The 124,589-nt window shown below is 42.4% G+C and overlaps 3 protein-coding genes across 7 annotated transcripts; 1 reads left to right on the forward strand and 2 right to left on the reverse strand.

Moving 5' to 3' along the window:
* Positions 1-43,127: 43,127 nt before the first annotated feature.
* On the reverse strand, positions 43,128-101,355 carry banp (BTG3 associated nuclear protein). 4 transcript variants are annotated; one of them, XM_084555866.1, is made up of 15 exons: positions 100,168-101,355; positions 78,700-78,776; positions 78,106-78,260; positions 75,798-75,876; positions 75,352-75,464; positions 75,030-75,229; positions 74,843-74,932; positions 74,495-74,667; positions 72,974-73,213; positions 70,224-70,379; positions 67,703-67,824; positions 66,266-66,337; positions 64,120-64,164; positions 51,147-51,287; positions 43,128-45,919 (listed from the first exon to the last, which is right to left on the reverse strand). In XM_084555866.1, exons 4-15 carry the CDS (start codon positions 75,865-75,867, stop codon positions 45,803-45,805), a joined length of 1,539 nt encoding a protein of 512 aa, XP_084411992.1. In that variant the 5' UTR covers positions 75,868-75,876; positions 78,106-78,260; positions 78,700-78,776; positions 100,168-101,355; the 3' UTR covers positions 43,128-45,802. The 4 variants fall into 4 exon arrangements, with proteins under 4 accessions (XP_084411992.1, XP_084411993.1, XP_084411994.1 ...); XM_084555867.1 differs by lacking the exon at positions 78,700-78,776; XM_084555868.1 differs by lacking the exon at positions 100,168-101,355 and having other exon boundaries at positions 70,230-70,379; positions 78,106-78,763.
* Positions 101,356-101,399: 44 nt separating this feature from the next.
* On the forward strand, positions 101,400-108,065 carry fbxo31 (F-box protein 31). 2 transcript variants are annotated; one of them, XM_084555863.1, is made up of 10 exons: positions 101,400-101,997; positions 103,418-103,489; positions 103,882-103,968; positions 104,307-104,383; positions 104,524-104,691; positions 104,838-104,912; positions 105,019-105,128; positions 105,258-105,411; positions 105,621-106,024; positions 106,213-108,065. In XM_084555863.1, exons 1-10 carry the CDS (start codon positions 101,553-101,555, stop codon positions 106,433-106,435), a joined length of 1,815 nt encoding a protein of 604 aa, XP_084411989.1. In that variant the 5' UTR covers positions 101,400-101,552; the 3' UTR covers positions 106,436-108,065. The 2 variants fall into 2 exon arrangements, with proteins under 2 accessions (XP_084411989.1, XP_084411990.1); XM_084555864.1 differs by lacking the exon at positions 103,882-103,968 and having other exon boundaries at positions 106,213-108,063.
* A 1,194-nt stretch (positions 108,066-109,259) lies between these two features.
* On the reverse strand, positions 109,260-121,612 carry ces2b (carboxylesterase 2b; the record flags this gene model as incomplete). The annotated part of the gene is given in 27 exon segments (XM_084555987.1): positions 109,260-109,457; positions 109,553-109,625; positions 109,714-109,863; positions 109,973-110,120; positions 110,210-110,287; positions 110,368-110,511; positions 110,604-110,702; positions 110,795-110,899; positions 110,988-111,141; positions 111,255-111,388; positions 111,647-111,788; positions 111,867-112,059; positions 117,491-117,675; positions 117,771-117,843; positions 117,932-118,081; positions 118,176-118,323; positions 118,413-118,490; positions 118,571-118,714; positions 118,807-118,905; positions 118,998-119,102; positions 119,189-119,342; positions 119,456-119,620; positions 119,622-119,627; positions 119,690-119,869; positions 119,974-120,166; positions 121,039-121,052; positions 121,581-121,612. Coding segments are annotated over 27 exon segments (3,333 nt in total). The 3' UTR covers positions 109,260-109,270.
* Between the last annotated feature and the right edge of the window lie 2,977 nt (positions 121,613-124,589).

Here is a 124,589-nt window from a genome sequence, read left to right on the forward strand (position 1 = left end):
TTTGTGTTCATTCACTCTCTTTGTTGACGATAATCTTTACCAGAAGGTAGAGATAGAAATCTTTGGGGTTCAAGAAAACACCACAAGGTTGCCATTTTCCATAGCAATGAAGACAGTGAACATCAAGGCATATTTGTTTTGGCTATTGGTGTACACACAGTTTTGGCACCAAAATCTCTCTTGGAGTGCTGACATGAGACGGAAACTCACGAGCGTTGAGAAGGTGTTAGCGGTACTCGCTTTCTTTTTGGCTGCAGCGCCTCGAAATCTGATTGATTTCACAACCTTTTTCCAAACTACCACTCAATCACGGCCATGCTCCTGTCGTTCGTCTGCAACGGTTGCCAGGCTTTTTATAGCTGAATCACAGCCGTCGACGGTCAGTCGTGTTGTTTTCACACATGTTGTGGAGCCATGTGTTGTTTGCACGGATGCTCTCAACTCGCAACTTCTCTGGCATTTCTGCACCTCTATTTTCAGACGCTCCGCAGATGGTCTTCTGCACCGATGCAGAGCACAAACGCAAGACAATGCGGAGTGAATTTCTAAAAATATGTACTTACTTCAGTCGCAAAACTATAAAACTGGCTTATCCCGTGGAGGGTCACAGGGGGCTGGAACCAAGACGCAGTATACACACCGGAAAGGTCACCAGTCCATCACATCTATCACATCACATCACAGGGCTAATGCTGAGAGGCAAACAACCATTCACACTTAAACAGACAGCCAGAGAAAATATGCACACAGCAAGGTCCCAGGCTGGTTCTAACCTACTACCTTCTTGCTGTGCGGTGCAGCACGGTGTTGCCAAGCAGGAACCAGCTACAGGAAACCTCTGGCGTGTAGTTCTGGCGTCTCAACAAAGGACCACCTACCCCTCTTTTCAGCCCTTAATTCAACCACCTCACATGACATTTAATGACATAATATGATAATCGTAAACTTTAAAAACGCATTGCCGTGGCATGTGAAAACGTGTGTCAGAAACGGCGTGCTATTTATACACAATTCCCTCACAGGAATCGAGTGACATACTTTGTTGTGATCCACCAAATTTTTTTGGCTCGCGATACTTTGTCGACATCCACTTTAATCCACCTGACAGTAAACATCAGACTATTAAAGTGTTACCGAAAGTGCATCCAATAAACTAATCGAGTTATGTAGTTCAGTCGCAAAAGAAGTAAGCGTGATTTTATGGATGTCGCCTCGATTGTCATGGTGCCGCAGGTGTTCCCACATGCCAACAATAAACCTCAATACGAGAAGCCAAGCCTGGTTTTAAAAACTCTTTTCCTACTATGACATTGCTGCACACGTGACAGGTTATCGATGTGTTATCCAACTTTAGACCACACACAAAGAGAATTATTATTAACTGGGATGGGGTGATTTAATAGCTCAACAGGAAAGGAGTAAATGGTTTTGGCTTTGCATATTAAGTTAAATCCAAAGTGACTGTTGTGTGCCATGAACCCAGACACTATTGTGATGGCTGGTTTTAGTCACAGGTTTATATAAAGACAGTCAGGTGATAAGAGAGAGGGCACTCAGAGGGGCAATGAAAAGCAGACTGCAGCTAACCGATCAAGTGCTACGATTAATTCCACATTTTTATTTTGGCGCATCCAAACACTCTTTTCCCCTGTTGCTATCCCTCTGTCTCTTTCACTTACACACAAACATTCAATCCTTACACTCAGACAGAGCCCAGAGAGAGTGTCATCCCAGCAACAGGATTAGGAACTAATGTTAGAAATGTAACAACAAAAACACTGGTGGTGTCATCAGGGTAAACTTTATGAGCCAAGGTTTTACATAAGGGATTACAATGTGCACTCAGCCCGAAACAAACAAGCCATTCATCGGGTGGGTTTCAGTTTTGTCTCTTATAAATCACTGTCACAAGTACATGTGAGGAGTGTCGACCTGAACCGGAGCCATGATAGAAAATTAAAATACGCTTCAAATGATTGGACAAAGATGTAACTGGATAATTCCAGTTCTTTGACTTGCTGAAGCCGTGACTAAATAAGCATGACTTATTGTGATCCCTGTTTCTAATTAGGTCAGCATCCAGCTTTTTTTTTTTTTTTTTCTTTTCTTTTATTATACATCTGAGCATCAGACCCTGCAGTCCCACCTGCATCATGAACGACCGTGCCAAGATCAAGAAGAGACGCCGAACGGTTGTGACATGCTGCTTCGCCGCACAGCCTAAAATCAAGTATTTCTCTAAAGCTTACAAATAATTATTTGATTGTATAACTGGAAACACGTTGGAAACGAAGCTCTAAATGAAAAGACTTCTGATCAACAGGCTCGAAAACCACATTTAAATCAATGCTTTTGGAAGGCAAACAATATTCATAATCGTCCTGCCAAATAATCCGTGTTATTTATGATCAGGAGACTTACAGTCATCCTAAGGGTAAAAGTAGCTTTCACAAATTTGATTCAGTCTGTGCTGCATGGTTATCAAACTTGGTGATTTATCCCGCGAGACAGGTGAGGTATTCCCATTATTTGACACAGCCCATTAAACAATCCCTCTGCAGGCTACAATGCCAACTGAAAACTGTGTGAATATCATCATCTTCCTCGAGGTGATGGTCACGACTATTAATCTCAGACATAGATGGAAAAAAAAAAAAAAAAAACGAGTCCACATGAGGATAAAAGTTACGCATGAGTTTTGTTTTTAAGTGTACACTATTCTTCCCCGGCACAGCTTCTTTGAGCTTCCTTCATTCAGCTTCCGTGCAGATGATAAGTCAAAGATGTAAGAAATATTGAAAGTAATCACGGGCGCTCCAGTTACACAGCACACTTTAATGTTGTTTCAACAAACAAACCCAGCAATGTGATGTGCTGTTTATGTGCACGGTGAATCCGCAGGAAGCATCGACGTCTTAAATCAAGATCGCGCTGTAATCCAAACCGACGTCCCACTTGAAACCAGTAGCCTTGACAGCCTGAGGCCAGATCACACTTAGTCAGGAACAAAAACACGGCAGCAGTCCGCACAGAAACACAAACACCCACCAACAGCCACACCACAACCTATCCTATCATATATCCATCCACCGGCAGAGCTAGGGAGGCCAGGAACCTACACTTAACCACAGGTCCCAGAGGACTCGGGGGCAGATTGATTGAAAATCCAGACAACACCACTGTTTACCTGCCTAAAATCGCCTAAAAAACACATGTAAAATTAATACTACCAGTAGTGAAGCAGAGTTGTTGACATAGATGTTTCTCATCCTAAAATCCCAAGTATTAATGGTGCATACAAATAAATCATTTGGCTGTGAACCCACAAAACGAGTCCTACTGAATGAGTCCAAACCAGCTAGTCCATTGATTTATAGACAGCAGAGCAGCGGTATCATATTCTTGTTGAACCACGGCCCTCTCTGGCAGAACAGATCACTATTCCACCCTAAAGCAGCAAACACCCGCTCACTCTAACCCCCTTCCGGCCCCCTTCTGGCTACTGGACATAATGACTTACCCCCTCCAAGTCAGAACTGTTTGTCAGGCACTGAAACATAAAAAAACAACCATAAAAGTGGAGGTTCCTTTTTAGTTACAACCGTTTCTGCCAAGAAATTAAATTTATGAGAAGGTTTGTCTACAATAACACATTAAAGTCCTGTGAGATGGGAATGCCTGTTTTCATTCCGCCTACAGGAGCGGTATTCAATGGAAAGTGGAGGAGAGGAGCCGTTCTGGTCGGAGTCAAAGTACACTGCAAATGTACTCAAGTGGTTATTTGCTGTAGGATGAGTGTGTGTGTGTTGGAATTGGACAGGAGGCATGTGCTGTATCTCTGAGGGAGCTGAAGGCATTCGGTATCGTGGTCAGGTTGGACCTAGCGCCAGTGTTAAGAGTGTGCCTTGTGTCTGAAACAATGCTTCTGAGTCACAGCACATTGTTTGAGGTTAGGGCCTGTGGTCGAGTAGAAGCCTAGTGCACACTGTGAACTACTGCAGTCTCAATTTGAAAGCTCCAGAAATACGGTGGCTCTGAAGCCTATTAAGGTGAATCCTTTGTTTTCTGATGCTTTGGATGTATTTGATCCCACCTTTACTTTAAAATCCAACAGAAAAATTCTGCAAATGCATCTCCTCCAGTAGGTACATTCACTGAGGATCCTGCAAGGCTGTTAAGCGAGTATCCATCTGTGTTACCATGTACATGTATACACATTTTTCCCCCAAACATGAGCAGTGACAGATCTCCAGACACATAACTCTGGTGTTTGGAAGATGCCAAAGTTTATGCTATGCATCTCTCCGTTGTTTACTTTGGGAGTATTCAACCTGCATCGTCCGCCCTGATGAATGATGCAGTGGTTAGCAAGGTCGACCCGCAGAAGTGTCTGGGATGTAGACATAGCGGTCACTGATAGTCGGCATGTGAATGAGCCCTGTGATAGACGGGCTGCATGTCTTATATATACCTCATCACTCACCCATTCAAAGTTTTAGACATGCTTGACCTAGGCCCTTGTGCAAAGGATAAGCAGGTACATATTAAAATCACATCCTAAGAGCTGTTGTCTCTTTGTTTATTGAGAATGTTAAATCTATTTGGGCCAATAAGATCCAACTTCTTAAATTATACTGAATACTGAATGTTCCCGAAATTCTACAGCCAGGATCAAAACTTAAATCTGACTTAATACAAACCAGTGGTGACATTATCAAGACCCTTAATCCAACAACTTTACTTTGTAGATTAGGTTATAAATATTAGCTTCTTACACTTTCTGTCATCTATGGGTCCCCATTTACCAGGCGAATGACCCGTTCTAGGTGCTACCAGGTCATGAAGGGATGATATGGCAAACCCCTCTCAATAATAAAAAAAATAACATTTTAGGCTATTTGTGCAATAATTGCACTTAATTTGTCCCAGCCTGTCTGTGCTACACCTTCCCAAACCACAAGGGAGAGCTCATTAGCAAGGGTTTTTGAGCTGCTACACAGATTTCTTTCAGAGAAGAAGTACCTAACCAGGCACGTTAAACTTAATCATTGGACAGAGTTTGTCACTTCTGGGGAGAAAGACACTAAGACTCTAACCGCTCTTTGCCCTAGATATTGTATTTGTGTCTGACCTACACTGTCAATGGACACTCTGAAAACCAAGTATTAGAATTTGTGTTTACTCAAAAGTTTAAACTCCAAATAAATGAAAAGCAAATACATAAAACTGTGGCTGCTCGCATACACACAGAGACGCCACAGAACAATCGCCAAACTGCTGGGCTTAAGACTGGAAACGTGTTCAGCGTAGCTGGCCAGGTCCATTAACTAACAAAGCATATCACCAGTCGGCTGACATCACTGCATTGTGAGCACGAGCACCACTAAGCCAGGGAACACTAGGGAAAGCTTTTTCAGAGACGAGGAGTGGAATTGTTGTCGAGGCTGGTTATATTTGACTCTGACAGGACTGGTTACTTGCCACCTATTGCAGAATTTATATTCCTCCCATATTGTCTAATAAATCCAGGAGTAACTGCAACACAAATGATCAGTTTTCAGTGGCAATTTCAGTGACAGGTAGGAGCCAAAAATGGGTCTTACCCTGCCATTGAGAAGGGGGCTTAGTGAAAGAGGCTAGCAAAACAACATTCTCCAGCTATGCTAATTGGCATACTTTCACATGGGCTGGAATGCTATGATAACATCCACCTCTTTTCCCTGAGGGAGCCTTGATCCTGAAGGCGTTCACTAGGTCAAGGGACCTTGATGCGGATAAAAGCAAGGTAGAGGTGATCCATTATGTAGTACGCAGAGCGGGGGATGGTCTCTCACTCTTGGACACACATGTGGTATTTTGGTATGCTGGGGGACGCCGGTGCTTCTAGCAATAATGTTTTGTTGCACTGGGTATAGAGAGGGAGGCTTTGGCTACCATTTCTGTCATTTAGGGGCCTCTGCTGTCAGATAGCTTTCACGCCACATGCACAGCGGGGGGCTGTGAGGTTGGGGGACTAGCGGGGAAGCAGGGTTGGTTTTGGGACACAGCGGAGCCCTGTCTCTGCAGGGATGGTCACAGAGGCATGGGATTGATGGGGTGGTGATGAGAGACGAAGATGTCAAGGAACAGACACCCATTGAGAGTGGGACCAGTAAGAGGGACCTACTGGGGAACGTAGGGCCCCATCATCACCTCCGCCCTTTGGTCTGGGCTAGAGAGGAGAAACTGGGGGAAGGGGAGAATAAAGAAAAAGGGGCGACTGTCCAGTAGGGTTCACACACATCAAAACACTATGGGTTTATTATTCTAGAGTGTGACCCGAGCCAGCTGCCCCAGCGTCTACAGAACCTACAGTATGGGTGCATGCACGATGCTGTGAATCAATTACCTCTCTATGCTACCTAAGTAAAAAAACAACTTCACAGACTGCATATATGTGTCAGGGCAGTGGACTGTGGAAAAGAAATAACAAACCTAGCCAGGTCCCCCATCTGAAGGGCACGACATTATGGGTCGCAGCTCCATCGCTTGGCCTCACAGATATTTCAGAGGCACAGAAATATGAGACTGATAAGAATCAGCCCACTAAGGTCATCCCAGGTAGTCAGAGAGTCAGGAATGTGTTCTCTCTCAATTATAATACCTTAACTCACAACTAATTAGAAATCCAGCACAAGTGTTTTGTTTATCCGTTTATTTTTCTGCCTTCATTGACCGTAGAGACATTGAGTGTAGAGAGATGTCAGATGATAGGACAGACGACAAATTTAAAGTGACTCAAAGCAAGGACACACTTTACAGTTGGCCTCTGAGTCACCCAAGTTCTGTTCATTTTTGATTATACCTTTGTCCAGCCAGTATTCAATCCATCAACAGGGTTTGTATTGGCCCCATGACCAATCTGGTGGAACAGATTTTGTATCTTGCAGTTAGGTAAACCACTACCGCATGTTCCTTTGAAAATATTCTAACTTAGGGGAGAGGTGAAGTGTTTTTTTGCTTTTTTTATTCCTTTCAGCATCCGTTGGCTTTTTCCACAGACAGACAGAGAGAGAGAGAGATGGATGAATTGACTATTGTTTGGGGTGCATGTGGCAAACACGTCAAGGGACAGGGTAACCAGAGACAGACCCTCCAAACATCCCCACCAGGGAGCTGAGTCAGAGAAATTCTAGTCACGTTCAAATAAATTCTTTCCTGTCCAAATTGACACCCTTTCCGTTGCCATGGCGTGGCTTTGGTTTCGTTTACAGTAATTTGGAGTCTGGGTGGCACAGGAATGTGGTGAGGGACAGAGGCGTGTGGTGAATTTAAGATTACTAACATACTCAAATTATGGGGTGGGATTCCAACACTTATCACATATACAGAATGGGTTTACCTGCATCTAGAGGGAATTCTTTAAAAATGGTTAAATATAAATCATCACCAAAGCTGCTGAAATGTAAATCTATCATGGCTCTTGCTCTGTAATAAAGGCTCAATTATCCATCACAGTCACAAGATAATTACTGACTTATGCTCCGTATTTCTCTGTAGATGTCAACACAGTCTGTGTTGGTTAAGCGGCATAACCATGGATGGTTTCACCCTGCCTTTTTATATGGTACAATTGGACTAAAAGGGCATAAAATGACCCATTTTAAGGTAGGGTTAAGCGAAGGTGCAAACCTCATGTGCAACGTACTACTTTGTGTCCAAAATCAAGCAGATTCCATCTGAAGCTGCCTTGAAGTTCAGCCAAACCCAATCCCAGCCAATGCATCTGCTCTTAATAAAGAACAATAATCAACTCACCAAACCAAAAACATCCAGCGGTGTATCCATAGCTTGCGTCAGGCATGGCACAGGCTGGCCCGCAGCAGGAGTGAAATTTCACATGCTTGAGAACAGTGACACCGGCAGACTCAGTTTTAGTCAGTTTCGTACAGTGATAGACCTCCACGCCGTGCCGTCTTCACTTTCAACAAGGAAGATCTAATAAACTTTTCCCATGTACACAGGGAAGAGACACACATGGTGTTCATAAGCGACATAATGCTCTCCCTGATAAAGGGTAATGGAATCCCCACAGCACCAAAAAAATTAAAAACACACATAAGAATATGTGCACACATGCACAGGCGCACAAAACTGCTCTTGCACTTTCCCTCTCTGTTTTCTTGACTCCTCCACACTCTTCTCCTTTCATATACTCATAATCTAAATTGTCAGCACTCTTTGTGAATTCCTGTCCTAATGTAAAAACCTGCATAGGAATGGGAGAAAGAGGCAGGTCTGGAATAGAGGTTTTGACTCGGCATATGTCTTTTTATTTTGTGCGTAAAAACAGGACAAGCAAGCGCCGCCAGTCTTGCAAGAGCACGCACCTATAAGCAGAAGGCAGTGACCGTGTGTAGCAAGGCAGGAAGTAAGTGTGCAAGGGTGTGAGTAAGCACAAACATCCAACATCACCTTTAACAGCTACCCAGCCTTCCACTAACAACCCCATAAACATCATTAATTCCCTTACCTTAACCCTGCACAACAGAAACTTTGCAGGAGACGTCAAAGAGAAACTCATTGTCTGAGCCCAGTCAGTAGTAGTTTAAACACGCAAAGCCCAGAAGAAACAGACCAGTCTTTTCATTCCAATATAGTGATATACCGTTATAGAATTCAAAGACATAAATAAATCCTGTTATACAGTATTATGCAGCGGTTATGCTTTCCATTTACATATTACTGTGAAGATTAAAGCAGTCTGACTTGCGGTTCTTAAACTCAGAGTAGCAGGGGAACATGCCGAGGCCAGCTAAGGCTCTAGCCTGCCACTGAGCCCAAACTGTTTCCAATGTCTGCAAGAAGGCTCCCAATGGAACAGCGTCAACTCCAAACTCTACAATCCACAACATCTTCCATCTCCAACTGTGGAGCACTGACGATGTCTGCAACACGGACCGCTGGGGTTCCCGCTCATTTTAATGAGTCACTAGGCCGAATGTCAGCGTTTGTAAAGGAGGCCTATTATCATTATTACCATTGCGTATATCCATATGTAGCTGCCCTAGCCATGACCGCTTCCAACCTGATTATTACAATAAATCTCCCCAGAAATGGGACGCAGAGCAGTTCGCTACTTTATGGCCAGCGGTGCGCTTTCCAATGCCGATCACCGCACAGAACAAAAGATCAAATGTGCAGCGGGTGAAAGGCTGGGACAGTTAATCTCTGCATTTGAAAGCAAGAAAAACATATCAAGTCAATAAAAATCTAAAGTAATGAACTGCAGAGTTCACGCTGAGCCGGTGGAACAATATGGCTTTGCGGCATGTGACAGCAATGCAAGGTTAGGTCCACAAGCGTTGGGTAATGCTGGGTAACTCTAATGTATCCTAGCTACACCATATACACATTGCTGACTGGCAGCTGGGAGACAGAACAAGGTTGTTGCATACGTGACAACAGCTTTGGACAGAACGAAGGATGAGATCCAAACACTTGTGGAAGCTTGTTGTTTTACTTAATTCTTCTTTCGCGTCCTTTTTACATAACCTCAGAGCATCATGTAAGCTTCACTGAAGTCCAGGTGGAGACACCCAATAGAGAAATCAAAGCAGCATTAAATCAGCTGTCAAGCTATAAAAGTGCACAGGATGTAAAAACTGGATGGTATGTCATACAGCCTTGAAAAAAACCAAAACAGACTGCATCTCGCATCTCATATTGTCTTGGATAAATACGTTTAGGGCAACATGTGTACTAAAAGCAATTCCTTTGACGGAAGGCAGATTGCAGATTGGGGAAAAGCACCTGCTAGTGTATGGTAACTATAGAGGGGTGGAGGGCAGCTGATATTTGCCAAAAATACTGTCCAGAAAAGCAGCAAACATTATTAAAACAATATGATGGAACACACACAAAAAAAAAACTTGACCTAGGGTTGGAGAAGATTTATAAATCCTCTGTTCTCGAATACTCCACTGGAGAACTTCACCAAAATGTGACAAGACACAGAGTGTGCGCGATGAGTTTTGAACACATTTGCATTTTTGCACACGGTTTGAGTTAATGGCAATGTGCGTATCATTTTGTATCTTGAGCCACTGCCTGAGCCTTTTGTGCCGGTGGGTGGGAGCCAAGGCCTGGCTCTGCTGCTCCATGTAGGATCTGGCCCTGTTTACCTAGTCCTGATGGAGTCCAGATGGGCTTCCTATGACTCTCCCCTACTTTACAGGCTCGCTGAGTCTGGACCAGTCATTCCAGCAGCCGGGCAGAGCTGAGCGGATCATCTGTGGATGGGCAGGGAAGAGCACAGGCGGTTTTTAATTGGGAGGCAGGGAGATGGTTGATGTTCTGTCAGGGCAGCCGCATATCAATTTAACTGTCTTTCTAAGGATGGAAACATGATGTGCACAGGGTCACGAAGAAAGCACCGGACTTCCCTCCTCTGTGGGTTGAGGTCACCCTGGCGGTATTAATGCAACGGACCGAGTTTTGAATCAGATATTTAAACATAATCCTACTCTACATCTTTTAACAGACCCTAAAGTGGCCTTTTCTTTAAGGACTCCACATAATATTTTGTGGGCCAGATTTCACACTCTACATGGTTAGCCTCAAAAGGAAACCAGCTTTCCCCTCCACCATGAAGAAGGCAGGGGGCTTCAGGGAAAAATAAGCCCTGGGCATAGATGTCTCCGCCCCCCCCTTTTTCTCAATGGAAAAGCACTCCTAAGCCCTCGGGGTAATAGCTTCCATGTGCAGAGCCCCGATATTCCAAACAAAACTGTAATAACAACGGGGCAAAGGACCGGTGTTATTGCATTGCATGTCATGATCTTCAAAGAATGACACTTCAGCGCATATGAGAGATGCACCTCCGATGGCCCTAGAGTTGGGTCTGTTTAGATGTGCCGCCCCACCGAAAGCCCATCATCCATCTCGCTTGAGGACACATACAATCGCGTAGGCACGCTCGCCGCGGACACACGAGCATTTCAGCACAGAAAATTTAAGGTACATTCGTAAAGCAAAAACATCCATCTCCACAAGTATTTACACTGAAAGACATTCTAAATCAGTTCTGTTGTACTACGGGTGCCACGGGTGTTTGAGACAGTGAACAATAATAGGAGTATGTGGAATGCAAACAGCAAGCACAGGTGAAGCACACTTAGACAGGCACATGGGTGTGTATGCAGCGTGCAGAATAAGCAAGTCTTAGTTCTGTTAACCTTTACCAAAATATTTATATTGCATCATAATGCTGGCATCCTGACACACAGTCTGCTGTTCTGGCGCGGAAATACATCGATTTTTTTAGTGATATCGAATTTCCTGCCATTAAAAAAAAAAACAAAAAACAAAAAGCGTGGAATTTAAATTGTACGTCAATTTTAAGTCTGTCCCTATTTACATTACACTAAACTACCTGTGATGAGACGCTGGAACGGTTTCAGCGGCTCAGTAACAGATACAAGTGTTCCATCAGTGACAGCTATGATGGAATCTGGATAAACATGCAAATCAAACGGAAACATGCCCTGACTTTGATACTACAAGTCCTCGTTTTCCACCCAGCCTATTTTTTTCGCCATAGGCTGTTACTGTGGCTGATGTCAACGTTACCAACTATTTGCACCTCAGACAAAACTCACATTCATGACTATTTTCTTACAGCAGTTGTGTACATAGAGCAGCAGCTGTGCACGTAGGCCTACCCACACGCACACACACACACACACACACACATCAAGTGAGTTCACCACAGGGACACGCTCATAAATTTTGAAATCAAATTATCTCCGCTTTTTAAAGCGGAGATCGCTTATCATGTTCAATACGTAGTCAGCAGGGAGACAAATGCAAGGAAATGCACATGCACGTGTGTTCTTTTAACAATCATTGATCGCTTTTACTGCTTCCTCAGCGAATGCGCCCTGAGGACACCTCTCACTTCATTATGATTCATCCGCACTTGAAATAGGAGCCTTGAATTTCACCAAACCACGACAGCCAGGACGATGCTGACAGTAATCCAGATTACGCTGGATTGAGCCGGCCCAGTGAACCGAGCTGCCTCCAGATATATACCGAGGCTTGTCAGAAAGGTTCTTGACTGTAGAGCAGCTTGGTCCCTGTTTTGTTTTTGGTTTTTTTTGTGACACAGCCATTGCACACAAATGATTTCTGAAGGCGAACGTTAAACCTCCAGGTTTATTGTGGGCCTCTGATCTTTTCCAGCAGAGCCGAGAATGAAAGCAGCCTCAGTCTGGATGTGTGTCACCCTAGAGGACGTACAAAAGCGTCGTCAAGCATTGCGAGCGACTGCTCGAACCTATTTAATGAGAATGTCGTTCATGCGCGACGGAAATTATTGAGTGACATTTTCACACAACGTTGTTTGACTTTTTGACCCCGGTGAAGATCCTACATGTGGCAGCGCTGTCTGCATATCCACACTCGAATCTAAGTGTTGACAAAGAGTAACAAAGAGCTGGGTTGACTTGATAGATTATGGGCATGATGGTTTATTAATCTGATTGTTCCCATTATAATGAAAGACACTTGGTTGTTGTTGCTTTATTTTCCTGAACAGATGATGTCAGAGTGTAAGATCGGAGTCCGGTGTACTGCCAAACCCACATCTGTGACAGAATGGCGGCTCAATGTAGTTGTCTCCCCTCACTCCCTTTCCCCAAAAACTCCCGCACCAGCTGCCTCCCTCAAAGTCAGCGCGACTGACAGCCTCAGCACAAGTCATGCCCCAGACGAAAGGAAAGAACAAAATGAATAACTGAAAGTGAAACGCCAGTTCATTTTAACTGCATACGCGGACATTTATGTGCATCAGCATTTCAGCCAGCTGGATATTGGATGTAAGCGGCGCTTGGTTAAACGGTAATTTTTCCATTCCTTCATTATTTAACACCAATGTGTGGAGACTTTTTACCCCAAGCTCGCTAGAACGGGCTGCAGCGGAGACCCGCGTTGCTGCCCGAGTGTTTATATGACTGATGAGGAAATGGATATCCACTTTTAATACTAAATGGTTACACAAGAAAACACATTAATGTCCCCGTTGAATGCTCTTTCATCTGTGTTGGTCTCTTTCTCTTCTCTTTCTATTTTCCTAGCTCGCGCAAAAAAAATCATCTGGCCTGAACGCGCTCCAAATATTTGCTTCGGTGAAGTCTATCGTGAGTCCAAATTCTGACATATGACAAACATACTTCACTCACTCACACACACACCCAGCCTCTGCATTGCGGCGTGAATATTTTCACACTGGAAGATATTCGTCCCTTGAGGCTACTTCCGCGTCTTTTTATTTTATTTTACGTAACGTCATTTTGCTCCAGGAATATTCGCTAAAAATGCAGCGGGCCGCTGGGCCGACTGTAGCTGTGGAATGAGCCGACTCTTGCCCAGGTGCACTCAGTGGTCCCTCCTCCGTCTTCAAGGACAACTACATCACCATCGTTGTCCTAGATAACAATGGAATGATTGGATCTTCCTGAGCCACCAACCTGACTCCAAATTCCACCGGTAGGAGAATAGAGAAGGTATTGTTCCTTTACCACTCCAAAACAAACACAGTAGGCGATCCACTCTCTGCAGTCAAGTATGTCCAGTATTTCGTCTGCGGATGGAATAATCACCTGTGGTTCTCTCATTAATTTTGACAGGAACCAAGAATTCTTAAGTTAGATTTCCTCCTCCAAGCACAGTTCGTGTCTTTCTGTCGTCCTTTAAACTCTAGCCCTCTTCCTCATATCTCCCGTTTTTGCTTCTCAAATAACTTTGAGTGGTTTAACACACCCCCGGTCAAGGTCAACCAACACCCAGCCTCACAGCTGCTGCAAATGAGCTCGAACAAACGCACTCAGGGTCAGAGCTACGCTGACGGTTTGACCCCGGCTATCACGTAAAAAAAAAGAAAAAAGAAAATATATACATGCCCTTGTATGCAAATAGACACAGCAAGTTATCTGTGTTGATCCAGCACTGACAGGCAAACACGGAGGCACGGCTGAGTGCAGCGGAGCGTCCATCTCTGAAAATAAACACTCCACTGGTCGTCATTCCTGACAGGTAGTAAGAGGTCCGTGAAAGCGCAGAATGTAAAAAATGGTTGTTTTTGTACCTAACTGAGATCATGTTATAAAAGCAGCTCATAATGGGGACCATGAATGGAAAAGCTGAGTGAATTAGGAATGGCACTCGTCCAGGCTTTCTGATGTGTGAATCAGTGGAGCTTGAGTCTGAAAATGGAGTCCAGCGAGTTCAAACATAAATGAAGACGGATTAGGCTTATTGCAAACATACCAGCGTGTCTTCGCGGCAATAATGCAAACTCAGACATGTGTGATGCACTGCTGTGCGTCTCTCGTCAACTGTAATGACATTTCGTTCATGGATATGAAATCACAAAGTGTAGTGGACTGGTAGCAGAAATTCCACAGTCTGTTTTTAAAAGCGAACACATGCCTCGAGTGATTCATATGAGGTGATGTCATGGGAGAAAGGTCAAAGCAGGTCAGCGCTTTATAGAGTGTCGCTGGATAGCGGAGAGGAAAATACATAGGAAATATCAATGTTTGATTGTATCAATACAGAGCTCCGGCGGAGAATAAAAATACTTTATTCATCTTGAGCTCAGAGCCGCAAGAATAGACTTTGTCTGCCTCCTTAGTCACTGATTTTAAGAGACGGAGCAGCCCGCCTCAATGCGCCGCAAGAATCATCCCTGGTTTGAACTCACAGTCCATTGTACTGCCAGGACAATCCTGCCAACGCAAGCTTTAATCCTGCCAATACAAGCCAACAAATTCCCCCTGAGACGAGAAGTTGGACAAGTGTGACAAGAGGGGGGGGGGGACAATGGAAGGACTGTGGCTCCGGGAAAAACAATGGGACAGAAATGTTTTGGGATCATACACAATGCGGAGACACGGCCGCGGTGGTTTGGTGGGATCTTGGTGGAGGAATAACCACCGGGAGAAAGAAGGGAGAGAGCAGCGGCGCTTCTGAATATGAGTGAGGGAGGATGAAGTGCAGGGCCTCTCGTAAATCTACAGATACATCCAGAAAACATAAGGAAGCCCAGTTGCCTCCTCTGTCAATGCAGTTGACACAAACACTCACTTGACCTACAGCAGATGGTGCAAAACTCTTCATGTGAAGCACACACCGACTTGCCAGTTCATAAGGTACACTACTGAAAGGCACTAAATCCTCCTTCATTACTCTTATAATGTTGAGTTTATGATGAAGTAGCGTACAAAGAGGCGGTAATTCAACTGTACGATCGTTATGGAGGATGCAGTTTGTGGTGCTGTTACACTGCGTTGAATTAAACAAAAAGGTGTTTCCGTTATTTATTTAGCCCAGCCGTCTGACTAAAATGGGGTTGTCAAAATAATAGAAACATGTGTCGGTACGACACAGTCAAACCCAGCGGCGCTACAAACACACAGACTGAGAAATGAAAACACAGTTGAATCAACAGCTCTCCCATTTATTTTAAACAGATGCTGAATACCATAACCTTCACGAAGATAAGGTTTAGCGTGGGATTGTTGTATCAGAACACATTCACTTCCACTAGTGTACCCCGTGAACTGGCAAGTGAGTGGATACGACACACGGAGGCGCGTGAGCAATTTCTTGGAAACCGCGGGACAATGCGTGTGTGCATGTGTGTAAGATAATCCCTAGTTATTTATTTTTTTCTCGTCATCCATTATGAGGCTTTGAGACGGTGTATACATAGGATGCATTAAATCTGTTGTGCTGTATGCATGTGCATGCCTGTGCGTTGCCATGGCTCCCACTAAGAGAGGCGTTAAACACTAACTGGATGAGAAGCCTCGTGACGCTGGCGACTTTCAGGCTTAAACACCACTTCAGAATTACACAAAACATCCCCCACAGTTGAGACCCATTCATCTACCAGGGTTGTTTACCATTATTTCAGAATTATATCACAGCTTGTGTATTTAACAGCGTGACCAGTGGACGCAGAGCAGAGTTTATGGGTGTTATTGATGTATTTCCTAATCTATCCTAAGACATTTATCACTCTCATCTTTTTTTTTTTATGAATATATAATCAGAAGCACGCCCTACGTGTCTGCGACTTGAGGAAATGGAGGTGGAACGGCTGGGGAAATAACAAAAGACAACTTGTCGCTGATGGGATAATAACCAGGCCCTTGCAGGTAATGATCGGGTCCTCTTGAGTTTTAAGGCCTCCCTGTCACAATGACTTGAGCTGAAGAGCAGCTCGGGGGAGCGAGGGGTGCGATTCAAGGAGTTTTCTGTCAGTGCTTATGCAGGAGTGAAACCGAAACGCCGCATGAAGACACACAGCCAGATAGGATTCAGCGTGTCCCCCCGGTCACTTGCTGAAATTGATCCAAGGCTATGACAGTGAGGAAAGCACCATATGTGCCGAATGTCTACCCCCTTGTGGGCAAAAGAGGTATTGCACAGTCTTCTGCAAGAGAAGAAGGTATTGTTTATTTTTTTATTTTTTTATATATTTATTTTGTGCAGGACGTTCTTAAAAAATAAAAAAAGAAAGGGATTAAAGCTAAATTTTAAATAAACTCCTGCCATAGATTAGTTTAACTAAGGTGTATGACTCCTCTAATCCCTTCTTCTGCCCTCTTATGACTACTACTGCTGTCATGCTAATCTTCATTAACATGAGACAAATATCTGGTTCTATTCCCTATCCCAAGTAACAGTGAAAAGGCTGTAGAAGCTCTACATGGCCTGAAGAAGGCAAAACAACAATTGCCCTGCCAGCACTCTGCTAAGGGAAAAAGAAAAAAAAAAAAAAAAAAAAATCACACTAATATTAACTAAACGTGCTAACTTAAGACTCCAAATACAGTAGAGCCGCCGCCCCCACGCTCTCTGTCATGCACACTGTTTTCCTCATTCAGCTCTCACTTCCTCTTCCCATCAGTCTAACCGGGAGTGAGGTTGGCACACAAAGCACCAGGGAAAAGGATACAGGAAAGGAGATTTTTCTGAAACTGATCCTGAACTCCGATAGGTATTTCCACACTGGGCTGGGAGAAATTTGGTTTCTTAGAAGCATGACTGGAGAGAGAGAGAGGCACACAGAGAGTTTACATCCTAAGGCTGTATACAGCCTGCATACTGTATATAGGTGCAAAACAGTCTGCGGTGCCTTTGGTTAAGCTCTGAGACTGATCTCAAAGCTGTTGCATATACAGCCACTCACTATGGCAGAGTCTTCGCCATTAACCAAATAATTCTCCTGGTGAATTCGCCATCTGCTAAAATGTTTTTGATTTACTTTTAAATTCTTTAAAAGACAGTTTTTTCTTTTCCGTCCATATGAAAAAAATGTAGTAATGCAAATCTTCTATCTTAACATGCCCACATATTTAAATATATACGTTGCTGGGGGTTTTTTTCCCAACAGATGACATTTGAGTAGCAGTTTGAGTATTTAACAGATGTCGTGGTGAACACAGATCATACAAAATAGATACCATATTGCAAAGAAGAACCATCTTGTGTTTCAGCATCTTGCTTTAATCAGACACAGACAGATTCCATTCAGTGGCAATTAAAAGCCCCTCTCTCTTAGGACGGATATGTAAGTGGTGCCATTCATCACACAGGCTTGGGCAAATCGTGCTGTAGTCCCCTCTCTCTCTCTCTCTTCTTTGTAAAAATCATTTGGTGACTCATTCATTTAAAGGATTCTCTGTAATCAATAATAGGGAGAGGGGGGAAAAAAAGCATCGCAGTCTGAATATGTTGCATGGCAGGCGAACAGCACAGAGCATCCTGTGATAGTTATTAGCAATCTGAGCCAGAATGAAAGAAGAGTGTGGGTGAAGGTAAGCCAATCAGCCACAACATTAAAACCACTGTCAGGAGAAGTACATAACATTGACTATATTGTGGCAATACAATGTTCTGCTGGGAAACTTTTGGACCTGGCATGTACCACCCAACTAGACCAGACCAGACCAGGCACCCCCACCCCATAGCAATGACACTCCTTGATAGCAGCAGCCATCCCCAGCAGGATTCAGCCTGACACAGACACACAAAATGGTTTAGGAACAACTAAAAAAACATGAAGAACAGCACAAGGTGTTGACCTGGCCTCCAAAATTCACTAGATCCCAAACTAAAAAAAAGTATCTGTGGGATGATCTACAAAGGCCCCCACTAACAACATCCTGTTACCAGACACCACAGGACACCCTCAGAAGGCCCATGTCCATTCTCTGATGAGTCACAACTGTTTTGGAGGCACAAGGGAGACCTACACAATATTAGGAAGGTGGTCATAATGTTATGCCTGATCGGTGCACAATGCAAAGTAGAAACCGTTAAAATTTCTTTTTAAAAAAACACGATTGCTAAGAATCGTTAAGAGAAAGCGGATGGTGAAAACAATGTCTGTGTAATAATGACAGTATGGATACCTGTTATACAGCGCCAGCGCTGTGAAGGGGTTTTTATGACGCCCCGGGGGAACCGGGCCCCTGCCAGAGCTCACAGCAAATTCAAAAGCAAAACACACAAATAACAAGAATAATTACCGTCAACATCCTCGGTTTGCTACAAAGTCACGCAGCAACCGCACCGCCGAGCGAGCACGGCGAGGGAGACATGGGATCTGAGGATCTCTGAGTGAATTAAAACCAACACTCTCTTCCCAGGGAAGGTCCCAAGGCCTTTGTTATCTGCCTTGAAACCAGTATGATTCATCAGCTGTATTATGGATGTTATTGTTGGCTGTGGGGAAGGTACTTCTTATTACTCAGAAGTACAGCAGAGATAAATACCTCATACACTGCTTATCACTCTATCACCATTCTCTTGACATTTACGAGCAGTATTTGTGTTGATCATTTCATAACAGTGTGTGCAGGTTAAGCCTTCTTATTCTCTTTACTAGAGGTGCTTTATGTCAGCCATAAAGCGATGAAGCCACAGCTTCAGTTCGCACACCCCGATGCCCTGCCAAACACACACAAGGAATGCCACTCGCTGTCAATCATTTTAACTGACCCGGCCTCTCATATCCCACAAACCCAATCATCAGTGATTGCCAGTCGGCAGGTCTTTAATGCCTGGTGTTTACTCCGTCTAGACAGACAGGGGGGCTGGCAGCCATGGGCATCAGAGAAGTATATTGCACCCTGTTTAACCACAGATGAGTTCTCCACTGTCATTTAACGACATAAATCAACCGCTCACATATAAACAGCCTGTAAGCGTCGGGGTGTTGAGGAACCAATTTGAAGCGTAATCTGAAAACAATGTTTCATACCATAAAAAGCTCAGCGAAGGAATTCCCTTTTGATTAAACTCATTAGCACACTTGATTCTGGAGGCTAAACTGTGCGGGCCAATAAATCATCATGCCGCTGAAGCTACCATCTAGTTTGGTTCCCATACAGTGTCTGCTGCACATCTTGGGTTGTTTTTTTCCCAACTTCCTGGATGAAGAGAGATGAGGCGGAGCAAACTCTGCACTAAGGTGAATGGATCTAAATATTAATTCAATTACCAGGGCTAATGAGAGTAGTGCTGGCTGCGGGCAAAGCGTTTCAAAGCGGAAAAAACAAAACATTTCCCCCTCTTTAGCTGGCCTAGGACTGACAGAGAGACACACTGTGCTAGGCCCTGTCCTCAGTGTTTCCAGCTGAAACCTCACTCAAACCTCAATTTAGCATGGCTTCCACTGATGCCTGGAAAAAATGATACCACCACACATATTATCATGTTAATTACCACAGTGTATTTTTCGCTCACCAGGAGGAGAAAGTCTCATAAAATAAAAGAATCACAAAAATGAAAATGCCGCCTAACCAGAGGAATTTGTTTACGCAGAATTCGAGGGTCAAAAAAGCAGGAGGAACAGCCCGGAGCAGTTCGGTTGTTTTTCTTGACACCACACACACACACACACAGAAAAAAAAATAAAAAATGCTAATTGCAACATCAAACTTGTGTATCTGATGAAAGATGGATTAGCAAAATGAATTACGCTGGTGCTTTTCAAGAACACCATATTTCTTATACACTACGTACAGGATGTACTTGAGATTCTGCAGGAATGACCTACTACACAGCTGTGACAAATCACCCAAACAGTGAGACTGCTGTTGCTGTGATGTGGACTGATATCTCTTGTGCAGCCCCCTGCCACAGCACTGGAAGGAAGTGGACCTGTTATTGTTATGACCTCAAAGCCTTTTGGGTGGTCTATACACACGCAGAACCAGAGCGCGATAAGAGATGAAATGCACACATACAAACAAAACTATGGAAAAACACCTGCCATATATATATATATATATATATATATACCTCCCTGCGACAGCGCAACGCATCGCTGCATGCACCGTGCTAAAAGGGCGTGCAAATGTGTTCAGCCCATCTGGAATGCCTCATCCAGTGGTGACTCACGTTGCCACAAATGAAGCTTTACACAAACGCATGCGCATGAAGACGCAGGTCACAGGTTAATACAGTTTTCAAAGAAGTGACAGTGGATGAGAGATGATGCCGGCAGAGGTTCGTCGTGGCGAGAGTACAAGGCAGACCTGTCCAAACAACATGTTCAGCCTCGCCCAAGACAAGCAGGATGGAGCTAATCTCCGCACAAAAGGCATAATGCCAAACGCATTAGCACAACAAGTCTGGGAAAACACCAAGGTGCCTCTCCAAGCAGGTCTTCACCCGTTGGTTACTTCAGATCTAACATCACCATTAGAAGCTTAAAGTAAGGTAAAGTCTGTGTGTGGCAGCGTTTTACCGATGCACTCGAAGCTGTTTGGACTCAGAGGTCACATTGCTCCATTTAAAATACAACCCATCAGCACCCAGCAGAGTGAAACATTACTGTATCCTGTTACCAGGAGTGAAACTCTAAACCACAGCTCTCACACATGCAGACAGGAAAACAATCAGCCACCCATAGGCTGAAAGGGACATGCTCACATTAGCTTTAACAAACCTTTACAGCAGTCCCGCTCTCACATTGTCATACCCGTCCCCTCACACACACACACAAACACTCACACACGCAGACAAATAGAGGCAATCAGTGGGCGGGTGACAGCCCCCAGACAGGAACTGCTCCCAGCATTTGTAGCCCGGCTCATAAATCACTGCACACATTGGGGTAATGATCCATTGAGAAAGTGAGGCGAAGCTCACCTCTAAAGTACAGTGGCCCTTTCAGACGCCTCACCGCAGCAGTCAAAGCCTCGGCCTCCCGTCCGTCAGCGGCGTCATTAACGTGATTGTCTCTGCGCGCTGGCTTCGACAAAAACCTCAACATACGAACGGAAGAATGCGACAGGCCGATTCAAAGCTTGGCCCGCGCGCTTTCTGCTTCTGAGTGTTGCAAGAAACATCTTAAACAGTCCAGATCAAATGTTAATTGCAATGCATACCATTACTGTAGTGTGGTTTATTAAGACGCCTGCTGATTGAGTGGTCTCCTGAGGATATACCCTTGTGTTGATGATCTGAACGTATGGTTTAATTATCCAGATAATGAAAACTTACATGTTTCATTATTGTTATTATCTTAAAACGTGATTCCATTCTGACCTCCACATAGGCTGAAACGTCACATAACTTGTAGTATTTATTTTTCTGCAGTGAAATACTGACGTCGAGGGATTTTTTTAAACGGCATGCAGGGAGAAAAACTTCCTAAGGACATGGCTTTGCACATTTTTTTTATTCTGAGGACAACTAGTGAGGGTAATGTTTTCTTAAGAAGTTTGATAACCCACTGGGCACTGTAATAATATATTCTGGATACTGTGCGAGAGAGACCTGGAGGCCTGGAGGAAGTAGATGCTGAAATTGATCTGAAACCAGGTGCTTCAGTTCGTTGGATTTCCTCCAAGTTAATATCATCAATTATGTATTTACTTGCAATCTGCTTTTTCACAGGAGCAGAGGGGGCACATCGTACCTGGTAGCAATTTAGAGATTCAGATTGCTTAGGCTGATTGATTGAGTCTAATCATAAAATCTGATACGAAGTTCAACAAGGGATCAGTTACCCTCGACAAAATGCCAGCCGTTCTTTCCAAATACTCGTCAAATGGAGCAATGCAGCAACTAAATTTAATCAGTGCTTTTAAAACACGTGTAGCAGCTAAGATATTTAATATTCTTCTGGGAACTGGCAATCTTTTCTCTAAGCCTATACACTATTTCACCACTCTTAACCACCGCCTCCTAGTGGCCGGGTCTGGCATCACAGACCACCACTGCTCAGAGCACTCAGGAGAGTTGTGGGGCAACATGTGAAGCTACCTTATGATTAAATGCAACAAGAGCATTATGGGTAATATGGACTACTGTGGCAGACTGAGTTTGAACACCTGGCCCAAAATTATGAGCAGTCAAGCGCATCAAGGGCAAGAGCACAGTCAAAAAAACTCTTAACATTTCCCCATTTTCTTCTTGGCACCTACATTATTCATTCAGTCATTCATTCATTTATTCATTCATCTTCTGTAACTGCTTGTCCTGTGAAGGGTCGCAGGGGGGCTGGAGCCTATCCCAGCTGTCATCGAGCAAGAGGCGGGGTACACCCTGGACAGGTCACCAGTCTGTCGCAGGGCTGGCACCTACGTTATTTTATCATATTATATTCATTCATTATCTGTATATTGTCCTCTGGACGGTCATCATTATGCGAGAGGCAGATTATATTAGATTACATTACTATAAATAATAATAATTATAATAATTTATAAATAAACCGTGGTAACATGGTAATAATTTTAAATATAGTACAACCTGAGTAAATATATGTGTGTATTTCTAACAGTTTAAGACATTTAGGTTTTCGGTATCACTGAAGGTGATCAAATGGAGCCAGAGATGGACAAGTGGTTGGTACAGCATCAGCAGTGGTCGAGGGAGAGGTCGATCTTTTGATTTACCAAGCGATGAACTTAGTCATGAACTTTGGGCAGTGATCAAAAGTCACAGAAAGTCAGTGAGGACATGCAGAGGGAGCGCCGAGCAGCGCCACTGCTCCTTTGTGTTGAAGGGGGACATTAATGTGGTCCAGGGATGTGGTGCGGAGGCCTCCTGGTCACCTACCCTTGGATATTTGGGAGGAGACCCCAGGTAAACCCATAGTTTGCTGCAAGGATTACAAATCTCATCTGGCCTGAGAAAGACTCAGGTCATTTTTCTGGAGAGGAACGTCTGGAATACGTTGCTTAGCCTGTTGCCACCACGGCTTGACTTCATATAACGGAACAAAAATGGAGCGATGGATGGATTCATTGACACTATAACCAAACTGAAGATAACATCAATAACTCCAATCTTCAATGTTGTGTTTTTAAAACATGTGTGTCGCCACGTTAAATCATCAATAATAAGTATTGTTACACCAGGTTTGGAAGGATTGTACCTGCTTAAGACATCTCGTTATAATTTGGACTGTTCATAGGCAGCTTCTAAGTGAGTCCATAGAAGTTCAGTATATAACGTAATTTAACATCATTGACTGTCAGTAGCAGCCAGAGTTTGACAGTTTATGACACAAACTCATTCAAAGATCTACAGTTTCACTGGAATTAGGATATTTTGCAATTTATGGTGAAGCAACGATCGCTTGGAAGAGAACGGAACATCTGGATAAAAACTGAAGAAGCAGATCGTGTTGCATAAGTGGGTTAAGTTCCCGTGGATGTTTTAATATGTTTTGACATGATTATTTTTATTTTTTTTTACCTCTGGCTGTTGGTCACTACAGGAATCCATTTGAATTATTGTGAATCCAAACCGTTTACAGCAGCCAGCCTCGACTCTCACTAGGGAGAGAACGTCAAACTTGTAAGTCACCTTTTCCAGGACACGGTGGTTGGGGGGTGCGGGGGTGCAGAGAGCATTTCATACGCCAAAGACAGAACTAGGTTTTCTTTCATGTGATATGTTTGATAGCTAAAACATTTTTCCTGCTTTTATCATACAACTGAAAGTTAATGACCTTGTTTCTGGTGCCGGGCTTCTTTTACCTAATACAGTGGTTGAATCTAACTTCTCTCTAATATTTAAAATTTGCTATATTTGTATGTTTGTCATATTTTTCCATTAGATGCACACATTTTCCAGACATTGTTCATTTATATGTGCTACATAGGCTACACACTTTATAGGACTGTGGATACACACAGTAGGTATACACCGATCAGCCATAACATTACGACCTAATATTGAGTAGGTCTCCCTTGAGCCTCTAAAACACTTCTGACTCAGCAGAGTATAGACACGGGTCTTCTGAGGGTGTCCTGTGGTGTCTGGCAACAGAATGTTGTTGGTTGTTATGGTTTGAGGGGAGGGGCCTCTGTGGATCCAGTGCATCCCACAGATCCATGATCAGTTTGGGATCTAGTGAATTTGGAGGCCAGGTCAACACCTTGTGCTGTTTCTCATGCATCCTGCTGGGGATGGCTGCTGCCATCAAGGAGTGTCATTGCTATGGGGTGGGGGTGCCTGGTCTGGTCGAGGTGGGTGCAACAGTGTCCAAGTAACATCCACATGAATGCCAGGTCCAAAAGTTTCCCAGCAGAACGCTGAATTGTCACAAGGATGATCAATGTTATTCACTTTTCCTGTCATAATAGTTATAATGTTATGCCTGATCGGCGTACATGCTACATTAATTATAATTGTGCACTTACTGTTTGTGTTTCAGCTTGAGATGCAACTGCTCTCTGCCGCTAGGTCACGACCTCCTATTAGAGACAATAGCAGACAAAAAAAAAAAAAAAAGAAGCCATTTATCACTAACAACATCTGATATGAAACAAAGATATTACTGCAAGAACAACTTTCCAGATGCAACTGGGCGGGGGGCACCTTAGAAATTATCAATAAATAACAGCGTAGAAAACTGAAAGCAGCTCTTCGGTATTCTGAAATCCCTTTTTCCCACTCCATGAGAAAGCAAACCATGAAGCATAAGGATTGCCTCAGTGCATGTGCCTCTTGGACACGCTTCAATAGTTGCATGAAAAATATCCCTGGCATGATAAACAACGCGAAACAATACTAATCAATCAAGAAAGTGACGGGAGAACAGCCCAGCCCAACCACTGCAGCGGTAAGCAACAGCATGCCTAACACTTGGATCACATCTTTCTAGTTAAGACACACAAAAAAAAAAAGGTTCATGTGTGCTAGAAACACGGCGACAGCTAATGGAATAAATATGATTTCCATGTTCGACATCAATAGAAAAGCAAAAGATAGGAATGTTTTTGGAGCGGCGCTTAAAGCTATGGCAACCATACAGTGTCAATCAAACGGAGGAGCTCAACTAAAAGCCAGGGAGCCAATGAAAGCACAGTGGCTTGAACTGATGACTCTGGCTGTTTACTCTGAATCGGTGCCCGCTCTCTAAATTGGGGGGGGCGTGTGTTCTTAAAAGGACTTAAAAGGACGATCACTGTTTTCATTTATTCACAGATTTACTTGAGGACAATAACTTCTACAGCACGGCAATAAACAGCAGTATGAAAATGGACGCCAGCATTTTACAGTTTGCTAAAAGGAGCAAAATATTTGGTAAAAGTTGGCCCCGCTGAGCAAAACCCAGCAGAATTAGAGAGATTTAGAGACTTGCACGGACAGCGTAGACGGTTACTTGTGAGAGCTTGCAGGGTCCTTTGAATTAGCTTCGGGTTGGGGAAGATAAAAAAAAAAAAAAAAAAAAATCGAGCTCCTCTTTTAGCCCGCAGCATTGAGTGATATATTAGTGGAAATGCTGACAATGAGTCATTTTAGAGAACAGCTAGACACTCAGTCTTAATTCCAGCTGAACTCCTCCCAGCTGGAGAGTGACAATCTGTGATTTATATCTGGCTGAGTTCGACAGAAAGGAATATCAAATCAAACCCCGCAAACAAAGAAACTTTTACTTTTCGAGTTTATGTTCGACGGCAAATCCAAACCCTTCCTCGCCCGAAACGTCAATGCGAGCTTTAACCGAATTAGGCGCTGGTTTGTCAACAGCGAGGCTCGACATGCAACACGAGCCCGGGCCGCACTTTGTTTTGGTCAATAAAATATGACAGAAGGTTGAAAAGTCACAGAGAACCAGCTGCTTGTTTTCCAGACGATGGATCCTCTCTGCGGACGGGCTATTTTTTCGAAACATTTCTGCAAAGAAACCAGGACACCGCACGGTCGTCATGATGCTCGTTTTCTTAAGGGGAGCCCAGGACATCTCAGTTTCCCAACAGCCCCATATGGAAGACATTGCGGGCAATTACAGTACAGTAGTTGAGACACTTATACAAGCTATGCAATATGTACACAGGAAAAGCCACAGCGTGCATCTAGCGTCTTATAGAGGAGGGGTCTGTATAAATGCTGGCAAACAAGGGATGAGGCAAAACCTGCCTCTCTGTGCCAAAAAGCCAGGGCTGATTATCCAGAGAGACACGTAAGATACATAAAACAGATCACTAACAGGTGGAGAAGAGGAAACAATAAAGAAAGGCTAAATATATAAAAGGTGTTTTTAGAGTTTTACAGCAGTTTACTGAACTACAGACGTGCGTTTCTGGATGGTAATGAACTTCACCGAGTGTGGATGTAAGAGGTGAAGGGCCTATTAAGTATTTTGTACACATAGTCACGTATGATCTTTAGCTGATTGCCCACAACATGTTTATGCGCCGAAACAAACAGACGCTGTTTGCTCCTAACCGCTGCGGTCGCACCATCTAAATATTCAAAGAGGCCAAATGGGTCGCCCCCCCCTCTTCCACAAAATGAGGGCTTTCAAGCCAGACCCTCGGGCCACGCTGATTAAATCTAAATTCATAATGACAAGACAACCGAGGAGCCACAGAACAAACTTTCGTCTTCACGGACTCCTCCGAAAAAAAAGCATTATCTTGTTTCATGCACATGGTTTGAATCAAGGTGAGCCGGCCGCGCTCGGTGTGTAGTAGTGGAAAGCTGTTATTTTCAAAGGTCCACGCGCCTCCTCTTTCAGGGTCCATGTACTACACAATGTAACCCCCCCCCCCCCCCCCGGTGCAAACGTAAGGATGCGCCTCTGGAGCAGAAAAAAAAGACTGGCACAAACATAGGTTGCACATGAGGAGGCAATTTGTCCTTATCGAATCACTGCGAGCATCATTCTCAGGTCGCTGTGAACTGCAGAGGAAGAAAAATGCAGCCCTGGGATTTTGTTTCTTCACGCCCAAGAAATCAAATATCGAATATCTCGTTCACTCAGTCTTGGGTGACGCTGTTCACACGCTCGTCTTGGCCGGCCGCACGACTGCTCAGCTCTGTTATCCGAGAATAGAGCCGCTCTCTCCCGATACTTCAGGACCCCGCTCAGAAAATATAAGATTTTCCCGGGGTTAACTATGTGACCTAACAAAACAGTAACAGGCAAAACAAAAACAGCCGCGCCAACAAATGTTCTGAATTATGCAAGGAACAAATGATCATAACAAAAGCAAAGCAGTGATTGTGGCTTGGATGCACGGGGCTTCTCTGCGCCTCTATGACACGTAGCATCACCCCATGTAGAATTATGTAGAGATGATAAACTAAAACAATTGGCTCGAGGAGCAGGCTCAAAACAACCGTCATTCCAACCGCCACCAGGACAGCTAGCCAGAGAGACAAGCCGGATAAGTCGCCAAGCTGTTTGTCTGTCTTATGATTATACTGCAAGCCAGTGGAAAATGCTGGTGAGACTGTTTTTGTCTGTTCACGGACGCCCGCAGCTGTTTTCCCCATTTCTCCTGTGCTTTTCCTGACACAGATCATTTAGGCAGATGTACACTCCACCTGGGGTACAACTGACAACCAAAGCTCCCCTGTGTTTATTATGCATATGAAACATATCCTGTCTTTAAGAGTTATCATGCGAAGGGCTCTTCTGAATTAACTAAAAAACGTCACGCCGTCAAATACGCCCTCATCACCGGTTAATCCGCTTTTCCTTCACAATCGCATACGCTCGTAACTGGAAACGCGCATACCTAAAATGCCTTCAGTGAGTGTGCAGAGGAAGTTTGCATAGATATGTACTACTCCGGCTCATCTGTGCGCACATGATCCAAATTTCTTTCATCAGCACCAAAGTAGCCCGATGGATGCGACCGCCCAAAACCCCTTCTTTCCCCAATCTGCCCCTTTTATCCTCCCATTACAGTCCCCACATTCTCCCACCGACCTCTTCATCAGGAGGCTTCTGCGTCCCCTTCGCTCATATATCCGAGGGAACCCCGAGAGTCTAAGCCCATTATAGGGGCTCCCAAGCCCCCCACGCAACCGCAGATGCTGCAGCCCTGTGTGGGGCCAGAGCAGCCGGCGGCCTTGCATGTGGAAGCAATCCCAGCAAAGAGAAATGAAATGATATATAGGACTAATACACAGATGGATCAGTAATGACCGAGATCTGATGTCTAATCAAAATACGGTCACTCGGCACAAGCAGTGACTTCATAGGCTCGGGTGTTTGTCTCAGAGTAGGGGTCCTGGTCAGTAATGACCTGGATTGGATGTCTTATCATAATACAGAGGCGTGAGTATGAGAAAAAACTACTGTTCACACAGAAACTCAACGCAGCAATGATAAGCGATTAAAAAAAACAACTAAATATGTATTTCTTATTTTTCTGTAGCCAATAAACCACACATGGGCCAAAGCCAACCAACCCATCCTGGCATACTGTTCAGAATGACTCGTGGTTCCAATGCTCAAATTTCACATCGTAACACGGGGACACACGGGATTGGGTTATATGATGGCTGGCTCCATTTTTGACAATGACCAGTCTAGTATCACTGTCAGTTACTGCAATACCTCTCATTGGAAATGTACTTTTTTTTTTCTCTCTCTACCCCGCCAAGAAATAAGTCAATAAAGTGTTGAATCAAACGGTTCATGCATGCACTTCCAAACCATGTCTCAACTTAGAATAATAAACCATGAAATATCAACAATAAACCAGCAGGATTAGAAGCAGGAACAGGAAAAAACGAGCTGAAGAAATTAAATTACCTGGTTAGAAATACATAAAATGAAGAAGTCCAACGCCAGTGAGTATGCAAATGTGTCGTGTTTCCAAAATGTAAAAGCTATGTATGTGTGGTGCTGGCTTCAGGTTTCCACATCACACTGGTCATAGTCGGCCTTGTTGAGAAGTAGGAAGGGATATTTTGGGTATGCCTGGTTCCCACTCATTTTTTTCTTACATGAAAATGTGACTCACAGTTGGCATTTCCACCGCTTGGATCAGACTGAAACTCTCCCACTTAAAATCAAATGGTTTACAACTATATTACACAATATGTGGTACTTCACATCCAGACGTAGAAGCTTGTGTACATGACATCTTGCTCCCAAGGTGCAGTCTGGCAAGAACCGCGCAATCACTGTGCATTAAACCGTGCCACGTGTGCAGCTAAAAAACAAATAGCACAACGTACAGCTTCAAAGATCACATTTGAATTCTGTGTCAGCACCAGAGGTGCCACGTTTTGTTAACCGCTGCAGCGCCAAAGCATATTGAATTCCCTTCAATTGTGGTTAGCGTCTGGTGTGTAATGCAAGACAGTCCTGTTTTCCTGTGTTTAGTGACGTTAAGTATATCACTTATCAAAATCAGAACGGCAAAACAGAACTGGGAAAAACAACCCATCGTTCTATTGGACCCACAGATCAAGTTGCATTAAGGTACGCCATTTAAACTCATATTTTCTGCATAAAACATGAATATTTCAAACATTCCCTTTTGAAAATTAAGTTAAAAGGAGCTTTCTAGAGTCAAACCATCAACATACAGTGCCAACTTAGTCAAGCCAAACTTCACCATCTTGTCTGTCTGTCGAGGAGGAATCTGCACATTGCTGATACTGTACAGGAATATACAACGGTGCAAACATTTGGATCATTCCTGATTCCCGATATTTATATTCAGCTATCAACTGTTTGTACAGTTCGTTTAATGTGACTGTTTTATCAAATGGTAATGAATGTTATCCTATGTTAGACATATTCTGTGTATGTCTTTGTGTTTCACTGTGAAGGAACCACATTTTATGCACAATCTGGGTCTATAAATCACCTCGTCACTACTGGGCACAACAGCAAGAACCTGTTATACAATAAATATATATATATATAAACATAATATACAGCATATACAATATATTTTTTCTTCCCTATCTTGGGATGAAAAGTTATTTAGGCTTTGTCCCAATCTGAATTCATATGCACCACTCCCAGATGAGCACCTTGACACAATCTGCAGCTGTAAAAAGACAAGATTTTATCTTTTTTTTTCTTTTTTATTGCCTTTTGATCGTTTGTAGCTTCAGCAGAAATGTCTTGACGTGATCATTTATAGTTACCCAGTCATCCCCAGGACTAGGAAAAATAAACTGCCCCATCAGACAACAGGATGGGCCATCAGGTGCGCCGCTAGCGCCGTTTTATGTGTGTTTCTAGTCATGCCCAATTACAGCTTAGCAACAGCAGACCTGTCATGTTTTGAATATTCCCACATGAGGTGGTTTGAGGGCAAAGAGTTTAGCGGGGGAGTTCTGGCTGTAGTCCTCCTGGAACCAAAAGCAACACAAGAGCAAAATATGAGGAAGGGATTGAGGGGGTGCCGTGTTTAACTGCTGTTACGTGAGCATGTCTGACTGCTTATCTTTTAGCACAAATCAACGATTACAACCACGATCAAGGGGCCAATTGAAAAACATGTTATAGGATTAAGTATCTTTTCATACCTTTTGGAAGAAACATTAAAAGGTCAGCTGGGGACATGAATTCCAACGTAGCTTATTTAGCAACTTAGCTAATTACAGAGTACACTAATCTCAAATTTTTGTGATATTTTATCATTTCAGCCACTTAATATTTGATAAAAATAACATGTCTGGCTGTATTTTAACTATTGTTTTGTGTGATGCAGCATCTAGGAGTGTCTAGGTGGGGACACAACATGATCAGACCCCATCTTCCCCAAGTCCCAAGTAGCCACCAAGACGCAAGTTGTTCCAATATATATATATATATATATAGACAATGTATTTACAAAGTGAGTGGATGGTGTCTTTGGGGTGGACTAAGGCCAAAATAACAAACAAAACAATCCTACCTAGAAATAAATCAGATAACCTAACAAAAACAAACAAATGACAAAACACTTACCTCCCTAACTAAATAAACAGGAGAAGAGATGGTAATAAAACTTGCTGTCCACCCCTACTACTTAAAGGAAACTAACAGAACTAATAAGCAACAACCGAGCAAAAGCTGTGGCCGGTTGGGAGATGCCTGCTGCTTATATACACAGGTGACTGCAGCCAATCACGAGCCAGGACTAGGACCTTGCATGCATGGCACACACCTACTATGCATAATTAAAGCAAAGTAGCCACACAACAAGTCATAAACATAACGACAACAGTCGTAACCTTTTGTAATTCATTAAGAATTTCTAGCGGGAAATTAACCGCCTGCTCTTGAATAAACATCAGCCTACGCTGAGGCCTCAGGCACATCGGTAAATATCCTATTTTTCCTTTCCGAATAATCCAGCACTTTCCGAATAAAATATTATGTGAAATAACACAGGTAATATCTCCGGCACACAGGATACGCACACCCAGTGCCGTGCGCACGCACACATTCCCAGGAATCCAGTGTCATGTTTCTGTCAATATATCTTCAGGTAGCACCCCGTGCATTGTAAACTGGAATGCTTCTGAGCCAAGACAAAGAGAGGGCTCCAGCTCTGCAATCCTCACCTCTCATTCATCTCCAGCGAACATCCAGCTATCGTTGCTTCAACAGCAATAGATCCTTATACAACATTAATAGCAGCGCCGTTATAAAAGAGTTCGGCGCTTACAACCTGAAAGAATAATTTACTGCCTTCTGATTTCACCTCGGGCTGCATCTGTCGTAACGTTATTGGCAGGCCGGCGACCTCTGAGGTGTTTGTGCGTGTGTGTGGAGCGTTGCTGGGGAGTAGAGGCGGAAAAGACAGGATGAGTGATTGGAGATAGACAAGGGCATGAGATACCGCAGCTGGAGGTACAGGTAAACACAGTACATACGCTTGTCGGATACATGAAGTTCAATTGAGAGGACCTTAATGAATTTAATATGACTATAACTTCTCCTCAGTGGGCTGAAAGAAATATTGTTGAATAACTTCGACATGATGAATCACCATGATTCAGAGAACATCTGCACCGTGTTGTTGTGAAATGTGATTTAAATCTGCACATTTCAAACCAGTTGCAGTATCATGACATCCCACAAATAAATGAAAACAAGGACGGCAGTGAAAAAACGCAGGCAGGGGAAATTTTTTGAAATTAGCCCAATTAAGAAAGGAGGAAGTGTTTTTAACCAATATTTCTAGAAAAAAATAAAAAAAATACAGATGTAAACAAGAAAATTGGTTTGACTTGGTCAGAAAATAACACAAAACAGGGAACCATAAATCTGTTCCAACAGGCATAATGTGGGGGCCAGCCTCCCTGTTTTTTGGGAACAAAAAGCAAGTCTCCATAATGATTAAATTTTAGAATGAATGCTTGGTATACGGCTAGAATATGGTTATGGTTAGGCTAAAGTTAAGGTTACGGGTAGGCAACTAGTGGTTATGGTTATGGCAAGGGAAAGCTGCCAGGAATATAAAGTCCGTGTAATGTCCTGTGAAGACATGGAAATGCTGCGTGTGTGTGTGTACTGTAACCAAAACCCTTTACCCACTGATCACGTGCTCAAGAAGAGCTGAACCAGATGGCTGGGAACTGCGAGAATGAATGCTTTTTATTGACCCTCCCACACATTTATAACGAGAATGACGGCAAATGCTTTCAATGAGGCCGTGTACTGCACTGATCTGACACCACAGTAATGCATTATCAAACAAACTGCTGATGCTCAACACGATCATCTTCACACTTCACAAATACACCCATCAGGCACAACATTATGACCACCTTCTTAATATTATGTAGGTCTCCCTTGTCCCTCAGAAAACAGTCCTGACTCATCATGAGAATGGACATGGACGCTCTGAGGGTGTCCTGCGGTGTTTGGCAATAGAAGGTCATTAGTGGAGGCCTTTGGGTTCTATGGGGCCTCTGTGGATCACGCTTGTTCCAGCTCATCCCACGGATGATTGATCCGTTTGGGATCTAGGGAATTTGGAGGCAAGTCAACACCTTGTGCTGTTTATCATGTTTTTGCTTTTTTTTAATTGTTCCTAAACCGTTTTTGTGTGTGTGCCTGTGTGGGGACGGTTGCTGGAGTGTCATTGCTGCGAGGCGGGGGGTGCCTGGTCTGGTCTGGTCTAGGTGGGTGGTACATGTCTAAATAACATCCACACAAAAGCCAGGTCCAGACGTTTCCCAGCAGAACATTGCATTGTCACAAGATGGTCAAAGTTATTTACTTCTCCTGTCGGTGGTTTTAATGTTGTGGCTGATTGGTGTATACAACATAATCAAATGCATTCTCTTCGCAGATGTACAAAAACCTCCTGTGGCCGTCATGCACATCATTTTGGCCGGGCCTCATGTAACTATCTCATCATAGCTTTTGTCCTTACAACACGCAGGCTGACTCTGACTTTGTGTTGAGGTCTGAGTTCACTCAGTGCAGGCTTTTGTTAATCCTTCAAGTTTATATCTGATTCCTCAATGGGACTTCTGAGGGCCACTGCCAGCCGCACTCACTTCATCACGTTACTCAGCAGTGACAACACGGCCTTTGGGTGTTTCCTGATCTTGTCTCTCGCTCTCTAATTGCACTAAACTATTGCTGAGCCAGGACACAGCTGGGTACGACAACAATCACCTAATTTTCCCGGGGTGAGCACGGCGGAGCTGTGGGCAGGGCGCATCCTCGAAAATGAAAAGGTTCTTGTTCGGCAGTGATTGCAAGCATAATTGTCAGAGCTGGAAGGCTACGGGGCGCCCTGCCTTTCTCCCCCTCTCCCCTCTCCACTTGCATCACAATCATGCACAACCCTGGGCCGCTGTCTGTCTTACGGCGCTAGAACGTGATTGGACTCAAACATCGACAGTTTTACCGAAAGACAGCATGAGCCGAGAGGTTTCACATCACATCCTCGTTGTATTTCCTGTGTCTCCAGATAAAACAGTGCACATGATTTATTTGACTGCAGGAGATTTAATGAGGATCTGCATCTAGTTTACTTGTTGTTGTTGTTGTTTTTTTCGGTTTTGCCACACAGTTTCTGGAGGTCATTAAGGAACCCGGCACGTGATGAGCAACAGAAGGCGCATGAAGGTGCTGAGAAATTAGGCAAAGGAAACCAGCGCTTTAGGCTGACTGACAGTTTAAACCATGGAGTGTGCTGCATTAAAAAATGGATGAACTCTCCTTGACGCCACCCGCAGTTTCCCTGAATGGCGGTTTTAAAGCTCAGCATGGTTGTAATCTTGTCGGGGTTATTTGCCAAACTCCCATATAACAAACAACAGGCAAAGAGATGGAGGTGAGGGGAGCAGGTGATGCCAAAGCAGAAACAATTAGGGACCGCAGACTCAACTGACCCTTCGTTGGCTTTCTTTCAACCAGAGGGCTCCTAAACTTTGTCAAGTCCTGACTTCCTATGTTACTGTTGCTAGGTTAGACAAACAGAAGCCAAGCGTGGGTCCATTCCCACAGACAAACTTCAAAAACTAGCAATGTTTCCAGTGTCTGCCAACATTAGCACAGTTGCTAACGTCACGAACATCAGCTGTATTGCCTCTGCGTTGCCTCTAGACTATTATTACAGGTTTCCAACATTTTTCTATGGTAATGGACCCAGCATGGTTATTGTTTGTCTAACCTAGCAACAGTAACATAGGAGGTCTGGACCGGACAAAGGACAGAGTCAATTAACCAAACCAAGACAGACTTTTTAAATTAATTTTGTCGCCTGTTCCCGTTCAAGCAACTAAATACAAAAATTACTAAAAACAAATGCATTCCGTTTGAGTGAACTAGTTCGAAGGTCCTGATTCATGCTGACTCACGTACATGGCTTACTGGGATGCCCAATGGGGATTGTTAACTAAATTTGTTTCACCTGTGATTGCCACGAAACCGGTCTATTGAGCATGATTGAGCAGGTTTGGTATTGTGGCTGCAACAGTCCCTGCTCTATGGTAACTTAAACAAAAAGACACATAAAAAAATAAATATAGACCTACATTTCTTGAACTATCTTTCAGGCTCACTGCTTTCCGGTAGTTTATTTAAGACTCTCGTGGTGTCTCCAGTGGCATTCTTCTGCACTTACGCTTCCCCTTTGAGTGCATTCAGAGTACGGCAATGCGCGGTGCACTGTTGCTGCCTATCAAAGCGATGACCCATTCACATTTGCATAAATAGTGGAGGTGAATGGTAAGTGTAATTTCCAGGGGTGGGGCTTTAACGTTAAAATTTGAATTCCAAACACAAACACAAACAAGTCAGTGCACGATTTCCTGGTACACCAATTACACTGACGCACACGTCTGAGCTCAGCTAATGGCTACCAAAATGGAGGAATCGGATGAAAGCACGTTGCTAGGACGGATGGAAGGCAAATTTTATTTAAAAAAAAAAAAAAAAAAAAACCTGATGGAAGCCTTGATAAAAGCAGGGTTTCCGAAGGACTTCAACCCTACGGTACCATCTAAATGCAAAGCATGTTGCAGAGAGCACAGAAACCGCCGGAGCTGTTAGCGCTAGCAGTCCCGGTCTGAGTACGAACAAGACGTGTCGGCAGCCAAAGCTTTTTTTTTTACCATTTAAAGTCAATACTGTTCTGAAAAAGTACTTAAAGTACTTAAAATGGCACTTTAAAATGGACATTAAAAGAACTTGAGTTTACAATATTCATGTCTGTGTCTATTATTTGATTCAGTCGCCCACTAAAATTCATTTAAGTTTAAAAAATGTTGGTTTTTGGGGCAAATATCGTTATGCAATTAAAATGCGATTAATCAAGATTAATTAATTACAATGCCTCTAATTAATTAGATCGAGTCCCACCCCTAGTAATCTGCTCATCCTTTCATCATGCCTTGCGCCTACACTTGACAGCTAACATTAGCTCGGTAGATCAGCCGGTCAAAAGTTGCTATCCTCATTTCCTAGATGGCCTCTCGACGTCTCCACTTTGAAACAACTCAAGTCAATGCACCGCGCCCTAGTGGAAGTATCTGAAATGGTGCACGCTGCCTGTCAAACCTTTCTCTGCAGTAAGGGTGCAGCCATTGTTTAACAAGCCATTTCCTAGGCACAAGCTACCGGTGACTTCCTTGTAGACAGAAGGTCATATTTTATTGGGCCTGTCCAATACATTAAAAATAAAACCGTTTTACCCGTCGCTTCTGCTCCCACTCTCATTCCCATCTTGTTTCTCGTTTTCCACTCACTCCTGTGTCATTTCGGTTAGCTGACGTTGACTGGTCACTTTAACTTAGCAGAGAATTTTAATGGTTGATCGCTTGTTACAAAAGTATGTCTGCGCTAAACATCTGTCAACTGTTAAGTAAACATCTGCCCTCACCAGTAAACATGCAGGTTTTCTGTTAGTTGGTAAGGCTTACATTACTCTTTTGCCCAGCCGTCCTCCTCTTCCCTATCTCCTTGTGTAACTCTTTCTGTGGCCATGAACATCCATCTTAAACTCTTCTTCCATCCAAGATCCTCTCGATTCCTCAACAACAACCTCACACGCAGTGTCAAGAAGAGCTCTTTATCTCCTCCTGAATCACACCAATACTATACCCCGAAATCCGTATCTTGGTTTTCTATGAAATGGGTAAATATTTTAGTTACATCTCCGTGCTCTGCCTAAACTGAGACATGGTGATAGACTGAATAATGCTTTGCTGTCTGTGCTCATAGTACAAGGCACGAACAAAAGGGCTTCAGGTCTGTGCTAACACACCGATAGGAGGCGGGTAGTTCGGTTTATGAAGCCTCATAAACACTCAGAAAACACTGTAAAACACATGCCTCTCTTTCCTGCACACACAAACACGCTGTAAATTAATGTGAGCCATTCAGCCCCACACATACAGAGTGACACTCAGGAAATCTTGATAGGTTACTGTGTGAATATAACCAGAGATGGTGCGATGCAGTGTCAGACACTGGTGTTCAACAGCTCCAGAAACCTCCGAGTCCCTGTTTTTTTTGGGCTAACCTCCTGGTACGTTCGGGGAGGAGGAAAACATGCTCGGAGATATCAACCATTTATGGCTCCAGACAAAGCCTTGCACTGCATGCCACATCTGGCATAATCATATTTGCAACCATAACAAAGATAAGAGGAAGCAAACCATACCGCCTCTCTCAAAGAAATTGCACTTCTGCTCAATAAAAGCATATTTTCTGAAGTTTTCTGTCATCACGTGAGAGCTTTCTGGCGTTAACAAACAAGAGCTCGTTCTCCCATGGAACCAGAGCTGGCCTCGGCCCGAACTCGACAACCCCTCTTAGTCGCTAATGTCTCTGAAAACAAAGGACCGTGCTGGTATGTTAAAACTCACAAAGTGTGAACAAAAACATACAACGAGATGCAGTCCTTTTCATCTCTGAAGAATACTGTAAAAACAATACATGCTTCTGAAAAGTCAAATTATTGTTACCCTAATTCACACCCGGGTTCTGTAATGCATGTATTTCTGTGTACTGGCTGCAAATACTGTGTACTATTCATTATCAATCCACAAAAACATTGTACGGCATGAAAGTCTCCTCATGAATCTTGTTACGCGGACAAAGGCGGCGTTGGTCTTATTAAGTTTCCTGCAGCTTACAGTAAACACTGGGCCCTCAATAACTTGAAATGAAATTTTCCCACAATGGCATTCGACGCTAATAAAATGTGTTACAGTCACTTGCTCAAACAGACCACAGAGCTCATTGAATAAATGCCTCTGGTTCAGACACTTAATATCTGCAAGTAGGATTTGATGTTTATGGCACTGTGGCTCATAAAACCAGCAAAGGCCTTTGAGCCATCTGAAATTTCTTGCAAACCGCTCCCCACTCCGAACACCACAACACAAACACCAAACACTTCTAATATCTGATTCAAATAAATCACATCGTGTCTAAGTTGTGACATAAATCAATAAAAAGGGGTTGTCTCGTTACCTTCAAGGTGGTGCACAGGTAGTGATTCCCAAATTCAGTTCAAGGGGTTCATGTGAGCAGGTCAAACTGGCTGATATATTTTCCTTCTCTATGTTATATCATATAAAGTGTAATAGAATAGGCTAACACACTATTCCAAATCAAATGTTTGTTGTCTTTTGTGGTTATAAGCTCTTGGCATGATGCACCTGCTTCTTCCTGGACGCTAACACGTCAGGTGACTATCACCGTGAGCCACATTACTATGGAAAGCCACTAGTGGCTGCCTTTACGTCAGTGCCAGCGGTCAAACACAGTGTAAACACCTCGAAGGGAACAAATCAACAGAGAGGCTAATCACAAATCTTCTCGCGAGTCTGCGAAATGAACGTACCCCCACTCTTCACGTCATCACGTCTTAAGTTCACCTTCAGGGCATCGACGTAATGCGCATTGATATCAGCCACGCAGACGGTTGGAGGATGTTTAACTTACCCCAAGACGCCAAAATTAGACGCGTTCAGTCTGAAGGTCCGAGCTGTCAACTTTTACGGTTTGTTTTGAAGGAACCTCGTTGACCAGGAAGCATTTTACAGCCGCTGCCGTGGATGAGCTTGCACCCCTCCTCTCTCTCACATCTGGTCCCCACACTGACAGAGTACCTCCCATCCAGGCAGCTTCAGATGGACTCTGCGCACCCACTTCTCATAGGTTGCACCGCTTTTCCAGTAGTCAAAGGATTTCCTCCGGACTCAGACTGAATTATACTTATCTTATTATCATTGGCGCCTCATGTAGAACAAACGATACATTGATCTATCTATTGTTCTAACTCAGATGATATTTCCAGGTGACATCTCACCCACTTTTAGCGCGTCAAAGGTACTAAAGCTGACGAGGACCAATGAGGAGAGCACTGGAAGAAATGTGTGTTAGTCATTTCAGGATGCAGATTTATATCAGAACTCACATTTACATGGCTCAGCCATAACATTAAAACCACTGACAGGTGAAGTAAATAACATTGACCATGCGACAATTCAATGTTCTGCTGGGAAACCTTTGGACCATGTGGTTGTTACTTAGATATGAGCCACCCACCTAGACCAGACCAGGCACCCCCAAACCATACCAACGACACTCACTCCTTGATGGCAGCAGTCATCCCCAGCAGGATGCAACTCAAAAAAACACGAAGAACATCACAAAGTGTTGACCTGGGGGGTATTCCAGAAAGCAGGTTTACCGCTAACTCTGGGTATGTAAACCCAGAGTTAGCGGTAAACCTGGGATTTCGGTTCCAGAACGCTCAAAAATGATCAGGCTATGTAAGTAACTATAGTAACATAGGCTCTGAACTTAACTGGGTATGTAAACCCAGAGTTAGCGGTAAACCTGGGATTTCGGTTCCAGAACGCTCAAATATGATCAGGCTATGTAAGTAACCATGGTAACATAGGCTCTGAACTTAACTGGGTATGTAAACCCAGAGTTAGCGGTAAACCTGGGATTTCGGTTCCAGAACGCTCAAAAATGATCAGGCTATGTAAGTAACTATAGTAACATAGGCTCTGAACTTAACCTGGTAGGGGTAGGTTTTGTTCAGGTTATGTTCGGGTATTTAAGTGCACGTTCAGCCAGACCGCTTTTTCCACACTTGTCACACAATGACGTTTCCTTTTGAGGAAGATCCAATTGACATTGAAGCACAAATCATTCGGGCTATTCACCGTGAGAGGGTATAAGACCACGACTTAATATCCTTTCTTTTCCTGATGAGTTTTTGCCAGAGCACTACTGTTTTTCTTCGGAATCTTTAATATATTTAAACAGCATTCTCCATCCCCACATTTCGAACGTTACGCATCGTGGATTCGCTCATCGTAATTGTTGCGCGTGCGATAGCCTATTGCACAACATTGCAACGTTGCGCAATGAATTAGTTCCTGCTATTGAGGAGCAGATAGGAACACATTCAGCAACTTGACATCAGAGATGGTCAAAGAATGCGTGATGAAATCTGTCACAATCACTTCAACCAAAAAAAATAAAATAAATGCACGTAAGACTGTTTCACACATTTATTTGCCCATTGCGTGTTTCATGGCCTGAAAAGAGAAAACACTTCATTATAGAGCAAATGTTCTGATCCAGTGTTCTCATGCACTGACAGAAAACATGAAGAAACTATGCTCTAGTCTCTGCACAGCATTTCTTTACCTCGATTCCTCCTTGACTGCTGATAATGTCTATTCATCCTCCTATTATTTATATGAACGGTAATATTGGCTATAAATTGGTCATTTTCGAACATGCAAGGCTACACAAATTAGACAGAAGTGGGCCTATTAGGGTAAATACATTGCACTTGTTCATTTTGCTCCTCCTGGGAGGTTGAGGGCTCCGATGACGTGCCCCCAGGAATCCCCTCCATCATCGGACGCCCTCGATTGATACTGATCGCCAACTCCTCCACAGGGGTGAGGGGGGACACCGCTGGCCCAGAACCGGTCTTCCTCTCCTCTGCTTTCTTCCTATTGGCTTTGAAATGAATGTAACTTGTTGCAATATGGCAATTCAAGAATATAATACTGGATAAGTGATGTCTAAGATGATGCACTCAGATATATCTTACCAACTTGGACAATGTTTTTATATTTTGTTTTGACCTGCGGCCACGTTCTCTTGAGGGCGGTCGGGTTACATCTAATTAAAAATAATACAATATATGACAAGGTATTCTATAGTATAAGAAAGTCTCATACAAAGAAGTTAATATGTAGCCTAATATCTACTGAATTATTGTGCTTCTGACACATTAGTGTGCTATATCCTACTAAACTTACGCATTTACGCGGTCGGCAATTCTCTGCCAAGCAAGATCTCGTTCCTTTTATTGCTTTTTTCGTTATTATCGCTCTTTCCTCCTCGTACGCCTCGAGCAGAACTTGCTGCTCCGCTTCAGAAAAATAGGCTGCTCTGCGCTTTGCCATTTTTAATCATGGTTTCGACTCTCAATAGATGATGCCTTTATAACTTCGCCGTGATCACGCACAACTCTAGGTTAAACAATCCGGGGTTGATTGAACTGATTGCAAACCGGTGTTTTGGAACCGACAGCTCGGGTTTAGTCGCCTCAGGTTCAGACAAGCCAGAGGTTAAGTTTTATCTCAGTGTTTGTTAAACCTGCTTTCTGGAATACCCCCCTGGCCTCCAAATTCACTAGATCCCGAACTGATCCAAGTATCTGTGGGATGATCCACAGAGGCCCCTCCCAACAACATCCTGTTGCCGGACACCACAGGACACCCTCAAAAGGTCCATTTCCATTCTCTCATGAGTCACAAGTGTTTTGGAGGCACAAGGGAGACCTACACAATGTTAGGAAGGTGGTCATAATGTTATGCCTGATTGGTGTATGTAACCATTTAAAGGAAACATTGAAAGATCTAGCTCAGTGGTTCCCAAAGTGGGGGGCGCGCCCCCTAGGGGGGTCGCAGAGTCATTGCAGGGGGGGCGCAGGGCGCGGATCGTATTAGAGGGTGACAGTTTTTCGGGACGCCAGCGAGTCACGGTATTCCCGCGGGTGTCCCGCGGTACGGGAGTCATTTTCACTGTTGATGACGTGATAGGGACGGGATAGAGCAAATAATCAACGGGAGCGGGCGGGACCGGGACGGAGGACGGAGCCGGAGATTAAATTAAAAAATGACGCTGCAATGCGTGAGTGCGCCCAATTTTAGACAACAACATGACGAGATTTAGGAGTCTTTCTCTCGGGATTTTGCGGGACAGGATTTCTTTGGGGGGGCAGTTCCGTGATCGGGATGGGATGGGAGCGATCAGATGGACAGGTTTTTGTCCATCTCATGGACAGGCTGCCTCCCACGCAAACGCAACTGAACATATTACACAGTAAAGTTTACTTGTATTTGTTCAAAAAAGGCTGATGTTTGTGGGGGGGGATTAAATCTATCAGCATGTGATAAGTAGCAGTGGAAAATACACTGCTCTGAAGAATTTAAGACACAGAGTGTTGATCAGTTTCAGCTGCTTTGGTGTTTATGAAATTAACAACAGGTGCACTAGAGGGGCATCAATGACTGTTTTTTACTAGTTTCGCATTTAGCTAGGGTCAGGATCACTACCGGTAGCATGAGGCAATACCTGGACCCTGCAGAGGTTGCACAGGCCCAACCGACTGCCATTAGATATTGGACCCATTGTCAGACCCTACATTGCTGCAGTGGGTCCTGGATTCCTCCTGGTGCATGACCAAATCAAATAGAACACCTCTGAGACATTATGTTTCTGCCACCAGGTTGCACCTCACACTGTCCAAGAGCTGCCCTGGTCCAGATCTGGGAGGAGATACCTCAGGAAATCATCCGTCGTCTCATTAGGAGCACCAACGTTGTCATGCATGACTACATACAAGCACGAGGAGGCCATACAAACCAACTGAGTACCATTTTGAGTTGCTGCAATTACATTTCCTCAAAGCGGACTAGCCCATTAAGATCCGATGTGTTATCAAAGTGTTCCTTTACTTTTCTTTTAGCAGTGTGCATCAATTTTGTTTCTAGTTCACTTTATCTGTTGTCATCTTAGAGTATTTCTACATCACCATATCTATGAAATCAAGACTAAAAACTGTGGGCTCCATAATAATAATAATATATTTAAGTGTAACAAGAAAGGTTTATGGAAAGAAATAAATCTTGATCAGGATGGAAATTCCCATCTTCCTTCTTGCATTTGCAAATAAAACATATAGTATCTATTTTTACTAGAGCTGGGGGAGTGGAACTTAACAGAGTGCTGTATCAAATTTTCACGCAAAGCAAAACATAAATAGTGTATGATCAAGACAGCCATTTAGCAACTTGTCATGTTTTATTAGGCAGCCACAGGCACAGATAAATTACCGACTATAGCTACAATATTTGGACTTTCAACATCCCAGATAAATGACATTGAACAGCCAGTGTCTTTTTTATGATGCATGTAACAACAGCTACGATGCTCAGCCCTGAATCTCGTTAGACTGCTCCAGTCTGATTTTACGGCACGGTGACACATACATCGTGAATTCTCCTAACTTAATGTCAGTATCCTGCAGCTAGATACGCGGTGCAAGAGGAAACACAATGGAAGGACAAAGTCTGCATGTCCTGATCGCAACCTTTCGGAATGAAAGTGAGAGAGACGTTTCATGGCCAACCTGGTGTAATTTGATGACCTGAAAGAGATAAAACACTTGCTGCGGGGAGTTTTGTTTCCCCAAGATTAACAATAGTTGATTTATGATCCGAGAGACACATCTGTTTGCACAGTTCTGTTCCAATAAATATGTAACCCCTTCTGCCTTGTTAAAAGTTTAATCGTGGGGAAGACGAGCAAGTGAAGTCAGAGACGGGAGAGGAGCAGAGGTTTTGACTTGCACGCTGCAGCGTATGCCAGCAGATCTGCAGGGACTGCAGGAGAACACAGGGAAAAGATACACCGCCTGGTCTCTGTCCATCACTCCACTCCTCCTCTCCAAGCATGCATTCTGCTTCCAAAACATGCTCATCTCTCCATCTATCATTCATTTCTGTTTTCAGCAGGTTATCTCAGAGGCAGCCTGTGAGAGGGCCGGTTGCTATGGCGACCGTTCCGGCTCCTGGAGGGAGCCCAGGGTTGTAAAAGTGAAGAAGAGGGACTATTCGCTTCCAAGTCCGCGGTTTAATGGAGGGCCGGAAAGGGGGAGGGGGGGCAACATTTGAACTCCTCTATGGCAAATAGATCGACCCACCATACGATCGCACAAAATTTTAGCTCTGCTTAGTGAATGTTTTCAACGGGGAGTAAATGCACTTTAATGCGGCTTTCTGAGGCGATAGTGGAAAACACACAAGCCGAGTGGGAGGGATGGGAGGAATAAGCAGGAGAGGCAGCGAGGGGACTGGACAGAGCAGCGTAAAACGAGGTCAGAGACAGCAACAACAGACTGAAAAGAAACAAGAGTAAGCAGCCAAGACCATGGATGTTGTTTTATCAAGTTCATTTTGTCGCCTGGTTCTTATCCCGACTCCAAAATACACTATTACATCACACCAAGCATGGGAAAACCAACCCAAAGCAACACACAGCGTTCACAGCGTTCTGCTTATCTCCTTTCTTCTTTACTGCAAGGATATTTATCATTAATGGAGCATCCTTCTAAGTAAGAGCAATCCTCAGTTTTTAGGAAAAACAGAATAATGCAGTGAGTACAGAATGGGTTCTAAAGAAATGCAATTACAGTTCATAATGACGACAGCACATTAATTACAGTCTTTTGACAAAAAAAACAAAAACCTGTCAATGAATGAGTAAAAGCCTCTTTTGGCTCTTTTGTAAACATTGCCGACAATACAGTAGCCTAATACTACGGTTATTGAGGATGACATGATACATATTTACTTCAAAAATAGTGAATAAATTAACTTGACATGAAACAAGACCTCAAACCCAAACTATCATTTCAGACTCTCTTCCATTTGCTATTTGCGGTGGATGAAAGCAGAGTTATGTCTGTGAAGGCTTTGAAGACATTTTTTTTTTTTTTTTTTTAGTTGATGGAGACGAAGACAATATACTGAGAGGAAAATATATATGAAAGCACACTTTTATGGCAACCACAAACATGTTTTATTGACATGACTGTATCTGTCACAGAAACAAAACTGGGGAAATAAACAGCTCCAGGGTTTCCTCGACACTCTACCAGCAACACGTACTGTCTACGACTGGCACCATCTCTTCTATTTCATGGTCTTCTACCTCAAAAATTAAAGAGCCCCCCCCCCCAAAAAAATTCAGCATGTTACAATTAGACAAATCAAACAAACAAACAGAGCTGTGCGGCTGAGGCAATATGAAAACAAGCTGAACACAGTAAAGGAAGGCCGGGCTCACAGCCGGGAGACATAGTATGGAGTGAATTATGGCAAGTGACAGGAAATCAAATTAATCACAACCAAAGAGTAGCCGTCCTCAGCCAATTCTACTTTCCGCTGGAGTCCACTGTGACAAATGACGAGGAAAGGAGCACATTGCTGGTTGTTTGAGGTGGGAAGCGGGGAGTTTTACAAACCCTCACAGGGGTTTCGGGGTTAGCCAAGCAGCTTAAGTCCAAATAACTCCACCATTTTCCAAAGTTGATGTAAATACAAATTTGTGCTGATGAAGTGGCAAGATGATGGTCTGCACAAGCAGCAACCTCCCTGGATAGATAATAATCCAACTGTGTATTCTGCGGTGGGTCAAGTCATTCTGGTGATGAAAACTCCAGAAGGACCACAGTTGATTTTGGAGTATCACGGTCTTTTTCAAGTCCTCTGTGAACATTTCCACATTTTCGACATCTGGTTGGCAATGAGTTGAGCAGTTTGCGAGGGAAAACGGAAAAACAGGAAAAATGTTTCTTTCCTCTGTTTTGTCAGTGACCTTCAGTATTTGCTGAGAGACTTTCTAGCTGGTTTGCTTGTCGGACGATGCATGTGTTGACCTCTGATGTTCCACTGAGACTCGTCGGGCCGTGCTGTTGTGCAGATCGCAGGTCTGTGTCGGACCAGGCGGCCCTCAGGTGGCCACGGAGGTGACGATCTGGACAACCTCGCCGTTGTCTCCGTGGATGGCACCCTGGATGGCCTCTTTCACCTCCATCTCGGCCTGCAGGGCTGGGGCCAGCTCAGCTGCCTGCGACACGTGAAAGGGGAGAGGGACGGGGTAAGGACAGTGACATCTTACAGTGAAATGTTCAACATTTGCTTATTATGATTTTAAACTTCTAATATTGCTGCACCATCAAAACCATCACCGTCATCACTGTTCTCTGAATAGCTGCTGCACCTGAGAAATTAATGCCAAGGACGTCAGACCTTCCTAATATTGTGTAGGTCTCCCTTGTGCCTCCAAAACAGTTGTGACTCATCAGAGTGGCGTCCAGCAACAGGATATTGTTAGTGAGCGCCTTTGGGTTGAGAGGAGGGGCCTCTGTGGATCAGGCTTGTTCCAGTGCATCCCACAGATACTTGATCAGCTTGGGATCTAGTGAATTTGGAGGCCAGGTCAACACCTTGTGCTGTTTTTCATGTTTTTTTTTTTGGAGTTGTTCCTAAACCGTTTTTGTGTGTGTGTCTGTGTCAGGCTGCATCCTGCTGGGGATGGCTGCTGACATCAAGGAGTGTCATTGCTATGAGGTTTGGGTGCCTGGTCTGGTCTGGTCTGGTACATGTCTAAGTAACATCCACACGAATGCCAGATCCAAAAGTTTTCCAGCAGAACACTGTGTATTTACAAGATGGTCAATGTTATTTACGTCTCCTGTCAGTCGGTTTTAATGTTGAGGATGATCGGATTATGTCAAATGCTTGTGCTTCAAGTGTTTCCTTTGTGTCTACACTGACCATGTGTATAGATTATCAACCTAAATCCTCCTTTTCTCTGTCTCTCAATCCCACTGCACACCAATTGACAAGAAGCCATGATCAGTTGGCAATGTTTATTAAAAAGAAAAGTGTATAAAGGCCAAAATGAGCACTGGGGGTGCTTAGTATTTTTTAATCCCATTAAATTAAAGGAATCCTAGAAGTATTGTTACTGATGAGTGGTACAGACGTAGGGACAGAAGACAGATGGACCAGAGGAATGACAAGAGAGATTAGAGATGAGATATATCAGAGAACAAAGAGGAAGACAGTTGGGGAAAGAGATGAGAAAAGAAGCAGAGTGACAGGTGGAGACAGATTTGACAAGAGATGAGCCATTTGTGTTTTTTAATGCTCTCCGACTCTCTCTACGGTCGATGTCAGACAGACCAAGGTATTGTTCGGGTAAAACCCCCTTAAAAGACGAGAGCGTCATGAGTCAGTCCTGGATGATGACCACGAAGAGTGACTCACAGCTTCCTCAGACGCACGCCAAAGGTTCCCTCAAACGCACCTGCAGCATTTAATCCTCCCTTCAGCCCAGTGTGCTGTCACTAGACAACGGCGTTGACTGGAGCACAGCTGCACCATTGCAGAACACACAATGCAAAAAAATAATATGAGCCTGACACATTGTAAGCACTGGCGCTACAGAAGCCAAGTAAAACTCATATGAATCGATGTTTTTCATAAAGAAACAAAGGCGCTGTGCGTGTTAACCTCTGGTAGCGAGTTCATTTGGAAATAGTGGTTCAAACTGGATCAGACTGTTTTAAAGTCGATCAGTAACGGTTCGGTTTGTGAACCAGCTTTTTCGAACTTTTAAGAAATCTCCTTAACCCGGGCTGTTCGTTAGTCTAGACCTCGGAGCTGAGCTGGATACACAACATGTACAAAACACGCGTTTGTCAACAACGTGTAGCAAAGCTGCTCGGGATACAAAATATGATTTTTTTGTGTCGCGCTCTACTTCATCTGTGTGATGGAAACTATTAAATAAAAACAGAGGAGAGATAAATAAACACAAAAGCCTAAGTAATTTTTCAGTAAGTTGTATAAATGCTTCCATATGTCTGGAAACAGATGAGAGCCAGTCTCGATTCAACACTTTTTTTTTTTTTTTTTTTTTTTTTTTTAGAAAAAGAACAGCTCTAAACTTTCTCTGAACTTCGAACTGAAAGTCAGCATTATTTACACTCTTGGACATCAAAACCCAACTGTGATAATAACCCACCCTGTACCAGGCAGGCCAAGCCATGTGTCTAAATAGTCAACGCTTTTCTGTGCCTTTTTGTTTTCTTCCCACCCATGTGTCTTAATGGGCCCTTACACTGTAAGCCGCTAAAATAATATATATTGTGACATATTATTTTCGCGCCTAAAGAGTTTGATCAATAGACACCATATTGTTAACAAGCGGTTTCAATCTGTCTTTGAGCATGTCCATATGCATCTACCAAACCTCAGCTTTAAAGAACAGCACACTGATGGCTGCTCAGACCTGTGTCAGCTTTGTTGATTTCTGTCAAGATCTGTCTAAAGTCAAACATAAGGATCAAAAACTGGGACTTTTTTGGCCTAAAAGTCGTTTCAAACAAACCAGTTGAGTAAACAAACAGTTTGATTGTTCGCTGCGCCAAGCAACATGGAGCACAGATCTTGAAATACAATACGTGGAGTGGCAATCACTGTTTCAGCTCAAATAAAAAAAAAAAAAAAAGCATTTCAGGGTCATGTGATTGTGTATGATCCACGCCTATAATTGTTTTAATTATTGCAAGATGTTTTAACTACCTCCACACTCGCAGTGGAACCAATTACCTAGACAACTGTGGACAACAAAAAAGACAACAAAAGAGGCTCAGAGGAAGTTTGTCAGAGTCTCATCAGCACATTCGCTCTCTTTGAGTCTCACAAAGAGGTAAATATAATCTGACGCAAATATAAAGCCTTCAAGGAGATCCATATCGAGACTGGAGCGACATTTTGCACAGCTACAAGTAATTTGAAGTTCGCTCTGTTTACACTATAACAACACAAGCAAGACTGGACTCGCATCCAAGGTAATCATTACAGCGTGCGCTTCAGAGAAAGAAGCACCAGAGAGAATATGTGATATTCAACATATTTGGGGGAAAACAAAAGCAGAGAGGACAATGGAAAAGCGCTGCTTCTTTTATGTTCCTCACGGAGTTAAAGCGACCACTTCAAAGACCAGCGCACCGTTTGCATGAACACCATCCTGATTCCACATGTGCCGGTGGCTCTAAACGCTCATCAAGGGATTTGGGGCGTATTTACTAAGTACCACTCTTCTCCGAGTTACCCTCCGTTTACTCCACGACATTATGTTTAATTACTGTTTGTCCAAAGACCAACCATAATGACTAAGAGTTAAGGGTTTTGTATTGAAGCAACAGTATGACAAAAATGGAAAAGCAGCCTCATTGTACTTGTAAGTAGTTTAGCAAAACTGACGAAATTACACTCGTATTTCTATTTCAACACCACGATAAGTGATATAAACAGTGGCACACTTAGCACTCCGGGTTTGTGTATCACGCTCTACATCTGAATACTAGACTTTATAGCAGACAGTTTGGTTTCGCAAGCACTCGTCCTCCTACTCCTCCACTCTGGTGCTCAACACTGGAGCCCCCCCAGGGTTGTGTGTCTGTAATACCAGACATGGAGAGAACTTTACTGTTTAGTTTGCAGAGAGAATATGATAATATTGGAGGAAATCAACAATCTTGAGATGTGGTTCACAGAGAACAAGCTGCTGCTCGGTGTGATTTAGGTTTAGTGTCAAAACACTCAAGACACACAAGACTGCACTTATCAAGGAAACTTACAAAAGCTAAATTCTATAAATTCTGAGCAACATATATGGACTATTTCTGTCATTTAAACGTTAAATTAGATCTCAAATGAAATATTCCATGACACATACGGCCACATTATGGAGACCATCAAACCATTATATTACAGAACAAGACTGCATGTCACAGCCTTATTTCTAATAAAGGAAAAAAACAAATAAAAAATGTATGAATTCCTAAAACTAACACATACATGTATATATACATATGGAAGGGCAGAAATTATGAGGTCTCTTTTAATTCTTGGGTGGCTGAAGCTGAATTTCTCAAGATGAAGTGCATTTGCTCCTGGACATCCCTTTTAGAAGTGTTTGTATTTTCAACTTCTGAGACATCTTTCAGATGTTTCGGAGCTTGACTCAAGCGCAACGAATTCAATGACTGTATCGTGTGGAAAAATAAGCAGATAGCCAGACGGACGATGTGAGGTGACTAGCTGTCCCGGCACGTTCATATTTTTGGATTGGCATGTAATTCTCCTTTGCTGAGTCACCAGTACAGACGATTAAAAAGTGTGATGAATATAAACCCAAAGGTAGAACATTGTGTATGTCATTTCAGGCAATAACTATGAGCTCGGAGGTGCACTGCAGGACGGTTACATAAGCTCAATCAAATTGCATTTGCTTTCCCTTTTCTGTCATTTTTTATGCTCCACATAAAAACTAAATAGTGTTTTAGACATGTCACTGGTTGACAAATAGACTTCAGTGCAGTGTATATTTGGATTTTCTTATTTATATTAGGAATACATGTGGCGGTTTCTTGTTTATTTGGATAGCCAAGGTACTTTGAATTCGCTCTGGCTGTCAGAAACAGCTGATAAATACAGCGTAATTATTTCCGTTTGACATAATCCGATCAGCCACAACATTAAAACCACTGACAGGCGAGGTGAATAACACTAAACATCTTGTCACAATTCAATATTCTGCTGGGAAACTTTTGGACCTGGCATTCCTGTGGATGTTACTTAGACATGTAGCAGCCATGTAGACCAGACCAGGCACCCTCACCACATAGCAATGACGCTCCTAACTAACTTAAAAAAAAGAAAAGAATAACAGCACATGGTGTTGGCCTGGCCTCCAAATTCACTAGATCCCAAACTGGAACAAGCCAAAGACCCCCCACTATCAACATTCTGGTGCCAGACACCACAGGACACCCTCAGACGGCCCATGTCCATTCTCTGATGAGTCACAAGTGTTTTGGAGGGAGACCTACAAAATATCGGGAAGGTGGTCGTAATGTTATGCCTGATCAGTGCACCGGACTCACACATTTGAGTTGCAGTGAAGTTGCGTTCAAAATTAAACTTGCAACTCCAAATTTCCATAAGAAAAAAGATATAAATAAATACTGTACTTCACAAATTAATGGCATCACGGATGACTGATTTCACTGCTGATTTATGTAGTTTAAATTGAAGGAAAAGAAGTGGGAAACACAGCTGTTTATTGTGGACAGGCTAAAAATTAAACACATGTGAAATGGAACTGATCTACATTACTACTGGGGGTCTGTTCCAGCTTAAGCTCTTGAAATATTTCCCAGTCTGTGTATATGTGTACAGCTGCCTGGAAGCGTTTTTCATGGTGTGTATTGCTTTACCTGTACGGCAGCTGTGTGATCTGCAACAGGGGCTAGTTGGACGTACTGCACTTGGATGTCAGGGGGCAGGGGGGAGCCCTCCACCGCCGTGGCTCCCCCATCAGCTGACGCGACAGCTATCAGCTGAGCTCCACGCAGCACCTAGAGCAGACAAGGAGGGAGAGGGCAGAAGAATAGTTAACTATACGTGAGATTTTCTCAGCATTCATCAGCAGCCATGAGTTACTCTGTTCTCACTTCCACAAGTGTGATAGCTCTGACACCCCCAGATAAGCTTCATGTGGTTTAGGAATCAACAATCTGACAAACGGCTGTGATTTACTGTACACACAACTGGAAACAAGAACCAAATAAAAACAACCAGGAGAATACCTCATTTCCAGTCAGATGTGTTTACGTTCTCTTATTGATTACAGTCATCACTGAATACAAGATAACAAAAGGACGCACCACGAAACTCTGCGGCAAGGAAAGAGCCACGCAGTGGTATCAGAGTGACATAAATAAATATTTCATCCCCACTGTTCTCACTCCTCCACCACCCTTTGTTTATGCATCAAGTTGGAGAGGAATTTTATGGCGCATTCAATTCAATTAAGTTTTGTTTTCCTGTACTCCACAACACGATATGCTAGTTAGTACTCATTTTTTATTGCTTTTGTCTCAATTTAGTCATATTTAAAGGAAACCAAGGCGAGTTGGCAGAGAATGGTTATTGAGACATTGCAGGGGATCCTAATTTCCCACAGCGTTGAAAGTCAGCCAGGCGACATTAGAGCTCTGCGGTTTTGACGCACTAATTACAGAGGAGCAGAGCAGCTGGAGTGTTGGTGAGTATTCCTATAGTCTGTTAAGGCTTTTCCTATAGATAGACTGTAACCACAAACACTGGAAATGGCATCTGCATGTTTACACGTGCGCAAGGTTTCACACACACACACTTGTGTTTCTATCTTTGTGAGGACCTTCCACTGACATAATGCATTCCCTAGCCCCTTACCTTAAACCGAACCGTCTCAGCTAAGTGCCCAACCCTAACCTTCACCCTAACCATAACCCAACTGGGACCCACAACTTACCGAAAACAAAGCCCCCCCACACACACACGCATACGCAGATGCTCCGAGATTAGCAGAGCACTGCAGTTAATTTGGCTAGCATAACTCCCATGCGACAACAGGCATACAAATTAACATACAATCATCCTGTCAACACAAACACACCAAGATGTATGGAGGGAAACATTCACTCAACTTTGTACTTGTGCGGGTTCGTTTCAATCAGATAGAGGTCAGAGACCACGCTACCGCCCTCCGGTGTGGCCCAGAGCATTTCAACAATAAGTTTCTCACAGCAGGGATTACTGGTTTGAAGTAAGGTATTTATACTTGAGTTGACATCATTCTCTCATTTATGTTTTTTTTTAAATAGTTTCATGGCCTCAGACTGAACGCAGATCGTTTTTTTGCTGTCTCCCGTCTGGCAGATTTCACATGTAAGTTGTTACGTGGAGTCTCTGTCTCCAGCTGCACTTGGTGCTTGGACTGAATTGGTTGCGCTTAACAGACACTAAAACATTTAAGGGTGAACATGCAAGGCTGTAGAAAAGCCCAAACCTCAGTTGCAGATGATGTTTGGTGCCCCCTTACCCTTCCAGCCCTACCAAACACAGTCCCAGCTGCGAGTCAGACCATTGCTTTGAAGTTCTGAGTTGGTGATAGGCCCCCAGAGCTTCAGTTACCGCCCCTTCCCCTCTGGCAGTACCCACCAGGGAGACGCTTTGCCAGTTTCACCACAAAGTCTGCTGCCTCATCACCATAATGTGCCAGGCTCAGCCAGCCCGCTGGAAGTTATTAGCCTAAGAAGTCTGTCTGACTCACCCGATCAGACAACCAAGGCGCTTCAAGAACAGACACGGATTGAGGGCTGAGTGAGTTAGGGTCTTAATTTAGCAGAAGACTGTTACAGCTGGATCAAATGAATCGCACCGTTTGGTGACCCATAAAGCATTCCTGATCCTTTAGAACATTAGTCTTGAGGGTTGGTGTAAACAACAATTAGACAGTTAAAAGAATAGTTTGGCATGTTGAGAAATACCAAGGGTAGGCCTATACCAAGAGACTGTGTACTATTAATGTGAAGCCAGAGACAACGTCCTGTTAGCTCAGCATTAAGTTGGCCAGACAAAGCCAATCTTGCTAGGTCTCTGCTTCCACTCTTGATACCTGGTCTAAAGACAAGCTAACCGTCTCTTGGCTCTTGCCACAGCATATGTTTATTCAGCATATCAGAATGAATCGTACTGATCTATTAGCTCAATGATAACCCGTGAGAAAGCAAATATACAACCAGCTGCTTAATTATTTCTTCATGGCAAACATCCATAGAGATGAATCACTGTGTTCATTAGGACTGGGAATAAAACAAGACCGAACTGCCGAGAGATGAGCCCTGAGTGTCAGACCTCTGTTCGAATCCCGGCCACTGGACCGTTCGCCCCATATCATTCCCCTAATCTTCCCACATTTCCTGTCTTTCAATACGGGCAACAAGCCCAAAAGTAAATCAGACTCAAATGTGGCTTCTGCCAAGTGTTAGTCCGCCTGCAATGTCATCTATGTGTTTCAATGTCAATGTATATGATGAAGCGTCAGTACCGCCGAGCTGGTGTATTAAGTGTACAATTACGGAGGTTGAAGGGATGCTATGGTTGACATTTGAGATCGTAAACACTTGTCTCACTCAATTAGAGTCTCAACCTCCATTTGAGAGCAGTTTGCATTCTCAGCTGTGAGGAGCAGCACACAGAGGCTCACAAAAGCATTTACAGAGTTGGAACAGTGTGTGAGATCTCTGCAGCGATTACACAGGAACTTCTCGGGTCCACATCCTGTCCCACGACTTTCCTTGTCAGGACAACTTGCTTCCACTGTTTGGGCGTAAGACAGTCACGCTTGGCTTTAAAATATGAGTCAGTTCGAAGACCATCGAAAATGAAGATACTAATGATGTGTACTCAGAGGATGCGCGTCAGTCTCATGGCACTTTTCCCTATTAGCAAAAATTACTAATTTTCTTGCCTATAATTACCTCGATGTTGGAAATTCTTAAAAAACACTGTGTACTGATGATAATTACCTCTCATTCAGATAATAGGACACAATCATCATTAGGCGTGTTGGCAATGATGCAAAAACAATTGTAATACTTTATCAAGGAAATGTTTTATGAGGTAAACATGATTCTGCTTGTAGATTAGGCTGAATCAACAATGTTGGTAGTACAATAAAACAAGGTGAGAAATGTTTCAAATAAAATTCTTGGAGCGCACGAGTCTCCAGACGCCGAGGAACGGGATCAGTTTTCAACTAGGCGGTGGAATGACTCACTTAAAATGCAGTCCATTATATTAAATTTGATGTAGTGGGGTCAGTTTGTGAGAAACATGGGGCAAAACAATGGATCATAAGAGCATTTGTTAAGTTGGCCTCAAGGTTTTAGGGATTGGGGCCCTTACATAATAAAGCAGCACAATAGCGGAGAAGAGCACTGAACAAACAAGAGCATCTTAAATTCTCTGCAGGCTTTGTTAATTGCCATGGCCTTGAGGGGGAAAAAAAGAGAAAGAAAAAAATAAATCTTTTCCTGATGCAGTATTGGATCCAGGACACTAAAGATCCGCAGCAATGGGAGAGGAAAGACACACAAAAACAACAGCAGCTTAATGCAAAAAAACGACTCTAAGACTGTATGAAACTAACCACTGGATAAACGAGGCTTCATACCCAGTCTTCGTCTCTGCTTGTGTGAGAATTTTACTCCTCCATCTTCACATGAAACTAGTTAAACTTGAGTAATGAGGGCTTTAAGAAATAATGGGTCGTCCAGAACTAAAACAATGCCTCTGAACTCTCATCTCCGTCCCAGCTCACAGTAACACAAGATCAGCTTCCACGGTGCACAAACGTGGTGCAAGCTGGCATCCATTCCCAGGCTTACAGGAGGTCTCAGTTAAGCTCAGCTGTGCATCGGTTAACGCTATGAGTCACCCCGCTTAGAGTGCTTGAGTGTGTTTGTGTCTGAGTGAGTTTTAAAAGATTTTGCTTCCCTTGCTATAAGTACTCTGGAAACTCACATAACACCCGATACCCATTTATAAGAAACAAAAAAAAAAATAATAATCTATTCACACTCTTACTGCTCTGTAAGAAAAGAGACCCACACAAATCTGGATCCTATCATTCCCAAAGGAGTACCGCCTCTTCTTTCAGATCTGGAAAGAAAAAAAAAAAAAATAGAAAAGGATACCAAAAACAAAAAAAGCAAAAAAACTAACCAAAACAGGGAAACGAGAAAAGAAACATTTGGACTTTGGAGTGCCTGGAACTTCCTCTCAGTTTAACAGCCGTCAACAACATCTGCAACTGCCAACTCTGGACAGATGTCCAAACAGAAACACTAGCTCCGGGTGGGTAGGTGGGGTTAAAGTGGAGGAGTGGTGAGACTAATGCCTCGGTTCGACTTGGCCGTACAGATGCCCATAGACACAGCGGTGCTCTGAGAGCTTGTTTTGTGTCGACTGGGAAAAAGAACACACTGGCCTAAATGTGTCTCACTGCAGTCATTAACTCTTAGTTACACAGGCCTTTTATATTACCTCTGAGTCTGAAGGCTGTTCTGATTTCAGCTGGGCCACAGCTCATAATATGACTAAACAGAAAACACTGAGCCTGTGAGACAAATTATTTTAAAGTAAAATATGCGTGAGGTGTTTCATTTATCTCCAGAAACATGTTTAAACTTATTAGCACACATTAAGGATGGATCAGTTTCTCATCTCACCATTACTCTTTCAAACACATACTTGTTATGAAGGCTAGAAACGACCTTGTGACCCACGGCTTCCCATCTCCACCCACACCATGACACTGTTTCTACACCAGAGCGCAACACCTGCATCGAATCAAACCCTCCCTTGCATCCTTCGCTTTACAACTCCCACCAACAGACTCGGGAGTCAGACTCAGGCAGGGCTCAGGGAGGTTTTACGACAAAACCAGCTCGACTCGAGTTCTGATCCAGTGCAGCAAATCAAAAGGGGACTCGTGACAAAAATAACAGCTGTAATTAAGAATCGGGGCCCCTTAAAAAACAAAAAGGAAGAAAAATTCCACTGAAGGTTCTCTGTTCTCTAGCACAAACCTAAACTTGGCCTGGATGATTGACGAAGGCATTTTTACAGTGTCAGTAAATTTAATGATTTAAGATGATGACTTTATCGTGTTTTCAATTACCCTGTTTAATTCAATAGCGCCAGATGAGATGATATACACAGGTTGTAAAAGTCAACTAGCAAAATATCACAATGCACCAGATACCCATCACAACAAGTCATTTCATTTAGTATTGAGTAATAATTTGCAAACACAGAGTGATGGGGGCCAAAACATTCCTTAAATCAAATGTATTTTTCATGACACAACTCAAGTGATACATCATATTTTGTTTTCTGTTCTGACTTTTCCATTTCAATATCATAAACAATTGAAAATGCACTGGGAACAAAATCTTAAGCCTAGCCAGGTCCAAATGACCTGCGACTGACCTTTTAAGCTGCACAATGAAAGTTCCCAGCAACTGCTCTCACGTCTCAGATCTGCTGTGAAAGATATCTGTCAGCTTTAATCAGCACGTCGCGCATTGGAGTCTTTAACTCACTGAGGCAACAGATCTATGACATAAAAACTCTGTTTTACTGCTGGATGAGGTTCTTTACTAACAAAATTGTCGCAGTAAAGAGGATGAATTGGGGACATCTTTCCAACAGCTGTCAAAGATGTATTTTGTGCCTATTTTATATGTGGACAGCTTTTCTCATGTTGCACACTCCAACAATTACTTCATCAATACCATACCATCCCAACTTTTGCTTGAGAACTTTTACTCCTAATTAATATGGTTGTCACCATGTTAAACCAAATTAACATATGCTTGAAAACTGTCTGCGTGCCACAGTTTTTGAACATCGCTGTAACTAAGCCGTCATCTAAGAATCCTACCATGAGTCTTAGCCAATTAGAGACTAATATCCAAAATTGTTTTTTTATTTCTAAAATTCTACACATAAATGTTGTTGTTGCATGTCCCGTTTCTGTAACAAAAAAAAAAAAATGTTGACTTGAAAGTGGTTTTACCTGGATAACATCAACCCAGAGTCTATGGACATTCACTGCACTGGAACGGACTAGAGCTGCATTGCTTTTTAAAAATGTGCCTGCCAGGAATGGACAGATTTGCATATGGCCATAATAACACTACCCTGGAAGCAATAAAAATTCAAATGGCATCTGGCTTGACTGCAGTTTTGCACCCAATGGCACACACTGCCGCAGCAGCCTGAGGAACAAATCAAGCCATCTAACGGAAGTTTGACTTTTATTAGTTTCTTTCTTTGACATGACCAATGCAGTGATCAAATAAATAGTGGAATGGCTAATAGTTACTAGCTTCCAAAAGTACTTCAGATCAGGTGGTATGGTTACAGTACAGTGACATTCTGGGATGAGAATGAGATGCTGAAGACGCACGCATACCTGCAAGGTAGCTATAACAGGGCTCATTAGCAACGGTTCCTACTGAGATGCCACTTAAATTGTCGACTGGCAGTGTAAGGGGAAGAGGGTTGCAGTCACTGAGGTTGGTACATTTTGAGACATTCCAGAGGAGCGAAGCATGGCAGCTCTTGAGGGCCTCCTAACAGTCTGGGGACCCATCCAGTCGCCTGCCATTCCTATTTGGGGATGTTTAACTGTAATTGTGACACAACGTTCAGGTAAAATATGACGGCTGCTTGTCTGAACAACTTCAGACTTAACACTGCATGTCCTTGGATCCCCGGCGAGACGCTGGGGGACTGGCAAGGCAGGGTTGCACTAGGCCTGTGTTGATGGTGAGTCACACAGAAATGCATCTAAACCATCTGGTTTCCTTTACTCACATGAAGCAGCCCTGACTTTGCCCACGAAGACAAAAGAAAAAACTACTGGGGGTACCCTCCTCTGCACCACTCTGAAATGCCGTTAAAAACATACACCCACACCATCATCGTGAAGGATTCCCCAATAAGTGGCCTTTTATCTCCAGACCATGCCACAAGGACACAAAGCAGACCACTACTCCTTTGAAACATGATCCGCAACTAGGCCTCTAAATCCTTGAATGCTTACGTACATCCCACTTACACTAAACATTGGTCGTAAAACATCTTGTTTGTATCTTTTTGTCTCATTTGTATTCTCCCCAAACACTGAATCATAGAAATCTCAACAACCCCTTACACCGTAGAAATAACATTCTTAAGCAGTAAGAGGGAAAGATGACAACTGAGGCCACATGCCAGCGGTTTGATTCCAGCACATATCACACCCTAAGTCTGCAAGGTTAAGTCTACATGTTGTTCCAATGTCTGCTTTGTGTGCTGAAATGACAAACCGAAGATACACGTACATGCCAGACTTGTGATTGTACTAATTCGGCCTCAAGTACAAGAGCCGTTCAGAAAAGCTCTACATATTAACTTAAGTCTCTCTCTTAAGGATTTTGTTTACATGTCTGGCTCCGTGTTCTCTTATCCTCTCCATTTACCAACCCTTGAAGCTCCCCACACCAACTCTCTAAAATCATTTGTATTGTTTCTGATTCTGTTTACAGGTCCTGGCGGCAGAGATGAGGGACCGGTGCCGAGCTGGACTCAGTTCTGTGACCCAGTTCCCACACTGACCATGAAACAGTGTCACTTGGGATGATACAACAGATGCACCAAAACATGTGCTGACAGGATGGCTGAGGTTCAGCTAGGGGGAGGAAAAGAGGAAGGGAGACTCTTGACAAAGGCATCTAAAGCCCCTTTTGGGCGGCGATCAGGTCCATCATCGTCAAACAATGACAGGATCAGTAAATTTGGAAAATCTTTATAGTTGTCTCTTGAGATGTGTCACATTGTTCAGATGGTCATTGGTTTAAAGCTATTCAACAGGGAGAGTCCTCTGAAAAGCTTACTCAATCGTAGATGTGATTTTATTATTTATTTACTTATTTACCTATTACTTACCTATTGGCTTACACTCATAATAACCAGCGTCAATCTAAGGAAAGATTAGTTTTTAAGGTGGAAACCATTTGGGTATATATTCTGCGTATCATTCGTCCACTTTCTCTCACCCCCCCAATCCCTGATTCTTTTCACTGTTGTTGACTAATGAATGCCAAAAAACTCAAACAAACAAAAAAAAAAAAAAAAAAACACTGGAGGTCACCAAGACAGCACTGAAGCCTCTTAGGGTAGCTGATATCTAACAGTCCTATGTTTTACTTTCCATTTGAAATAAACCCTATTTTATAAAGTGTGCTGAAACAAATGGCTAAGAAAAAAATAGGTTATCTGAGGCCATTGTGAGCACAATGTATTTGCTTGAGCCAGGAAATGCTCCAGCAGGGGGCACAATCCCCTTCTATGTTTTTATATGGCACCTGGTATCATGCATTTGTTTTAGTGTGTTTTTGTCAGATACACAGCTCAGCTGGTGTCAGTTTTTAATCAACAGGACAAAAAAAAAAAAAAAAAAGTCTTCCAGACGGTTGCTCCTTTTTGCTTTCCTTTCTCCATATTTTTTTTTTCTTACTCCCCCCCCCTACTCATCAGTCGCTCCTTTCATCTTCCAATCCCCCATTTGGTCTGCATCAGTGCAGGGTAAGATCACAGCGAGGAGAGAGGAGCACAAGATAAGAGGCCATGACAGACAGGGAGTGCAGTAAAAAGACTAGTTATTTTATAGTTTCATGGGTCTGCCTTCTCTTCCGTCTGCATGAGAGGGTTTTTATAGGCCAGCGGGAACATTGGATCCCTTTGGACCGGTTTTGCTCATATTTTCGGCTGGCACTGCTGCGCAAAGTTCAGGGCTCAACTGGCACAAACTTGCATGGGGAGCCGACACACAAACATCTGCAGCCACATTACACAAATTTGATGTGTACATGAGAAGTTAGACAAACACACAAAGTAAACAGTCAGATGTGTGTTGCACGCCGCTCTGCTCTTTGCATGCAGACAGTCTCCAGTGGCAAAACAGAGGATGACAGATGGATTAAGGGTAGACAGTGCGCAGCCTTCTCAACCTTTTAACGCGGCCTGTTTCCTCAAGTGCCAAGGCACCTCAATTTTTTCAGTAAAGCTAGAACAAGGGTTTGACACCTTATCATCTACCAGTGCCACTTATTCACCTCTTTATGTCAAAAATCTTGTTTAAGTTTGTTTTGGAACATTATAAGAAAAGAAAGGAAAAGTGTGATCACCAATAATTTACCTGCTGTGAAGCATAATTTACTTAAACACCACACGACAAACTGAGCAAAGGAATTAAAAGTAATTGCAAAAGTATTACTTTAATGACCAAAATAATAGTTATGTAATTAATGATTTGGTCATGAATCCAGCACCACTTGTAGAACAGGGAAATTCCAGGTAGGACAATGGCATACTGCAATTAACACTTTAAAATGTGTATCACAAACCTAGTGTGGATTTGGCCCAAGCTCAGCATCATAGAGTATTGCGCTTCGGGACAAGCAGCTGCATAAACAGAGGCAAACTAAAATGACAAGCCAATAAGAATGGCATACCAGTGTTGATGATACAATGATCAAGTAAAAAGATCAAAAATTGGCCCCAACACAAGTAATTAAACGATCCATTATCTGCACTCATCCCTGGTGGATAAATAGAAATCAGCAGAGTGAAATGTTGAACCGCTTTCATGGACGATGAAGCTTCCAAAGCCAGATTTAGTCTAATCTTCTCAATGAAACATGACACGGCAGTTTGACATTTTGTGAGTAACGCTCCGGTATTCAGATTGTAGCCAGATGCAAATTCACACGACGCCCGTACACATCACCGAGATCTGAATTAAAAGTCAAATGTAACAAATACTGCAGATAGACATAAAAACAGCAAGGTGGAGACGACCGAGGAAAATGTGGACAAATTAAGAAACCCATTAGGAGCAACATAGTACAAAAACCATCTGTGTGAAGCCGCTAATTGCCGAGCGACTGGATTGGATGTGGCAGGTGGCCTTTAAAAAACAGTTGTAACCACGACTACACAACACGGAATAAAAGGAAATGAAGAGGAGGACACTGAGGACCCAGAGAAAGGAAGAGAAGAGATAGCTTGTGTGCGATGAAATGCGTAGGCTGGGTTACACTAACATAGTCTCAGCAGTATTCTGCCAGATTACAAAAACACTGACATCAAACGTAGCCCATTTGATGTACGCCTCAGTGTATACAGACAAATTAGACATTTAAGGAACAACACATCAAAATCATGCCTGTTTCAGGCTCTAAAGTAATTCTGGTCCAAGACACGCAGCAGTAATCGTGATAAAGGCAAAATATGTAATTTGTATGCAACCAGATCTGATGGAAGTCAGTTATCTTGTTGAGTAAGAGCTATAACTATTATCATACTTGCTTTGGCCCTGTTTCCTTTGAGGGCCTCAATGAACTTTATAGGTTGCGTCAGCGCTAAAGCTGACCTAAGATGTGATCATCCTGCAGTCCATGAGAATGGGAGACTATGCAAGTGAAGAGACGCTACCATTGTTTTGTGCCGCTGCATGTGTGTGAACAACTCGACCTGCAACATGAGGTTGAAAGAATAAGTCACCCTCTGTTGCTTTTGGCACTACACTCGTATCATTTTACAGACCAAATCAAAGTATGAGCTAAATAGAGAGGGAAAATAAAGAAGCTTTTTATTGGACTAGGCTCCCAGACACTGCCAGGGGAATAGAGGCCTTTGTGCAGTTTTTAGTTCCTTTATCTTGGGAGTCTTTGGAGTCTGTTTACAAAGGAACTAAGTGCTGCAAGTTTTAAAAACTGAAGTTTCAACTTTTTAATGTGTGCATTGGTGCATGTTACGGCATATGCAGAGCTGATGGAAAACTGCAAGAATGTTTTCTGTGCTCTGTGAAGCGGCATGAATAACTGCTGGAAACGTGTGTTGTGGCACAAACTCTAAACCAAATCCGAGCCAAAACTTGCTCCAAGATCCTAGAGAGAGACTGAGAGGAATATTGCTGTCAGACACAGTGGAGCAGGTCGTCTGAGGACACGAGCATGCATGTGTGTTTACGAGCGTGTGAGAGAGAAGGAGCACGAGAATGTGTGGTGACTATCTCAAGCTATTGAAAACACACACAGAGCCAAACAGCCAATAAAACAATGCAAACAATGGAAAAAAAAAATCATATAAAGCAGATGCATTCACACATCACAAATGTGTGTGAATACAGATAGCCAATAGCATCTTGAGCCTATGAGGGAACCGAATAATCGAGGTCTTAATCAGACTATAAAACGAAGAAGCAGCTGAAAGCACATGGCTCCAGTCAGTGGGTGGCTTGTAACTCATTCTTTGCCCCAGTTTGACATATTATATGGAAGAGATGATTGGCTTAGTTTTCAAGTGCAGCGTTGGAGGTCCACTAATTCCTTAAGAATAATATTATTTTAATCACGTTACTATGAACTGTATTAGAAGTAGAAATTACTTTACTGACTGCGTAAATATGTTTTAACTTGCATTACATTCTTAAGCTTCCCAAGTCTCTTGATTGGCATTGTAGTTAGGGAAAAAGCTCCTTTTCCGTATTCTGCCTTCGATTTAAGCCAACAAACTTTGAATTATGAGCTGTCTGCACATGTCTAGGCCAACAAAATGGCAAATGCAAATCAGACAGTCGGAATTTAAGGCTATAGACTCTACTTTTGACTATTTTTACTACAAACCATGGATGTAAGTAGCAATGCGGTCTTACTGGGCCTTTAAACAAAGAGGCTCTGTTGGTGTGGGCGTTTAGTATAAAGTACTGCTGAGACATTGAAATATGATCCGATAAGGCTAGTGTGAGAAATAATTTTACAATACTGGATGTTACCACTTTATGGTCTCTTTGCAACGTCCGCTGTTTTTGTCGGAAGCAACACTCAACACACTGGCCATGTGGCGCCCGATGAAGCACAGCATGACCTGGAAAAAAGGGGTCAGTGACCCACCTACTTTCCTTAAGGGGTCATGTGGAATTCACTGCCTTTGAAAATAAATAAGAACATATAATTTTCTAGTAATTATCCTAACAGAGAATACGTGCAGCCCCCATTTAGGAAGAAAAAACATTCAATGACAGTTACATAAAAACACCTGTTGGGACAAAATAAAACAAAACAGTTTAACCACCAGACGAGCAACGTGAGAAAGCACTTCCTTCCCTAAAGCCTTGCTTCTAGACAAACATGATGAAATCATGAATGTGAAATTATGGTTGTCGTCAGGCTTCCACATGTGGCCTGCAATGGTCATACATGAGACGGCTCTGCTTTGATCGAGACTCACTTGGATCTCAGAGGAAAGAACAGAGAAACAGGAAGGGCCCTCAGTCCAAAGACAGAAATGGGGAGGGGGGGGTCAGACACTGGGAGCACACTAAAAACATCTAACACATCTGCGTGTGTGTTGCATGTTTCTAATCAGTACAGTGTATACCGGTGAACAATAACACAAAAATTTCACATCCATCCGTAAGTATTCATCCATTTGACAAGATTAAAAAAGATGAACTTCACCAGTTTAGTAATTTATGTTACCTGATTTATTGATTACATGTGCATAAGGTGACCTACCAAAGTGACACACATTTTTTAAAGCATAACTCTCTACTGCTCTCTACTGCTCTATTGTCTATTTTGAAAAGAAAGAGCTTGAGTACTCACAAGCAGTGAAAGAGGTGGGATACAGTCTTTGTTTGTAACCGATGTGCACATAATTCTCAAAGCAGGGAATAATGCTAATAACTATTTTATCTAGAACGGCATGGATTCATTTGTGTCTTCCAACTAAATGTGTTCTTACCTGCCCATCCTGGCCAACGTGCACCTGGTGAATCTGGAGGTTTCCCTGAAATGTAGAAATGGCATGTCAGTCGAAAGTCTGATCCCCTATTATATGCACATTCATCTACAAAGGTAAAGGTATTAAAAAGACACATCCAGACCACTTTGTCACCTATTCACCTCAAACTTTGACCTTGCTATACGCTGATTTAATAACTTAAGAGTGCTAAAAGGCCATATATATGCAGAATGACAGTGTCAATATCTGAGAAGTGTCCCAACTGAATGATCCCAACTGTTCCTGCATTCATAAACTAGAGTTAATGAATGCAATGTCCTGGTATTTATTTCCGGTTAACAAAAATAGCACAGTCATAAGCTTATCATACGGATATCAGCAAGGCCATTTGAGAGGGGATTTTATAGAAGGCGTATTTAGCCAACCTCAAGTCTCAGCTGTTTTTTCTCATGCTAATTGTATTTCATGTATACATGCAACGCCGTCTGAGCTGCCATATGGCCAGAGACCAATGCAATCTCTCAAACAGCTCATTTCCTTTTCAAGCACGCTAAAACCAATGTCTTTCATGAAAGGGGCCCGTTCCTAATGAAAACATATTCTGTGAGTGGCAGTTGGGAGAAGTGGGATTTTGTTGCTAAGCTTTGAACTTCAAAAAACAAACAATATTGTGGAATAGGAAGGAGAGGAGAGAGAAAAAAAAAATCTGGGCTCTGCCACAAAGAGCAGGAAAGGCTTTAGAGCCTCTCTGCCTCCAATTTACTCTGTCTTTCTCACTCAAACGTGCATTTCTTCTTCCGAGTTTCCTTTTGCACTAGAACTGGATAGGAAATGAGAAAAACACTCGGTTAAGGTGTCAATTGCTTTTGCACAAATGTCAAGCTGTCCTGCATGTATGGTGCGTATCATGTACAGTACGTGATCGCATGTGCATGCATGTACACAGACTGGCGCCTTGAAATAAATCGCTCTCCCACATCCTTGAAAAATCATTAGCAATGATGCTGATGCAGAAATTCCTCTTCAGCAGTCGGTGTGGTTTGGAGTTAGATTTTGATTTGAACTGGCAGGCTTCATGTGCATACTAGGATGTCTAGAGGGAACATGAGACACCTGGGCATTAGGTGGAAACAAAAGTCATAATCTTGTGCGCAAGTCTGGCGATAAACGCTCTCTCTAGAAACTTTGTTTTGGATAGAATTCAATACCTCTCAAGTGTGTTGAGGTGTTACTTGGGTGCACTGTGCTTCAGTGGGACACTGTTTACACGGGCAAGCAGAAACATACAGGGCTCAAAGGCGCATTAATGTTAATGATTCATACCAAACTTATTTGACAGATAGGACGCAATAAATTAACTGTAACAAAACAGCGCTTGCGTCTAGTGCGGCGTGCCTCGCAGTGCCAGCTCTTCCTTTCACACAGTTGATTTAGCTCAGAGAATGTGTCCACTGCCAGCTTCAGGATGCAGACACAACGCTCCACCCATTCAGTCTTCTTACCTTTCACGCAGAACAGTTCAAGCCCAATAAAGGTGAAAAGTCTTGCCTTGTATGGGTGATCGTCCTGGATATAACTTCTGTTAGGAGTAAATTAACTACGGTCTGGTTTAGCGTTCTTGCTGAGTTGCTCCAGTATATTTTAGGTTTGTTTCTTTTTCTACATCCTGTCATTAACATAGAGGTTACAGATTTATTTGCCAATGTTTTAGAGAGTGGAACTTTGGGTTTAGGTATGCCCGGTCATGCTCAATAAGGTTTTGTTCGTTTCTGTTTTGTCAGTGGTTTAGCCATTTGCCTTATTTTGTGATGGTGTCACTTTTGGTGCAGGAGTATTTTTTCCCCAGTTAGTCTTAATAGCCAGATCCCCTTTTACTTTAATGCAACAGACAGCATGGGTAGAGGTCTAACTTCGGCCACCGTGCATGATTCAATTAACTGCAGGACGACTACGGGTGACCGAGCTAGTTAGTTTTTGCTGAAGTTAGCAGAGGTTTGGGGTGAGTCTCTTGTTTGCTAAAAAATTTAATCTACCAAGAGAAATGACTCAGTAACAGGAGCGGTTGATTTTCTTTTTTTTTCTCCCACACACACACACACACACACACACACACACACACACACAGGCACACACTTCCTCTTCCTACCTCACTGTCCTGTGTGATCTGAACCTCCTCTCCTTGTGGCACTTGGGCAATATGCAACTGCCCCTGTGGAATCTAGGACAGGTAGAAGAAGAATGAGAGACAGTGGTACAAATATGATAAAGAAAAGGAATATTGACATAATTATCAAGAAATTATCCACCTCACTTGCAGTGAATCTCATTAGGAATCTTAATGACCAGTAACAACGTGAGGAATAATACAGCAAACAAAAAAGCCTCAATATTAATTAAAGCATGAAAATACCATTTAAAGTCAGAACTGAAAATTTGGGGCCGTATACTTTATGCTTAGTTTAGCTTAGCTTTAAGGTGCAATATGCAGAATGTGATTAAAATAATTAACTAAGCTGCCCTAGAAAGGAACCTGTAATCTGGAAATAACACATTTTGTTTAGTAGTGTGAGAGTTGCAGTGTTGAATTACTTTAAGGAATACTTGATTTCTTTCAATATTAGCAGCACTCACGAAGTTTAGACTTAGCTGCACCTTCTAATACTCGTGTGTGCGCGTGTCGAGAGGCTAGTAACTGCAGTTTGAGCCCCTGACAATCATCGCCTCTCCCACTTTCTTCCAAAGTTCCCTTCCTGCATGTCCGCCCTCTATCTTTTATGCCTATTCATTCCTTTCTCAGGCAAGTCACCCATCGTCAGTACTGCCAAACCCATGCATCGTGTATCAACGTACTAACAGCAGAAATACAGCTTTGTAGCATTGTCATTACACGCACGGGGGGTGAACCAATGGGAAAGGAAATTACTTCTCTGTTGTTCAGATAGTATAATCAAACTATGTGTCATAATTATAATTACTTTTTACTCGGTAACACCGACTTTGCAATTTAGACGCAGGCAGCACCGGTAAAAGACAATATAATGGTTTGCTCATGGATAACTCCTAAAGACAAACACTGTCTCACAGCGTTGTGCATCTGTCAGTTTGAATATTAAGTGAAGAACAATAAGGAAACAATTACTCTAATCTCAACAATGAATCCTGACCTTAAATGTCACAGAAATGGCGTAATTTCAACCTTGATATCTTTATATATCATCTGGCCAGTTTTATCAATAATTAGCAATTCTTGGCAAATTAGACGTCCTGTCACTTCCTCTATCAGCCCACCCGTAACGCTGTAGTGGGCCTTTGACCCATGGCCAGCTGAGCGTGACTCACTCCTTCACCGACATATGTTGCACTATATTCATCCAGATTGCAGTATGTGGCGTAACCTGCCCCAGTAGACAACAAACCCTGCTCCATGTTTTATTTAGACATTTAGAAATATGTTTATTTTAATTGCGTAATTCTGATAAATAAGAAAGAAGAAGAAAGATTCAGTTTTGTGTCTGTCAAAAACAAATTCAATTAAATGTGTGGATTCTAGGAGAAACTGAGCGATGCACTGTCAGACACTCACCACCTGAACTTGTCCATCTTCACCAATACGATGGAACTGGACCTGCTGATTGGCCAGCGTGTAGTGCAAGGTCTGCTGGGTAGCAGTCTCAATGTGGGCCGTTTCTCCTGCGAGGCCTTCCTCTGGACGGGTGGAAAAAAGCAGTATGGTCACCGAGGCGCTCGTGTGTGTACAGTTGAGGTAGGTCACAAATACAGCAAAACTGATTTCAGCACACAAAATAAATAAGCATGAGGTCTTTATGAAAAACGGACAGACAGACACACAAACACAACCAATCATTGGGGCTTTAGCAAACTGCTACAAAACCCTGGCTAATGTCACAGCCATCTGCCGCATGATGCTGTGTTTATACTTTATCAGATGCCTAAATACACAACAAGGACTCTCCAAGATAGTCCAAACACACTCACTGTCTAGCAGCCAGGCACGAACTCCAGGCTTCAGTCTAAACACTCGCTATCACAACAGCAGTCTGAGACCTCGTGTACCTTCCATCACTCCGCACAGATCCACGCCAACCCAAAAAGTGTTCAGACACTTTATCAGCAGTCAACAACTAACCTCAGTGAAAGTGGATTTAGGCCGCAAAATAAACACAGTTACATCTTCTATTGTAAAATGTCAGAGTGTGTAGCAATAAAAAGGCCATTTCAGAGAAAAAAACGCTAACACTGCTGAGAAAAAAATCAATTTTTTTTTTAATTTATTTACATTTAGCAGAAAGCACATAATCCTCAGAAGTTATGATAAACAGGCGTTTCCCATCTAGTCTTATAACAGATATTTAGTGAATAATGTAAATGCTTCTCAGTATTTTGTTTTCCAGAAGTGAGGAAGTAAGTGCCAGGTGGCTTGTGGACGTCTTGGTTTGAGCTCTAAAAGCCGAAGCACTGCCTATTTCCTGTCCATTAACACGATTAAGGTATTGCTGTTTGGTGTGTGCCTATAGCATGAACTGAATTAGTATTTGTCCTGTACTCTCTGGGGTGTGTGGGGGGCCTGAACGGACAGGGCCTGAATATCCAGCCCTGGTGTGTGCTCACAGGATATTTGGGTTTCCCCTGCAGTTTTACTTTCCCTAGTACGAGGTGAGAGGTGACGGCTCACAGGGAGGGAAGGACAGCAGGCATTGTGTGCAGATTGCAAACATCTGCCGCAATACACCCTGTATCTGCATTTGGGTTCACGTCTTGAACTGGCTTTCACGCAGCTGATTAAAGGCGACCTGTCTGAGTTCACTGTGTATAACTGTGGTAGAGTTCTGTTCCTGCTTACAAATAACAAGCGTTAAAACAGAAAAATGGGACGAGACTCATTTGCTAGTTCAGGTACACTAGTGAAAACACTAATCTTAGCTTCATGGAGGTTGTGGTATTCGGCATTTGTTTAGAACAAGCGAGAGAGCTGTTGATTCAACTGTGTTTTCATTTTGGAGGCTGTGGTTTGTAGTACGATTGAACTGTGTCTATTATTTTGACAACCCCGTTTTATTCAGTGGGCTGAGCTAACAGCACCACAAAGTACATCTTCCAAAATGATCATACGGTGCAATTACCATCTTTCGTGTTCGGTTTCAAAATAAACGGAGCATTATAACAGTCATGAAGGAGGATTAAGCGCACGACAAGGACAAGTGGGTGTATATTTGATGGTGCAAAGCAGCCAGTGTATAAACTGTGCTTGCGCTTGTGCTTGTTTGGTCATGCCACAAATTGCATCCTTCCCCTGTCCAATACAAATGGGGAAAAAAGTCTAGATAGATTAACCAGTTAAACTTCTATAAAGCTTACACCACTTTCATATTAGTTCAGTATCAACTCAGGCTTCAGCACATTGGATTTTAGGTTTCTGACAGCACAAGATTAATGAATTTCCTAAACATGAGTTGCTAACAAACGCTTCTCCAATTTAATTCCGCTCCAAAGAAACCAACAAAAACTTAAAACAAACAGTGGTGGTGTAACTGGTCTGTCCGTAAAGGAAAGAGCAACATATGATTTAATTAGAACAACGAGGGGAATGTAGCAATGTTTATCAGCTGATTAAGACGTATGAGAGCGGAGGACGGTATTCATTTTCACAGACAATAGAGATAAAAAGCTCATGCGCTCACACACAGAGAATTTGTTGCAGTGTTTCAACATAAACTGACACTGCAGGACTATTGTATATTAGAATTTGTTTTCACTTATGTACCTAATGAAGTGGCAAGTGAGCGTATGTTGTGTTTTGCCATGCTTCTTGGCTCATGCTAGCCTAGAAGCCAGACAATATTCCTTGCCCAAAGGCCTGAGGGGCTAATATTATCATATATTAACAGTGAAGGGGCGTTTTTAACCATTGCTTGTAATAAACAGTAAATATCCTGGACAAAATGCAAAGACTTTACATCATATGGAGTGTATATATGTGGCTGCTATTAAGATGATTGTTACTGTTACTATACACACCACCTAGATATATCCAGATATATCCATATCCTACGTTCCATAATCCCTGATAATACACTGCATTCTACCTGCACCTTTGCGAGGTGTCCGTTTGGAGAAGCTCTTGACAGCCAGACTCTGGCCGCGCTGCTTGCGTCTCCAGGCTGTCCGGCACTTTGAGTCGATGCTCTGCTTGATGCGGTACCAGTCTGATTCACTGATGCCAAATTTGTGGAACAAGTGGCCTGTGAGGACACGGGGAGGACAAAAGGTCATTGCACAGGGAGATTATTCACAAATCAAACATAGTTCATTTGCTATTAGTGTGTCCCTAAACTGACCTGCCCCAAGACTTTTTTTTGTGTTTTATTGTCATTTAGTTTTCTCATTTAAATCGAGTCTCCTGTTTGAGTACTGCAGGAAATTCAGTAGTCTGCTTTCACTTTCAGCATTTTCACATGCCCCATTTTTGTATTTCTGCAACATTTTTTCACTCCATGCAACTAGATGACATCTTACGTAGCATGACTTAGCAGATTTGATAGTTTACTGGCTGAAAATGTAAAGTGGACAATATATGGATAAAGTACTTCCGTAGATTACAATAATAATATTTACAAGATGCAAAAACTAGAAGAGACTTTGTCTGCCCTGGAAAGGATATAGGCTCGACATAATTAAGATGTCTGTTGGACAAGTTGTTTGCTATAGAGCCACTTCATCTGTTTCCATTGTATACTTTTATGGAAACTGAAGGAAACAACTGTTTTGTTTACTTGTCTTCCACTCCTTTTGACAAGTTACCGCAGGTCTCCTTCGTTGGGGATATGTGCGGGTGAGACTAGATGCAGCTGTAACCCCGTCTACCCGAGAGTTATGAACTGTTTAAAGGAAGTGAGCCTCTTGACAGCTCATTTCTATATAAGTTAACAACACGGCCACAAACTGAAGACAGAAAATGAGGCAGAGGGGGAGCTGAGGGATATCTGGAGATAGTGGGATGACAGCAACCAGAACCCTTTTGCACCTGATGGTTCCTGTACAGGCAGGCAAGGCAGGTGCTCCCTCATTCCTTTTTGCTTTTTTTAGTCAGGCAGAATGAGTCACCCAGAAGTCACCTGGCCTTGCTAGAGGCCTTTACATACCTCTGTGTCAGACCAAATCTGCATGAAATTACACAACCATATTGCAGAAAGGAAATATGGAAAGGTATACAAACGCTTATATATATATATATATATATATATATATATCCATATGGCGAACTGGAATGCAGGGAAGAGATTTGAATTGCAGGGACATAAACATGAATATAAACACATAATTCTTGAATTAATAGTGTTGCACTTGGTCAGAAACATTGAAAGTGCAACAGACAACCCAAAGGCAATGCAAAAGGGACTGGTTTAACCTCTAGTAATTTGTAGTAACTGCAGAGGTTGTCTGTGATCTTAATCCCGTGCAAATCAGCCATGTCCATAATTTGTAAAGTAAAAATTATTTGAGGAGTTTTGTTTGATTTTGTGACTTTTTTCTCTGAAGAAGGCTGAGTCATAAATCAAAGTTTGGACTGCTGTTACGGTGTTGAGGTGTCCCTGACCCATTCACAGAAAAAAGCAAACTTAAAAGCATTAGATGAAAGAAATCGGGGAGGATTATGAGATCGATGACATGTGTGGAAGCATGTTTTGATGTACTGGATTTTATTAAGCCACGCATTAATGTCTTTATCACATCCGTAAAGGTAGAGCCGATTTAAACACTGCCAGGTAGTTTATAAATTCACTCCCAGGTTCAATAGTCTCATAACATTACATTTTAATTCTTAAAAATATATTTTTTATGATTAATCTGAATTTGCAAAGCTGCCAAAAAGTGCAGAGATATAAAATGTCCCCTGACATGTAGTGGAGTGAGGTGAAAAGTAGCAGAGACATCATAACCATGGATAGTAAATGAGAGTGAAACAGAGTTTGCTTGTTTCGTGCGAAAAAGGCACACAAAACACAGACGAAGGGGGGTAATTTCTAACTCATATGATGTCCCCAGGTAAAGCTAATCCTGTGCAAGTAGCGCTTTAGATAAAAAATAACTCTTGCAAGGGGCACCAACTGAGCTCATTTGCATAGTCTGCAGCTAACAGAGGACCTCTAAACAAAGCCGTAACGCGGCAATACAAACCATAAACATGCTTTGTAAACCTTGAGCAATATATCACCCTAAGCCTGACTTTGGTTAATCCAGAATCAAAGGTTTCACTGAATTGAGAGTGACTCCATTAAGATCTTTCTACCAGACATGTGCTTGTCATTTACAGTCTGGTATGCTATAAAATGTGTTGCACATTAATGCTTGTGTGCAGTGATGAATGCATGTTGTTGTAACCCGCCTTGGGAATACAGCCTGCAGTCTATTTCTGTGTTCTGTTCAGTGGTGCTTTGTAATGGAACGGGATGAAATGTGGGAAGGTCTCAGAGAGTTCATTTACTGCTATAAGGGGGCAATGCTTTAAAACCTTTCCGGGAGTCGAATTCATCAGTATAATTTTAGCGACGCGGAATTCTTGTAATAATCATGATAAGTGGCCAGCAGATAAAGCCTTAGAGGTTACTAAAAGGTCATTTGTCCAAATAAGTTGTCAAAAACTAGTGCAAACTGCTAAGAAGCGCAAGGATTTATGTGACAGGTCTTGTGCATACTTATAAAGAAATATTTCCTCTGGGCCTCTGAGGTTTGAAGTCAGCAGCTGGTTTAGTGAGAACTACCTTTTTACGCAATAATATATACCACCAGGTCTATCCCCATCATCCTAGCAAACAGTTATGATTTCAGGACTCACAGCGAATGCCATAGATCATGAGCGGGTCTAGCTGCTTCTTTCCGTGTTTGCCCTGCCCGGAGAGATTTGACATGGCCTGGACTTCCCGGTGGAACAGGTAGTCCAACAGCGTCAGTGCCATTTTCTCTGCTGTGCGGCAGTTTGTGGTGATATGAAGCATGTCAGCCGCAGACACTGGACAGCGAACTCGCATCTCTGGGTTGTTCTCATCTCCCAACCAGGTGCCATCTGGATAGTCATCTAAAGAACAGAGGGACAGTCCTTTTCAGTAAACCTGTAGGCTTAATAATACTGAGGCTGTGTATAAGTATTAGGTGTGAGGCAAAGAAAAACATATCCATACTATAATTCACAGATTGGCAGATACTACACTGGTACAGAGGCACATTGAAAATCATTCATGTAACACAATAGCACACCCATGTGGCAGCAAAAAGGAAGTGACTGAACTCTGTGCTAAACTGTCATTAAATTCGTATAAATCAGAATATGCGGTTTGGCTGTTTGCTCACCGCGTATGTCGGCTGTTAAGTGTACCACGTACAACAGTGCATGAGACACAAATGCTGACAAACACAATTTTATCACTGGTAACCCAGAGCTGCAAATAAATGAATAATAGATTGTCTTTGAAGATAACCAATCCACTTCCCATCTACTAAAAAGTACCCAACCAACAATCACAGTAACTTTAACAGCAATGTGGACTTCATTTAGGTTTGTGCTGTTAAAAATAAAAGTATTTTCTTTTGGGCGCAGCCAGAACCGCTCAATTAAGATTTTTGAAAACATAAATGAGCATTCACAGCATGTACCAAATACACGGGAACATCAACATGACATGGTGTTGCTTTCCATGCACTGTGGAGACTACAGAGTCACGATAGCCGCATTAAATAAGGGCAATCCCAAAGAAAGTACCGCCTGTTGCATTAAAGAGTTGACACAGATGGCCCTGCTGCACGCTCTATTTTATGTGCATTGCTGTTTTGCTGTTAGTTCGATGGCTGAAAGGTCCCTGAAGAATTGCATGTTGCTTTGATATAGCAAAGGAAGGCCTGTTGATGTTAAATAACATGTTTAAGTTAAATGTTGTGTTTCTTTTTTGTCACGGGACAAATTCAGCACAAAGTACTGTAAATTATTCTCTTTAGCAGAAAGAAATTACATTCTGCAACCAGTAAACCTGAAGCTTTTCTTCCAGCCACTCAATCAGCGATGGAAGAAGTGGAGAAGCAGCTTTGGGACAGTAAGGTCACTGGTTCGAATCTCCTCTATGTTCATGACGTGCCTACAGGAAACACCTTGCATGGTTACCCACTGCTCCAAATGTGCTTGGTACTCTCTGTGTGTACAAAGCAGAGAACTGGTTCTTTGTTTGTGTAAAAATATACGTGGCCAATAAAGCTGACTTTATTTGACTGATCCTTAAACAAACCCAACTAATACATCGTTCATATCTACTAAGAGACACAGTAGGATTAAGATGCATGTGTCTATATTCACGGCACGAAGTCGTACCTTCTGCATTAAGTGTGATGAGTGTGACATTTTGGCCATTTTGTGCATTGCTTGACTGGCCACCATTGGAAACCGAGTCACTGGCCTCTGAGCCACTATCCTGTTCCTCCTGACTCTCGTCAGGGCCCGGCACCTTTACCAGGATTGTGTTTTGTCGCCTCCTGGCCACCGTGCTGCAAAGAAACATAAATACCGCATGTTATATATTGTTCGGCACACTCATACTATTGCCTGGAATGTCAATTCAAGTAAGACGATAAGTGTGGTATATTTTTATCAGGTAGTTTTTCAGTGTTGTTTATGAAGAGCTGTGATATGAACAGCACATAATGAAAGTAAGCCACTCACTTGTTGAGGAGGTTCTCCAGTGGAGTGTCTTCCTGGCCTGGGGGCTTTGGGTGTTCACTGCTCACTATGACATTTGTTTGTGGTACAACACTGAGAGAGAAGGTAAAAACACACTGGTAACTGTTCCCATTTATGCATGCTTTGTTCTGTTGCGAAACGTACCAATTGTCAAACTTTTGGAGCTTACCATCGCACTTTGTTCCACGTCTGAGTGGCCCCCTGAGGTGAGCCTGCAACCATAGGAATCTGGATCGGACTCTTTGAACAGGATACCATACTGTCCAATTTGCGCCCAAGAGCTTTGCATGTAGCATCCAGTGACTGAAGCTTCAACTCAATTCCCTCCAGTCGCTGGCTGATTGAGTCAGTGAATGAAATCAGCAGGTTCTGGAAAGACAAGCGGGGAGACTTATTAATTTATGAATAATTTATTAGAACAATAAATTAATTAGAACAATGTCTGAACAATATGCATGATTTGGACACTGCCCATTATAAAGAGCGGGTACCTTAATAAAAGATATGTCTTGATTGCTGTTGCTATTCTCCTGGCTGCTGCTTAATTTCCTCTTTTTCTTCTGAGGCCTTTCTTCATCATCCTGATCGTGATTGTCCAGCATTTCTGATGTGAATCAAATACAAAGACACCCTCAAAACACACGACAGCCTTCTTGTTAGAGTTCACTTGGGGATGTCCAGATTGAAGGTGTGCTCCTGGTCCAATCTGTGGCACGAGTATTGAACATCTGCTGAGTCCCAATTCCAGATTTGACATGATACAGTTGTACAGCACCCACATAAGATTTAAACTGTCACTGATTAAATGTGAAGCACTTTTAGAGAAGCTAACCTTATCTGGTCAAGAAGAGAGTGCTGGTATACAGCAATTGGAAATCGTAAACTGGTTAGAATACATAGTAAAATAGGTTTTTATATATCTTCACATGAATCTTACCTGTGTGGTCTTCCTGGCTGAAGTCCTCAACTGTTATTTGAACAATTTCATCCAACTCTTGTTCAGACATTGTTCACAGCTGAAATAAGGCAGCAGAGAAATATTTATTTACTGGCATGTTTCTATGAGGCAGATTGGCTCTGTGCAAGAGCTATTGATAAGATGAAGTCTTGTGCATTTCACTTATTCAGTGTTTCATCGATGTTTAAGAAAGTGATTCTTACTTGACCTTTCTACCCAGTGATTTAACCAGTGGATGATTCGTGTCATGTGCCATCGACTATAAGAGTGTGTATGCTTGAATTAATGTCTGAATGAATAATATCTAAAGAGCACAGAAAGTTTCATAAAAGAAAAGAATCTATGAAATAGAAAAGCGAGAGATATATGGAATTTAACTATGTATGATCATCCTTTTTTAAAAACAAGTAAAGCTTTGGCTACAGGATTTTTAACCGGTCCACACAGAATGCATTTCAATGCATTTTTAAACTTCTATTTCAATCAGTGCAGCTGCCTGTGGGATTTTACTCACATTTTTCACACATAACCACAGCCGAAGGCAACTTTTTAGACTTCAAATCTATTTTCTTCATTTTTACATGCATTACAGCAGGGACTGTGTCCCCTGGACCAAACTCAGCTAAAATACTGTGACCACAAAGCAGTACTGTGGCTCAAGACAATGACAGAGGACTGAAGCAGCAGCTGCTCATGCACTATACGGCCTGTGTTGCCGAGTGTGAGAAACAGTTTAACTACAGACGCAGTAAAACTGGGCGACATGTGAAACCATCCTCCGGCCTACTGAGATGGCAATGGGTGGTGCAAACAACTACCAATAGTGTACTGTGCACTGGTAAGCAGATAATAGGCACAACTTTAATAACACCCATACTGCGTTGTATTGGTGTGGAGCCATCGCCCTAGTGTAGAGTAAAAAGCAAATATCCTCTGCAGCTGGCAATAAAACTCCAGCTATGTACGCACCAAAGTTTCGTAATACAGTTCCAGTGAGGGAATGCACGCCCAGAGCCCTTGACCCTGTTGTGAATTGTTGAATGAATTAATATTACTACTACTCTGGACTATGGAAACTACACATGCAATCAGTGTGCATGTATTTTGCTATTGAACACACCAATATGCCGACATATTTAACAATCATTTCCTTTTGCTTTGATCACCGGTGTCTCTCAACTCTCTATATCTTGAGCTGTGTATGTAGTATACTGTGATGATTTACATGTTGTTTTACATTGACTGTACTGTTTGTTTTCTGTGGGGGGGGGATACTGGGGGGCGTATTTGCTTTTAATGTTTTTATACTGCAGTTTTTTGCTTGTTCATTAATGGTTTCGGTCTGCATACAGCAAAACTGCAACAATAAAAGTGTTTTATGTATTGTTCTTTCTTTTGTGAGAGGATGATCAATGTATTCATTATAATGCAATGGTTTATGCACTCATTAGAGAGTCACCATCAGAACCTAAGTAGTACCAATATTGTGTGTGAGAGGTGGGGGAAAGTCAGCATTATCCAGACTTACTTTCCTTACATTCATGGGCATGCACGTTAGAGTTTGAACTGTATAATGATGAAAAGCGTGCCGTTTATCACTCGTTACAGCTGCACCGATACAGCTGTTAGCATTTTTCAAACTGTTCGATAACATTAGCATCTGCTAGCTTTGGCAGCAGTTAGCAGCTAAAATGAAACCGAATAGCACAGAGATATTTGGACAAAAACCCCTTCTATACGTTGCTAGATATTATTAATATTATGACCACACATCGCACAGCGTTGGTAAGCATTATATTAACCTAAGCGCGTTAATGCTCGTACTCCGCAGTAATCGCTACGGCTAGTTATCTGGGCGGGGGTCCCAAAAGGATGTTAAGCATAGGAAAATAAACGGAGGAAACGGTCATATTTGACGCATTTGATAGTCATTAAGTAGCAGTACCCTGACTAACGTTTTTTCCTTCGACGTCTTGACAAAACCTTTGTTTTTGCATTAGCTAACTAGCCTTAACTGCATCACGCAGCTAGTGGCTAATGCTAGCTTGCGCTACAAAATCCGATTTGTAAGCTTGCGTGCTAACGTTAAAGCTGAAGCAGCGCAAAGGAGACGGTCTGTAAGCTAGCGTGGTAGTTAGCATGCTAGTCGGGCCTAAAGGCCGCCAAAAACGTAATGCAGGAATCCTTGAATGTTGAAGAAGCGGCAATTAAAGGTAAATTGGATTCAGCTTCTTTCCACCATTGCTCGCACACAACACATGTACCGTGTAAGATTGGGTTATATTACCGTGTGAATGATGAATTCTCGTGTTGTTTGTAGCGATTCCGATAACGGCGTTGTTCCTCGCGAGAGATGAGCCCTCGCCTTCGTGTGTTCCTCACATGGAGGGTTCCTGACACATTGAGGGGAGCTCAGGCACTGTCTGCTGCTGCCAGTCACCACTGTAGAAAACACACACCTCTTCAACAGCAATAATGTTAACCAACGAACAGAAGATAATTATTAGATTTTTTTTTTTAAGTTTATAATTTTACTTTACTTTTTTTTTTTTTTTTTTTACAATTTTGCAAAAATTGCAATAGAAGGGAGGATTGTGGGTACCCAATTTACATTGTTGATTTTTTTTTTAATATTGAGTCTTGCAATTTTTATTTTAGTCTAATTTGAGTGCATACGTAGTTTTACTAACGTTTTTACTTGTGAGGAATTATGAACTTCGTTTGTTAAGTATGTGCTGTGATATACACCAATCAGCCACAACATTAAAACCACTGACAGGAGAAGTAAATAATATTGACCATCTTGTGATAATGCAAAGTTCTGCTGGGAAACTTTTGGACCTGGCATTCACTGGATGTTACTTAGACTTATACCACCCACCTAGACCAGACGAGGCACCCCCAGCCCATAGCAATGACACTCCTCGATGGCGGCACCCATCCCCAGCAGGATGCTGCCTGACACAGGCACACACAGAAAAACAGTTAAGGAACAACTCCAAAAACATGAAAAACATAACAAGGTGGTGGCCTGGCCACCAAATTTACTAGATCCCAAACTGATCAAGTATCTGTGGTAAGTGTTAGAGAATAATTTCATTTCCCTATAGATAGTTTGTGTAGTTAATAGTCAATCCATCTGTGTCATAGTGACTTTCTGTTAGATTACTGCTGGGGTCAGTTATCTGCCCTATTTTCTCTCTGAGGAACATGCCAAGGCCATGGTCCCTCTTTGGCGTCTTCAATCAAACTCTCTGGCTGTCTACAGACACAGCTGTAGAGTTAGATGATAACGCCCTCCGTCACTGGATGACACTTTGTATTTCCTAGCTGGTGTGAATCCTTATCTTCATGTTTATGTACTATAGCCAATTGGATGTTAACATATCTCCCCTTTGCTGCCTCGGCCCACCTTTCTAGTATAAGAATTTGAGCTTTACTGTTTGACCCTTAGAATTGAGGTGGACTCATGCACTTATGTTGTGATGACAAATCTGTTCTCCTCGTACGAGCCTAAATAAACTCCTTCAGCATAAGACATACAGGACTTTGGTACTTCTTCTTCTGCATCGGCATCACCACAAATTCCTCCCTAACAGGATGCACTGGAACAAGCATGATCCACAGAGGCCCCTACCCTCAACCCATAGGACCCAAAGGCCTCCACTAACACCACAGGACACCCTCAGAAGGTCCATGTCCATTCTCTGATGAGTCACAACTGTTTTGGAGGCACAAGGGAGACCTACACAATATTACAGTCAAAATGTTATGCCTGATCGGTGTAGATTGCAATGATATGAATGTGTGTTAAAAACAAAAAGTGCTATTTATAATGAGTCCAGTGTCATCTGTCACACAAAGATGAGGAGCTGATAGATGATGACGTGTGGCAGGAAAGACTTCCAGCTGCACATCACGAGGAAAGCATTTATTTAGATAAAAGCTGAAAAAGTAGGATGGATAATATATGACATTAAATATGATCCACATAATCATTGTTTATTAAAAGGTCCCATGCTGTTCAGCTTCAGACCAACCAAAAAGCAAGACACTAATGTTGCTCAAGAACTAGCCATACGCACTGCAACGGCAGCATGCAATTTGGTGTCCCATCTGACAATTAACAAGTATAAACAACAGTGTAAAAGAAGTTATTAGGTGTAAATGGACAAATTATAAACTCTGTTTTCTGTTAATTCATCATCTTATTATATGCAAATCCTCATTGTGAATGTGTTTTCTTAGCTCTCATTGAGGTTGATTAACCTGCAGCAAAAGGAACTAAGGCATCTCACTTGACCAATTTACCATCATTGTCCAAGTGGGCAGGATAAACATAATTCGGATTCTCCAACACATTGTCAACATGAAAAGCACACAACAGGATATACAGGCTATTGCGTTTTAGTCTTAGACTTTTTTTTATTGTTATTCAAAGCTATACACCAGTGTTCAGAATTAAGTTATTGGTGTCACATTGGTCCACTTGCTGCTTAACCCAAACAGTCATAATCTAATCTGCATTCCGGCCCTCCTGTATTCATTCATGAGCCTCTCGAAGCTTTTCATGCAGTCTTGAAACATGATGGAAACACCACCTGGTTCGGTTTTTACATTCTTTACTTTAAAATAAAGATGTTGTGTGCCTGTATGTTAATGAGGAGGGGCATCTTAGCAAGAAGTCAATTTAATTTGCCAAAAATAGAAACTTACATCTAAGAAAACTAAAAACTGATTAGACGTAAATGTTGCAGTTTGTTTTCGGCCAGACATTGAAATTACTCTACCTGGCCAGAAGGTGGCGCTATACGCCTATCAGCCAAAAGCTGCTGACTCCAAAAAGATTTATCTACTATGTAGTTCACAGGATCAAATCAGTCGCTGGTTCGAATTGAGCTCGTTCGCGTTGCCACTGTATTTGCCTGGTAAATGTTTTCGACTGTAATTCCTCCTGTTTCTATGTGTTGAAGCTACTGGACACCGAATTTCCCATGTGATAAACAAAGTGTCTATCTATCTATAACTGTCAGTACATGTGTACATGTATAAAAATGGAGACTCGTCATAAATGAAAACATTAGCGATTGTCTATACTGGATTGTTTAAATTCCTCCCTGCGCACTCTGACTTTTTATCGGGCCAGTGGCGCAATGGATAACGCGTCTGACTACGGATCAGAAGATTCTAGGTTCGACTCCTGGCTGGCTCGTCTTTTGCGTTTTTTAGTCGAGCAACTGCCCCGGGTACGGGTAGCAACCGCAAAGCAACCGCGAATTTTAGGCCGGCTGTGAGTCGAGCATTTTTAGTCAGTCTGATTACGGATCAGAAGATTCTAGGTTCGACTCCTGGCTGGCTCGTCTTTTGCGTTTCTTTTTTTCCCTGACTGAACGATTTGTTTTAACATTCTTTACCCATAAAGCAGGAGTGACAATCATACGGCAATGAATTTGCAAAGTGTCAAAATTATATAGAAGACATTTAGAGATAGAAATATAGGTAGCTATATATATATATATCGTGTGCAGTATACGTTGAGAAATAAGATATGTTATTGTAAGATACATATGTAATTAAATATACAAAAAAATATACAGTAGCAGCAAGTAGTAGCAGAGCAATCACAGCCTACGGCCGGCTGTCAGTCGAGCAACCGCCCCTCCGCTACAGCCAATCACGGCACGGGTAGCAACCAGAAAGTAACCACGAATTGGCCAATGACAGAGCTGCCTGCAACCACGATGTGCAACCGCGACAGCCAATCACGGCACGGGTAGCAACCACAAAGCAACCGCGAATTGGCCAATGACAGAGCTGCTTGCAACCACGATGTGAAACCGCGAAACAGCCAATTCCGATCCCGAGCGCTTTCTCCGAGGGCCGGGCGAACGATGAGCCAATCAAAGAGACGTTACTATGGGCGACGTCATTCCCTCGGCCCTCGTAGCGGGGTTTTTAATTCATTCAGCGCATCTCAGGGAATTTACCTGCCGGCATTTCTACTTTACCTGGCGGTTAATCTGTGGACATTTGAGGAAATCGACTGCTTTGGTAAGTGTTTTTTCGTTTTACATTTTAATATTTGACTGTCACTAAAGTTTATGTTAGCGAAGGACTAATTTACTGAATAATCGCTGATAACCTCATTTAACGTAAGTTCAAAGTTACCGACCGCTACCTTCCCCCACTTGGAAATGACCGGCTGATATTTGCTGTATTTCTAAAGCTTTTACTGAATGGAAAATTACGTTTTTGCCAATAATACCATGTTAACATTAAAAGCCACATAGGCTGCAAGTTAGCTACGAACGATTGTTACATTCGCTTGTAGTTATCCTAAGACGTAACTAGTCTGTGTCTCAGCATAGTGTCTGACACTGTAAATGGTTCAATATCCCCCCTCCCCCCAACCGTTAAACTTGTTACTTGATTGCCTGAGGTAACTGGGGTTGAAGGTTGGCTAACGTTAACGCTACTTTATCGTGTTTGTCAACCTTTTAAATTGTCAATGAAAACACAACGTAGTCAGGTCGAGGTGACACGATTTGATATCAATATTGGGCTACTACACGTTATTATCATGTTGTCAGCCTTAACGATAAGACAATATAGGCTATGGTAATATAACGTTAAGACTTTATTTAATCCCACAAAGGGGAAATGTAGCCTACTTGCCAGGGTAGAACTGTATGCGTCCAGCAATATAATAATACAAGACTACACACTGCTGTTTTCTTTTCAACTATTTATTTATTTAATATTATTTGAGGATAACTGAGTAGATGAGTAGATTCACAGTCATGTGCGTTATGGACAATATTGGATGTGCTCAGAGCCTATATAGCCGAAGTGCAGCGCTTAATGACAAATGGTCTATTGGGCAGTTATATAAGAATACATTCAAACATAGCCTAGGGTCTGCTAGGTGTGTTGTTGTTCTTTTATAAAGTCAGTTTACTTCAACATCTGTCTTTTTTATTCACTGACAGAGATGGAACCACAATTTCGTCGGAGAGCTGATGGCAGCATCATTTTAAATGATTCACATGACGCCACGAGATGGAAGAAGGAGAACAAGGACAGACAGTGGTCTCGTCCTCTTCCCCCTGATGACGTGTTGGCGGCTGCCAGAAAAGCAGCATCTTCAATGGGCATTGATCCCAAAGATAGAATGTCTGTGCTAGGTCTGCACCAGCTACAGTTTGGCCTCTTCAGAGGCAAAACCTTTAGGTGGGTGGTGGAGAATGCTCTGGGGTACGGAGGATACCTCGTGGCATCAATGATCCAGGAGAGCGGTGAGGTGAAAGACTGCATGAGCAACAGGGCCAACAAGGAGGCTTTTAGGGAGTACATGGAGATGTTTCCTGAGGGCCGGGAGGCTATCTCCTTCAAACTCCAGCGGTCCCAGGCTTCCTCCTCCAGCTCCCAGTCCACCTCCTCCACCACCAGTGCCCCATCCTCCGCCACCAGGGTCCCACCCTCCGCCACCAGGGTCTCATCCTCCGCCACCCGTGCCCCAGCCTCCGCGACCAGTGCCCCACCCTCCGCCACCAGGGTCCCACCCTCCGCCACCAGGGTCCCACCCTCCACCACCAGTGCCCTAGCTTCCGCCACCAGGACACAACCTTCTCCCAACATGCCAGTGTCCTCACTGCGGTCCTTGTTGGTGGGAAAGACCATGTGTCAAAGGACACTGGACAAGTCTGTGAAAAGACTTGTCTCAGCACCCAGGTTTCAGCCTTGTAAGTGTATAATGTAATATAAGGTGTACAATGCAAATATTTTCTAAATACACGTAATGACAGATGATTTATTTTTTAATATGAATTATTTTCCTGTTTAGCTGTTCCAGCTGTGCAGCATGCGCAGGAGGTGCAGCAGGTGCAGGAGGAGCTGCAGGTGATCTGTGAGATGGATGACCTGGACCTTGTAGTGGCAGCAGAGCATGCGGAGGAGGCCATAGCAACACGTAAGATACTCACAAAGATCTCATTGTATTTGATTGTTGCATTAAACACACACACACACACATTCACATGAATGCACGCATGCTCACACATATCATACACAAAACAGGTGCCTAATATACAGTATTTTTTTTCTTGTTCTGTTTAATAGAGAGCAAAGTTTGCCTCCCTGCTGGCTGGATACCCGTCTTGCCAATCCTGGACCAGCAGTGGATGTCCAAGGCATTATTTAAGTGGTCCCGGACTGGACAGCCTGAGCTGGACTTTGCCAGGGTGGACAAAATGTGGTGGTACCCCCCGCAGCCAACACTTGCCCCCACTGGCGTTCCAGCGATGGAACGGTATTTTGGACATCCCTTGGTCCTCTGGATGCCAAGGAAACTCTGGCGTGTGCGTCTGATCTGTCCACATGAAGACTGTGGCAGACATGAACTCACCTCTGCCGGACTACACCAGAAAATAAGGCGGGTGGTAGGTGTTGCCAGCCAATACTTCATGGCAGCCGAATACCTTGCCTGTAAGGGGTGCAAAAGGAAGGTGATCAGCTGGAGCCACAACATCGTCAGCCAGCTGGACATCGGCCACCGGGTGCAGTTCCCATGTCTGCTCACCTCCAAGCTGGGCTGCGACATGCAGGTGGTGCGGCAGATGCACCAGAGGGGCCTGGGGAACAGCAGCAGCCAGGTCCAAAAGCAACTGGAGGAGCAGCACTCTGAGGTCTGGTTACAAAAGCAGCTCCAGTTTCTCACAGACTGCAGGGGGCTTATGCAGGCTGTTGCTTCGGGGCTGGTGGCTCCTGTTGACTTCGGGGATCTACCAGCGATGCTCACAGTGCCGAAGCATCGCTGGCTGATGCAGGTATACTCCCAGGATGTGCTGAGCAGGCTGGAGGAGATAAAGGCCTCCATCACATCTCAGTTTGGTCGAGTTCTTAAGATGGACTCGACCAAAAAAATTGTGAAAAAGCTGGCAGGGGAGAGCCGTGCAACAGCATCCTGGGCCACCAACATCGGGAACGAGCACGGGCAGATCGTCATGTCGGTGCTGACGGCCAGTGAGGGCTACGGTCTGGGAAAGATGATCGGTGGCCTCATCAGCCGCTACGAGGATGCTGGAGTGCCGCCTCCTGAGGTGCTGTATGTCGACCGGGACTGTTGTGGGTGCACACTTCTGCGCAGCATGTTCCAGCAATGGGGCAGTATGCAGATTCGGCTCGACATATGGCACTTCATGCGTAGGATTGCTGTGGGGTGCACCACTGACTCACACTCCCTCTACGCTGGCTTCATGAACCAGCTGAGCCAGTGCATTTTTCTCTGGGACGAGCAGGACGTGCATGCACTGAAGGAGGCCAAGCGTGCAGAGCTGGAGGCAAAGCACATCCACCCGTGGGACGCAGATGTGATGCGGCACATCACACGTGCAGAAATGGCGCTGCACTGTAAGCGTACGACACGGAGTAGCAGCGAGATGGAGGCACTCATCTCCCGGCTTCTCCAGGCCTATGAAGGAGAGAAGGGGTGCAACACTCTTGGTGTGCCTCTGATCAACACGGCACGGATGGAAGAGATCTGGAAGGCGCAGAAAAAACACCTCTGTTGCCTCCAGGACCCTCCTGGTGTTCTTCTGTACATGCAGACAGGGACCTTGCAGAAGGGGGGGCACAGTCTGCCAACCTATAGATGCGCCAGAGGGTCCACTTCTCTGGAGAGCTTCCATCTTCACATGAACCGGTTCATCCCAGGTGAGAGGTCACACCAACTTTCCCACATAAATGTAATTTCATATAGAGGATTAAGTAGAATATACTGTAGATTATTGAATAACACAACCATTTCTTTCTTTAGGAACTTTGGCGAGTGCCACTTTTTTCCAGGCCTATCTGGTGGATGGCCTCGCAAGGTGGAATGAGGACAGGGCCAGGGCAGAAGAGGGGAGAGTGCAGCTGCACTCTTACAGTGGCCTTTGCCGACATGCGGTCAACCAGCTCGCAGAGAAGGTTGTAGGGATGAAGCTGGTGGATTACACACTGCCGCGGAAATATACAGGTACACATTTTTTGTCTGTAAAAACACATAAGTAGTTACTTGCACCTCCATTATGTCTACCTGTTCATAACCTGTGTTTGGTGTTTATTTTATACATTTTTGTTTTTATTATTATATTTTTGTCTTTCAGGAGAACTCATAGGGGTTGAGTACTTGTTTGACCAGACTGGCTGTGCTCTGGAAGATTACAAACTCACCCTGGCTGCACTGGAGACGGAGGACGTGGCGGTGGCCGAGGATGAGGGATATGTTGAGCCTGAGGAGTAGGACGAGGACTTCACTGTCCCCATCCTAGAGGCTCCTCTTCCCACCGTACCTGCTCCCACCATTCCTCCACCCACTACTCCTGCTCCGACAGTGTCTGTTGCCACCGCTCCTCCACCCACCACTCCTGCTCCTCCACCCACCGCTCCTGCTCTCCTACCCACCACTCCTCCACCCACCACTCCTGCTCTCCTACCCACCGCTCCTCCACCCACCGCTCCTCCACCCACCGCTCCTCCTCTTGGTCCTTCAACCTCTGCTGCCACTACTTCTGCCTGGGCATCCCCTCTCCCATCTTCAGCTATCACAGCAGCAACTCCTCCTGCTGCTACAGAGTTATCTTTGTCTCCGTCTGACCTTGATGTAAGATTTCACTTTATACATGACTGATTTAAAAAAAATCCACCCAAATATGCTGTGCATTGTAAGTGTGTGACTGTGTTTTATTTCATTCTTTTAGGAATCGGTCCAGATCATATCCCGGGCTATGCAGCAGTGCAGAAGTTTGCTAGCTGCCTTGTGGCCTTGAGGAGCCACAGTCTTGCGCTGACGCAGGAGGAGGCGCGTGATGTCATATCCCTCTGGCAGGACCTGAGTGACTTTGACAAGGGCAGAACGCAGTACCCACCTCGTCACCAAGACACCCTGAACAAGGGTCGGTTCAGGACAACTAAAAAGATAGTGGCACCGGGGGTTGAATCCACTAGGCGGTATGTTCTTTGATTTTTCTTTTTTATTTACTGTCCTTACGACCATATCTGTTGTTGCTGTTTTACAACAAGTCATTTTATTTTTCAGGTGTTTTGTCGGGTCACATGGTCCGGCCCAGTGGCCAGACTGTAATCGGCTGGTGGAGGCTATATTTATTAAATTATGCATGGCCATCACTGGCCGCAAAAAAAGCCCCGTGGGTAGCCAGAGCAGGTGGACTCGGGTCATCCACTCGTACAAAAACATTCGCGAATGCATCATGGGCAACGCGAATGTGATGGCCGAGACCACCATCCAGCTGCCTGAAGTTAACACGGCAACACTGGCACAGTGGTGAGTGAATCATAAATATTTATTAACATCTGTAGATCTATAGATAGGTAGTAAGAACAACCCTATTCGTGGAATGTTGTTGTTGTTGTTCAGGTACAATAAGCGTGTCAAGGCACAAGAGACGGAGGTGCTGCGGCAAGGGATTGCCACTCCCCAGGCTGCTGTGATGGGTCCTGTGGATCAGACATCCACCCCACAAAAGGAGGTTGTGGCAGCCATGGTTGTCGGGAACGACCCCCACATATTTGTGCTGCCTGAGAATACCGCAGGCACCGCCAAAATTAAAAGGCGGCTGACTTTTGCAACAGAAGCACCAGCAGCATCGATGCTACAATTTCCTGCCACAGCAACAGCCACATCATCTTTGCTGCAACATCCTGCCTTTTCCACCGCTCCAGTGCTTGCTTTGCATCCTCTCCCACCTTCACAAGGTCCCACCAGGCAGCATTTGAGGCTGATACTGCCAGCCTCATCTCCTCAGTCTCCTGTAGTGTCAGTACCACCCTGTTAGGGGGAAGACATCCCTTATACGACCCAGAAATACAGGAAGAGGAAGATGGAGATGGAAAAAGCTGGCATTTATAGACGGAAATATGTTAAAAAAACAGACCAGGTAATATGCAAAAGCTGCCTGAAGGACCGCAGACCTCCTGGGCATCAGCAGTATTTCGGGAACTGGTACTGTGGTGAGACAGCCACAGTACCAGTTTCGGAATGGAGGCAGCAGCTGGCGGCCAAAGGATATGGAGAAGAAGGGCCGTGGCGGAGATGGGAAAGGGGGGAGACTGAAAGGAGGTGGAGTAAATAGTGTAAATAAAATAATAAAAATTAATAAAACTGTAAATAGTGTATATAAAATCTTTTTTTTTAATCATTCAACTTCTGTAAATAGTTTGTAAATAAAATCTTGTTTTTCACCCCCTGTATGATTCCATTTGATCTACTTCATATAATCTGTAACTCATTCCCTGAGGTGGAAATCAATGGTGAAGTAGTTCAACTGTATTTTTCTCTGACATGGTTATGGTAAAGTAATTGATAAGGACTTGGGTATGGTTAAGTTAAGTAATTGATAAGGACTTCTCTGTCATAATTCATCACAAGTCTGGAGCCATTGGTGAACCATTTACTGTAGAAAATGTAGGTATTTATGAAACTTCAAAGGCCATAAAAAGCCAGGGTTTTTATTTTCCATAAATCATCTAACTGACCCTAGTTGTATGTGGGACAGGCGTCTATCAGACAGGCCTTTAATTAAAATTCGACATCTCAGCAACGATTGGAAATATGAAATTTAACATTAACCACTGCATAGCCTATTTGCCTACCCATATAAGAATTAGGATATCCAAATAAATAAGAAATTATGCAAACCAAAAATAAGAAAAGACATAGAACAAACTTCTATTTCCAGGCTTTTAATTACAGCAAAATAAAATTATTATGCATACTACAGCTAACTGTTAAGAAGAGAGTAATTTTAAACTGTCCTGTCCCTCTCAGTGCCTTCATCTTTCCATAGTAGCCAGCTAGCGAGCAGATTGTATTTAAATTTACTTAAATTTAAATAAGATTTAAATTAAAAACAAGTTCATTGAGTCAAGCATGTGCAATGGGATTATCAGAGCAAATGACACGTGACATTAAGTGAAAAATAAACGCTTTCCATAGTAGCCAGCTGGCGAGCAGATTATGTTTATCCTTTAAAAACTCTTAGATTCAGAGTGTGAAAAGGAAGGAAAGAGTTTCTTATGCAGAAGCAGTTAAAAGAGTGGAGCAAACAAAGAGGATTAACGGAGGAAATGTTACAGAATAAATAACAACAGGGAATGTACAGATTCAGAGGCAAGAATTTAGGCCTCGTCCACACGTACGAAAACGGTCTTTTCCCTCTCCGTTTTCGAGGGCATCGTTTCAAGAAATATCCGCGTTCACACAGATCCGTTTCAGCATGATCGAAAACGCTACTTCTTATTCCAGGCCTATAGGTGGCGCTGTTTCAGTTTCAGAAATTCACCAAAAACGGAGAGGAAGAGGCGGAGCATGCGCACAAATCTTGAGCGCTGTTTACAAATCGCCTTTTTTGCTCAGCGTGGTGGCACAGGAGCATGATATTTTGCCCTAGTAACCCTAATAGGCTCAATATCTTTTCCAGCAGGAAAACTAGCATGTAGTCCGCCATTGTTGTTGATGTTGTTATGAGACGTCTTGCGGGAGGTGGAAGGCTGCTCAGGAGTGTGGCGATGACGTCATAGTTTTCCCCGTTTTCGCCGTCCACATAGAAACGCAAGAGCTGCGTTTGCGAAATTTCTCCACCCTGGGACCCGTTTTCAACCCGGCTATGCGTTTACAGGATACGTGTGGACGATCGGCCAAAACGAGAGAGAGCAGGAGAAAAAGGAGTGGGGGGAAAAGAGGGACTTGGTTATCTTTATTGCAGGGGTAATTAATGCAACAGCTGAGGTCAAATCTAAGGGCCCGTCCACACGGAAACGCAAAAACGCCGAAACGCAGAAGTTTTTCATCGTTTTGGCCTTTCGTCCACACGTATCCTGTAAACGCATAGCCCTAAAACGCACTTTTCTGAAAACGGGTCCCAGGGTGGAGAAATTCGAAAACGCAGCTCTTGCGTTTTCATGTGGACGGCGAATACGGGGAAAACGATGACGTCATCGCCACACTCCCGAGCAGCCTTCCACATCCCGCGAGACGTCTCGTAACAACATCAACAACAATGGCGGACTACATGCTAGTTTTCATGCTGGAGAAGATATTGAGCCTATTAGGGTTACTAGGGCAAAATATCATGCTCCTGTGCCACCACGCTGAGCAAAAAAGGCGATTTGTAAACAGCGCTCAAGCTTTATGCGCATGCTCCGCATCTTCCTCTCCATTTTTGGTGAATTTCTGAAACTGAAACAGCGCCACTTATAGGCCTGGAATAGGAAGTAGCGTTTTCGGTCGTGCTGAAACGGATCCGTGTGGACGCGGATATTTCTTGAAACGATGATCGAAAACGGAGAGGGAAAAGATCGTTTTCGTACGTGTGGACGGGCCCTCAAACTGAAAGGATTCAAATTGTTACAAAGGCAGCAATTCAGCATTTGGGCATGCTAGAAAAAAATAAAAAAATAAAAAAAATAAAATGGGAAGAAATTAGGGACTGTCTTACTGTACATTCAGGCCAAGAGGTAGGTAAAGGATGATCTTATTTATTATGTTCATTCTACAATGGAATGCAAGGAGTTTGTTGGCAAATGGTCAAGATTTTAAACAGTATATAGATGGAAAAAATGTAAAACCAGATGTAATGTGTATACAAGAAACATGGTTAAAACCCAGATTTGATTTTGTTTTAGCTAATTATATTGTTATCAGACGAGACAGAGAGCAAGGAAGGGGTGGGGGTTGTGCTACTTTTGTAGGGTATACCTTATAGGGTGTTGGGTTCAGGGAAGGAACAAGAATATGTGGTAGTGGAAGTATGGGCAGACAAAAAGAAAATAGTAGTGATAAATTATTATAACCCTTGTAAACAGTTAGAATTAAATGAACTAGAGGTAATAGACGGCCAGGATAGAGATAATGTTGTATGGTGTGGAGATTTTAATGCCCATAATACACTGTGGGGAGGGGAAAAAACAGACAAAAATGGGCAGGTGATTGAAGAACTAATGAATGATAGGAACTTAGTTTGTTTAAATGATGGTAGAGGGACTAGGATTGATATTAGAACTGGTAAAGAGTCAGTGTTAGACCTCACATTTTTATCTAGTAGAATGGCGTCAAAGTGTGAGTGGGAAGTGCATGGAGAAGGCACTATTGGAAGTGATCACTACCCAGTTATATGTAAATTGGATGTTGATGTAAGGGTGAGTGTAGAAGATAGTTATGGAAAGTGGATTTTTAAAAAAGCCAACTGGGAGAGATTTATGGAAACAAGTGATTTGTATATTAGTTCATTTCAAGAAACAAATGATGTTGAAAGAAGTGAAATTGAGTTGCGACAAAGTATTTACATGGCTGCAATGGCTACAATACCAAAAAGTTCAGGAAAACTGGCTAGAAAAGGGGTTCCATGGTGGAATGTTAAATGTGATGAGGTAGTTAGGGAAAGGAACAGAGCGTTTAGAAGGTTAAAAAGAACTCATAATTTTCAACATTTGATGGAATATAAGAAAGCACAAGCAATAGTGAGAAGGATCATAAGGCAAAGAAAAAGATCATACTGGAGGGAATATTGTAGCTCAATTGACCTTTGGCTAAGCCCCGCCCTAGAATGTAGATTGACCAATCACAGCCAAGAGAGCTCCCACAGGGGTCCGACACTTTTTCACAGCGCTCCATTGACTTTAACGCAGGCGTGTCATATTTTCGGTCTCGGCAGGCTATACTGTCAGTATATATCCAGCATCCAGGGTATGGATAAGCCCAATGATGTGCGCGCAAAACCCTGTGGAGCTAACCAAAACATCACCGTTACAGCTTAAGTTGCATAGTTGTTGATACGCTAGCACACGCTGAAGAAATACAACGCATACGTGTGTAACGTTAGTCCGTTTGCTTCGTAATAACGATTATAGAAGTGAATAGAGACGTACCCAGCTTTGCATGAACAGTGTTGCTCCTTGATATTGATACCAGAGCCTTATAGATAACCAGAAAACCACAGCCCAGAAGAGAATGTCGGACGTAGCAACAGTAACCAAGGGGGGCGGGGCTTAGCCAAAGGTCAATTGGAAGTAGCCTACTGTTAATATAAATGATGCGTGGCGAATGATCAAGAAAATGGAGGGTAATAGAAGAGAGTGGAATTATCCCTTCCTTTCAGTTGGTGAACAGGTGGCTGTAACAAACCTAGAGAAAGCAGAAATGATGGTGAATACACTGAGTAAAGTACATAGTTCCAGTAATTTATCAGAAGAAGAAAGAAGGGGTAGGGAAGAAACAAGGAGTCTGTATGCTGAGATTATTCAAAAGAAAGAAAAAATAGAGGATAAATATAATGTTCCATTCACACTGAGAGAGTTAAAAAATGCGTTGGATAAGTGTAAGAATTCAGCTCCGGGTAAAGATGAAATTTGTTATGGCATGTTAAGAAATTTAAGTGGTAAGGGAATTCAGAAGGTTTTAAATGTATTTAATAAAGTCTGGGAGGAAGGAAAGATTCCAGCAGGGTGAAAGGAGGCAGTTATTATTCCAATAAGAAAACCGGGAAAAGATCCTAGTAATCCAGCAAACTATAGACCAATAGCGCTAACTTCTCACTTAGGTAAGTTAATGGAAAGGTTGGTGAATGGAAGGTTAATGCACATTATTGAAGAAAGGGGGCTGATGGCTAGTTGTCAGAGTGGTTTTAGAAAGGGGAGAAGCGCTATCGATTCTATCACATGTCTTGAGGATGAAATAAGAAAAGCACAGATACAAAAAGAGACAGTTGTAGCAGTATTTTTAGATGTGGAAAAAGCATATGACATGCTATGGGTAGAGGGTCTTTTAATCAAAATGCATATGCTAGGAGTTAGGGGAAATATGTTTAACTGGGTAATGGACTTTTTAAATAATAGAAGCATTCAGGTGAAAATAGGGACAGAAACATCTAGAAGGTGTTTGGTAGAAAATGGGACACCACAAGGTAGCGTTATTAGTCCATTGCTGTTCAATATAATGATTAATGATGTTTTTTCTAATGTTCAGCCAGAAATGGGAAAGTCATTATTTGCAGATGATGGTAGCATATGGAAAAGGGGGAAAAATGTGAAGTATACTTTGAAGAAGGTACAGGAAGCTCTAACCCTAGTGGAAGATTGGGGAAGGAAATGGGGTTTTAGATTCTCTATTGCGAAGACTAAGGTTATGTTTTTTACTAGGAAGAAAGTCGATGAAAGTATAAAATTGAAGCTGTATGGTAGGAATTTGGAAAGGGTTAAAAGCTTTAAATTTCTTGGTGTGGTCTTTGACACTAGACTTACATGGAGGGAGCATGTTTTAAAAGTAGCAGATAAATGTAAAAGGGTGATGAATTTAATGAGATTTCTTGTTGGAACAGAATGGGGAACAGATGTAGTTTCCTTGAAGCAAATTTATATATATTTAATCAGAGCAAGAATTGAATATGGGTGTTTGGTTTATGGATCTGCAGCCAAGTCAGTTTTAGCTGAGTTAGATATAGTTCAAGCTAAGGCATTAAGAATATGTACAGGAGCTGTGCGATCTTCTCTAGTATGTTCCTTACAGGTAGAAATAGGACAAATGCCACTCTATTTGAGGAGAAAGCAGCTGCAGGCTTACTATTGGGTTAACTTGATGGGCCAAAGGGATGTTCATCCAGTTAAAATAGCAATTCAGTCAAGCTGGGAGAGAGGGAGGGCAAGACTTCCAAGTTTTGGATGGACAGGGGAGGCATTGGCACAGGAAATGGCTATACGGGATAAGACCTTTTGTCCAGGAGTACTGTGGCCATCAGTTCCTTTATGGCAGTTGGAGGTCCCAAAGACTGATCTAGAGATACTTGGGATTAAGTTAGAAAACCCAGAGTCAAATTTGGTGCATGAATTCCAGTGTCATATAAGAGAAAGATATCAGGAACACATATTAATTTTCACTGATGGGTCAAAGGATCAAGAAACAGGTGCTACAGGAGCAGCTTTTGTTGTTCAGAGGTGGAATGTTCAAGCTTGTAAGAGAACCTCAAATTTTCTAAGTGTGTTCACAGTTGAATTATATGCAATCTTGATGGCTGTGCAATGGACTGAACAGATTCAAAACCATAAAGTGTTGATATGTAGTGACTCTGTGTCAGCTATCAATAGTATTGGGAAAGGGTCATCAAAGAGTCGACAAGACCTTGTATATGATATACTTCTGGCAATCAGAGATGTGAAAATGAGAGGAGTAGAAATATCATTGATATGGGTCCCAGCTCATGTAGGTATTGTAACAAATGAAAAAGTTGATAAGTTGGCCAAGGAAGCTGTTCAAAAGGAAAACATAGATTTATAGAACATAAATTTATCCAAGGCTGAGGGTAAAAGTATTGTGTGGCAGGAAACCATTTTAAAATGGCAACAGCTCTGGGAGCAAGAAAACAAAGGGAGGCACCTATTTTCATTATCTAGTAAGGTAACTGACTCAGTTAATGTTTGTAAAAGAGAAGGAATGAGACGTAAGGAACAGGTGATTATTTCTAGTATGAGGATTGGTCACACGTTTCTGAACAGCACTTTATATATTTTAGGAAAACATCAGAATGGTTTGTGTTCATGCCAGGAACCTGAGACGGTACAACATGTTTTGATTTATTGTAGAAATTACGTCCTCCAAAGACAAGATCTTATCAGAGAATTGCGTGAAGTTGGTTTGAAAGAAGTATCTTTGAAAAATATTTTAGAAGTAGGGTCAGGCGAGAGGGGAAAACGTTGTTTTTTCAAATTTTTAATAGATACTGGATTACACAGCCGAATATAGTGCACTAAGGTGCTAGTCCCGTAGATGGCAGCAATGCAACTTTTTGGATGCCGGCTGCCGTAAAACCCCAAAGAAGAAGAAGGAATTTTTTTTTTGCAAAATAGAAGTAATGGTACAAAAATGGTACAAAATACAGTTAATAAAGTGTGTACGGTAAGGTACAGATTACAATACATGAATAACAGCAAACATGACTAAAAGCAAACATTGCCAGGGGGTATATACCGCATACAGAACTTTAGGAAAGAAATATGTTGAATAATATACATAAATCGAGGGTTTTGAGAGCTTTGGAGTCTTGATGTATTGCTTGGATTTTCGTTCAAAAGCTGTAAAGGAAGGTTTGGAACTAGAAAATTTCATTTTGTGTATATGTGCTTTAGCTAGTATTAAAATTAGATTAATAATATAGAATTGGTTGGATTTAGACGTCGGGTATGAGGAGAAGCCAAACAATACATCTTTAAGAGATAGAGAGGAGAAAGAGAAATCAGAGAGAATATGTTGAGAAATGAATGCACAGAGATCTTGCCAAAAGGTACAGGAGTGGGGACAGGACCAGAGTAAATGATCAAGGTTCTCGGGAGCCTGTATACAGAACGAGCAGTCTGTAGTAATGTCCTTTTTGAATCTTTGCATAAAAGCCTTACATGGGTAAATTCGATGGATTATTTTAAAAGACACTTCTTTAATTTTATTCGTAATCAAATATTTAGAAGATAAACACCATACTTTCTTCCATTCTATGTCAGAAAATAGGTTATTCCAGTGTGAAAGCGCTGTTGGGATAGATACATTGTCTTTTAGAAAAAGAGTGCGTATATTACGGTTTTTATTTCTATTAGGGGAGAGTGGGGTAATTTGTGCCAAGGGGCAAGTAGTGCCACCCCTGTTATCTAGAAAACCATAGAAGAAGTTGGTCATGTGACCACATATTTTTGAAGAGGCATCCATTTCACTCATTCTGCAAAGAAGGGAGACATATGGCTTGAGAGATAAGCACATTTAAGTTAAAAAAACAATTTTTTGCCCTCCAAAGTAAAATTTCTATGATCAAGGGTTTTTGATTGCTGTGTTTGAACAATTATAGACAACTTTGAAAACAGTTCACACATGTTTTAGTCCTTTAGTAAGCTACAGCATGAGTCTATACAGTTAGCATGATGCCAGCTCAAAACAGCTGGGGGATGCATTTTTTTCAAAATGGGTCTGGCGTAATTTGTGCCAAAGGGCCTGGGTTAAGTTGTGCCACTTGTGATTATTTACTATATATTATTTTATTGTATTGTATTGTTATTGTACATTGTATTGTTACATTTGATCACTAAAACTATGTGATATTCAAAATTTTAGACCATCATGCCACGCAAATACAAACGGAAGACAGACAGGGTTTCAACTCCTCTTGAGGAGTTGGAAAGAGCAGTGAAAGAGGTGCAACAGGGGAAGACCACACGTCAGGTTGGAAAGGAGATGAAGATCTGCAGGATGACCATAAAAAGATATATGGATAAGAAAAAAATAGGAGAAGTAACAAAGCCAGGCTATGAAAGAACAGCAGCTACCAAACAAGTCTTCAATGAGACCATGGAGAAAGAGCTTGCTGACCATATTAAGACACTAGCAGCAATGTTTCATGGCATAGGTGCCATGTAAATGCCGTGAACTGGCTTTTGAGTTCGCACAAAGAAATAACATTGACATGCCTGCCAGCTGGACCAGAGACAAAAAAGCAGGTTAGATGAAGTATAGGTTATTGGATAGTTAATTGGAGCGGATAGTTTCAACTTAGCCTAAATCTGAATGTAAACTGCAATGTGCTGATAAACGTTTAACCTTTTCTAGGACCTGATTGGTTCAATGCCTTTAAAGGACGATAATTATCGACACTTATCAATGGCACAATTTACCCCAGTGTATTCTCTTACACCCCGTACCGGGGGCAAGTTGTGCCACAAAACCACTTCTTTTTCTAAAGCTATATTTCTCAAACAGTTTGTTTAAGATCCAAAGTAATTGTTCCCAAGGATGCACAGCATCCTAAACTATATGTAGATATCTTAGTTGGAGGCATTACCGTTATCCCCTTGCTTTAAGGGCACTTTAAGTAAAAATCGGCACTACTTACCCCACTCTCCCCTATTAGTAGAGAAACAGATTTGGCCAATCTCAGTAACAGTGGGATTCAAAGGTAATAAAGAGGAGTCATGTAAAGAATTTTTAAGAAGAGAGACAGCACCAGAAGGGATAGCATCAAAGACTATAGCATACTCCCTGGGAGGAATAGGAATATTATATTTGTGTAGAAGTTCAGTGTAGGACATTAAATCACCACTAGAGTTGAGCAGCTGAGTAACCAGATAAATACCATGACCAAACCAGTTTTCTAAAAATAATGTTTTGTGTTTATATAGCAAGTCTCTATTATTTCAGATATAATATCTGTGTGGTGAGAAGTTGTGTTTATATATCATGTTCCAGGAAAGAAGCATCTGTTTATGAAAATTAGAAAGACTTAAGGGAATTTTTTCAATATTATAATTACACAATAAAAGAAATTCGAGGCCACCAAGTCTAGAGAATACGTGATTAGGAATGAGGTTCCATATAGAGTTAGGGTTCATAAGAAATTGCTTAATCCAATTTATCTTGAAAGTATTATTTAAGGTAGAGAAATCAAGAAAGTGAAGGCCACCGTGTGTATAGGAGTTCATTAAAACAGATTTTTTTAAGTAGTGGATTCTATTTCTCCATGTAAAGTTGTAAAGAATTTTGTCAATGGACATAGATGTTTGTTTGTTTACATCAAGAGATAGAGCTGCATATGTCAAGCGGGATAAGCCTTCTGCTTTGGACAATAAAATTCTCCCTTTAATGGAGAGGTCTCTCTGAAGCCACTGATTAAATCTTTTCTGTGTTTTTTCTATGATAGGATTAAAGTTCAGAGAGCATCTAGTGTCTTGTTTACTGTTGATAGCTAGACCAAGGTAAGTGACAGTTTCTTTAATAGGGATGTTAGAGATGGATGGACTATTATAAGTTTTAAGGGGGAGCAGCTCACATTTATTGGTATTTAAGTATAGCCCAGAGGCCTGAGAGAATAATTTAATTGTATTTATCGCTATTGGAATCTGTGAGGCATCCTTTAAGAACAGGGTAGTATCATCTGCAAGCTGACTGATGATGATTTCCTTTCCAGCAATTGAGATACCCTGTAAGGGGCTAATTTTAATAAGATCAGAGAGTAGCTGTGCACAGATCAGAAACAAATAGGGGGAGATAGGACAACCCTGTCTGACACCACGATTAACCTCAAACCTAGGAGAGGTCCCAGAATATAATTTAATAGAGCAGTTTTCATTTTTATACATAGTTTTAATAGATGCACAAAAAAAAGGACCAAAACCAAATTTATCTAAGACCTGAAAAATGAAATTGTGCTCGACTGTGTCAAAGGCCTTACAGAAATCTAGAAATAAAATATAGGCCTTGTCGTTGTAAAGGTCATTGTAATCTATAAGGTCCAGTACAAGTCTGATATTGTTAGAGATGTGTCTATGTCTTAAGAAACCAGATTGGGTTTCATCAATTATATGATCCAGGGTTAATTTTTTTTTTGCAAAAATCTGAGCTAACATTTTATAGTCGTTATTGAGCAGACAAATTGGTCTCCAATTATCAATAAGTAGGGAATCTTTCTTAGGCTTTGGAATTAGGGTTAATAATCCTTGGGAAAGAGTAGGCGGGAGGATTTGATTTTTAATGCTTTCTGTGTACAGACCGTGGAGGAGAGGGGCTAGTTGTTCCGCAAAGGCAATATAAAATTCTGAAGATAGCCCATCAACACCTGGAGATTTGTTGAGCTTAAGACGTTTAATAGCAAGTAGGATTTCATCAATTTTTAATGGAGCGTCACAGAGATCTTTCATGTCATCTGAAATTGATTTTGTATTAGAGAGAAGGTTTAAAAAGTTGTTGGCATCAGTCTCATTATAATCTGATTTATAGAGGTTTCTGTAAAATGAAGAACAGTAATTTGCTATCTTGCGTGGGTCGTCAGTGATATCTCCGTTAATATTGAGTTTCCTAATAGAATTCAATTTGTTCCTGGATTTTTCTAGTTGGAAGAAGTATGCAGTATTCTGCTCTCCTTCCTCCAGCCATTTGCTCCTTGATCTTACAAAGGCTCCTTCAGCTTTCTTTCTGTATATTTCATTTAATTCATCTTGCTGTAAATTTAAATCTTCCCTGTCACTTTCAGATAAATCTTCAGGCTTAATTTGGGTAAGGGCAGTTATTTTAGTAATAATTCTTGTTTCATCTTTCTTTCTTTCTCTGGCTAAAGTGGATCCATATTCTCTTAGGAATTTTGAAACCTCAAATTTAAAGAGTTCCCAATTTCTGCAAAAGTTATTATCTATAAAGGCCCTGTTTGAGAAATACTGTATTATTTCCTGGATCTTCTCAATTACTGAAGCATGCTTTAGGAGAGAGTTATTGAGTTTCCAATAAGAGCCTCTAAATTTCTGGGTGTCTTTAGCTTTAAAGGATATTTGGAGTGACACCGCTTTATGGTCTGTTAAAGGCGTTGTTATAATATTGCAGGTAATTTTATTTCTATCAAAGCTGTCAGAGATTAACCAGTAATCTATGCGTGACATAGATGTGTAAGCTTTATTGCTCCATGTATAACGTTTAGTGTTGTGATTTTTCTCTCTCCATATATCAATCAAATTTAATTTTTGCATGAAAGTAATCAGGTTGGAAGACAGAGACTTACCTACACTTGGTGGCCATCTGTCTAATGAGCTATTTAAGGTAATGTTGAAATCTCCGCCTACTACAAGCAATAAATTGGGATATTTAGAAATCCAGTAAAGAAGGCAAGTTTCTAGGACATCAAGTAAAAAGTCATTATCCCGTTTCGAGTTCTACCCATATACATTGGCAAGAAGAACAACAATATTATCAACACTAAGAATCAGTATCAGGTAGTGACCATGAGGATCACTTTCTGAGTGCAAGACAAAACTATTAAAGTTATTCTTAAGAGTTGCAACCCCTGCGGATCTTTCTGAACCATGTGAAAACCATATTTCATTTCCCCATTGGGATTTCCAAAAGGAAACATCATTTAACATAGAATGTGACTCTTGGAAAAAATAAAAATCAGATTTCTGCTGTTTTGCAAGGAGAAATAAAGCTTTCCGTTTAACATTTTCTCTTAACCCCCTGGCATTGAGAGAAACAACTGATAAGGACAATGTAAGGAGTGAGAGGTGGATAGAAACTAAAACCAATGTAAACAATCTCCGCCCCCAGCAGAACAAATGTATGTTTAAGTATGAACATTTATTTGAACTAATTTGTGCCTATGAACTGTAGGCTATGAGTGCATGTATGTATAGTGTTTGGAGTGTTTGTATAGTGTTGTGTATATATTCTAATCCGTTTGTGATGTGTACGTCTTGCGTGAAAGCATTATAGTCCCTCTGTATGCATGATGCGGCGCAGAGTGGCTACATAGCTGAATAGCTACATAGCTAACTGCTACTTAACCGATGCAAACCATCATGGGGGGCTCGCAGTGTCCATTACGGCAGGTGTCTCTAGAAGAGCTGATGTTGGATGGATCTCTTTTCCTTCTATAATCACGCGGGTCCCAGCAAAGTGGGCTCTCTTTCCTTCCTTCTTGGCAGCCTCGATCATTGGCCACAGTTTGGCTCGCAGAGCTTTATCAGCTGCAGTAAGGTCTTCCGTGAAACGAAGTTTGTTCTCTGTGAGAAAACTACAGCCCTTAGCCTTCCTCCACACCAGGTCCTGTGTAGATCGGTTCGAGAAGCGGATGATGGTCGTTCTCGGTCTTTTTTCCTTGTCATTATATCGACCCAGAGACGATGAACAATGTCCACATTTTCTTTGACATTTGCCCGAGGCTCTCCGATAACAGCACAGCAGACGTCGATAACTTTCTCTTTTATGTTTTTGTGCATGCTTTCTGGGATGCCATGCAGTCTTAAGTTCCATCTTCGTTGGTATCTTTCAGCTTCATTGATTTGCAGCTCTAACTACGAGAGCCGTTGAACGTTGTTTTTGCATGCATTCTTCACTGATACCATTTCAGTTTTCAAGTCACCAATTTCAGTAAACACGAAGTCAATTGACTTTTTTAAGGCATCGATACTGACGGTGTTATGATTGATCATGCTTTCTAAGTTATCAGCACGCTCATTTATTATAGCTGTAATGTTGTATTGCAAGTCTCTGAGCGTTAATTCAACTTTGAGTCTCTTTCCATCAGGTCTGGCGGGAGTGTCAGGGTCGTTATCAGGGATGGGTAACAGCTCTGGACTCTTGTCGCGAGTGCTGGAGCCGGTGTAGTTATGCTCAGAGATGGTATGAGCAGCAGATGAAGTTTGGTTACCGTTTGTAGTCTTCATGTCTTTGGGAGAGATTTTCGTCGTCGTCGACTTCGGGCGCTTTACACCTTGCTCAGAAGATGGCACAATGAGAGTATCACACAGCACGAAAAGCACGCTGGAGAAGGCGGTACGAGTTTTTTTTTTTTTGTTGTTAACTATAGGCTAAGCAAGCAGGACACAACTATTTCGAACGGTTGGTATGCACAAATGAAGCGTCCTTTTGATTAAGTTACATAGGCAGTTTTTTTCCTTTTCAAGTTGTTCAAAAATAGTAAATAGGGGCTGAAATTGAAAACTTGGGCTCAGCCACGAAAAACCTCGACTGTACTCGACGCCATCTTGGCCTCTCACATATTAGAAGAAGAAGAAGAAGAAGAAGAAGGAATTTCGTTGTTACGTCCTTTACGTGTGACGTCAGAAGAAAGGCTTCTGCCTATGCTCGCGAGGACAGGAGGAGGCGACCCAGACTGCAGCTGATCGTTGTGTTGTAGTGATGTAATGTTGTCCGTTTGGTGACTACGGATGGCTGTTTGCGCCAGGCTCTGCGGAGTGGGCCAGTCTCGGAGGTGCCGCAGGCGACAGCGGAACAACCAGCAGGATCAAGGCAGCGACTCCGACATGGACGAGGAGGAAGAGGAGCGGATCGTGGGCCAGCGGCAAGGCGACGCAGGTGGCAGCGGAGGAGGCCCCGAGCGCAGCGTCGCCGCCGCCGCCGCCGCCACTGCCACTGCAGGGCCGAGTGACGCTTGTGAATATGGCTGCGGTCATGTCAACAGAGGAGGCTCTCTGGATCGCACAAGCACGGGACCCCCACACCCGCAGTCGTTAGTGGAGCTGCCACCGGAGCTTTTGGTGGAAATACTCTCCTTGCTTCCTGGAACAGCTCTGCCAAATGTTGCCCTCGTCTGCAAGAAATTCAGACAAATCCTCAACACAGAAACAATTTGGAGAAGGAGGTGCATTGAAGGTAATATAGGTGTATTACTGGACACGTGGACTGTTTAAACTTCAGCTGATGCATTTATTCTTGTAAATAAAGCGTGGTGTCACGTACTAATGCTGAACGGGCTATTCGTCTTGTTGTCAGGTTATGTCACTATCGGTTTCGCGGAAATGTGTTCCCTTAAAAGCATTTCTATTGATCTGCAACTAGCCATAATCTGGTCTCTGCATCTTCAGTAAGTGCTTTAAAAAAAAAAAAAAAGAAGCAGCTCAAGGTCTCTCTGTGTTATTAGGCCCATGTCAGCCATTCTGTGCGGCTGATAAGACTGTTGATGTAGGTCCGGACCTTGCCTTTTGGGGGCCTCGGTTATTATAAGTGTGATCATCGCCATCCTCAAAACCTTGTAGTTAGCAGAGATGACAGGGTTAAACAAGTAGCTAAGGCTCAACGTCTACATATTAATTAAGACACAAATGACATGCACACATTAAGAGATGCACTTCCTGGTTTCATTTCGGCTCACAGTGTGCACGAGGGCAGTACATGTCAGGCAGGAATTCTTAAACTGTAATGAGATAACGTGTAGATTATTTAAAAGAGATGTTTTGAAAATGGAAGAAAGTAAATTAAAATAAATGTGAATATAAATATATTCATTGTGGAGTAATAATATTGTGCTGTAAGTGGAGAAAATAAGACAGAAGTCCCCAGTATGAACTGTATATATAGCGCTTAATTACTCACAAAACTCAACTTAAAGATGTCTGTGCTGTGCATATTTATCGTTCACTTTCTATCATATAGAAAGGTGATGATTTATTCATCAGAAGACTCGTTCGCGGATTAATTGATTAATGAAAATAAACCTGAGCCGCCACATGTTTGAATATCAAAACAATAGCGGTTACCGAGGGAACTTGAAACTGCACGTGCGATACCGGAAGAGGAATGTTGTGAAAAGTTATGCAGTAAATCAGGATGTGAGTTATTTACTTTAAGCAAGAGAGACATATTTTTGTATGTGGTGCATAACAACAAAAAGAAAATAACGTACTATCCTTTCTTTTGGAAAACTCTTTCAGAGCAACTCATTTTCTATTATGTTATTACTTAGAGTAATTATGCCCTAACAGTGAAATCAAGCATCATATCCCACATCATTTTGCAATGATAAAAATTAATTTTACTTTTATTTGGTGACTACGGGCCCCTAAACACCTGCTTAGTTTGCTTAGCCCTCAGGCTGTCCATGTGGTTAAAAAAAAATCCCATAAGCAGGATGTGATCAACTATGTCTGCTGATTGGAATTTAACTCTGGACTGTCCATCTCCCTTGTCCTCTCTCCAAATTAGCTTAAATGATTTAAAGTGACATCATCTCTATTCTCATCCATGGCAACTTAATTCTTCTCCTTTTCCCTCGCGTGTTTGTTTTTCTTTGCAGAGTTTGGCATGAAGGAGGATCTGAGGAAGATGGAAGCAGGAGGAGTATCCAGCCAGGACCTCTATGTTAAACGTCAGTATGACAGCGCTCATGTCATCCACTCATTCCCACTCATTTTGGTCATTCTGTGTGTGTACTCTCGCATTTTCTTGTGCGTCTGTCTCCGTAAAGAACATTTTGACTATGATGCGCATCAGATGGAAAGCATTCTGTTTTGTACACGCCTGACGTGAATTTGCCCCACTTAGATTTACTTATGCAAAAATTTGAGAGCACATTTGCCTTTCTGAAATGCAAGCGGACGCACGAAACATGTCGGGCACAGCCGTGGCAAGGTGCCGCTGGCTTTTTTTTGATTGAATTATTATGACACGTACATTACTGCATTTATCAGAGCGCTGCATTGGACTGAGCCCACCTTGGTCCGTGGCTGCTCTACACATGCCTATGTTGTACCTGTGCAGGTGTCAACCCGCGGGTGAAGTCTGGGCGCTTTATGAAGCTCCTCCCGGACTACGAGCACATGGACTATAAAGACGTGTACACACACTGTATGTACATGAGCATGAGGGGTTGTGTATGGGACTCATATTAGTTGAATTTGCAAGCAGACTATTTTAACAGGATAACTCATTCTGTCTTAATTGTTCATGTGTTGACAATTCTCCTCAACACCGTTTCCTTGCATATTAACTATGAAATTGGAGGCCAGGTGGTTTGGTGTGCTGTGTGTTTTTTTAAGAGCATTGCCTGAACGGATGCAGATTACACTTTCTTCCCTTTGGGTTTACATCTCATAATCATGAAAGACATTAACCATAAGCCTCTGTTTTTAACCATGCGCCTCTTTATAAGTAGTATGGTGTGCTTTTGTGTTCTTGTGTTGCAGTGCTTCACCCATACAGGCATATCTTGGGGCTATGGCAGCCTGACATAGGGCCTTATGGCGGCTTGCTTAATGTTGTGGTAAGTAGGGTTTCTCACTCAATAATTTGGATTAAGATGAGGAACACAATCACAAGTCTTTTGCACCAAACCGTTACCAGCAATATGTAGCTGCTGGTGTTTTCTTTGCAGGAAACTAAATGAAAATATTTTTTATTCAGGTGGACGGGCTTTTCATCATTGGCTGGATGTATTTGCCACCCCATGACCCCCGCGTGGAGGATCCCATGAGAAGACGGCCACTCTTCCGTATCCACCTGTGGGAGAGCAAGAAGGCCACTGTGGAGTGCATGTATGGACACAAAGGTCCCCACAGAGGAGACATACAGGTGAGAGGCTCGCACAGTGACAGTCTGTGCACCGAGATTTAGAGGATGTTTTTTTGACACAGATGACTGATCCCACTTTAATTTGAGGTTACAAGCTCATAAAAATAGGCCGTCCTCTAATATGTGTCATATTCTTATATTTTTAGACAGTAAAGAAGGATGAATTTTCAACAAAGTGTAACCAGACTGATCATCACCGCATGCCTGGAGGCAGACAGGAGGTGGGTAAACTCAGGAAACAGTCGCTACCTAAAACTCCTTGATGGCCTGTTTGAATTAAACCTTGTTGAAATTCAGTGATAACATTTTATTTTTATTTTTGGGCAGGAGTTCAGGACGTGGTTGGAGGAAGAATGGGGCCGGACGCTGGAAGAAATCTTTCATGAACACATGCAGGAGCTCATTCTGATGAAGTTCATCTATACTAGTCAATATGAGTATGCCTCTCTTCCTTACGTGCACTTCCTCTGTTGCCGAAATTGTCAGTCAGTTTGTTAAAACCGTAATGGCAAGCGTCGACGGAGGCTCACTCAGCCCGATGGCTTTCGTATTCTTTTCTGTGACAGTAATTGCTTGACGTACCGGAGGATCTACCTGCCTCCAGCAAAGCCCTCAGACCTGCTGCAGCCTGGCCTATTTAAAGGCACCTATGGCAGTCACGGCTTGGAGATTGTCATGCTCAGTTTCCATGGGAATTCTGCGAGAGCCACCAAACTCACTGTAAGTTAGTGAAAAATCATTTTCTCAGGTTGTCTTAACTGACTTCACTTTGATATACAGTAATTGTGGGATGTATAAAATCCTATAAACACGACTTTACAAAGAGAGACTGCTTTCAGGTTGTCCTGTGCCTTTGAATTGAACATTCTCACATATTTGACCATATAAGATTATCTTCTCGCCGACTGTAATTTTACCCCTCTCTGCAGGGAGACCCCAACGTTCCTGCAGGGCAGCTCACACTGGATGTTGACCTGAGTCGCCCGGTGGTCCTCCCAGAGCTGGAACAACAGCGCAACATCGAGGAGCTGTCCCGGCTGGTACTTGGGGTACACGAGCAGGTACAGAGGGAGGTGGAACAGCAGGCCAATGGTGCTTCCGCCACAGTGCACAATGCAGCAGAAGATGCCTGCAGAGGTGCCAGCAGGGAGGAGGAGGAGGAGGAGGAGGAGGAGATGGCAGCAGACCAGGGGGCTTGTTCAGACAGCTGCCAGTGTGACCCCAGCAGCAGCAGCAGCACCACCACCACCAATCTTCCTGAAGCCCAGCCCTTCGTCCTGCCTCTTGGGGTGATGGCTCGCAATGAGGTGTACCCTCGCACCTGCAGGAAATGGTAGGGATGCATAAAGAATACATTATTATCCAGTAATCGTTACAGGTCATTATTTAGCAAATGAATATACAATAGTCATAACTATTGCCTGTAATTTGCTGTGCTCAGTTTTGAATTTCAACCCATTTTAATTGATATTTATTAAAATATTGATGCTGAACTGATGAAGTGACGTGTCTCTGTTTCAGTTTCTATGGGACAGGCCTGATCGCCGGGCATGGCTTCACCAGTCCGGAGCGCACCCCTGGGCTCTTTGTGCTGTTTGATGAGGACCGTTTTGGTTTCATCTGGCTAGAGTTGAAGTCTTTCAGTCTGTACAGTCGCCTGACGGACCACCTGCCCCACGCCCACGCCCCGAACATGGAGCGCTTTGAGGCCATGCTGCGCAACATGCAGTCCTGGACATCCTGATGCACCCAGCTTTAATTCTCCTCCCCCAAAAATACAAGGCATAATAACAACCATTACACACAAATCACCTCTGTCCTCCGCTGGCGCTCATGGCTCATGACCTAAACTATCCAAGTTTACTGCCTGACTTCGGCTAATCAAACGTGTCAACCTGACCTTGCACACTTCTGCGCCTGCTCCAACGCAAGCACTTTGAAAGGCCTCAGCAGTTACCATTTATCACCTCACCTCGGTCTAACCTTAACCCTCCAGTGCAGCATGACAACAGGTCACATAAAAGTTTATTTATGTATTTATTCCCTGCAGTAAAAAAAAAAAAAAAGAAAGAAAAAACGAATGGTACCACTTATTATGGATCAAACTGTATGTGCCTCTGATTCTAAAACCATGTCTGTACTTGGTAGTGCTTGAAGAAGATACAGGTATCCAATGTATTCTACTATATGATAGTATTATACTGATTTCAGTGCCCAACATATTGAACTGCATGCTGCGTTTTAGTTTAAGCCAATTCCATTACACTCATAACCACTTCGTGAACATGATGTTTTCATAAAGCAGCATGCCTTGCTTTATTTTATTTTGTGTCTTTAGAAGCATTTTTATTTATTTAAAAAAAAAAAAAAAAAAAAAAACAGCATCTCAGGTGGGGTTTTTTTTCTTCTTCACCAAGTCAGTGAAAACAGGAGTAAAGTATTTATGTGTATTACAAAAATTCACCAAGTTACATTCATTGTATTATTTAAAAAGAAAAAAAAAAAACAGAAATGCTGAGTGAGTTTTACAACCGGGCAATTTTATAACCGTTTACCACCTGGCGTATCAAGAGCCCTTTTGAACTTGGTTGATATCTTCTGTTTTTTAAGATATGCTTTAGCCCATTTTCCTACATCAGATACACCTGACGCCACCACACCCAACATATTACTGTGTAAGCTGGAACGATGTATTGTACTGCAATAGAATAATGTAACCTGCTCATAAACTGGATTTAATCCAAGTATCAAAATTATACCGTTCATGTGCTTCTGAAACAGAAACGTCTCCCACCTTTTGCATTGTAGTGCATTCGTTGTTTGTTCAAATGGCTGACAAAGTGTTTGCCTGGCTTCATACCTGCAAAGCTGTTCCCTCCGTTTTTTTCCCCCCATTTATTTTGAACTTGAGACGAGGCTAGGTGTACATTATACAAAGAGACGGCTCGAAGTGCATCTCAAAGTAGGTGCCTGTGTGTCTCATCAAGGCCTGATGGCGCTGCCCAGTAGCTTTCCTACTCCAAGTGCACTTTTCTGGGCGATCTAGTCAATCATTCAATAACCACTGGCCAGCACTTTTATATCAGACTGCAGCTTTACTAACTTTTGCAAATAAGTCTCCTAAAGCATCATTGATTTATTTTGTGTCACTTTTAATTCATTTTAATTCAGCTGTAGTGTATTTTTTTCATACATTCTCCCATCTGTACACCTAGCTTTTTGAATGATTTATCTTTGGAAAGTGTTGCTTTGTACTACTTTCAATGCGATTTGCTTGAGTTTTCGGGAAACTACGTTTGACCTATTGAACTGCTCACATCAGACTTCAGGGAGCTTTTCAGTTTAAGCGCTCTTCTCAGTAATAATAATTAAAAAAAGGTGAAAAAAAGATAAGAAACCTCTTTGTCACATCTCTTTATTTATTTTTTCTTTACAGTGGGTTGTTTGTGTCACGTTATAACACAGGACAGATGTTCTCTCCTATCACCTAAAAAGGGGCTCTCCTATGTCCACTGCCATTTTACTTCAGTGCCACAGTTGGATTTTGGTTATAATGAAATAAAATTTGTCACAGTTCACACAACGGAAACTACTTTCATCTTAAGTTCAGCATGTTCACCTGTTGAAAGTTGGACCCAAGAAAGGACCTACTTATGAACAGGACTGTAGACATGAGGCAAATTCTACCAGAAATACAGTCAGAAATACAAACTAGACGAAGTTAATTTTTTATTGGGCTCCAGATCATTAGCTTTGTGCTAAATATGCTAGTAGAAACAGTATTCCCTGAAGTTATCTGCCTTCAAAGTTAATGTACACAGTAACTTAAGTTTGTATTTAACCCATTATGTTTTGGCTTCCTCAAAATTCCTTCATTCCACGTCACTCTAGATGTTACTAGATTTTGTCTATGGGAAATGTCTGTACACTAGAACTTGTTTCATTAGATAATACCTAATTTGCATATTTAAACATTTATAAAACTTAGTAGTTCTTAATGTTAGTAATCAGCTGGGGACTTTCATGGGGCTGTCTATGTGTTAAAAATCTCAACCAAAAAATAGTTTTTCCCATTAGAAATTTAGAAATTTAGAAATTTTCTTACATATATCTTCAAGAGCTTTTTTCCTCATACACTGAGCCAGAAATCTCTACTTCAGTAGCTGTTACATACACCCAAACGGTATTACCTTTTACAGCTGGAAGATTTTTACAGAAGGGGTTATTCACACAGTGCTCAACATTTTATTCCAAAATAACACATTGAAAGTGTGTGATTTATGGAGTGAAAGAACAAGATATCCCAAATCTCTTCTGTAAAAAACCCATAACAACAAAGCGAAACTGGAATTTTTAACTTTATCCTGTGTTCAGAAATGCTAATGGGTGCACATTTAACCAGCTAATATCTCCATTCTCATTCTTAAACATAAACTTTTTTGATAAAAATAATAATTATCTTCATGAAAATCATCAACTCTCATGGTGATCATCGTTTTTTACCATTCTCCACCTGAAGTGTGTGAAGAAACACAGGTTTTACTCTTTTTGTAAATTAATTGTGTTGGGTGTCACTGGTCTACAGCTCAACGTGCTCCACGTCCTCCTTTAGTTGTTTTCTCTTCTCTGGGATGGTCTGAGTCAGAAAGACAAACCGCTCCTTCTTCAGATGTTGACCAACAACCTGTGCCTTTAAATCGATTGCCAGGTACTTCTCTTCAGCTCCATACTTTGGCCAATGGACCAGTCCGTTCCCATTAGGAGACCTAAACACACACGTACACACACACAAGTCACTGTACAAACATGTTTCTGGTGTCTTCATGTACACGATAACTTATAATAAGGTGGTAATTCCTACCCTTTGCGAGCAAAGTTTCCCCAGTAGCTCATCATGGTTCTGGTAAACTGTTCCTCCTCTTCAGGGCATGGATCTGAAATGATAATCATCTCGTAAAACATTTTGCACTCCACAAAACACAAACACAATCCAAACATGTCTTTGGTCTATATAGCACTTACCAGACAATTTGACATGGGTAGTCGTGAAGCAAAATCCTAACACTGCAAAGACTTCATCTCCATGGTCACTCCCAACAAAGCTGGGCCTTTTGTTCTGCAGGAGCTTGGGAGAATACTGATAATGGTACAGGTATACAGCTGCACCTGCATCTAGTATACGAAACGGGGGGGGGGGTTACATTTGCTTATGAAAGTGTGTGACTGTAAATATTATATATTGATTTTTAAATACATTTGCATAATCGTGCATAAAAGGTACCTCTGTGGGCATTAGCAGTTTTAATGGCTGGAATGTTAAATAAGACATCTCCAAGCAACTCTGTAAACCCATCTCTATTTTTCACACGATCGTCACCATTTCCAGTATACTCATCTACCATCATATCCCTCACGGTGGCATCTTTAGGCTTGGGAAAGTGAGTGACACATCAGTCAAAGATACTTAAGCATGTTGAGGAACAGTAATATTGCAACATCACGCAGTGTCTTATCTTACATCAGGGTAGAATATTGACAGCATGTTTGTGACGTGTTCCCGATCTACTCCTTCTGTCCAGTCTGGAGGACTAAAGGCCTAAGGACAGATGCAGCTGCAGTTAACATTTCACATATGCAAAAAAAAGAAAACAATACAAAACTTTGATGAACACTTACATTAGCTAGTAGCCATCCTCCTTCATCGCTATTAACGCCAGTCATGAATGGTACAGTGAGGAGTTCATGTTTACTGAACAGCTCGTCCACAGGTTTTTTAAGGAAGTGTCCATCAACAGTTACGGAAAATCTCAGTGTTGCATCCTTGGGAGAATAAAATGAGTAAAAGTTGAGACAGCACGGGTAAAGGGATCTCATAGTAATGGCATGAATACGTTTTACAGTCATTATCTCACCTGCGCAGTAGCCACTATAGTTTCAGTATCAAGACTTTTCATGCAATCAGCGATGCTCTTTGTGCTCTCAAGGCTACAGCCAGATACATTTGCGACCACCTGAAGACAGATGTGAGGGATGGATTTCAGCCTTTTAGAGAAACAAATTTTGTTTGATAAAGGTGTACACCAAAAAAACGTTGAAAATTAACCTGTGTTGACGGAAGAGGATTATCGTTTAAAAACATGTCCATAGAAGCTGTGCCACTCTCTGCAATGGCATGGTGGAACAGGCCATTGGACAATGGAGAAAGAAGCTGTTGATCAGAAAGAAGCACAACATAAAACATATCTGTGAAACCAAAAAAGAAGTTTGAAGTACTTTCCCCGCAGAGTAATCCTTACCATGAGGGATACACTCATTCCACCAGCAGACTCTCCAAATATGGTAACCAAATCTGGGTCTCCTCCAAAGTTGGGAATGTGCTGCTGGACCCACCTCAGAGCTTGTACCTGGTCCAGCAGGCCAAAGTTCCCTGGCATGTGTTCATCTGCAGTGCTGGATAGAAGATGAAGCTACAGTCTGACAGGGTACATTTACACCAGAGGATACACAATAGAAAATAAGTACAACAAAAAATCATCGCAGTATGTTAACCTGCATCTGTTTACCTGAGAAAGCCCAGAAGTCCCAAGCGGTACTGGACCAGAACCACAACCACATCCTGGTAAGCAGCCAGGGCAGAGCCATCATAGACAGAAGCTGAGCCCAGTACAAAGGCCCCACCATGGATCCACACCATGACCTGGTAAAATAAAAACAAAGGACATTTTAACTTTCCAACTGAGCTCACCATGTAAGAGAATTCAATCAATCAGTCAGATTTTATTTGCATAGCACTTTTCATACAAACAAAATGTAGCACAAACCTCCCACAACGCAGACCCAAACATACACAGACACACACACAACTTAATAATCTTAATTAACACAATAAACTAATCACTACTGAACAACTAAATCACTACAGCATTACTCCAAATCTGAAGCAAAGGGTTCTTACTGGGAGCTTGGCATCGTGAGCTCTTTTTGCAGGCGTGTAGATGTTGAGGTAGAGACAGTCCTCTGAAATGTCTGGCATGTCAGCCACCAACCCACCCAGTTTATCAAGCAGATCCACCATAATTGTTTTATTTTGAATACACCTGGGAAATCATTTTTTGTAGATCATTAGGTACTGGACATAAAACCTCCAAATGTAGAATACAAAAAAAAAAACCTACATGGGTGGCTGGTGGGTGGCAAATCTTACTCCCTCCCATGCCTCTACAGGCTGAGGTGCAGCCAGTCTCAGGGAAGGGCCAATGGGTGGCTTTGCAAATGGCACTCCCAGGAATGCATGGACTCCAGTCTCCTTCCCCTTTACACTCACATACTTACCTCTCAGGCTCCCGAGCTTTGTGTGGACCTCAGGTGCTATCAGGATATCAGAACTCAGTCAGAATCATAATATATCACATCACTGGTTAGTAATTCAATTACCCAATGATAATCAGTAACAGACACATATTCTTCCAATTATGCAACACATGGTTGTAGCTTTACGTTTACACAGACAGAGGTGTGTACTAGTAGTGTAACTTTCATTTAACAGTTATTTCTGATTTGAAGTTTCGCAGTGCAAAGCTGGTTTGACATTCTAAATTATGATTAATTGCTCAGTTTCTCTGCTTTATTACTGAAATTTGATATCTTCAAGGTTTGCGAACATGGTTTGAACAAAGCAAGCAGCACAAAGAATGGGTCATTATAATGTCTCAATTTACAGATTCTAATTCAGAGACAAACCGGGCATATGTTTGTGTTCCTCGCCAAAAAAAGAGGCCCAACCTCCCCCTACCTCTGTTCTTGAATTGTCATTTGATTTCATTACTGATGCAGAGCATGTGTTGGATCAAGTTTGTAGTGGAAAAACATGGACATACAAGTTATGTACTGGTAGCTTACTGAGATACGTGTGTGACGTGAAACAACGTGAAACAAAAAATTTGAACAAGCTGTCCACTTAAAAAAAAAAGCTGCCTTGTTTTGTATAATTTTAACCACGGGTTACTCAAGGCTAGACAGCAACACTTATCTGAAATGATTGATAAGAATATCAATAACACTCGCACTCTGTTTGCTTTGGTTGATAAGCTTACAACTCCCCCAAAAGAGATAGTTTCAGAACTTTCTTCCACAGAAAAATGCAATGAATTTGCTTGCTTTTTCAATGAAAAAATCACATCTATAAGACAAAATATCGACACAAATCGTCGAAATAATAAAATGACACCATCCTTAAAACCACCTAGGAATAAATCAGCTATGATGTCAGAATTTAATACAATTGACCAAAAAACCATAGAGCACACAGTTCAGCATCTTAAACCATCGACATACTGTCTTGACACAATGCCATCTGACTTTTTTAAAACTATTGTAAGCTCTGTCCAAACAGATCTGCAGCAAATAATAAATTGCTCACTTCAATCAGGCGCGTTTCCTAAAGCCCTAAAAGTAGCTGCCATCAAACCACTCTTAAAAAAGAGAACGCTGGATGCTTCCATGTTAACCAACTACAGACCTATCTCAAATCTCCCTTTTATAGCCAAGATCATTGAGAAAGTGGTTTTTAATCAACCTAGCAACTTTTTAAACTCCAGTGGACTCTTTGATAAATTTCAATCAGGCTTTCGACCTCACCACAGTACAGAAACAGCTCTCATTAGAGTGTTGAATGATATAAGGTTGAACACTGACTCAGGCAAGGTGTCAGTTCTGGTCCTGTTGGATCTCAGTGCTGCTTTCGACACTGTAGACCACAGTATACTGCTGAACAGGTTGGAAACCTGGGCAGGACTCAGCGGAACAGTACTAGATTGGTTCAGGTCCTACTTGGAGGAGCGGAGTTATTTTGTGACCATTGGAAGCTATCAATCCGATCCAGTGGCTATGACATATGGAGTTCCTCAGGGGTCAGTTCTTGGACCCCTTCTGTTCAGCCTATATATGTTGCCTTTGGGTCAAATTCTCCAGAATTCAAATGTCAACTATCATAGTTATGCAGATGACACACAGATATATCTTGCATTGTCTCCAGATGACTGCAGTCAAATAGAGTCATTGTGTCACTGTTTAGAGAAAGTCAAAAATTGGATGAACCAAAACTTCCTGCAGTTAAATCAAGAAAAAACTGAGGTCATTGTTTTTGGCAATAAAGAGAAGAGGGTTACTGTCAGTAAACACCTTGAGTCACTGTCTCTAGAAACTAAAGACCAGGTCCGAAACCTTGGCGTGCTGATAGACTCAGATCTGACCTTTAACAGTCATATCAAATCAATCACCAAAACAGCCTTTTATCAACTTAAGAACATATCCAGAATTAAGGGCTTCATGTCGCAAACAGATCAGGAGAAGCTGATTCATGCTTTCATTTCCAATAGACTTGACTACTGTAACGGTCTTCTGACTGGACTCCCCCAAAAAAGTATCAAACAGCTGCAGCTCATCCAAAACGCTGCAGCTCGAGTTTTAACCAGAACAAAGAAATCAGAGCATATCACCGCAGTTCTTAAGTCTTTACATTGGCTCCCAGTCAGCTACAGAATAGATTTTAAAGTTCTGCCACTGGTTTACAAATCACTGAATGGTTTAGGTCCAGAATACATGAATGACATGTTAGCAATGTATAAACCCAGTCGAGCTCTGAGATCGACTGACTCAGGTCAGATAGTGGAGCACAGAGTTAAAACCAAACACGGTGAAGCAGCATTTAGCTGTTACGCTGCACACAAATGGAACAAACTACCAGCAGAGCTGAAATCAGCCCCAACTGTAAGCACTTTTAAATCTAGGTTAAAAACATTTCTTTTTTCATGTGCATATGGCTGAGCCCTTTTAAATCATTTTAAATCGTAATCTTGGATTTACACTGTAAGTCCTCTTAATCTTTTTAATATATGTATATATATAATACACTTTTCTTTTTTTTCTTTTTCTTTGTTCTTGCTTTTAACTGTGTGTTCTAATTTGTTCTGTTTTTATGTAAAGCACATTGAGTTGCCTCTTGGTATGAAATGCGCTATATAAATAAAAATGCCTTGCCTTGCCTTGCCTTGCCTATAATTGTATTTTTTAACTATTTTCTACAATTAGAAGATGAAAACGAGGGTTGATCTTATCATCCACACACAGTCATCATTATATTGCAGTAATTTACCAGCATGAGTCATTATTATAGTACACCTTTGGACCGGTGATATGTAGGTAAGAGGTAGCTAGATTAATGCCAAAATGAGAACACTGATTCCTTGACCTACATTTGAAACATATTCAAAGTAGGCAAAAAGGACGGATGTGTTATTCAGATTAACAGTGCAGTCAAATCTACATGTCTACACGTCTCATCATGTGTGAGTGTTGTTGCCAATGTAAATGTGCATATAAATGTTTTTTTCCCTTCTACTTACCTTGTAGGTCTGCACTGACACCGACAAATAAAACACAAAAAGCCACTAAAAAGAAAAGCGTTTGCTTTTCACAGGACTTCATGGTGGCCTCAGAGTGGATTACGACACTACTGGTTTCTGCAACGAGGAAGCACTGGAGAAAATGTCCCGACTCCCTCTTTTAAAGACTTCCCTTTGTAACTTTGACCGAGATACAGTGTGCACTAATATACACTGCAAGCTATTACGTAACTCCAACGCTGCTACAGCTGATGAACAACAAGCAGATTTTCTGCACTGTCACCATGCACCCCCTGGTTCACTCATCGGTCATGCCGTATATGTTTTTCGGAAGTCTGTTCACCTGTAAAGCTGTTGCTGTTTTGTTTGCACAACACAGTTTCTCCCATATCTTAACTGTAATAAGAAGGATATCAGCTCCGACTGACCTGAAGTTAAACGGGAACTACCGTTTTTATTATTTCTGACATAAAATACGATCGTTTACTCACCCATATAACTTTGGTGTTATTTGGAGTCCTTCAGAAAATATTTAGCTCCAGTGGAGCGCTGCGTACTGACGAGGGCACCGAAACGCAGCCTCTAAATAACGCATTATCTACCGCGAAACTCGTTCATTTCACCAATAATGTGTTATGATAAGCTAGTGCTATTCCCCATTGAGACAGGAGACCTGTTGGCTATTCGCGGACGTGCAGCGGTTGTTGGCCAGCTGTTCCTCTCTCTGCCTCCGCATCCTCCTTTCAACAAGCTCACCATCCGTACACTCTGGCTCAAAACGGTAAGGACATCCATCATAAACAAAGTCGTCGTCCACAACCTCAGAATCGGAAAAATATTTAGCCATGTTGCAAAAAACTAGCAGTAGGAAATTACAGGTAAACAAGCCGACCAAGGGTGCGTGAGGCTCTGAGATGACATCATCCAGGTCAGAAGTAGGTAGGTCAATCTACAGACCCGGATGATGACAAAAGATAACTCCGGACTCGACGGGGAATAGCATATAGCTTATCATAACAAAATATATATGGGCGAGTAAACAATTGTATTTTATGCCAGAAATAAGGTCCAGGTTGTAAAAAACAGTCGTTCCCCTTTAAGAGGAAATACACACTGCATGGCCAAAAAAAGTCACCACCCGGATTTAACTCGGCTAAGCAAATAGGTACGAGCCTCCTATTGAATAATTGCTGCATGGCCGATTATCTTTCAGCTGGCAACAAGTTATTTAACCCCAACTGATGCAATGAGTAGCTTCTCATTTCTTAAACAGTCATGCTGAAAGACACATCCCATCGTCATGGAAAAGACGTTAGTCTGTTTGAGAAGGGTCAAATCATTGGCATGCATCAAGCAGAGAAAACATCTATGGGGATTGCAGAAACTATAAAATTGGGTTAATAACTGTCCAACGAATTATTAAAAACTGGAAGGATAGTGGGGAACCATCGTCTTCGAGGAAGAAATGTGGTCGGAAAATAATCCTGATTGACCGTGATCAAAGAAAAACAACAGTAGAACTCAGGGCTGTTTAATAGTGAAAGTAAGAGCATTTCCACACATGCAATCATTTCATGAGAGGAGGTAAAAGATATTTTATTCCAACTTTAACAGTGTATTTACATATTTAAAGTTATGCTGCCTATGTTGGGGGTTGTGCTCATTTTACTAGATTGTGTCTATGGGAAATATCTCTAAACTAGAACTTATTTCATTAGATAATACCTCATTTGCATATTTAAACATTTATAAAACAGTACAAAAAGTATCTTAATGTAAGTAATCAGCTGGGGACTTTCATGTGTTAAAAATCTTAACCAAAAAGTTGTTTTTCCCATTAGAAATTTAGGAATTTTCTTACATATATGTCTTCAAAGAGCTTTTTTCTTCATAAACTTAGCCAGAAATCTCCACTTCAGTAACTGTTACATACACCAAAACTTTCTGGGTTTGTTACCATCTATAGCTGGAAGACTTTTACAGAAGGGGTTACTCATACAGTACTCGTCTTTCATGGCTTGATTTAAATAACATTCTATTCCTAAATAACATGTTGAAAGTGTGTTGTTGCCGGTGTTTTCTGATTTATGGAGTGAAAGAACAAGATATCTCAAATCTCTTCTGTAAAAACCGTGTAACAACAAAGCGAAACTGGAATTTGGAACTCTATCCTGTGTTCAGAAATGCTAATGGTGCACATTTAAACAGTTAATATCGCCATTCTCATTCTTAAACATAAACTTTCAGAAAACTTGTGATAGAAACAATAATTATCTTCATGAAAATCATCAACTCTCATGGTGATCATCGTTTTTTACCATTTTCCACCTGAAGTGTGTAAAGAAACACAGGTTTTACACTTTTTGTAAATTAATTGTGATGGGTGTGACTGGTCTACAGCTCGACGTGCTCCACGTCCTCCTTTGGTTGTTTCCTCTTCTCTGGGATGATCTGAGTCAGAAAGACAAACCGCTCCTTCTTCAGATGCTGACCAACAACTTGCGCCTTTAAATCGATTGCCAGGTACTTCTCTTCCGCTCCATACTTTGGCCAATGGACCAGTCCGTTCCCATTAGGAGACCTAAACACACACACATACAAACACACAAGTCACTGTACGGACACATTTCTGGTATCTTCATGTACACTAACTTATAATTAGGTGGTAATTCCTACCCTTTGCGAGCGAAGTTTCCCCAGTAGCTCATCAGGGTTCTGCTAAACTGTTCCTCCTCTTCAGGGCATGGCTCTGAAATGATAATCATCTCGTAAAACATTTTGCACTCAACAAAACACAAAGACAATCCAAATATGTGATTGGTCTATATTGCACTTACCAGACAATTTGACATGGGTAGTCATGAAGCAAAATCCTAACACTGCAAAGACTTCATCTCCATGGTCACTCCCAACAAAGCTGGGCCTTTTGTTCTGCAGGATCTTGGGAGGATACTGATAATGGTACAGGTATACAGCTGCACCTGCATCTAGTATGCGAAACAGGGGAGTTACATTGTGTGTGACAATAAATATTATATACTGATTTTTAAATAAATGTGCATAATCATGCATAAAAGGTACCTCTGTGGGCATTAGCAGTTTTAATGGCTGGAATGTTAAAAAAGACATCTCCAATCAACTCTGTAAACCCATCTCTATTTTTCACACGATCGTCACCATTTCCAGTATATTCATCTACCATCATATCCCTCAGGATGGCATCTTTAGGCTTGGGAAAGTGAGTGACACATCAGTCAAAGATGCTTAAGCATGTTGAGGAAAAGTAATATTGCAACATCACGCCGTGTCTTGTCTTACATCAGGGTAGAACATTGACAGCATGGTTGTGACGTGTTCCTGATCTATTCCTTCTGTCCAGTTTGGAGGACTAAAGGCCTAAGGACAGATGCAGCTGCAGTTAACATTTCACGTATGCACAAAAAGGAAATTAATTAGAAACTTTGATGGGCACTTACATTAGCTAGTAGCCACCCCCCTTCATCGCTGTTAACGCCAGTCATGAATGGTACAGTGAGGAGTTCATGTTTACGTAACAGCTCGTCCACATGTTTTTTCAGGAAGTGTCCATCAACAGTTATGGGAAATCTCAGTGTTGCATCCTTGAGAGAACAAAATGCGTAAAAGTTGAGACAGCACAGGTAAAGGGATCTCATAGCAACAGCATGAATCTGTTTTACAATCATTATCTCACCAGCGCAGTAGCCACTATAGTTTCAATATCAAGGCTTTTCATGCAATCAGCGATGCTCTTTGTGCTCTCAAGGCTACAGTCAGATACATTTGCGACCACCTGAAGACAGATGTGAGGGAAGGGTTTCAGCCTTTTAGAAAAACAAATGTTGTTTGATAAAGGTGTACACCAAAACAACGTTGAAAATTAACCTGTGTTGATGGAAGAGGATTTTCGTCTAAAAGCTTGTCCAAAGAAGCTGTGCCACTCTCGGCAATGGCATGGTGGAACAGGCCATTGGACAATGGAGAAAGAAGCTGTTGATCAGAAAGAAAGAAACATAAAACATATCTGTAAAACAAAAATGAAGTTTGAAGTACTTTCCCAGAAGAGCAATCCTTACCATGAGGGATACGCTTATTCCACCAGCAGACGCTCCAAATATGGTAACTAAATCTGGGTCTCCTCCAAAGTTGTGAATGTGCTGCTGGACCCACCTCAGAGCTTGTACCTGGTCCAGCAGGCCAAAGTTCCCTGGCATGTGTTCATCTGCTGTGCTGGATAGAAGATGGAGCTACAGTCTGACAGGGTACATTTACACCAGAGGATACAGAATAGAAAAGAAGTACAATAGAAAATAGTCCCAGTATGTTAACCTGCATCTGTTTACCTGAGAAAGCCCAGAAGTCCCAAGCGATACTGGACCAGAACCACAACCACATCCTGGTAAGCAGCCAGGACAGAGCCATCATAGCCAGAAGCTGAGCCCATAATAAAGCTCCCACCATGGATCCACACCATGACCTGGTAAAATAAAAACAAAGGACATTTTAACTTTCCAACTGAGCTCACCGCGTAAGAGAATTAACACAATAAACTAATCACTACTAAACAACTAAATCACTACAGCATTACTCCAAATCTGAAGCAAAGGGTTCTTACTGGGAGCTTGGCATCGTGAGCTCTCTTTGCCGGCGTGTAGATGTTGAGGTAGAGACAGTCTTCTGAAATGTCTGGCATGTCAGAAACCAACCCACCCACTTTATCAAGCAGATCCAGCATAAGTTTTTTATTTTGAATGCACCTGGGAAATCATTTATTTATTTTTTTAGATCAATAGGTACTGGACATAAAACCTCGAAATGTAGAATACAAAAATTCGAGAAAAAAAAAAAAAAAAAAACCTACATGGGTGGCTGGTGGGTGGCATCTCTTACTCCCTCCCATGCCTCTACAGGCTGAGGTGCCGTCAGTCTCAGGGAAGGGCCAACGGGTGGCTTTGCAAATGGCACTCCCAGGAATGCATGGACTCCAGTCTCCTTCCCCTTTACACTCACATACTCACCTCTCAGGCTCCCGAGCTTTGTGTGGACCTCAGGTGCTATCAGGATATCATAACTCAGTCAGAATCATAATATATCACATCACTGGTCAGTAATTCAATTACCCAATGAAAGTCAGTAACAGACACATATTCTTCCAACTATGCAACACGTGGTTGTAGCTTTACGTTTACACAGACAGAGGTGTGTTAGCGTTAGTTTCCATTCAATAACAGTTATGTTTGCAGTGCAAAGCTGGTATGATATTCTAAACTGTGAGGAATTGCTCATTTTTTCTGCTTTATTTCTGAAATTTTATATCGTTTAGTATCAAGGTTTGTGAACGCTGGTTGAACAAAGCAAGAGGCACAAAGAATGGGTCGTTATAATGTCTAAAATTACAGATTCTAACTCAGAGACAAAACAGACATATGTTTGTGCTCAGCTTACTGAGATATAACGTGTTTGAAGTTAGCAAACTAATGCACTGAATGATAATTGCACACATTTTGATTGTGTTATTATTTTAATGTGAAACAAAGGATTTGAACAAGCTGTCTACTTAGAACAAGCTGCCCTGTTTTGTATAATGCTATTTTTAACTACTGTCTACAGTTAAAAGATGAAATGGAGGGTTGATCTTATCATATCCACACACAGTCATCATTATATTGCAGTAATTTACCAGCATGAGTCATTATTAAAGTTCACCTTTGGACTGGTGATATCCAGGTAAGAGGTAGCTAGATTAATGCCAGAATGAGAACAGTAATTTCTTGACCTACACTTGAAACATATTCAGAGTAGGCAAAAAGGACGCATGTGTTATTCAGATTAACAGTACAGTCAAATCTACATGTCTACATGTCTCATCATGTGTTGTTGCCAATGTTAAATATGCAAAGAAATGTTTTTTTCCCCTCCAACTTACCTTGTAGGTCTGCACTGACACCGAGAAATAAGACACAAAAAGCCACTAAAAAGAAAAGCGTTTGCTTTTCCCCGGACTTCATGGTGGGCTCCGAGTGGATTACGACACTACTGGTCTGTGCAAAGAGGAAGTGCTGGCGAAAATGTCCCGACTCTCTCTTTTAAAAACTTCCCTGTGTAACTTTGACCGAGATACAGCGGAGGTGCACTAATATACACTGCAAGCTATGACGTAACTCCGACACTGCAACAGCTGATGAACAACAAGCAGATTTCCTGCACTGTTACCACCTCCTGGTTCACTCATCGGTCATTACATATACTTTTCCGAAGTCTGTTCACGCTTGTAACGCTGTTGCTGTATTGTTTGCACAACACTTTCTCCCAAAGTATGGGCCAGAGTATACGGCCGTATACTCTGGCTCAAAACGGTAAGGACGTCCATCATAAATAAAGTCGTCGTCCACAACCTCAGAATCGGAAAACTATTCGGCCATGTTGCAAAAAAACTAGCAGTAGCAAATTACAGGTAAACAAGCCGACCTTTGACGGTGCGTGAGGCTCTGAGATGACATCGTCCAGGTCAGAAGTTAGTAGGTCAATCTACAGACCCCGGATGATGTTAACAGCTAACTATGGACTCAACGGGGAATAGCATTAGTTTATCATAACAAAATATTGGTGAAATGAACAAGTTTCACGGCAGATAAGGCGTTATTTAGAGGCCTCATTTAGGTTTCCCAGTCACCCAGTATGGATATATGCAGCACTCCACTGAGCTATCTTCCAAAGGACTCCAAATAACACCTAATATGGGTGAGTACACGATCGTATTTTATGCCAGAAATAAGGTCCAGGTTGTAAAAAGCAGTAGTTCCCCTTTAAGAGGAAATACACACTGCATGGCCAAAAAAAGTCGCCACCTGGATTTAACTAAGCAAATAGGTAGGAGCCTCCTATTGGATAATTACTGCATGGCCGATTATCTTTCAGTTGGCAACAAGTTATTTAACCCCAACTGATGCAATGAGTAGCTTCTCATTTCTTAAACAATCATGCTGAAAGACACATCCCATGGTCATGGAAAAGATGTTAGTCTGTTTGAGAAGGGTCAAATCATTGGCATGCATCAAGCAGAGAAAACATCTAAGGGGATTCAATTCAATTCAATTCAATTTTATTTATATAGCGTCAATAACAATACAAATCGTCTCAAGACGCTTTACAAAAACCCGGCCTGAAACCCCCAGAGCAAGCCTGAAGGCAACGGTGGCAAGGAAAAACTCCCTTTTAACAGGAAGAAACCTCGAGCAGAACCCAGCTCATATGGAGGGACCCATCTGCCTAAGGCCAGCCGGGTACAGACAGAAGAAAGAGAGAAGAGAACAGCAAAGAGAGAAGAGAAGAGAACAGCAAGATAAACATACATCTGTCATAGATACACATATCTGACTAAAGTGTACATGTGGAATCTTATGATACAAACTGATGATGTTACATGACAGTTTGAAAATGTAAGAGGAATCATAGGCAGGTTGGAGAATTGTTCATTCAGGTAGGAGTGGATAACTGCAGGATTCCATGAAGACTGGGCAGGCTGATGAGACCATGACAACAGATGTAGTATAGAGCTCCACAGGAAACACACCACTCCAGGCCAGAGATACTCACAAGAAGAGGGGGGAAGGGGGGGGAAGGGTGGGAAGGGGGGTGGGACACACACAGCAGTAAACATTCTACATAGTAATAGCACAGAATTGTATGACTAGTAGTATATAGGAAATTAGAGGGCAAGAGCTCTGTGCCAGAGAAAAGAAAGTGGAGGATGCGAGAGAGGAGAGAGAAGAAAGAAGGAGGACATGTGTTTGGTGCATCGTCCCCCAGCAGCCTAGGCCTATAGCAGCATAACTAAGGGATGGTTTAGTCCAGCCCTAACTATAAGCCTGATCAAAAAGGAAAGTCTTAAGCCTGACCTTAAAAATAGAGACAGTGTCTGCCTCCCGAACCCAAACTGGGAGCTGGTTCCACAGGAGAGGAGCCTGATAGCTGAAAGCTCTACCTCCCATTCTACTTTTTGAAATTCTAGGAACCACAAGTAGGCCTGCACTTTCAGACCGAAGTGATCTGCTGGGATGATATGGTACAATAAGGTCTTTGAGATACGATGGAGCTAGGCCTTTAAGGGCCTTGTATGTAAGGAGGAGGATTTTAAATTCTATTCTAGACTTTAAAGGGAGCCAGTGAAGAGAAGCTAAAACTGGAGTAATATGATCTCTCTTGCTAAAAATTGTCAATGTGTAACAGGGTAGATCTGTATCAGGCATTTTGTGAGCACATGGTGTGTGTTGGGGTGTGTAAGAGTGGGTGTGGCTTCCACATGTGGGTGTGTGCAGTGATCCTAGGTGATGGGCTGATCTGATACAGGTGTGCTGGGTGTGACCTTGTCACAGCCAGCTTAACTACCACCAGTGCATTCACCATTGAGTCTCTCTCTTTGTCTGCTGGTGTCAGGTACTGTGTGTTTAAGCTTCCTAGTAGTAGTTTGATGTTTCTTGTTAATCACTCTCTCTTTGTTTGCTGGTGCCAGGTATTGTGTGTTTAAGCTCCCTATTAGTAGTTTGGTGATGTTTCTTAATGAGTCTCTCTCTTTGTCTGCTGGTATCAGTGGGGTGTGTGTGACGTGGTAACGGAGCCTTCTCCTGAGAACGGTGGGTCGGAGCAAGAAAGTGCCGGCAACAGCACAGCGCAGCGTAGAGCAGCAGCAGTAGCCAAGGTGTAGTGCCGACGGAGACACCTGGTACAGCAGCCAACCCCGCCGGATATAAAGTACCAGCCCTGGTGATTGTACGGTTTTGCCTCACACCAGGACACACACCCGGGACACCCAGCCAGAGAACTTGCAGCCCTCTTTTAATTAGTCAGCCCCAGATGTCGCTTCATGATTTTTAATTATATTTTTAGAACTGCAAATAAAGATATATTTTTATGATCTGGTCTGGTTGTGTCTTGCCCATCTATAACTGGTTGGTCAAATTGGCACTTTGAACCTCTTTACAAATGCTCTTGCTGCGGCATTTTGAATCAACTGAAGAAACTACTAAAATTGGGTTAATAACTGTCCAACGATTTATTAAAAACTGGAAGGATAGTGGGGAACCGTCGTCTTCGAGGAAGAAATGTGGTTGGAAAATAATCCTGATTGACTGTGATCAAAGAAAAACAACAGTAGAACTCAGGGCTGTTTAATAGTGAAAGTAAGAGCATTTCCACACATGCAATACGAAGGGAAGTTAAGGGATTGGGACTGAACAGCTGTGTAGCCTTTTGAAAACCACTAATCAGTGATGTTAACCAGAAAAGGCTTCAGTTTGCAAGGGAGCATAAAGATTGGACTCTGGGGCAATGGAGGAAGGTCATGTGGTCTGATGAGTCCAGATTTACCCTGTCCCAGAGTGATGGGTGCATCAGGGTAAGAAGAGACGCAGAAGAAGTGACGCACACATCATGCCTAGTGCCTACTGTACAAGCCTGTGGGGGCAGTGGTATGATCTG

The sequence above is a fragment of the Chelon labrosus genome (genome assembly GCF_963514085.1).
Source record: "Chelon labrosus genome assembly, chromosome: 11".
Taxonomy (NCBI): Eukaryota; Metazoa; Chordata; class Actinopteri; order Mugiliformes; family Mugilidae; genus Chelon; species Chelon labrosus.

Excerpts from the sequence above, each read along its gene's own strand:
- banp (XM_084555867.1), bottom strand. The coding sequence starts at position 75,867 with ATGTCTGAACAAGAGTTGGATGAAATTGTTCAAATAACAGTTGAGGAC. Across the intron at positions 73,214-74,494 it reads CATCACACTTAATGCAGAAG|ATGACTATCCAGATGGCACC; the intron begins GTACGACTTCGT and ends TCTGTTCTTTAG. Across the intron at positions 45,920-51,146 it reads ATCACACAGCTGCCGTACAG|GCAGCTGAGCTGGCCCCAGC; the intron begins GTAAAGCAATAC and ends CACGTGTCGCAG.
- fbxo31 (XM_084555863.1), top strand. The coding sequence starts at position 101,553 with ATGGCTGTTTGCGCCAGGCTCTGCGGAGTGGGCCAGTCTCGGAGGTGC. Across the intron at positions 104,692-104,837 it reads CCCACAGAGGAGACATACAG|ACAGTAAAGAAGGATGAATT; the intron begins GTGAGAGGCTCG and ends TTATATTTTTAG. Across the intron at positions 105,412-105,620 it reads CGAGAGCCACCAAACTCACT|GGAGACCCCAACGTTCCTGC; the intron begins GTAAGTTAGTGA and ends CCCTCTCTGCAG.